Source organism: Oryzias latipes, chromosome 19 (genome assembly GCF_053564925.1).
Source record: "Oryzias latipes strain Hd-rR chromosome 19, Olatipes_Hd-rR_3.1".
NCBI classification, from domain to species: Eukaryota; Metazoa; Chordata; class Actinopteri; order Beloniformes; family Adrianichthyidae; genus Oryzias; species Oryzias latipes.
In genome coordinates, this window is record NC_136255.1 from 15216950 (window position 1) to 15320433 (window position 103484).

Consider the following 103484-nt stretch of genomic DNA (forward strand, 5'->3'; position numbering starts at 1 on the left):
AGTGGTAATGAGGAAGAACATGTCATAGCTTCCTCTTTTAGATTAAACGAAATATAAGAAAAGTTCAGGATGTTGGAAACATTGTTTAACTGTGTTGGGAAGAGGAGGGCCTTTGCACTTCTGGGAAAGAACAAAAAGAGAAGGAACACAAAGACTATCATGGATTTTATGTTCTCAAAAAGAAAAAACTATCAGAGCAGAACTAGGTAAAGGAGCAGCGATCATACTGAGAGCTGAGAAACTCGGACTGGGATAGGAATCACACCTTGACATTTGTCACATTTTTAATTATCAGATTTATAAGCATCCTTTGTGAAGACACTTCTAGATTAGATCCTGGCCTCAAGAACAAAGAAAAAATATTTTAAAGATCCCTGTCCTGAACTGACTAAAATTACAGCTTTGTTGAAGCTTAAATTACTTAATAGTAATGAATATTACACAAAAATTGTTCTTAACAACAGCAATCATAGCTAACAGAAGGGCTTTGAGAAGGGCCAGTGGTCTGTCACACTGAAGTCTGGTATTTTGGATGTCCATCAACGCTGACTTATACTCACCACAGTTGGTAGCTCTGCAATGTGGAGCAGGTCTAGTCAGAGAAAAACTAAATTTGTACAGGAAAAGCAAAGACCAGCGCACATGCTTGCAGTAATTAATTGTTTTGGCAATAAGGAATTCTTTTATATATTGCATGAATTATTTATCGATTTAGTTTGTTGTTGACATTGTGACTTTTAAGGTTGGAATAGTAAGAAAGGGAAGAAGCGATTCTATTGTTAGTTTTATGATCTTCACCAGAAACCAAGATCTACAAGACAATTTCATTACATTTACTCTAGTGTCTGGGGATGTCAGAATTCTCTAAAGTCGAATCATATGTTACACCATTGAACCGTGGGGAAGTGTTCAGGTTGAATCCGAACTACATACCGTTAGGTTTACATTTAAAATGTCGAACGTGTGTTGTGCTTAATTTTAGAAGGATTTATTATTTATTGTTTTATTACATTACACCAGGCTTAGTATAGACCAACGCTGGAAGGTTTTTCTTGATTGATACTTGCCTACAAGCACTTCTAAAATGTGTTTTTCTTAATTTTGAGGGGTTCTTGTTGTTTTTGTTATTTTGTAATATGAAATGATATATCAAACCAAAACAAAACTGTGACCCAAAAATTAAGGCTTGAACCAAATTGTGAAAAAGTGTTTCATTGCATCCCTAATAGTAACACACTCACCAAAATATCCACAAACACATTAACATCAGTTTTTCATCTTAAAAACCCTTTCAGCGCCTGCTCCACCAAACAGTAGAGCATATTTAGAAAGCATATTATTAAAAACATTGATTGTGTGCATTATCCTCTAAGGCAACACGCAGCAAAAAAAAAATCATCTTTCTAATTGATTTTGTCTTGATTATTGGTAAAGGGTTAAGATGTTTAGGAATTTTGTTAAAACAACTGTTAGCTCCTCGAATAGATGATAAAAATGTTAAATTAATCAACTTAATACAAAAGCAGCCAGCACTATTAGATAAAAAGCAAATAAACATTCACGCATTTTTTACTACTCATGGATTCTGGTGAAGCCCCATCCTAGCTGTCATTAGCAAGAGTCATCAACTACTTTCTAAATGAAAAACTATAAAAACCGTGGCATCTACTTGTTTTTGAACTTTAAGAGGATGCACAGATGAAACCTCACATTGCACCGTGAAAAATAAGCACAAACTCTGCTCAGAGAGCTAAAACAAGGACACCTCGCTATGAGAATAGAGCTGACAACCCTTCAACATACTGTATACTAACATCAGAACGTGATAAACTAAAACCAAAAAAATCTAAACGTTAACAAATTTTTTTCAGTAATGGGCTACGTTGAAACCTGAAGTATATGTGCCACAAATAATGAAGGGCAAAGTTACCAAAACAAAAACAAACAAAAAAACAACAACAATTAAGGACACCAACAATAACCAATGAGATGATATGAAAAGATTTGAATTATTTTTTCTTATTTAAAAAAAAAAATCACAAATGAAATTTGAAAGCAGTTCAGGTAAATCAAGAGACTGTTGGAATGAACTCAAGTGCAGTTGTTATAAAAATACTTTGCAATCCTCATTGATACCCTTTGTTCAAGTGTTAGTTTTTAATTATTAGTCGACATTCAGTTTTTACTTTTATTTTGCAGTGTTTGAGTTTATTGTATTTCTCTAAAATTACTGTAAAATAAGGAGACATGTTTTTTTTCAGAACATATACATTCAAAGACTTAAAAAACTCTATAGAGTAAGATCAGGAATTAGATTGTGTAAGGGTGTTTCAACAAAATACAGGTGATAAATATGACAATATGATTATGCACATTATGGAGTCTGACAGCTGTTGAGGCGTTCTACTGGACACTTCCCTGAGTTGGTTGACGAGGAAAGGAGCAAACAGGTCATAAATGATTGGATCAATGTAACACAAACTGTTGTGTGGTTGTGCTTATACTAGAAACTGTCTGACTGGTCTCTATATATATTCTTCCTTTAGATATAGCAGGTGTAATCCTCCAGTAAAGTTCTCAGGGGTCTTCCAGCAGACGTTCTAGTAATCTTGCAGTAAAATTCTGTCCCCTTGTCTCTGCCACAAGGTTTTCCTGGTGCATTTTTCAACCCCTCTGTTGAGCAAGAGTATATGTTTTATCAGCACATCTTAACAACCGAGTAAATATTTTGCACCTCCTTAATATTATAAAACATATTTTATCCCTTCACAGCACTCCATTTTTTTTCTTTCCTCTAAATGTCTATTTTTGCATTTGCACATTTTGCAAGTGAATGCTTATTTTTAATCACTTTGAGATGCACCATTTTAAATGAAAAATACATATAGATTATTTGATTTACATTAAGAGCACAATTACAATCTTGAAACCACAAAATGTATGTTTAGTGTTTAAAAACCCATCCAACCTTTGTGTTCATTTCTGCTGTAAAAACTGAGCTTTAGACTTGTGCTGGTTTAGCTTCAGTTCTAAGAAAGGCTTCCAGCGTGCCAGATCTTTCCTTTGCAACCTTTTTCAGCCCAGCTGGAGAGTCAAGCCACAGAGTCTGGCACATCGGATCAAAGGTTTGCTGACTAACATTTCTCAGAAAGACAAGAATGAGCATGGCAGCTGTTCATGGAACTGACATTACACCAGACGGCTGCCATCCACTTCATTTGTTTCTGAAAAACTCACACGCTTGCATAAATGAAAACAATTTGCTATGGAAGTACTAAATATGAGGCAGTATGGAAATAGAAAGTCAGCACCCCCTGCTGTTAGGATAAAAATCTGGGTGCTCAGTTCATTGATGTAAATGACACAAATGGATATTTATTGAAGGGAAATTAAAAGTTACTCATTAATAAAGGGTAATAGAAATATTTTGTGTTTGGGATAAATACATGAGTTAAGATAAAAAAGAATTAGTCCTGCTAAGTTTGTTAAATATGGTTTAATTCACCAAACATCTGCCAAGGCAGCAAGAAGTCATATGTTATTTGTTCATCTGTTAGTGTTATATGCAACTTTGTAAACATTGTGAAAGCTTGCATGTATTTATTTATCAGCAGCACAAATAAACGCAGTCCTGGATACGTTTTTTATTGCATTTATTTATCTATAACTGTTTAAGTATATGTATAAAAAATATCAATTTGCCTTAAGTGAGCAATTTTTAACTTTTGTGACAAACTTCTCATGGAGTAGCACAACATTTCACAATGAGATGAACTGGATTGTCAGTGATTTTATTTAGCTATTTGTTAAATATTTTATTTTTATGGTCGCGTTTATCGCACCAGTGTTTCTACTAAATTCCTCTCACCTGTACCTTTTACCCTTAAAGATTATGAGATTGAAAAAGTTAAATGTCCGGCCAGGTGACTTCCCTTCACAATAAAAGTCTAACTTCTGAAAGCAAAATAAGCATCACAACATCGCATTTCCTATTGATGTAAAATATAACTAGATGTACTTTTTTTAATATATAAAAAGTAAACGTCTATCCTTATTTTGTATTATTTCAATGTCATTAGAAAATAATTGACGAGTGAATTTTCTTCTGAAAGGGCGTAAAAGGAAATGGTTCTAGTTACGTAATCAAAATGACGTGACAATTTCTTTTCGGGACAAGCAGGTGTCGTAGCAAGTATAAATATGCCGGTAGTTAAATATTACCTGTGCGCTGATAGGTCAACATGACTGGCCTGTTAGAGACGCAAGTTCTGCTTTAACCTGTAAGCACTTAGAACAAACCTACTACCTCTCATCCAGCTCCGACCGTCTCTGTTGTTGTCAGGGTAACGCTAGCTTAACAGCACTATGTGGGTGTTCGGCTACGGGTCCCTCATTTGGAAAGTTGATTTTCCTTATCAGGAGAAGAGAGTTGGCTATATTAAAGGGTTCAGCCGGCGTTTTTGGCAGGGCAGTACCGACCACAGAGGAGTTCCTGGCAAGGTAAGGGCTTTTGACACGGTTATTGAGCATTTACTAAAAAAGAGAAAACGCACTTAAAGTGTGCTGCTTGTAGAGTTCAATATTATCTCCATGTATGCCAACAGAGACAGACAGGTCATACTTGTACGTCATTGTATAGGTTTGTGGTGGTAATGGTACCAAATGGAAAAATGTTTTCACCTGTTACATCTTTATAAAAAAAAAAACAGCTGGCTTTCTTCTATTTAAAAGTAATGCTGGTGGAACAATTGTCCAAAATTGGAGACTACAGTCTCATACTACCCGATATTTACGGGGGTTAGGGACCGGAGACACTCGCGAAAACAACCCCCCATCCCCAGCTGGCGAACAATGTCCTTCACCGATCCTTACTTAAAAAACTTTTTGTAACCACTTTTTTGTTGTTTTGTAAAACATTTATTTAGTAACATGATTGGAATATTACTCAACATAAAAGTTAATTTTTAAGGATTCCTAGCAATAGACTTTACCGTAGCGTACTTTATAATGTGCACAAGGTATACATTTGTATAAACCCCTTTTGTTTTTATTTATTTGTCATTTTTTATTTATTTTTATAATTTTAGGTTTTATATACATATATTTTCTACTAGAGAGCTCACTAGCGCCCTCTCTGTTGAGACGATGCTATTGCGTACCTCACCATCTGTCTTTTAAGTGCGGGTTTATGTCACATTTTGACTCAAAATAAACTAGAAAAACATGACATACAATAAATCTTAAATGATAGGGATGGCATGCAATAACATTTAGTACAATGAACACTGGGTCCCCCACTTTATCGGTTTCAAAGATTGGTTATTAGATCACAAACTGGGAGGCCACACAACATGATACCAGGGATGTGGGGCATAAAATAATCCTGTGTTTTTATGAACACCCACCCAATTTAATACTTAAGATTACGAGACTAAGACTTAAGATGTAAGCCTAATAAAGTAACATTTGATACAGTGTTTTGCAACCTTGTCGACTCTAATCCTTTTTGTTCTTTCCAGCCCGGCCGTGTTGTTACTGTGGTGGAAGATCCAGAAGTAAGTCAGAGCCAAGTCTTGATTTGAAAAATTACTCAAAAGTTGTCATGTCACATTGTTCTTTCGTTCTACAGTCTGTTCGAACAACCTTGAAAAATCTCATCTCAGCCAGCCTGCACAGTACACAAAACCTGTAAAAAAAATTATTTTAAATTTATTTTTAAAAACACAATTAAAAAGGTCTACATTATTTGAGAGATTATCAAAACTGTAGATAAATGCTTTAAAATTATGAGCAGTTTAAATGGAAATATTGTCCATAAATGCTACAGGAATGGACTCATTTCATACAATCACGATTCATTTCCTACATCCAAGTACAGACCATTGTTTATTATGGACATTTTCCTAAAGCAATCACATTTTCTTTGATAAGGTCTGCCTACTTGTTTGCTTCTTTTTTTTAACCTGCAATTGTTCTTTTATTGCAGTACAGAAAGCAACTGAGATTTGTCTCACATAGTAATCAGAGTATATTGGTACTTATAGCTCAGGATTTATGTAATTTCAAAATAATTTTTGATTAAAACTTTAACAGGGTATAACTGCGAGACGCTTCAGTCAATTACAAGATGTAAAGAGTGCTAACTGTCCCCTTCTGTTTTCTACTAGGGATGTAGTTAAATGATAATACAATCAGTCTTATATCTTTGTATGGCCCATTTTCCTAATGGTACCACTCTGTAATAAGCAGCTGGATAAATGAATCCATGTAGGTGCTTGTTTTCCTACTGCGAGCTGCCATTTGACTCAAAAGGGGCTGTAAGCTAGTGAGAGGGCATGTAAACAGATGGATGAGGCGAATTTCTGATGATACCCTGCCTCTCTGAAGAAATGATTTATATTTAATTTTGTGACAATTTTAAAGTTTTGTTATTATTTAAACATTTTAGAAAATGTTTTTAAATGTGAAATGTTTAGTTTTTTTATAAATCAAAATAAAAAAAACATTTGTTTTTTCCATTTTACATGCTGGTAATATATTTTGTGTGTATAGTTCAACATACCACCTCCTCTCGTGGTCAACCTATCCGTTTCTGCTTCTATACGATTTTATACTATTTTTCAGGGCTGTGTTTGGGGTGTTGCCTACAAGCTGCCAGAAGGCCGAGAGCAGGAGGTGAAAGACTACCTCGACCACAGAGAAAAAGGTGGTTATCAAGTCATCACCGTCCCATTCTATCCCCGTCCATCATCCACTTCTTCACCATGTGAGACACTGCTCTACATCGGCTCTCAGGGTAATCCAAACTACCTTGGCCCCGCCTCTATGGACGACATAGCCAATCAGATTATCAACTCTACAGGCCCCAGCGGGAAAAATACAGAGTATCTGTTCAAGCTAGCCGATGCTGTGAGGTCCATCCTGCCTGAGGATTCAGATGCACATCTGTTTTCTCTTGAATCCCTAGTGAGAGAAAGATTGTTAAACGTACAGAATAATCTATCTACTCATCAAGTCTCCATCCCTGCTTCTTCCTAATCCGGGTCGCAGCTGGACCTTTTCCCAGCAGTCTCCAGGTGGAAGCAAGGAACACCAAGAACAGGCCATGCCCATCACATGCAAAGAGGCCAAGGGGCCAAACCCAGATGGTAACCACTTCACAACAACATAGCCCTGGGAAAAATCAATCACAATAAACGTAACAATGTAAAGATTTAGTAAAAATATTTCCTAAAATGGCAACTTTTTGATGTTTTTTGCAGGTTATAAGATGGAGAAGAGGGTTTTCAGGGTTTTATTTCTGCTTCGGAATCTGTATTGATCACTTATCTCACTGCAATCAGATGTTAACTTGTTGCTTTTTGCTGAAAACTCTGTTAAAAAAAAAGGCCTTTAAAAAAGTCTTAAAATTAGAATTGATGGTTGTTTGTTATAGTTCTTGTGTGGTGTCAGTTTGTCCTGAGTGAACTCTGTCTTCTGCCTGACAATAGCCAGGGCTTCTTCTTCATGACCACAAGATGTGTCTTTCTACAGAAATGTTAAAGTAGCTAATGAGTTGTGGGGGAAAAATTACATTTTGGAGCGAAAATATTAAGAAGTTTTTTTTTCCCCTTATTACCCATACTTGTGAATTGTTAAATCCAAATAAAAACATTTATGTTTTCTTTTTGGCCAAGCAGCACATCATGTTTCACAATAAAGGCCTGCAGGACATTCTCAACAACTGTACCTGTATTTTGTGTGACTGAAAGCTGGCTTTAGCTTTGTTATAGGTTATTACTTTGAAGAGAAATCACATGTAATTTTAATAAATGGTGACATCTTACGATTGCTACAATATTGCAATGAGGATGTCACTGAACTCCATGGGGCAAACTGCATCCTAATGCTGGACAGTCATGTCCCATATGCAACATACAAGTAGAATTATAGATCAAATATATCAGCATCCAATCACAAAATGTCCCCAAAAAGGATAAATATCCTCATTTAGAAATAAAGAAAATGTAATTATCAAGATCTCAAGCATGTCTTTGCTACTTATCATCCTGAAAAGACTGTCTGTCATCAAACAAAGGGATGGCACCCAAGTCCCATCACTTTTAGTACAAAACTACAGTCAGAGTAGAAACAACAACCACACCTTTATCTGATTTTATTTTTTCTTTTAAACTCTTTACAGGTATGTATTGGCTGTAGCAGGAACAACTTTAAACATTTTGGCACAAACCTATCCATGCAAAAAGAAGCCTTTGTGGTAGAGTGCTGTGTAGAAATAAAACCGGAGTTTTAAAAAAACAGATTTAACTAGCGAATGCTTTCTCAGTTTAGGAGTGTGTCTGATATTATACAGTATTTCTTAATTTGATCAACTTCCATTTTATATATATATATATATATATATATATATATATATATATATATATATATATGTATATATATATGTATGTATTATATAGTTAGACAATTGTGTTATATATAAATAATAATATCAGATTAAATAATTTACTTTTATATAATAATATATTTCTTGATTATACTCTAGTTGTTTGAAATTTAATGACCTGATTTTAGTTTTTATTTTGACATTATTGCTATAAGATTATTAAAAAGTGGAACCTAAAGGATTTTTATGCCTTTGAGGCTGCTCTGCAGCTTGGTGTCACAATTTGAAATGGATTTCCTCTGAATTGTAACTAAAGGCCAAAAGTGCCTCATGAAGTCCCAGAATTAACACATTTTTCGGAGTTCCCAGCTTTAAAGAAGTTGTTTTTTTCTTTTTCTAATGTGTTTGGAAAGTCCAGCGCAGGGAGAGTTGGGTAGACCTTTAGGCGTAGTAACAGGGAGAGACCAGCAGGTTTGTGAGCACGAGCAGCTGGTCGTCAGTGAAGCATTGCCGATGTCCCTGCCAGTTGTCATGGTGAGTGCGTCTGAACTCCGACAGGGTCTTCTTCACCGTCATCTAATAGGAAGATCGCCAAACATCCATAAGTTCCAAACCCCCATAAACACATAACCATACTTGCCTATGGATTTTATGTAAGTGGGACAGCACACAATAGCTAGTTCTAGACTTATTGAAGTGACAAATTTGCTAGATTTTTTTTTTAAGTTAAGTGGTTTTCTTGTCATGTCATCATTTAAAAAATAAATTCTCAAAAAAATAAAGAATAAGAATTACCTATAACATCAAAGTTCTTCCAAATTTCAAAAGAATGTCTATATATTTAGTAGATAACGTACCTTTCCTTTGCGAGTTGGATAAAAACTTTTTAAAATATAAGAAAGTTTAACTTGTAATTACCTTCCCTACTCGAGCTAAACAATAGGAATACTCATTGGATTAAAGAGGAACAACCTTTTCTCAGCTGAGCCCAAAGGGCTGCCCTTCACTCTCATTATCAGGGTGCAGTGCAGAGAGCAGGGCTGCATTAAAGAGGATGTTTGCAGCAATTCTTCCTCTTCATTAAAGCTCAGGTGTGAAAACAGATAAAAACTAACCATGGCTCTCACTCTATATTTCATTGCTGGATTTCACATTAAAACTAGGAGAGTGTGGGCTGAGGGTGGCTGGAGATGAAACATTAAGTCTATACAGCAGCCCTCACATTAACAACTATGTGAGCTCTGTAAAAACGTAAACATTGTTGAGCCGAATCCATTTTTAATCTGTTATATGATGCAAAGAATATAATTCTCAAGCAGAATAATATTTTTTTTTTTTGCAATATTATGATTTTTTTCCGAAAAAACTAAATGCTAAAACAATTAAATTATTTGTGAACAATGTTTTTTTTATAATTCCCTAATATTTTCTTTCAACTTTTTCTTTTAATTTTTTTCATTTCTTTCAATTCTCATCAAAAAACCTTCAAACTATAAAATGAGGAAGTAAAAGTCTGCTCTTGGAGCGACACTGTGTGTATTCTTCATGCATAAGATAAAGACTAAAGATCAATTTTCTCCTCAATTGGACAATGAAATTGTATTGTTTCAAATCACAGCTTTCAGGGCTCCTTGTCTGAGTATAACGGCGCACCTCTATAGGCTGCGGGTCGTTGAGATGGTCGCTCAGCTCCATCAGTATCTGAGGCATCCACTGCGGGACGTCATAGGGGCTCGACAGAATGCACGCACTCAGGCCGAGCACTCCAGCATGGCGCCGCACTAAGTCTGGATGGAAACGTGCAGACACACAAATGGGAAAGTGAAAATAGGCTTAAAAACGTCTAAGCTTGCAATTCCCCTGAGATAAGGAAGGGTAATAGGGCAAGTATTGCTGTGATTGCCTTCTTGTGTGGAAGTGACGTGAGCTGAAGCATGTACCTGTGGAGGCCAGCTCCCCTCTGGCCTTGGGGATGCAGGTCTGACTCAGCGTCTGGAGCTGAGTCTGCAGACTGGAGTCCAGAGGGATGAACTGGCACTGCAGTAAACCGCTGAGGGTGGTGCACGCCATGTCCCTAACCTTCAGGGAGAACGGGAAAGAGAAGAGAGGAGGAATGTAAAATTAGACCTGGTAAAGTCAGAAGAAGCTTGTAACCAACTGAGTGAGGGGAAGGTTGGTGTAATTTATTAAAAGCCGTGAAAGGGGAGGATGCAGGACAGAGGATGAGCAGAAAAGAAGATGTTAGCTGAACATTAGTGCCCTCTTACATCCCTTGATGTAAATTATGAATATCCTGGGAGTGATAGTTGATGTGCTAAAATAGAAACTTCCACAAAGATATAGCAAATACTGCAAATAAAAAAAAGATATAATGGATTTTGCTTTTCTGTACATCCATATGGGGACTGTTTAAAAGCAGGCAAAATAGGTCAAAAACTACAAAAGATATATCACTTCATCAAATCATAAAAAAATGTTGATAATTCTAAGGAGGAGCAAGAGAAGTTAAATGTAGTCGGGGTTTTGGACAGCTATTATGAAGTGCTAGGCTACAGCTGTGTAATCGGAGCATGAAAAAAAGTAGAGAGCTATCTTTTAGCGTGAATTGTAAGAGCTGGCAATCATTTATTTGAATGGAGGCGTCTTTTTGTGGAGTACCTCAAGCTGTTCGTCGAGCAGCAGCTGCATTACCAGTTTTTGGACTCGCAGAACCTCGGTGGGCAGACTGAGCACGGTGAATAGGTTGTAAAAAACCATGATCTGGAGGAAGGTCAGCACCGAGAAGCGAGCGTGCCACGATCTGCTACCTGTCATCTGGAAATGGAACGAGGGGGGAAGAGAAAGATGCAAGTTTTAAGTTCTTTTTTATTTTTTTTTGACCAAAATGTCCAACCTAGGAGACTCTGTTCGGAACATGGCTCTGCTATCTTGTGCGACAGCAGTGAATTAGCGTGGACATTTTTGGGCCGATGCAGCATGACTGCTGTGTGAAGAGCTTAGGAGCAGCTGCACTCAGACGCATAAAGGCTTTTAGCAAATCTGGTGCGTCTGGTTGCTTTCCAGGCTTTTTTTTTCTTTCCCGGGATGATGACATCATGGAGTCCCAGAGGAATGTGACATCCTCTGCTTCACTGCTGCGAAAAGGAACACAACCCCAAGCTCCTTATCTGAAATCTTTTGTGCTAGCTATTAGATGGAAAAAAAAACATCCCCCAATTCCTGTAGTTTATTAGGTTATTTAGAAGGATAGGATATTTAGGGGCATAGTTTGGTTAAAACTTAGCCTAATTGAGATACAATTTGGTTTAAAGAATCACCCCGAAGAAATCGTGTTTTTGGTGTTTTTAACATGTTCTTGTGGCAATTTCTCATGATGGAGGACATATAAAGAAAATTGAGTTCTGAGTATTTCTTTATTCAAATTGTTGTAAATCAGGAGCAGACAAAAAAATTCCCTTGGAAAAAGCTTGTAGGTGTGACATGGAAGCTACTATGGCAATCCACAAGCTCTCTGCTCCGCTTCATTCTGATGCAACCGCTTGTAGACTAGACTAGATAGATTCGATGTGCGTTTTCCTCGTCTGAACTAGCCTCCAGCTCAAAACTGTATTTCTAGAAAGCTCCAATATCTTTGTTGCACCAGTAATATTAGGTTGGGATTGTGAGGGTCTGTAAACTAAAGAGTGTAAACAGACTGATGATGGGTATTGGGGGAAGGCTTACTCTGTGCCGCTCGGCAGCAACTATGTCGTAGAAAACGACACTGTTTTTAAAACTTTGCCTAAAAACGGCATAATCATAATTAAAAGACCACTGGGAACACTTTGAAAATAGATCAAAAGATGATCGGAGTGGGACCTTAAGACACAAGGACAGTTTGTTTTTATTTTTATGTGTACATACCTCCTCCAATCCTGACAGAACCAGAGGGATGTGTTCAGGATACAGCAAGCCCTGGGACATGAGAGAAAGACACGTGCGCGCATCCTGCTTCATCTCATCATAGCTCTCATCAATCTCCACTGGGGCAATCTGCAGGGAGAGACAAACACAGAGTGAGACAGAGAGGCAGGAAGACACACAGCAACGCACCATTTTGGGTAAATGAAGAGAGAAATTGAGTTTAATGGGCAAGTAAGATTGAGTGGGTAATAATGCTGTGGTGGGAACTGTGGGCTTGTGTGCTCTTACCTTGAAGAGCAGAGGCAGGAGCTGCAGCTGCTGCTGAACAGGGGTGGTGAAAGTTCGCCCAGCGCTCGCCATCAGCCACTTTAACACTGCAAACGCACAGGAAAGGTTGGCCAATGTGTGCATGCACACACAAAGATAAGCTTGGGTTACTGCCAAATAACAGGAACTTTAGCTGGAACATAACTGCACAGCTCTGCTAGCAAAAGACAAATCCCAATTTATGCCACTGTATAATAGAGACTTAACAATAACAATAACAATAGCTGTAAAAAAAATGGAAAAGACTCTGGCAAAGAGGTTATAAGAGTGTAAAAGATAAATGTAATAGAAATACAAATCTGAAAACAAATGAACATAATAGGAGAGGTTTTTAAGATGCACATCGGTAAGCTTGTTTCTTTTGAAATTCTGGTTACAGGAGAAATCTGTTTATGCTTTTCCATGAAATATTTTCACCTTCTCATATGGAAATAATTTCACTTTTTTTTAAAGCTGACAATGCAGTCTTGGTCCCACAAATGCTTAAAAAAGGTAACGAAAAAACACTTTTTTAACCCTGTAAAGCCCACAACATAAAAGAAAATTCAATTTTCTTTTACAAATTAAATTAAACATTTTTTTTAAACCTTTCGATGAAATCCACTTTTTTTTTCAATATTCACAAATTTCTAATATGTTATAACTGTATTATAAAGTGTTAATTATCAACAAAATTTGAATTAGTTTACAACAGCAAGTTGTCATTGAAAAAAATGAATTACAATAGATGAGATTTTCTAGCCACAAAATTTTGAGTCTCTTTTCGAGATTTCGTGGAAGCAGCCATTTTGAAATGAGCAGGAAAAGCCCTTCTACTGTCTCTAGTGGAATGATAAGGTACTACAGGGTAGAACACATGTACCAAGTTCTATACAATGGTCATGCTCATGGTAATGAGATGGGAGTCTTAGAAACGCGAGATCAAAGAAACCTGTGTCATCTACTAGGACATAGTTTCTACAGAGTGGCAGTAGTTCATTAGAAATTTGCCTCTGAGTTATATGAGGAACTTTTGGTTTGTTGTAAGCCTGCCCCCATTTCCCATAATCCATTTGTTTAGATGCTCTCCCATTGGCGTATAGCACCTCATAAATATTGTGCAACAAAATTTTAAGTAAGGGCGCCATCATTTTATTTTCCAGGCCTTTTTCTTTTTTTGTGGAATGAGTAAACTATGTCTGATTATCATTGGTTGATTTTTAGCACATTTTCCTTTGTACTTTTGCCACTGTGAAGTCAAATTAGGGATATCAGTGTGTGTTTTTCTTTCATTCAGAGGCTTACCAACAATTTTGTCCACGTGTCTCTACCTACTTATTTATTCAGATTACATTCACCAGAACTGTGTCTCACACGCACACACAAGAGACAATAGGTGCCAACAATTACCCTAAAAGCTGTCAAACACTCTTAATGCTAAACTGTGCAAGAATGACACCACGCTGCATGTCAAAGGATGAGCTTCAACACTGCCTCATCAGAGATCGTCCAGCACCAACACAGAAATGGAAAGGTCACCACATCTGCAAGTCACCAGAAAGACCTAAATATCGTGCACCCTAACAGACAAAACAGTAGCCCTGAAGGAGCCACGAATGAATGCAGTTTAATGATAAAATATAGCTCTTAAATTACTGTAACACTGCCAAGATCTGACTTAAATTCTTTTCATAAAATCTATTAGAGATCCTAAGAACTGCACATCATCAGTACTTTGCATCCCAATACTTTCTCTTAAATAAAAGTAAAAGCTGAATACATAAGAAGTTTTCAACTTGAATTATTCTGTTGAATCAAAAAAGATCTGGAGGAGTCGTGTATTTCCAAAGCTTTAGTCATCTGTGGCCTCCACCACGTTCATCCACCACACAGTTAACAGTCCAGCATCCACATTCTGACCTGTCTTGAGCAGTTTGACAGCCTGGGTGCGCTCATCTGTCTCCTGGGTGTTCTCCTCGTGGACGTGGTTGTGGATTTCTGGCTCTGATGTGAGGGGCTTGAGTCTCTCTAGGACCCGAGTGACAAATTCTGCCACGTGGGGGGAAGACGTGGGCCTGGTGTGTGGCAGGGACACGTCTATCATGAAGATATAGGTCAGGACACTGGAGAGAGGGGGTAAGTGAGGAGAGAAAAGCAAGGCGAGGGGAGAAGAGTAAAATGTGTAGAATAGAAGCAACTAGAAGAACAGAGGACAAGTCAAAATAAAGTTGAAAGAAGTTTGATTATTTTTGTTGTTGCTTTACCTGCCAATGCGCTCTCTGACGTTTTTGTAAACCTGAGTGAGTTTAGGCTCCAGATAAGCCAGCAGCCTGTGCAGCAGTTCAGAAACCCTCCACTGCTGCTGGGCCAGACCTCCCTGAAGCACATACAGCAAGCTAAAAAATACACAGAAGATGGACAGATACGGTTTGATGTGCTTCAGCGCAGCAAAATATTTCAGCTCATGTCATTACAAGCATTCCACATCAGTTTTTCACACCTGGCATCCCTGAATGAGCCGCTCTCTCCGCTGAGAGGACTCTCCATCAGCAACTCAAACAGCCAGTGGAGTTTCCTGGGGTCTCTTCCTTCCTAAGGGTCAACATCCAAAAGCAGCACCAAGTCATTTTTAGCAGAAGTAGCTCAGATGAGCGAGTAGCAGTTTGATAATTGCCTGAATGTTTGAGTCCTTTTGGAAATAAAAGTGTTATATTTTGACAGAAAAATGCGTTTCAGATACTGATATTCTTGACCAACCAATACTTTTTTCACGGTTGTGATCATCTGTCCAGATGTACTTAATCTGAAATTACAGATTAATTGCTCAAAATTTGCCACTTTTATCCAAATTCACCGCTAATGTTTCACCAGTTGGTTCGATTTTACTGGACTTTAGCTAAAACGTCTCTTAAAATGTTGGGGGAGTGAATATTCTAGTTCAAATTGCTCAAATTATTAAACCTTTTTTAAACAGCAGTATGTCCTTAAAAGAGTCAGCATTGCAGGTGACACCGTTTAAGAGCCACTGAAGTGGCACAAGTTCAAAGGGAAGCGGTGATAAAACAGAGAATTGGATGTTTTGAAGTTTCCTGCTAGTGATAGGCAGCGTATGTGAAAGTCAAGCAAACATTAACCGAAAATCCAAAACCTCTACAACTTTTAGTCAATATAAATTCATTGGGATTAATGTAAATATACATTACTAATTGTAAGCTTTCACAGGTCTTTTTTTTATTTTCTGACTAAAGCAATCTTTTCTCCTTCCTCCTTTGTTCTGGCTGGTAATAAAATTTAGAGTCCCACTCCAATTATCTTTTGAGTTATTGTAAAGGCGTTCCTATTAGTTTTTTATTTGATTATGCTGTTTTTGCTAAAATGATATAGAAAAAAACTGTATCTTTTTTTTTAGGATAGTTTTTGCAAAGTAACCGTTATTCAATAGAAATTTGCTTGTGAGTTATAGGCAACCCCAACCTCCCTTCCCCTCCCTGTTGCTTAAAGCTCGGTGCAGTGTATTTTTTACGTTACAAATTAGCTCTTTTTTTCATTTTTTATCTGCTTCTGATTCACAACAATTTAAATCAAGAAATACAATTTACAAGATAATTTGCTTAATGTGTGTCCTTCTTTGTCAGAAAAATGCCACGAGAAAATGTTAAAACACTAAAATTACGATTTTCGTAGTGGATCTTTAAACAAAAACGTAAAAGTACAAAAAAATCTGAGTCTTAACTAGTTCCATTTAGCTGTAATGCTAATTACTTTGAGCACTCATTAGAAAATGAAAGATTTAGCAGTTTTTTTTCATTCAGAAATTCTACACCGACACAATTTTCTGCTTTAGATTTGCTGTATTGATTTATTGACATAAAAAAAAACACAAACAATAATAATAATTTTGAAAGATTGTCAGTAGAAAACAGTCATATGTAATTTGTATGATAAATCTGTTTGCATGAACTCACACAAGCTGTGGCGATGCATGTGCCCCAGTCTGTGAAGGTTTCCACGGTGATGTTGGCTAATGCCGTCCGGATCAAAGGGCACAAAAGCCGCCATAACCTGTCCAGCTAAGCGCACACACAGACACACACACAAGCAGTAATGAAAGTTTCTTATTGATATTGACTTTTCTTATCAAAAAACCTGTGCAGTGTGTTTTTTTCTTTTTGATGCGTGTGTATTTCCAGCACCTTGCTGAAACTCCAGTGCTTGCTACCTCTGATTAGACCAGCAGTAATCTCACACACACAGCGCTGTGAGCTCTCGTGGGGGTCACCGGCAAGCCGCTCCAGGTGAGGCCACATTAATGGCAGGAATATGTCGCCATAGTTACGAAAAAGTCCCTGCAAATCAAGTGTGCATGAACATAAGGGTTCATTCAGCGACGAAGAAAAAAAGATATATATTTTTTTTCTTCTGAAAAAGACAGATTACAGCCATTTGGTTGATGCAAGTGAACCACTCTCTGACAGAGAACAATAAATCACAGGAGATGATGAAAGAAATTGCAGCTTTCTTGAGTTCAGCCTTGGCGAAAAGCACTGCGCTGTGTCACTTCTTTGTCAAAAAAATAGCTTGTCATAGCGTCACAGCATGAGAATTTAAACTGCACCTTGAAGAGACAAAAGCGGCGAGGGTTGAAGCTGTCTTTTCCTTTCCGTTCCTCCAAAGACAGAAACTCTATCAACTGGACAATAAACTCGGGGTCTGAGAAATATTCATATATGATCTTTTCACCCTGAGAGACAAAAAAAAAGAAGTATTTTTAAAACATTAGAGAGGCCTCACAGTGATAATGTTGTGGGTGGTGCAGCCTGAGAATTCACCTCACTCATTTCCTCATATGGCAGGTCATCTTGTGGCTTTTCTGAAGCTGCATAGATCATCATTTCTCTGAAAGGAGCAGGAAAGTAAAACAGGCAGCTGTGATTTATAGATAACAACACAAAGAAGAAATCTGGATAGACACATACTCTCTTCAAATAAGCACAAAGGATAAATGGCTGATTATAAAGTCAGTTAGTCAGCAAGCCACCCGCATACCACGACAGCCAGCCTATACATCAATTCTGCTATTTAGGGCAGGCAGTAAGTCGTTCATTCAACCTTATCTGGGCTTTGCCGTGACAGGAAGTCAGTGCAACCCCCTCCGTTAGTTATCCCCCCCCCCTCCCCAGATCACTCATCCAGCAGTTAGTCCGACACAAACGTGGCCACAAAGCCACAAAGACAAGCTCCAAATCAGCCAGGCAGTTCAGTCAATCAGATATTTAGTTCATTTCAACAGAACAGTTAATCAGCCGCTCAGCTGCTGGTCGAGCACCGGCTGAACGCTCAGTCATCTCGGCTTTACCTCGGCCAGGAGTAGTAGCCCCAGTGGGTTTTCTCCACAAACTGCAGTGAGTCCCACTGCTCCTGACTCAGGGGGAGGTTGTTGCTGTCATACTGCAGCCAGCGATTTGCCTGACGATCACCTACACACACCCCCTCTGGATCCTGGATGCCACCTACGCGAAAAATGCAAAATAATCAAAACACACACAAATTAGCATTTTCAGACAGTTGCAGAAGGAATAAAACCAAAACTGGCCTACAACGTAAAGAAATCCATCCTTTAACAATCACCAAATCAAGACGTATGCTGCTTTCTAAGAGGCAATTTACTAAATGAATACTTAAAACTACACGATGAATCCTTTATTTACTCAAACAACATCAAGAACTGCAAAGACCCATTGTTCTTCATGTAAATAAAGGGGAATCATTGTTTATTAACTCACTTAAATCTGACGGCTTCACAGCCACCTTCTTTCTTGGCCGTTTCAACTGTTTCAGGATACCAGCCATTGCTGAAATTGCAACCTAACAGCAAAAATAAATCAATAAAAAACACATGCTTTTATACAGTTTTTCAATGTGTCTCTTGTTTGTCATCATAAAACTTCCCATATGTTTCAGAGAGGCTTTTACTTTTATAAGTAGAACAAATAGGCTACCTTTAGGTCTTGTAAAATAATATTATGGAGAACATAATATCCTTTCAGGGGATTTCCTTTTCTGGCAGTGTTTTTTCATCTTTTATTTCTGCATGCAAAAGTCTCCAAAAGAAAACAGCCTTAAGTCCAAACTAAAGTAAGTTTTTTTCTGTTGTGTGAGATAAGACTCCTGAGCTATTTATACAACTTAATTTAGAGTTTCTTTTTTATTATTTGTTTCATTTATCAAAAAAGCAGCCATAATAAGTCCTGTTTAGTGAACATAATAAATGCACCTGCCTGTTTTTAACAAACTTATATCCGAATTAGAGAAGACGTGGCCTTTAAGGGGGCTTAAAGAGAAAAGAGCTAAAATGATGCATTGCTGTATAGACAGAAGGCAGGGGGAGTGCTGTGACACGGAGAGAAATAATTTGTTCTTTTCACGAGGAAGTGTGAAATCTATTCTTAAAAAGTTGCACGTTTCCTGCATTGAGTTTCAGTGTGGTCGTTTGTTTAATACGCTACAATACAAAGTGGGATGTGGGCTCCTGTGTGCATGTAAGTGAAAAAAGTTTGCCTTGTGTTCAGCTCTGTTTTAAAATCCGCTGTGCCTCAGATGTAACACGGATGTTAGACCTTTATGAACTGGCAGTATTGATCAGCGGCTGTTAGGATCTGCTGTTATGACACAAATATATTACTACATTTATTGTTCTTTTATTGTTTTTTTGCAGGACAAGCAATTCTAGCTTAACTTAAACTATTATTTGAGACGTTTATATCAAAAAGAAAATTACCAATACCAAAAGTAAGTTTACTTTTTGAAAACTTAACATTAAACATGATAAATATAGTACATGCTTTACAGTTCATATGTTATATGAAAGTGGGGCACAGCAGCTGTTTCTAGACCACTTCAATCACTGCCTCGACCTGTGTGTGAGCGCGGTTTTTCAATATCTATGCTTATGAGCTGCTCTTGCATGAGAAACCACAGGGCAATTGTGTGTTGGAAGCTCAATCTCACATCTGAAAAACTGCAGGAGGAAAAAAAAAGAAGCTTTTATTCACCACATTTCCATTTTCATAACCAAAGGGAGGAAACAGATCCTACCATAAAGTGTTTGGATTTTAGTCCAAATGAAAAAAAGAAAATCTATACAAACACACAGCAATGCAGACCTTGCGTATGCTGATGGAATCATGTACAAGGCTCTGTGTGAAGTAGAGTACGGCATCTGGGGGAAGCGGGTGATCATCCCTCAGCAAGAGAGCCAACAAATCTGTAGCCATGTGTTCAAACTTCCAGGGCCTGAAATAGAAACAAACATTCGAAGAAATGTTACAATAATCATTTGGTTCTGTCTCTCTTATCTACTGGAACCTTTAAATTAGTATGATTAAACAAATATACCTCAGTATGGTGCATTATGAACGCACTGACTTTTTTATGTTTAAGAATATAACTTCATGGTGTGTTCTGACCATTGACTGTATATGAGAACTGGACTGAGTTAACTCTCCTTCCTTCAGTTTCAAACAGGACGTACCCACCAAAATCCTATATGCTTCTATTGTGAAATGAACAGCTATTGCCCAGTCATTATATTTGTCAGAATAATCATTCTTGCTCTCCTACCTTTTTTAAACATGTTCTTGCTCGTTTTATTTTTTTCCTATTTTTCCCAGTCTTTTTTCTGTAGTGGACTTCCAACATGCTCACTCCTGATCGATGAGAATGGTTGCCAAAGAAACACTGATTCAGACTGACGCAGATCAATCACTATTTACTGATGTTGTTTGGTTCCAAACATGGCAACTGAATTGATATGGAGAGAAATTAGACTCAGTCGGATTTGTGCGTGCGTAATTCTTGATTTGTGCGTAAATTAGGATTTGTGTATGCATATTCTTGCTTTGTGCGTTTGTAAATTAGGATTTGTGCATAAATTTGGATTTGTGCGTGATTTGTTACTCACATAATACGTTTTGTGTATAAGTTAAAAAAATATAAAATGAAAAAAATACAAAATGCAATTTACGTATGCACAAATTAAGATTACAACAGTTTGAAATTACTTACACACATACATCTTTAAAAAACATGCACGAATCCCTTGTTAAGCACACACGAAGCCAAGGTTACACCTGGATCTACCGTAAGACTGTTTTCACGTCTCACAAATTCGTCCGTAAGTGCTGCGTTTAAATACCAGTGGAATGCTCGGTCATTAGAATTTTCCTATCAGCCCTCCCTTCTAAACGTATTTCCTTCAGTGGGTGTAGCAGGGCTTAAAAAAACTTTAAAGGAAAATAAAAATTATTATCTGAGAATATGACGTTCACTTTTGAACGCTAATATATATATTAAAAGTATATTATTCTCCAAGACACCGAATTGATACAAAATGCGTAACAGGAACGACCAGTAGGGGGCACTGTTTTTTTTCTTCCGGAAAAATCGAAGGCAGTCAGACTGAGAGAGTCACGGCAAGAATGGCGGCCCATCTCGGTGGTCAGCGCCCCGAAGTAAGTAGCCTCTATGTTCAACACTAAGATCTACTGTCTTCATGTATTGATTGAGTCATTGTCTGGATACGTTTAGAAGGGAAGGCTGATAGGAAAATTCTAATGACCGAGCATTCCACTGGTATTTAAACGCAGCACTTACGGACAAATTTGTGAGACGTGAAATCAGTCTCACGGGAGATCCGTGCGTAACTTTGGCTTCGTGTGTGCGTAACAAGGGATTCGTGCGTGTTTTTTAAAGATGTATGTGTGTAAGTAGTTTCAAACTGTTGTAATCTTAATTTGTGCATACGTAAATTGCATTTTGTATTTTTTTCATTTTATATTTTTTTAACTTATACATAAAACGTATTATGTGAGTAACAAATCACGCACAAATCCAAATTTATGCACAAATCCTAATTTACAAACGCACAAAGCAAGAATATGCATACACAAATCCTAATTTACGCACAAATCAAGAATTACGCACGCACAAATCCGACTGAGTCTAATTTCTCTCCATAAATTGACTTCATTTCGTTGGAGTCGGAAATGAGCCGTTTTCTATGGGTGACTCGGCCCATTTCTCTTACAGTCAATGGTTTGGACTCAAAGTTCACAGATGGTAAAGCCACTTACAAGTCTCTGTCTTCAAGGCAGTCCAATAGGTCATTGACCAACTTCTCATACTTTCTGTTTGAAAAGAGCATAAATATACTGGTGATGAGTCTTACTTAAAATGAGGTAGCTTTAAGTCCTCTACCGCTGAAAAGGAAAAAAAAGAACACCTATTGAAATTCATCCTCCTACCGTGCAGCAACCACATTTCTGATTCGCTGGCGTTGAATCCCCTCCTTCACTTCCTCTTTGGAGGGTATCTCTGAGCAAGGCATGGGGCTTTTAAGGTGTGCAATTTGGTTGGCTATCTGGACACAACTCTCAGATACCTAGAAGGAGGAAAACAGCCAAAGAGGACAAATGTGGTTCATGAAACACCTCGTGTGAAAAGCACAGTGCGGTCTGCTGCATCGGCGATCTGCTTACAGTGAAGCAGATCCCAATGGTGTCGTGCTGGCGATGGATCCTGTCTGTGATGTCGTCCAGCAAGCACCCAATGGACAGCTTCTCCAGGGTCATTGAGGGCGACAAACCACAGCGAACCAGAGCGGGCCACACCTCCCCCACACAGTCCCAGTCCCTTACACTGGCCACAGAGAAGCCACAGTGTGCACCCAGAAGGCAGTAGAGAGCACCCTGGTAAGGACATGCATGTTATGAGAGCACATAAAGCAGGAAATGAAAAGTCTCAGTCAACAAAATAAAGGTACTTTTAGAGGATTGTGTTTTTTTGTCAAATTTAAATGACACTACAGAAACTGTGAAAACACATCATGTCGGGTCTGGAAATATCTTTTCCAAGAATGTATGTTTGTTGAGGCCCTGTCAAATCCTTCACCATTTTTCATTTACACCTGCTTTCAATTAAAAAGCCACAGACGTAAACTGTGCTGTTCCTGCTGAGTAAATCATGTTAATCCAATACTCACTGCTATGGAAGGCTGGAACTTATGTTTCCCATTAACTATATTAATTCTCTGAACATTTTCCCATTAGTCTAAAACCCTTTAGACTCGTCGCAGGCTAAGAACATTTTTCTTGTTGTGTTTTGTCATCCTGTAAAGTTTAAATTAGCCTGAAACTTGTGGCCTGGAAGGCAACAATCAAAAAACATTTTTCTTCAACAAAAATTCTGTGAAATGATTGTTTAAAAGTCCATGAAATACATGTGAATTCATTTAGTTATGGCTATGCATTAGTTTGCTGACTTTTTATATATTTTACAGAAGTGGTATTCTGACGTTACAAAAAAAAGTACCATTGAAGGTTTCCATCCATCCATCCATCCATCCATCCATCCATCCATCCATCCATCCATCCATCCATCCATCCATCCATCCATCCATCCATCCATCCATCCATCCATCCGTCCGTCCGTCCGTCCGTCCGTCCGTCCGTCCGTCCATCCATCCATCCATCCATCCATCCATCCATCCATCCATCCATCCATCCATCCATCCATCCATCCATCCATCTAATTTTACTGGGTTACTGGAGCCTATCCCAGGGCAGGGCCACACAGAGGTGGACAACCGGAGTGCACACAGAAAGCTGACGCATGGATGTAGAAAACATGCAAACCAAGGCCTTCTCACTGTGAGGTGAGTGAATTAACCACTACACAACCATGCCCCCCCCCCGATTGAAGGCATGTCTGGTACCTTGAACTGCTGCTGCGTGCCTGCAGTGTGTTGTGGCGACAGCAGCTGGATGATGCGCGGCATCATGTCCCTGTAGGAAAAGCTAAAGGTTCCCATTGCAATCGTCAGCACATTCTGGGCTCTGCTCCGCACCTGCAATCGTACAAAAACACACCAAAAGACACATAAAACCACAGCCAGTTCCTCCTCAGCTCAGATTGAAGACCTAAGGACACCACTGTGAGTCAGGACCGTGCTGATGTTCTCATTTCATTTGTTAGTTTTGTACCTGGCTGTATGTGCTGGTGGACAGCAGCAGCAGATCACACAGCAGCTCCTGATGAACCACTTTATATTCACTGCCTTCAACCACCAGCTTTCTCATCTGCACAAAAGAACACAACACTCAGTATATAAAACTAACTAAATCCCCTCTAAGTCATGCATGCTTCAGTCTGTGACCCTGCGTGGCGTTTATGCCCTGTCACACCGACCTCATGCTGGAGTAAAACCCGATCAATGAGCAGTGCTCTGATGTGCTGTTTTTTCCCATGAAGCTGCAGGACAGATGGCATATTAAAAAAAACAAGAAGTCATAAGATGGATTGAAAATGACAGAACTCCCTTCATAACAACAAGCCTTTAACTGACCCTGTTTTCCATGGACTTCTTGACGAGAGTGAAGCTTTTCCAACGCGAGTCGAATTCTTTTTTGTGAGTGCCACGGAAAAACATGAGGTCACTGATGATCTGCAGTTAGACAAACAGAGGGCACAGTGAGACTCTTACAGGTCTACTGTGGGACCGAAAAAACATTTTATTCACTACTGACAGAGATACTATAAGGGCTAGACACCTTAATGATGACAAAGAGGGACTTTGTGTCATCCTCTGAGTGCTCCAAGATGTGGTCTGGATAGAGAAAAATGGATTTTACTGTTGTGTGGTCAAAATTCAAGTGAGGATTGAAGAAATGTTTGGGAAGTCTTTACTCACGAAGCAGCAGTCTCATGGTTTGGCAGATGGACTCTCTGTAGTTCTCCTGTGAATCATCTGGCAAGGACGAGACACACAGACATCCCTTATGGGCACAGAATCCAGAAAGAGCTGACTTATCGCTAACTGAGCTGGGTGTGTGTGAAAGAGGGCTGTTGGCTTACTGTACTCAATGCCCACATGCAGCTTGATCTCCCCCAGATTGACCATGGATGGCGCCCTAAGAAGAATAACGTGAATGACGCTGTAAAAGAAGCACTAATATTTGCGTGCATAGTTGCAGTCTTACAGGTCTGGTACGTGCGGTCCATCCAAAGGCGGCAGCATGATTCCAGCTCCCAGAAGGCAATGCTGCACAATAGCAAGACTTTGCAACAACTCCTCCCTGTGAATTAGAGGCTACATTACACTTTACAGACTCAATCCACTAAAAAAATGTTGTTTGTGTTTTTAGCATCTTCTTGTGGCATATATAAAGAAAATTAAGATTACAAATGTGTTTCTGAGTATTTCTTTATTGAAAATCATTATGAATCAGCAGCAGACGCAAAAATGCAGTTGCAAAAAGCATATAGCAGGGACGTGGGTGCTACAATCGGTGGGCCACAAGATCCCTACTCCGCTCCCTTCTGATGCACCCACTTGCAGACAAATAAATCCATGTACATTTTTGTTTTCCTCGTCTGAGCTGGCATCTGTCACTAACTGTACAGCTGGATGGCTCCTATGCTCACCATTGTTGTTGTGAGGGTCTGTAAGCTACCGGGCGGGTTGACAGTGTAAACAGATGAATGATGGGAAATGGGGGGTAGGCTTACTCCGCTCCAACAGTTCCGCCCATTTCTAATGAACTACAGCACATGTGTAGAAACTAAGGCCCACAAGATCATATCAAATGTGCATTAGAGCTGGCCCGCGGTATATACTGTACCGCTCATACTACAAATCCCACAATGCTGTGCCTATACATTGGCACGCAGTCGAAACCAGCAAGCGCTCCTTTTTTCTGTTGACAGTCATTGACAGCCATGCTCCTGTCACGTCAGACAAATTAATTTCACCCTCCAAAAAGTGGCCGAACAAAAGATGGACAACAGGAGCTTTTCAGACAGGTGGAAGGCAGATTATCTGTTCACGAATATAAAGGACAGACCTGCTTGTCTTGTGTGCGGAGCTAACGTGGCTGTAACAACAGAATATAACATAAGAAGACACTATATGAAAATGTTAAACATTACGTATCAGTTGCAGTTAATTTTTCAATAAATATTCAGTTTGGCCGTTGATTTTACTTCACTGACTAATTTTGGCCAACTGTGAATTTGAGTTTGACACCCCTGAACTACGGCAACTCTCCTTAATTGAATAAAAAAACAACACTTTTTGAATTTTGGGTAAAAAAGGCATAACCATAATTACGGTAAATGATTAGAGTGGGCCTTTAATGTAGTGTGTGACTGCTTGAAATATGTCAACACTTTTATAGCATTTCAGAATATACCATTAGGTTTGCGTTTTGCTTCAATGTGTGCCTAGATACAAAGGTAGATGGCAAAACTGTGGTAGAGTAAAGAATACCTGGACATTGGCTGAACTCCAGAGACATGCCGTCTGATTCGCTCCAGTTCGGGCCGCAGAAGACGAGACAACAACTGGAAGACAAAATTCACCTCGTCTTGGCTGGGCACGTGCCAGCACACACCCAAGTTTGCCACATCTCCAGCTCTGCCCCAGTCCTGAAAAACAAGACAGAAAATGTTTGAGAGCTGCTACCGCTTTTTCCAAGAGGCAGGCCAAACTACACAGCAGGTCAAAACCACAGCAACGTTTATCTAAATAATTAAAACACGTGCATAGGATTTGAATCCAGCCACAGGAATGTAACCCACAAAACTCTCATTCAAAAACACTTACGATCAAATCTAAAGAGAAAGACAAACTCTGTGACCATGAACTACTATTAGAGAAAAGCTGACATTTACAACTATGAGATGGAGCTTTAGAATTTCAATGAGTAAACTCCCAGCAAGAAAGCTAAATAAATTCAAGATTCTTTCAAACCTATTGCGTAGCTGCAAAGTATTAATAATTGCATGGAAGAAAAAAGATATTGACAAACTTAACTATCTCCGAACAAAAGAAAAGAGGGAAAAAAGTCTAAAATATTTCCATAACAAGAGTAAACAAGAGAGAGGCCTTGTCTTTATAATCTGTTTTAGGGAGCTTTTTAATCATTAAAGACCCACTCTGATTAAAATCGTGTTTTAACGTGTTCTCGTTACATTTTTCGGATGATAGAGGACATATATAAAGAAAATATATAAAGAAAAATTTATTTATTCAAATAATTTTGAATCAGTAGTAGACGAAAAAATGCAGTTTGAAAGAGGAGCTTATTTGGGCTGGGCAGGTCACCAGCTCCATTCTAACGCATCCACTTGCAGACAAATAGATCAATTAACGTTTTCATTTTCCTCGTCTGAGCTGGCATCTGGTTTACACTGTAGGACTGGATACCAATAACGTTAGGTTGGGGGTGAGAGGGGCTCGCCGGAAAGCAGGTAAACAGGTGGCTCCGTTATGAAGGGGGGGCCGCGGTTGCTCCGTGCCCACAACTTAGAGGTGAATTTCCAATGAACTCCTGCTGCTCTGCAGAAAATATGTCCTACATAACAACAGCTTTTTTTTAATTTTGGCTTAAACAGTATAATCCCAGTTAAAAGACCACTGGGAATGTGTTTAAAGTGGATCAAACGATGAATGGAGTGGAAATTTAGTGCGACATTTTAAAACATTTTAAATCCCAATATTTTCAGAAGGAAGCCAGTTTCTGTCAGTTGTCCTCAAAGAATGAGTTTCTCCTATTTTGAAAATTATTGCATAGATATTTAGTCATAAATAAAAAACATTTATTTGCTAGTAGCCTATGATATACGGTTAATGTGAATCCTGTGGTGTGCTGATACACACATTCTCTCTGGAATACACAGTATACGTCTACAATCTATAATTGCTACCTCGTTCACACTCATATGCGGAACACAGACAATAGTTGATAAATGTTTTTTTTTCCAAATCCAGTTTTGCAAAAAAAAAACAACTGCAAAATCTACTTTAAAAGGAAGATCCAAATAGAGTACAAAAACTGCTAAAAGCTTTGAATCACCTTGACAGATTTTATCACTACTGACTCCTGTATGTCTTCAAAACCTAGTTGTAGTCATCAAATGTCAGTGACTAATTCCTTGCAGTTAAAGTTAATAGAAATCCACTCAAAAAATCTCATTTTAAAGTACTAAAGTGAGGTTACTTTTGGTTTAAAAATATATTTATTGACTAACTACTGTAATACCAGTGATGGCAGCCAGTAAACAAATGGAACTGTTTTCACCTAAACTGTGTGCTTACACACCAGCGGCTAGATTTAATTTAACTGTCAGCTTGCAAGATTAAATAATGTGGCTTTTGTTTTGTTCTCTTTGTGCTGCTGCAGCAGTTTCAAGGTGTGTGTTTTACCCGAATAGGGAGGTCGGTATTAAAGCCTCCAGAGGTGCTGCGGTACTCGGTGGGATAAATGAGGGACAGCGACCGGAGTGTGTGTTCCAGCAGACTGCAGGCAAGTGTGTACGCGTGCTTGCAGCGCAGACGCACACACACGCACAGGATAAGCTCCAGGTCCCCTTGGTATTTCAACAACTGTTCACCATCCACGCGCGTTACCTTAACACAAATGCACACATAAAAAAACACAGACACACTCATATGCAATTCAGTGGAGAGTTGCACCTTAAATACTAAAGCCGTCCAATAAATCACAGCGTCTGGCTCACTCTGACTTGCTTTAAACTCCCAAGGGTAATAAAGCAAAACTGAAAGAGTGTCAATATGTTCAGGTTAACGGCGACACTCCATGATATTTATGACCATGAGAATGCCCTCTGCAAAAAAAATCTCTTTTGATTCAACCTCTTTTTTGTAAGTGCAACAATTTTTTATGTTTATAAAATATGGAGACAGATGAAAGTAGTGGTAATCCAATATTTTTAGTCAATTTTTTTAAAAATGCTATACACATTTAAGATGTAGGTATTAACTGGAGCTGTCAACTTTTTGCATTTTTATTGCTGAGTTTTTGAGTCTGCAGACATTTTTCATACGTTTATGCATTAAAAAAACACAAAATGTGAAAAAAATGAAAACATGGTTTCAGCAGAATGTTTATGCTATCAAGAATTGATATTTATTCTTAACAAGTCTCATAAAAACCTGTATTAAAAACAGAATTTCAAACAGTAAACAATGGAATTGTGAGTCTGGTCATGCATCGCTGAATGCCTGGGTGACCAAACTCATCAAAGACACTGGCAAAATATATAACAATAATAATAAATTTCCGCACATGACAGCACACATATTTGAAGTAAGTCTAGTCAAGTTTCAGTTTGTCTCCAGTTTTGGCTAAAAAGTTAGTTCAGTTTCATGCCTCCACACTCAGGTCTGTTCACCTGCAGCTTTGATGGTCTTTACTTTTTTCTTGATAATCCAGACTGCTTGTGAGCCTTAGATCAATTATCACAGAGCAGATAATGAAGTGTGTCTGTAGTATCAGGCAAATGTAATCCATAAAGAAACCCACCAGTTTGTTGTTTATTTTTGTTTTGGATCTGAAATGTCAAATATAAATGGGCACACATGGGCAGGGCATTTAACCCCCCCACCCACTGGGAGGGGTCACTATGACTCATCCAGGGATGGAACTTGATTTTGCTGGTCCATTTTTTTAAATATCAAATTTGTATTTTATTTCAATTTTAATATGTAATTTAGGTACAAATTCATGTCTTTTAATGTGAGCTTAAATACTGTAGATTTTATTTCAAGTAAGTTGACTTTAAACATTACTGGTTAGATGCATCGTGTGCCCTTTTGTTTTAGTATGCAAACTTAAAAGCAGGGGTCTACAATAAACTATTACAATATTATTTGCCAACAACTGTTAGGTAGCATTTGAAATCATGTAATCGTTGAAGTATGAACCCCTAGTATTAAGAAAAACACGTTCCTAGGATTTTTAGTGTGAAGACATTTAACCAGGGGTGGAGCTGCAGGGGTGCAGGGGGGGGGGACCACCCCTTGAGTGAATATTAGTATCAGTATTGACAACGATTTAAAATAATCATCAATACAAGCTTCTCTAGATGTTAGTAATAGCACCTAAGCTAAAATATCTGCTGTATTATTATTAATATCAATGAAAATATGCATTTTTGATCCATTCACTTTCTACTCTGCTGTTCTCATTTGCAGCCCTTCAAAAGTCTTCTGCCTCTTTCCCGGCAATGTTCTAGCTCCGCCACTGCACTTAAGCCTTTGTCCTCTCACCTCTGACAGGAGCTGTAGATTCCACAGCAGCTCTTTATCCAGCCCCTCTTCATTCTGGATTTCATCATCTATGTTAACAAAAATAATTTCATATTTATGCTGTGTTAAAAAAAATCACTGTTTTAGTAAACGTCCTTTCTTGTTATGCAGAAATCAGCTGTCTCAATTTTGCATAAACGTGCACTGTTATGCTGCATTCCAATAGTGTCTAACATGTGCTGGCCACAACCCTGGGGAAGGATTAACTGAACCAAGAGACAATTCAATTTCAGATGTTGCATTTGCAAGGAAAAACAGTAAAATTTCCTGCATCTAATCAATGCTGATTATTGACAAGAGGAACCAGTAAACGTTAGAAATAAATAAGTACATATTTTTATGACTAAATGCTTAATATTCAAAATGCAATATTGTGCACTCTCAGTACACAATAGTAAACACCTCAACAGAAATAACAGAATACATCCACTCCATAAAGAGTCAGTAGACTCCAAAGCTGTTAACATTTTTTAAACGATTAAATTGCAGGCTCAGCAAAAGCCATGTCCATTTTAGTCATGACCACGCTGCAAGTCTCAGGAGCCACTGTGCTACAGTTGGCAGTTTTGCAAAAAGTGTCAGTTACTCTTTTACAACAAAATCTGACTTTGTGACGGTAAAGAGACCTCCGGGGAAGAGGATAAAGAACCAATAAAACTCTCAAATAAAACGGCATATCCATTTAGCTGACACAGCAGTGCTGGTGCCTGCAAATTGTCTGAGTTAGACCTTTTTCTATTTTCATTTTCAAAACTCTGCAAGTTAGAACCGACAAAAGGGAAAACCCCTAAATCATCACAGGAATACAAATATGTAAATATTTTAGGTGTAAAACAGAAAATATGAGGCATGAAGGTGAATTCAAGCAACACATCTATATGATTATTATGCTGATAAACCTGAAATAATGGAAAACAGATCGCTGCCAATAAACATCAACCAAAAGGGTTAAGAAAAATGTCTCTGCAGAGTAATTGTCAATTAATATGTGGAAAACAATTCAGTAAATGTGATAAATGATTGTTAACAAACTCTACATTATAACGACTAGTTCAAGTTGTGATTTTGCACATAAATGAACAAAACATAAAAATGACATGAATTATCTGATTTATATCCTTAATTCTCTTCTGGGGTTTCTGGTATTTATTATTTTGGAAAATATTGTTGCAAAACTGCTTCCTGTGTCCCTCATTGTGATCAAACATCTCCCTGATGGAGCCGAATGGAGACAGAGAGAACATCTAATGAGAAATCCAGTCCAGTTATTTGGGCCAAAGCTGTTCTGCAGCAGAAAACGACTTTAATACCAGTACACATCTGTTTCTTGCAAGCTGTAAAGTCCCCTACATTTTTTTTTCAAAATTGTATTTAATTAGTCATAACTTAGACGCACATTAAAAAAAACCTGTTTGCTTGTGAGTGTGGTAAGAGCTTTCCTATTAAATGAACTGCACTACATGCACAGCGTGGTACTGACTGTCAGTAATGTGGGAGATGACGCTGCAGCAGTGAGGGACGAAGAGACGAAGAGACTCAGCAGGATGACACTGCAGACACAAGTGTAAGACACATTAAAGAGGTATGCACTAACAACAAAAGCATGCGGGAAACAGACATGAGAAAGAAAATAAATGCAGGAAAAGAAAAAATTAAAATACTTTTTCTCTATATATCTGCATTTGAAAGCAAATACAGTTCAGTTTGTAAAAATATGGGAATTCAAAATTTCGTATCATAGAGGACAAGCATACCTTTGCTGCAGCTCTGCACATGTCAGCCACCATCCGACCTGAAACACACGTCTCAAAAATGCTGGACGTGGCAAAGTTATACAGCTTCTGCAGCGCAACCTGAGGCAATAAAAAGAAAGATGATTCCCCTCAGGTCTGTGTGAGGACTTTTTTACTTTCAGACAAAAAAGCGTCTCCTTATGAATGAAGGCTATTGTTCACAGCTTTACTTTTTAAAAGCTACCTGCAATCCTAATCTCATTAACAAGCATTGCGGTTAAATATTTTAACAGTAGTTATTTTAGACTTCTAATGTTTTTTATGTAAAGTTGGAGACAGACAATAAAGATTTATCCAAATCTTTAAAGACCATAATGGATGCAAAAAAAAGAATCACTTCTGCTCTAAATTTCAGTAATGGCCTCCGTTTTCACAGTTTGAAACTACTTGGCAAAAGAAAAGTTCATTATAGCATCTATGAACCCTCAGAAAATTGGGTAGATCATCATGGGCTTCTTGCCATTTCTGCAGGAGAAGCTCATTTAGTGTTAAAACACCCCATCATGATAATTCAACTTTAAGGAAAATATTCCTGGAAATGACTTCCTCACATTCCCTCAAAAAAAAAAAAAAAAAGATCTCGTACACTTAGACATTTGTCGAGCACAGTCTGGCTTTTATGGTTGCATCTGCGCAGGCTGTTGGAACATGACACAGATACCAGATGCATCCATGCCTTCCGCAGCTTATCTACGAAGCTCGACATACTTTTGAACCAAAACTGCATCTGACTCATATCTTAAAAGTTGCCTTTGGGCAACTTCCTGAACATGCTGGAAATATCAGAGGCACTATCTTCAGCATCTACTGAACAACACCAATGCTGGTATCCTTCTGCAGCGCCACGTGTTCCATCATTCATTCAGTACGGCATGCAGCACAGATTATACATCTACTTGACAGTTTGATGTCATCCTTTCCATGTCTTGAAGTGCTCTATTTTTTGCCCAGACACTGGCAACATGAGGCGACACACCAGGAGGCTCTTTGTCGCAACTGATTTTTCACTTTGATTATCACTAAAGGAGCCCTAAGACAAGCCACTGTGCTGGTGCACTCATGCGTTACCTTGTATATTTCTGTGGAGCACTGTGTTAGGATTGTGCTCACAGTCGAGGACAGTCCCAGTTCCACAAGACTCTCCAGATGAGTCTGCGTATCCGTCTCCGTCTCATCTCTCGTCTGTTCTAACGTACTGCTGTCTATCAGAGCGAAACACCTGCACAAGGGCAAACACAAACACACAAAACACACAAATGCTAAAGTCACTTGTCAGCAATAAAGATGTCAACGGTAATATGATTGGCATAACTAAAAAGCAGTTTGACTTGAAAGGCAGTGAGTTTATTTTTCAAAAAGAAAGACAATCTTGTGTTCAGGCTCTGACAACAAAGCTCCACTTGTTACAATCTGACTTGCTAATTTACCTGTCCAAGAACTGAAGAACGAAGTCTTCAAACCCAGCAGAGGCAAAACACAGATCTTTTTCAATCTGGAGGAGAGACAGACAATGTAAGCAAATAATATCTTCATAGTTTTTAAAGGACTGAAAGAATCCTTAAAAGTGTGTGGTTTTAAGTGATGGAGATGAGCTTTTGCATTTTGGAGAAACATGTTTAAGATGGTATGTTTAAAAAGCAGCTGAAAAACCTATATATTTCACAACAGAATAAGATTTCACCCTTCAATTGTTTATTTCATGTTCCTAATTTCTTCAGTGGCTGGAGGTGGGGAAGGTTTTGTTGGACAATTTTAAGGTTTTCCAGGAAAAACAAAGTCTGCTTTAAACAAGCCCTTTGGATGTAATGTGTTAAGGGTCTATCAGTCACAGCAATCTGGATGAATGCCCATATCCTGACCAAAGGAAGGAGGATTTAAATCTCCCTGCTGGCCTGAGAGGAAACACAATGAGTTCCTTTTAAATATGGATGAAATAGTCAGCTGAGCACAAAAGCTGGATGGAGGGCAAATGAAAAAAATTGCTGTCTGTTTCTAGAAACTTCAAAGTAACAAGGCAGTTCAGATTGAGAAAAAAATCTATATTGAATTTATATACCTAATTTTTGCCCTGACTTATAAATTACTTAAACTAACAACAGCTGGATTTTTGAACATCCTGCAAAGCAGACTGTGCCACTGTTTTCTCAGTCAAAGACATGGGAAGTCTACTTCTGTCAAACAAGTGGGAAATTTCACATTAGTGCACTTTCTAAAAAGTATGATTTTTTAAAAATCAGAAATGAGGAATGCATTCCATCATTGTTATTTTTAAGGTAATGTGGGTGTAAAAAGCTGTAAACTTTATGAAAGTTGCTGGATTTCACTCCAGATACCAAAAAAAAATTCAAACACTATAAACATTTACATATATTTAAACACAAAAATAGTTGAGACTATATTTGCTTTTAATCAAATACAGAGAAAAATGAAACTGTTACTCTATGCCCTGCCCTAAAATGCAAAACATTTGGGGGAAAAACATATTGGTAAACAATACTACAAATGCAAAAGTACCCAGCCAAACATATTGGATCAATTCTTTAAGCATTGTTTTAAAAAATAATTATTATAGATAAAGTGAAGATTGTGAAATAAGGTTAAATATAGTAAGTAGAGCTCTAAATTGTATATAAAAAAGAGGCTGCACATCCTAAAGTTCTTATGTGAAAACTTGATTCCAAATCCTTGAGGTAATTTGTAAATCAATGATGGATAAATTAAAAGGTTTAATGATCTTTTTAGCTAAAACTATGCCAAAATCTTGAGAAAAATAAAAAACACAAACTAAAAGTATAGCAGCATGCTTTTTAACATTCAGATAATTATGTTAATTGGTGACTCAGGAGTACATATGCGTTGGTACTAAAGGGCAAAGCATAGACAGAAGAGGTGACACACCTGCACTAACTGTAGAGCTGGTAAGATTTTTTCCGAGCGGATTAAGTGGAGGAGTCATCTGCTGATTCCTAACCTTGACATTCCACAAATTTTCCTCGGGGCAAACACGTAATCTTTTGCACTTCAATCAGAGTGTGTTCGATGAGCAAGTGTGAATGTGTGTGTAAACGGGTTAATGTGGCTTGTGGCAAAAGCCCTTCGAGTGGTCAACCAGAATAGAAAAGTATACTACCTTAATACAGTTAGAATAGATTTGATACAAAAACTGTTCTGCTGCTGGAGGCTTTCATGACATAAAGTTGCACCGCAGAATTGATGCCAAATGCTTTCAGAATTTGGACAGTAGCATCATAAGTTTTCCTTCATGCTAACCTTTTTATGAGGTTAGCACTCTGTCAAATACGACCTGAGTCTGCCTGCAATGGCAGGCTGTTCCTATACCAAAACTAAAGGGACTTGTCAGAAAAAGCTTTATAAATATACCTCAAATCCCATTCTTAGTCCTTGCCATCAAATATTTTCCAAACCACACCTCAGATTAATGTCTATGGTAGCCTTGCAGAAATAAATAGTGATCTTAAGAGTTTATTTATGTACATTATTGTGTAAAAATTATGGAACTAGACATCAAGCTGATTACATTTCCTTAGGACTTAGCTTAGGATTTAACTAAGTGTAAGTTGATGTTAAACAGAAGTTTTTGAACATGCCTTTAGCCCATGGTGTTCACACTGGACAAGCAGGGAGGGGCTTCTTCTTCTTTGTCTTTTTCTACTGTTTACTAGTGCATGTTTGCCACCTACAGTTGGAAGAGGCTTGGTGCAAAATGTCGAAATGATGCAGATCTCATGAATCTTGCTCCAGACTTTTTTTTCACAACTCTATTCTGCAGAGGACAGTGTGAACGTCTTTCACCTCTCTGGAGATCTCACATATTATTTTTGTAAATACAAAGTCATTAATTTCTCCTGCATTTTACAGGTCACTTACAGGTCAGTGTGTCAACAATCAGATTCTTTATTTGCAATCTGTGTGATCTCCTTTTACCTCTGTGAGATCGGAGCGTTGAAAGGGAGCAGATGAACAATCCACTAAAGGCACCAGAGCTGTGAAGGTGGTGATGAACTGGAACGTAATCTGGATGGAGGCAAAACGGATCGATTTATTTCATCTGTTGTGATCATGGTTTATGCTAAACTACTTGGCAGATAAGATTCTTCAGATGCCTTCATTTATTTTTATATAAATATTAATTAGGAAGAAACACCATGGGTGCAACTAAAGAGAACACTGGTCTGTTTGATTGCTTAAAGCAGGCAATGGAGGCAAATTAGTTGCAGGTTCTTCAAACTCAGTGACTCATTCAACTTTCTAGAACAATTAATGGTATAAACCTCAGAAAGCAGGCAGGGAATTCACAAAGACAATGAAACAAGCATGCAGTGTAGTTGTCTAAAATTCTTTTTAATTACTAATCAACTCATTTATTATTTACCATGCACTTGCTGAAGTCATTGGGGTCAATCCCTGGGAGGGAGCCCATAAGCAGTGGGAGCACGTGCGCACGGCCTTCTGGGTAATGGTTGTTAGGGGAAACAAGGCTTCGTGCCATGCCAATCATGCAGCTGAGTGTTGCAGTTAGGGTGTGCGGCTCCGTCAGTGTCTCTATCGCAGCGTAGGTCCTGTTGTATGGATGTCGTGACAACAAAACAAAAGAAGATGAGAGATGATTCAGTGCCAGGCTGCATATAATTACATTTCTGTTGAAACACGGCACCTTAAGTCATTCAAATAAAAGAAAAGCAGTAACAAACTGTCACTGTGAATTCATGTTTAGGGCAGTCCTAAATCTTACTTTTCGAGTACAGGCGGTATGACCAGTTGTGGCGTGAGGAGGGCGAGGTTCTGAAAGGCATAAGCTGCATCTGTGCTTCCAGTTTTACTGCAAATAACAAAGGAGAGGGCACACGCACATAAAGCGGATGTAAAGCAGAGAACAGCATGGACAACAACAGGCAGATAATCAGACATGACCTGTCTTTGTCCAGATTATACTCACTGCGGCTGAGGCCGAGTGCATCCAGCAACTCATTAAAGAGGCTCAGCGCTTAGATAACTAGATGCGTGCTCAACGGCTGTTTACATGTTTACAAGTCACTGAACATAGATATGATGAGCAGGGACAAAAGCAGTTGGACATAGAAAATGCTCACTTATCTGCTTGATTTCTGTTTAAAGCAACAAGTCCGCCTACATACAGTATTTTAGGTCTATTATAGGTCTGCTCCAAATGAATTTAACTGCAGTTCTGGTGAAAAATCCTGCAAATATTCTGATCATTAAATGTTGGCAAACACAACCACTGACTAGCCCAGACAAAGCAACAGAATGTAGCCACTTCCACCCACAGTGACACCCCTAGTTTTTTTCTATAAATTTTTTGGGATAGAAATAATTTCCATCAGCCTTCTCACATAAGTTTGGCTTTGTACTGTGTCTGTTGTTTTTTAAAGTCGTTGCACAGCCTGTTTTTGTAAAATAGCTTTCCTGAAAAATACATCCTAACAAGATTTGTTTTTGTTGTTTTGTTTTACTTTTTTGTAGCTTAATTTATTTAATCTTCTGAAGTTTATTTTGTTTACAAATTTTTTTGGTCTTTAAAAAGTGACAAAACCACCAAAAGGAAAGGTATATTATATGTTTCACTCCTTGAAAAAATATTTAAATGGAGTCTGCTTGAAAAAAGGAACTTAAACATTCTTAAAGTCCCACTGCGATCATTTTTATCTATTTTAAAAATGTTCCCAGAAGTCTTTTAATTATGATTAAACTGTTTTGAGCCTAAATCAAAACACCTGTGTCATTTTCATAGCTTCTACAGAGCGGCACAGTTTTGATCCAGATGCCAGCTCAAATGAGGAAAACAAAGACGTACATGGATCTATCTGTCTGCAAGTGGATTAGAATGGAGCAGAGCGGCGAGGTTATGGCTGCTGATTTTAACTTCTATGTCACAGCTACAAGATTTTTCAGCTGGCATTTTTTAATCTGCTCCTGATTCACAATGATTTAAATAAAGAAATACTGAGAAATGTCTCATTTATATCCTCCATCATCAGAAAAAGGCCAGAAGAACATGTTAAAAAACACAATTTCCATCAGAGAGGATCTCTTTAGGTGCAGTACCTAAACATGGCCAGCAGGGCAGCTCCAGTGAGGCTGCGGGTGAACTCCTGCAGGTCTGCATCACTTAACCGGTGACTTTCGGGCACCACTGTGATCCAGCTTGGTGCGGCATGACGCTCCCTGTGCACGCGTCGCACGACACTCACCGGGAGACGCTGAAGCAGCCGCATGAGTCGAGACTGCCAGCAGAGATTTAGTATTCAGAAAGTGCTCTGTTTACAGAGATGTTAGATAAATGGTAAATAAACCACAAGAGAGTTTCTGAGTGTGAGGAAAGGAGCTATACCTGCCAGCGGCCATGATTCGATGGGTGGTAAAAGGAAGCAATGCTGTTAAACAGACAGGTCAGCTCTTTCTGTGCTGGGTTTCCTGCTCCACCCTACAAGACACAAGTTAGGAGACAATCACCAAAATGCAGTTTTTAACTAATCTAATTCAAAAAAGAAATTAAAGATTTACCAGAAGAGCTGTTATCCATAAAACCAAATACCCAATGTCATATGAGTTGGTAAGATATCGTGGCGCCACAATCTGACTGACCCCAACTGGAAGGTTCAAACTGCGCAGAATCCTGGTAAAGATCTACACATAAACAGTCATTTCATTTTGCATACATGACTCGGTGTTCCCCCAGCCAAACAGACTAACAAGCTCACATGGACATGCATATCATTCTGCTAATGACTCACTGTGGGAATATAAGGAGTCCAGTCCACATAGCCGATGTTATCATTGGCCAGGCGAGCAAACAGGTTCACAAGGTGCTGCAAGATAAAATTTGGAGAGCAATCATTGTGAGTCCACGGACAATTCCCAGAAGTGAAGTCTGATATTCAAAGAACAGATCCGAAAAAGGGAAAAAAAATGGAGATGTTTGGGGGTTGTTCAGCCAGAACGTCTTGGGCCTGAAGGCTGAATAAAAGCAGAGCAAAACGCAAGTGGAAAATCTTATCTTCACGCTGAGTGGAAACCGGCAACAGTTCAACAACATTTCTGTCATCATGACAGGAAAATTTAAAGAGTCTTTTTTTAAGAAAACAGAAACCTCACGAGTCGATTCCTTAGCATGATTGAATCCATTTTAATCTACCAACGGAAATTTAAGGTCTGTAATATCCATCAAATTTTAACTTAATGTTGATTTCCAATGACATAAAAATTTACAAATCAACCCAACTAACTGTTTGGATTACAAGATTTGAGTGATTTTAAAAAACGGCGAGATCACGGCAAGTGCGTTTGTGTCTCACCCCTTCCCAGCTTGGCTGGTTCTGCACGGCCATCCAAAGATTCATCAGCTCATTAAACCATAACCTGAATGAACACACAAAATAAAACACTTGGCTCATCATCTAATGACACACAAACACTTAAGGCTAAAGTCTCTCTAATTTATCTTTAATCCCAGAGAAGAACATGAACTCACTTTCTGTAATCTGAGCGAGATATTCACACATTGATTAAAAAAGTTGAGGAAATATGAAGTGGAAATTTTCCTGCTATTTATTCCAAAAGTGAGTCCACACATGAAAAAGCCTTTGGGTTCAACGAAGAAGGCAGTGAAGCTGCCAACTACAAGCATCAGTAAAAGTAAAATAAAATCAATTATTTGACACCAAAACTAGCTTTGTTTCCATAGGAAGGGCTTTGTGTAAACGCTCTAAACCCTGCGTGTTCACTTTGGATGTAGACATGCAGCACCTGGCACACAATACTGTTTCTAAAACAGAGCAGCTCCAGCTGGCCCCACTTACTGGAAGCCCTGGCTGTGTTCCTCAGGGGGCATGATGGTGGGCAGGAACAGCTCCATGTTGCTGATGGCCTTCTGCATAACCACGTCAAACACACACAGTAGGGGGCGCCACTCATCAAGCATCTCCTTTGTAGCGGACGCGGGAAAATACCTGGCAATGAATCCAACCAACGCACGCAAAAACACAAAAAAGAACAGTCGTGAGCACAAACAGATGTGGACAAAAACACAGACTGATCTACAGCACAGAACTCGAGCGAAGATCACAGAGAAACACGAGCAGCTTAAATGATCACAGCGAACAAGACTTACAGTCTGCAGCTTTTGATCAAAGCCTTCAGAATGTGGTCCACTGAGCTGTAGAAAAGAAGAAAGAAACATATGTGTGTTTGTGTAAATAAAAGATAAGGAAAAAGTTGTCAAGTAGATGTCTCATTATAACTGACCAACTGTTTCAAAGTTGAACAAAATGATCTGAAGGAAATAAAAAAAAGCAGAAAAACAATACACTCGAGGAACAAGCATAAACCTGTCATCCCAGCGGGAAACAGTCAACACATCCCATATTAGTCTCCATTTATTCCCACCGCAGTAAAAACGTTAACACCTGAGACCACCAAGAACAAATCATGAAAGTAGTACAAGAACTGAACCGGTGGCGTTTTGAGGAAGTGTTGAAAAACAACAAAAAATAACCTCTAAAATGCTGAATTTCGTCTGATTTTCTCAGGACATGTGACTCGCACTATGGTGGAATTGTGTGTACTTTGAAAGTGTGTTGCAGAATAGCACCAGACGACCCAAACACTAAAGACAACCCATTCATTCATCCTTTATCTGCACCCCCTTTAGTTAAGCAAGGAGGATCACCTACAGGTTGTTCTGTCACTCTACACACCATTATCCATTAGGCTTTTTCTTTAAACCAATAGCTAAATAGCTCACCTTTTCTCTCAGCCAAACACAACCATATTTCACGTTGAAATTCCTCCACCCCTGAAGCAATCCTTTAGAATGATGTGATCGTTAACCACCACCAGCATCTAGGTTCTGGGGTTTATTCCTCTATGAACCGAGTTCATCCTAAACACACAAGATGTCAGCTGCCCAGAGATTAACCACCAAAGATAATGGACGCATTTCCTTCTTATTTTCATCCTTATTGAAATGTCATTTGGGGGTCACGGAAATAACAGAGCCAACCCACTTTTGACAATTTATATTGTCACCAGTTAACCTCTGAAGCCTATTTTTGGACTGCTGAAGGAAGCCAAAGTGTGAAGAAAATTCATCCATACACAATTAGAAGAACTCAGTCCACCAATACATCCAATTCATGTGAAAAGTAATCTATAGCTCCTTCGAAAACTAAAACTGAAACAGGAACTTAATACAGCTTAGAAGTGCTGCAGAGAAAACTTTATCTTCATAAGTGGTTTCTTTCTGAATTATTTGTACATAGCTCTGTGTGTTTATTGTTTGTTTGTTTGTTTTTGTTGCTGTCCCAATTCGTTCTTGTGCTGCTTGATGTAATTAATCTTTTTTTTTAAAGTTGTCAACCAAATATATTGAGTTAATCAAATGAAAGTTGATCAAACATGTTGGAAATAAAACAAACTATTAGCACACAGCTGAAATTATTTTTTGCCAAATGAGGAATTAAGATTGAAGTGCCACTTGATGTTTAGGAAAAGATCAAGTGGCACATTTTATAATCCGATTAGGCTTTTTATTATTGTGAATTTCACTATGGTATCTGTAAAATTGTGTTATAAGATAATAAAAATCTGAATGACTTTCATTAAAGCACATATTTTTATTAATGGTTACCATAGACAGAATTTGAAATGATTTTTGTTTTACTTCATACAGTACATTAACATAATTTTCCAAAATTATTTTGTAAATACTTGATTTAAATATAGCATAATGCATTTTATTTTCATGGCATGAATCGAATCATAACCTTTTGACTTGTTCAAAAAAGGTCACAACAATTTGGCCTCATTGTGATGAATTTGTGCAGTCTTCTTAATGTTATTTTTGCTTTTTGTGAAAATCATGGCTCTGAATTTACACCTTTAAATAATCAAATAAAATGAACACATCTTTAATTTCACATTCTACCTACTTGCAGGTAAAGTCTAAGTGAGGCTGTTGGAAAGCCATTCCATAACACCAAACACACATGCAGACCAACCAAGTAGATTTGTTCCACATCAGAAACATCTGTCTTCCTATTAAAAAAAAAATTCCTGGCAACAGAAAACTTTAGCATACTTTCAAAGCTCAACCCTCCTCCCCAAAAAGTTTGGAAAAGCAGAACCTCTGAGATAAAAATAGATTTAAAAAAATGAATGATGGAAAGTGCCCTGATGCAATGCTTCATCACACAGCAGTGACATGTAGTAGTAAAACTACATACTTGGGGAACCAGATGAGTCCCAAATGCTCGGATTTGGAGTAGATGACCCTTTCGTATAAATCATAGAGTGGTCGCCATGGCAACTGCAGGTCATCCCTTGACAGCAGCTCCTTTTTCCTGTTTGAAAAAAAAAATAAAAAGTTTTAAGCGGTTAGACTTTCAGAGCATGTCAGGTATGGTCATGAATATTCATAGAAGTGGAAAAGAATTGAAGGGGAAAATGGTGCAATAAGAGGTGGCTGATTGTGTGATCATGGGAAAATGAGTCACTCTCACATGCAGCTCTCAACAAAATGACTTAAAGACATGTCTGCAAACATAACCCACTGATTCTTTACAGCTAATAAAGCGTAACAGGACTGACAGCTGCAAGCATTAACAAGTTGCTGGTGCATGCTCGGCTAGTTTGAATGCTCACATTGCAACCCACATGCATGTGGTTCCACTGAGATTAAGAAAGATGTTTAACATCTGAACGTCAACATAGCTGCTCGCTAACATTAGCTTTTACTCCGAACATCCCGCTCAGCTTTTAGATTTCATATCAAGCCACAGGCGGGTGTTGCATGAGCTTAATGGGCAGACGTTTTTTTTTTATTCTCTGTAGAATTCCTTATCTGTACTCGATTACCAATGTGTTCCTGTAAATTCGCAGGCTCTGTTGGATTGAATTTGCTGAAAGGGTTCAAAGTGTTTTCACTTGGGAATATGAATAATTTCCACATCACCACATTCCTCATGTCACCTTCTTGCTTTATCCGTCTAACAGTGATGGAACAGACTCTCATTTGGGAGGTTTGAAAAATGAAGAGGGGAAGAAACAATAGGGGGAAATGGCTGTGAAATGCGAGGGATGGCAAGAAAAGCCCATTGAGACCTAATGCTTAATGTTACGTATCAAATTCAGCTTTTAGCTGTGAAATCTGGCACTCAATATACCGTTAGCCCAGATCTTTCTCTTTTCATCTCATGGAAAACCCTCAGACAAATGGCATTCACATGAAGATGTTGCTCTGTGATGGATGTGAAAATCAGGGGAACAACTAAAGACAAATGGGAAGTGACGAATGGGACGGTCTTGGAGAATATCTGAGCGTCAGTGCAGGAGTGACAGATCTGACCTGTGAGACAATAGCGTGGAGTCTGTGGTCTGGTCAGGGTTTAAAAAGTAAATAATCTGCTATAGAGCTGACGTTCTTCATTTGTTTTTATTTGAGTCATTCTGATTCACTGCCTGTTTAAACGCAGAGATATTTCTCCTATTTTATTAAGTTATTTTCATTTTCTGTCTGCATTTCTGCCTTAAAAATACTTAAGCTGCTAAATGTTCATCTTATATCCAGATTTCGAAAAACAACAAGCTTTGAAAAATCCAAGTTCAGGTTGTCACCAAACACTATGTATCTTCATCACTTCACTGAAGTATCAATTTGAAACTCGAGTACTTTTAAACATTTTTACAAAACAAAAATCATCTTAGCGCTGTGTTTTGCCACCAGCTGATTGCAAACAGGGTAAACCGACAACAAAAGGCAGAACAAACTTCTTCTTGATTTGCCTCTGTCATAATTATTTTAATTTATTTTAATTTAAATTATTTTAATTTACTATTGATGTGTTATTTTAATGACAATACACATCAACTTGCAGTTTGATTTCAAGTGTAAAATCTGAAATACAGGTTCTTACACCACTGAAATGCATTTCAAAATAAGAGAGACAATCTATTGTAAATATAAAACTTTGTAATTTAGCTTTAGAAATATTATATCAGCTGTCTTTATGACACCGAAGTGAACAATGTTCGTATTTTACATCAGAGTTCACACAGATGGGTGCTTTTATGCCGCAGTGAGGCAGACTCTGGGAAAACTGATCCAGCTGATCCCAGAACCGCCCAACTGTATAATAAAGTAACAGAGAGGGAAAATTGAATTTTTGTTCTAATGAAGTGTAAAGGGTTTTATTGATAGGGTTTTATTGGAGTCCACAAAAGTATCCAGGAGCAGCGCTGCTCCATTACTGTGCATAATGGCACTTGGCTTTTGAATTTTCCTCACAGTGAAAACAAACATGCTGTATTTGGTGATTTCCCGAGTTTTGTTTCTGTACCTTTCTCATTGGATTTAAAGATAAAAAGAAAAAATATATCAGAATGCTATTCTGTGTCTTCAAAAATGGAACTGTATTCTTTTTAAAAAAAAAACTGTATTTAAATTGCAATTGTAACAAATTGCAGGTACTTTTGTTTTGTATTCTTAAATATGAACCACTGGTACATGTATTCTGTCATTGTGCCACCCACTGATTGTAAACAGGATAAACCTACAACAATAGGATGATGTTTACGTGTTACCAAACCTGATGTCAAAACAGCATCAATTTCCCCTGCTTTGCATGTGTTTCCACTCATGCAGATCAAACGATTGTGTAACAACAGCGGTTCCTGCAGCTCCAATCCAAGCACATCTTAAGTGTGTCCAATGCAATTTTTTTTGTGCTTTCCATCTTCTTACAACAGCTGTGGGGCTGCCATATCAAAGAGATCAAAACTTTTTTTCCTGAGAGCAGAAAGTCCAAAAAAATGAACGGAAACTTTTTACAACAAATTACGACATATTTTTTATTATATGGAAAGTTTGTTCAGGAGACTTCTAGGGAAAAATATTGCATAACTAACGAATTTGGAGCAATTTATATAAAAATATATCTTTTTTAAATTTTGAAAAGCACATTCTGAAAAATGTTCAAGGATTTTAGGCATTGATGTGAACCCTGACACTATTGGGACAATGTTTTTAACATGTATGTAGCATTTTTCTAATAATATAGATTAAAAAGAAAAATTACACTTAAAATTGTATACCTGAATATTTCATTCAAATCGTTGTGAATCAGCAGCGGTCAAAAGAAAATGCTGTTGGAAAAGGTTGGAGGTGTGACGTAGAAGCTACTACGGCAAGCCACAAGTTCCTGGTCTGCTCCATTGTGATGCATCCAGTTGTATACAAATAGATCCGTGTACGTCTTTGTTTTCCTCGTCTGTGCTGGAATCTGGCTCAAGACTGTACGGCTGGACCTTTAGGTCCATTGGCACTGGCCTCCTAGTCGTTCCTTAGGTGAGGACCAAAACACACGGTGAGGCTTCGTTCCACCATTACGGTCCTCACCTGTGGAACAGCCTGCTGGAGAACCTCAGGGCCGCAGAGACTGTGGAGGTTTTTAAGAAGAGCCTCAAAACCCACCTTTTCAATCTGGCTTTTACATGACTTCAGTTATTGCTTAAGTCTTTTATCCTTTATCTATTTCTTAATTTGTCCATTTTCTTTACCTAATACATTTATTTATTTACCCACTTATTTATTTATTTTAAGGACTATTATTATTATCTTTATGTTTTTAATATACTATTCTTTTTATTGTTATTTTACTTATGATATTTGAGGTTATGTTTTAATCATCTGACGTATTTGAAGCCAAAAATGCTGGGCATGACTTCAATGAATTATCAGAAAAATAGACATTGTGTCGCAATATGGCTTTATCTTTACAATCTTTCCAATCAATATCTATGCCTGATGGACTCAAAACTTCCCTCGGTTAAAACTTTTCCCAGATAGGATCTTCTCTAATTAGCTACATTTGTCCTTTCTCTTCTTCAGGTCGCTCAAATCTGCAGATGGCTGCTGTCCAAAAGGTGGAGAGGTAAGTAAGAAATCCACTTTAACAACATCATGTGACGACAACCAGTAAACCCTCTATCAGTAGCGATATTTACTAACAGGGCTGCGGTCTGATCTTATTATACATCGAAGCTATATCCGGTGGAATTTAGCTTCAGTGGATCAAATGATCTCATGTCAGATTAAGTATTATTAGGTGTGCAATCATTGTACTGTGAAAGAGAGCTCTCTCCAAGCCGTTAGCACATTTCCAGGTCAGCAAAAAAATATATATATATCCTTCTTCCTGCAATGAGCTTGGATGCCACCGGGAGGAACACCTTTGGGAAAAGCAGCTAGACATCCATTACACGCAAGTGCAAAGGCTTTCTACCCACTTGAGGAGCTGAATGAGCAGCCGGGCGTAGCACTGCATCATATTTGGCTCCAGGTTTGGGAGGGTGACCAACTCGTAGAGGAGTTTGATGAAGAGGATGTGGTCCTCCTTGCTGAACCTCCGGCCATACAGCTTCAGAAATCTGAAAGAGGAATCAGCCTCTTTAACTGGTTCTCTTTGGTGAATTTAGACTTAATATCAAAGACCAATTTAGCATCATTTATTTATAAATGTGTGTGTTTAATAATTTATTGTAAATACATTTATTTAAAATTTGGTTCAGGACTTACGAGAAGAGTTTCCTGGACCAGAAAGCGACCCCGGGCCAGAGTTCCCTGAGGAGAACTGCCCTGCACAGGTTGGTTTTGATCTCTGACAAAAGTTCCGTGGCCTCTCGGTCCAGTTTGTCTGCGTACGGCAGCAGGCTGTTATACACTATCTCCTTCTGGGGGACAAACCCCTCCATGTCCCCGTCCACGGTCATGTCCCCCCCGTTGGTCACCTGGACGGACAGAGTAGCTTCCCGTAGATCGCAGTGGCTTCTGGAAAGTGTGCCGCTGAAGTCAGAGGACATAATCCGCTGTGGCCGACCGTGGAAAGTGTGTCACGCTAATTGAGCTGGTCAAAGCTCCCGTGCGTAAAGGAGAAGGAGCCGCTTCCGCTCCGGCCTCACATCACACAGACACCCGCTTAGGAATGGCACACCACAGGGGGTTAATGGCAGATAGGGGCCTTGCAGGTTCTGCAGGGGAAAAAAAAAACACTTACTTTTAAGTCAGACTTTGATTTAAGCAACCAGCAGGGAGAGCTTTGATAAAATTGGACTTTCATGTATGACCATGGGCGTGGATTTCAGTTTATTTTAACATACAGTAATGGGGGCACAAAGTAGGGGTCAAAGGTCGCCTTCTGCATGGATGTGTGTAATTAGAATTTCTCATTTGCCATCTTTTAGTGTGATGCAGTACATCCTCAACTTTTAACCTAATTGTTTATTTTAAGATTTAAGGTTTATGATCAAATAATTGCTGACACTTTCCTTAAAATACATTAGAATTCTTTTAATCTAAAATTTAAAAACTATAATCTTCACTGTTCTATAAATACTCAGAAAAATCAAGGAGTAGATTCAAAATATTTTATTAACCTGTAATATCTAAATACTCATATTGTTTTTTACATTTAAGTAAAATATGGCATTCTAGCATATTTTAGCCAATTGTGCATTTTGTGGAACAAGCACCAAATTTGCCATGGATGTACCACAAATGGCAGCCATTTGTAAAGATGGCAGCCATTTGTAAAGATGGCAGCCATTTGTAAAGATGGCAGCCATTTGTAAAGATGGCAGCCATTTGTAAAGATGGCAGCCATTTGTAAAGATGGCAGCCATTTGTAAAGATGGCAGCCATTTGTAAAGATGGCAGCCATTTGTAAAGATGGCAGCCATTTGTAAAGATGGCAGCCATTTGTAAAGATGGCGGCCATACACTCAAGTGTTACAATATTTTCAATGTCTATTTGCCCCAGTCTAAATAATAAGGGGTTATTCATGCACAAAATTCCGCCTTTAACCTTCAGGGGTTAAAGACAATGTACATATTTTTATACGTGCATTGCATTATATAAATATGTTTCATATATTTTAAATTGCTGGATCTGCATTCTTATGAACTGCAATTTGACACTAAAAACCGAATCTTAAGAAAGTAAATAGATCTTTGTTTCAAGAAATTGTCTTGTTTTCTGTCTTGTTGACAGTAAAGTATGTATGCTGTACTGTATTTCAAAATAAAAGCCAACAATTCTGAAATGCTTTGATTAAGAGGATCTGCATTCTTATCAAACTGTTATTTGAAACTGCAAAACCTAAGACTTAAGGGGGAAAAAACTTGTTTTAAGAAAAATTAAATTAAATTATTTTTGGTCTTGCAAGAAATATAGTCTTATCAAGAAGGTTTTTCCAAAAGAAAATAACACATTTTGGAGACAAGTTTTTTTCTTAAAATAAAATTTTCAGTAAGACAATTTTTGTTAACCCATTGGCAGAAATTATTTGCTTATTTAAAGATATCTGTCAATGTGGTTAGAATTTTTTACTCATTTTATTTAGCAGTGGAGTAAGTAACGTGAGAAATGTTGATGTCTGGACTACAAATCCCAGTAGTTCTTTATTTGTGTGTAGCAGCAAGCTAATCTGCAGAATATAAGGATGATCTGATAAATGGATTATTGCACCTTTCCCACTCCATTGACCCACTAACCCATCCCTATTCAGATCCACTAACAGGAAGCGTTCTCTCTTTATTTAGTCTTGTCTTTGTGGCTGTTCTTCATTCTTTTAGGACACCTTTAACACCAACTTCTTTCTTCTCACTGTGCGCTATTCCACGTAAATCCCTTTTGCTTTAAGCCCATGTAATTCTTTGAAGACTACACGCCTAGAGCAGGGCAGCAATAGCAGGACAAAAGCAATGGCCCACAGAGACGGCTTAGAGTACAATAGTCCTTTTGAGTTCTCTATTTTGAGAGAAATGAGGCAATTGTTGCATTGCGACTTTTCTTAAACTGCTTGATTGTCTACTGCTTTCTCAATCCTCCTTCAGTCCCTTAGGTGTGTACTCATAATGTAACCTGGCAAAATAGCAACATCTTTGTTTTGTTTTTTTTGTTTTTTTATATTTGCAAAGATACAAGAATTAGCAGCTGCTGTACTAAATATCTTTAGATGTTTGGAGTGAATTAATCTGGATTGTAATAGAATTTCTGATTTTGGATATAAATATTATACTGTAAAAGCATTTTTTTCCCCAAGGTGGAGTGCATTCAAGATGTTGTAAGCCTTCCTAAGAAAGAGTTTAGCTCAAGGTCAGAGAATGCAATGCCTAAAGAATCCCAAAATGGAAAACAAAGGTGCTGCATCTCAGACCCCACAGGTTCATGCATCATGTTCAATGTCAAATAGCTGGAAAAAAAAAAAAACTTTTATTAAAAAAAAAGATTTAAACACAAATGTTGTCTATTAACAAACTCATAATGAACACTTTCCAATGAAAGATGAAGCCAAAAGTCATTTGGCCTTAGTGGCCTGTGGCGTGTTTGCAGAAGGTCGAGCATAGCTTTGCAGCAGAAAATAGTTTACTATCATTGTCAGATATAAGTCAGTAATTATATGGACTTGTTTTGCAGCCAATGGGGCTGCATAAGTTGAACTCACTGGGGGGTTCAAGGGGGCATGTATAAGGCCATCTGTCCAACAGTTTAAACCCTATCAGAACTGGGCCAGAAAGCAATCAAAAGTAATGCAGCGAATGTGCAACACAAAAGCAAAAAGGGATTTTTAATAGGTCCTGTCAAAATCAAAAATGTGACCCAAATTTAATCACATAACTTTAACAAAACAAACATTGGCAAAGTAAAAGATGGATAATCTATTACATTCTTCCATAAATACATGACCCAATGACCCTACAAAAAATGAATACTGTTTTTTAGTCGCACTTTTTTGTCAAATAAATAAAGGTATGGTAATAAAAAAAATTCTACTTGCTTTTAAGAGGCTGCTTTTGACTTCCCCTCTCAAAATACATAAAATCTAAAAAAGTAAAAATACTTTGTCTAAATAGATAGACTACAAATCCTAAATTTGGCCATTGTATTACTAACTTTTTAAATAGCTAGATTATCTTGGGTACAAAACATGTCCAACCGGGAAAAGTAAAAACAAAAAAAAGACAATCTTTAATGTGTTCAGAAAAACCTGATCACTTTGAACCGTCTTAGTCTTTCACAATAAAAGCATGTAACTAAGGTATCACCTGCAGGATCAATTACCCTTTAATTTTCTCACACTCTGAGTGATGTGCCATCTTGAAACCTCTATTTTTTCTAATACACACAGTGTGCAACTGAAACCTGAAGAAAAAATCCAGAACATGCTGTGCCTATGTTAGTTCAAAAGTTTCACTTCAGAATTTGCCAGGTAATCTCACCAAATTCTTTTTATATCTCCTTAGCTCATTTTCCCTTTGGGCTTTTCTCTTAGGAGTGACAACACCTGCTGCACTGAAGCTCCTTCAGATAGAAATGTGTTATCTGTTCCTTTTCGCTCTTTGTGTTTTAAGGTACTTGTGCAACATTTGCTCCAGTGTGAATGTATGAGCAGACACTTGTGTGCACTGTGCATCTGTGAGATTCATTATTCCAAAGTGGAGTCTACAGATGGAAAATCTGATTCGGGACGATGATGCCTTTTTGACTCTGTGGGGAAAAAAACAAACACAGAGACGTATTTTTTAAAATTCTATGGGCTTGCTCATCTTTAGCAAATGATCCTCTGCAGACTGCTGGGACACACACGAAAAATGTTACGTAAAACCTACTTTAAAAAAAAAAGATTTATGGCACTTTTTCCACTCCCAAAATATTGGAAAACCTGCGTAGCCAGCAAGCGTGTGTGTCATTGAGGGACGACATGGCTTTGTGTGTTCAGTTTTGGGAATGCAGAGTGTGGCTGATGTGTCTGGGAGACCAGCATCAAGACGTCAACACGTGCACACAGACACAGCTCCCTTCATCCAGCTGGGTTTCTCTGAGATTTCTGGGAGATATGCAGCGCAGTTCGTCGCCAGACACACGGGTAATATATGGCCCCTGCTCCAGCCTCATGCACACACACACAGACACACACACTCACTCAAACAAATACATAACCGCAGAGATTTTCTACAGAACAAACAGAGCTGTCTTAATGTTCTACATCCAGGATCCAGACGCAGGTCTCCAATTCAATTTGAATGCTTCAAGTTATCAACTTCTCTTTGGTCTGAAGGTGACAAGAAGAGGAGACAAGGAAGCAAGGAGAGGAGAGAAGGAGAAAGACATTCCAGTTTAACCCCTGTGGAGCTGAGAGAAGGACGAGCCTACCAGCTGTGATTTCTAATCGCAAAGAAAGGCAGATCAACACCAAGTAAGCAGGGATGCAAGGTTAATTCCTTTTTTATCCTCATTTTTTTAATCTTCTCTGTAAGGCAAAAGAGCTGCTTGCTGTTTGTGATATATACTGTGGTTATTTATGATTCTTACAAATTTGATTCATGTGTGAACAGGAATGTGGCCTCTGAGGGATTTGCCCTGGCTGTTGTGTTCCCTCTGTGCAGCAGCTGTGTGTGCAGGTACCACACATGTGTGTTTGTTCTTGCACTCTGGGGGGCGCAGTGATATAGACATACACCCCTAAATGTACAGCATCCCGTCTTGTGCCTCATTCACAGGTGGAGCAAAGGTCAGCAACATTTCATCGGAAATGTGTCGTCATCCTTGTGATGAGTTAGTGGATTTGATCACTGAGATCCACGGTCTGCGTATAGTGACTAGCAACCTCATTGAAGATCTGGAGAGAGTCGTAAGACGCACAAACTCACTAAAGGGGAACACATTTTCAAACATCTTGGAGAGTTTATCTGAGTAAAAGTACAAATTGGTCACTTTATACTCAACTCATTTAAAAGGCATTATTTGCTTTGACTGAAACTTTGATATATAGTTGAGATTCAGAGATAATTTGTGTGTGTGTAGCAGTGTAATCTCTTTTTGTGTGAAGTATGGATTCATTTCAGACTTGTTGCATTTTCCTGAAAAAAGGATAAATATGTATTTTTTCGGTGATTTTCAATTAAAACAGAGGACACAGCATAGTCTATATGTGGTTTAAAAAAAATCCTTCAGCAAAGTCTCAAAAGCATTTAGTAGTGTTTTGTAAAAAAATGAAAAAAAGTTAAAAAAAAAAGAAACAATAATCCATTGAAACTGCTAGAACAATTTGGATCCAATTAGAATGGGTTTGATATTTTATTGTAAATAAGCAACTGAAAAATAGGATTCTGCAGCTGCAAAACAGTTGCATAATTTTGTCCTTAAGGACGTGATAACTGGCACTTAGACAAACATCTTTACTGGTAGATAGAAAATCAAATCTCTTGAATTATAGGGTTACAGCTCAGAGAAGGAATCTTTAACTTTTTTCATCATAAACTTGTTTTTTGTTTAAAGAAAAAAATGTGAAAGAAAAAAATATTTATGAAACAGAAAAATGTTGAATTATTATGGTCAGTTATTATTAAAATTGAAATTTGTTTTTGTAGATTCATCCTACAGTTTTTCTGTGAGGGTTTGAATCCAAAAACAACACAAACATAAATAACTTGTGACGCCAAAAGGTTTTTGCACAATTTTTAAAACCAAAATTTGTCTTCCAAAATATGGGAATTTGTGAGTTAAACTCCATTACTTGAAGTAAAAATAAGTACCGTACAATCTTTTTATAACCTTGAGTTTCTTTTAGTAGTAAGCTTCGTTTGATGAAGTGGAAAAAATAAGAAAAAATATGAAGGCTTGTCTGCTTGGCGTTGCACTATAGTTCTTGGCCAGAGTAGCTGGACTTGCTTTAGTGTAAATAAGACACAGTTAAACAGAAACGCTTTTAAAATGTCTTGTTTATTTTTTTGTGTCAGTCAAGAGAAAATGAGGAGATGAGGATAACTCTGGCCGAGCTGAGCAACAACAACAGCAGAGGCGATGGAGCCGGACACAACAATGACATTGACAAAGACAGAGATGGGGAGGTGTGGTGTGTGCAGGACGGACGGGTGTACGAAGCAGGGGAGGAGTGGGAGGTTGACAGCTGCACCTCCTGTGCTTGCCAGGTCAGTGTTGAACAAATATCATGCCGTGACATTCCGACTCAGACACCAAGCAAAGATTTTCTCTATAGAGGATCAGCTGCTCAAATCAGCTCATCTGCCTCAGCTCTGATCCATATTTATGACGTGTCACTTTTACACATTTTGTTTTGCATTAAGAAAAAAAAATACTTTAAGACAAGTTAAAAGTCTTTGTAATAAAGAAAAATTGTTTTAACAATTATTGAGCTTGCACAACATTGAAAGACAAATGCACACCAATTTGCTGGTAAATTCTATGTTTTGGAAGCGATAGACATACAATATCTACTGTATTTACACAATAATAAATGTATTTTTTTTATGCAAACAGTTTTCATTTTATATGGAGCTGGTTTAGCTCGTGCTGGTTTGCGGCGCCTTCCATCCGTGAAACCAGGGTTCGACTCCGGGCTGCTCCCTGTTCCCTTCTCTACCTTTGTGCCGGTTCCAAGCCCGGTTTGAGAAGGTTGCGTCAGGAAGGGCATCCGGCGTAAAACATTGCCAAATATACCATGCGACTTGTTCGCTGTGGCGACCCCTGATGGGAGAAGCCAAAAGAGGAAGAAAGAAGTTTTCATTTTATACAGCATGGCCATGAAACAGAACATTAATTTGCTGAAAAATATAAACTCTTTCTTCAACAAAAGAACAATTGGAACTGGATGGAATTTTTTTGTGATTTCATTAATTGCATGATGGTTACAGAAGTAGATGTGTTACAAACGTACTAACAAATGAAAATGTGTGAAAAATTAGTAAAAAGATAACAAAATCATGCAAAATTTATTTTGGGAATACTTGGAAGTGTAAATCTGAGTATAGATTAGTGTTGAGTAGATCATGAGGGTTGCACAGTGGTGCAGTGGCTAGCGCTCACACCCAGCAGTGAAAAGGTCTTGGTTGGAATCCCAGCTGGAACTCTTCTGTCTTGAGTTTGCATGTTCTCCCCATGCATGGATTTTCTGCTGGTACAATAATTCATCTCAGTATGTTGAATGGTAATTCATGTGGCAGATTTGAAAAACAAGCCTTAAGATGAATTTTTCTTGGAGTGCACATCCAAAATTATTTAATAGACTGGTGCAGTAAAAATAATTGTTGTTCAGCATCTTTCTCTAAAGATGCATTGAAGGTTTTTATTTCTATCTGTCCATCTGGGAGGATTTTCCCGAAGAAAAAAAATACTGGTGATGAGTTGATTTATTGCTTCTTCATGTTCTTTAAGGTTACTCTGCAAATCTGAGCTTTGGGTGACATTGGTTTTCCAATGGACTTCCAGGTGATTTGTGGTTGCATTAATCACAGTGGCACGACGATTTCTCAAGCAGTTCCACAGAAAGTCACAAATGTTTGGACGTATAACACCCTGACAACCTCACAGAATCTTCTCACGCTGTTACGGTCCATTTCTTTGAGAAAATAGCAACACGATATGCTCTGGTTTTTAATTAAAATCAGGTGAATAAGTACGATTTATTGTTTTAAGTGTGTAACTCCCAGCTTTCGCATTACTGAACAGAGGTGGAGAAAATCTGCTATTTTTCCATGAAGCAGAAGATCCTAAAGCCACAGAGAGAAGGAAGATGGAGACAAAAAAGTAACTTTTAAAGTGTTGATTCCATGACTTTAGGTTTCCAAATCCCCTCAGGCATTCATGGAAAAACAAAACCTGTAAGGATCGAGTTTTTTATTTTTGGAAATGTGTTTCCATGGCTGACCAGCTGCGTGCAAACCTCACACCAGCAAGTGTGATGTCAAGCGCCAAATCCGAACTCGACTGGACTATGGCGCAGTGGAAATGTGTTCTGTTGAGAGATGAATCACATTATTGCTGACTGCACTGTGGCAACTGTGAAGTATGATGGAAGACAGATAATCGCATGGATCTTTTTCCCAGGGCTTTGGCCTGGTTCTGACTTCCAGAAAAAGGCCGGTCTCAATGCTTTAGCAAACAATTATTTTGGGTAGTGCCACACTGTAGAATCATCTTTCCACTTCTGCATAACAAAAAATCCCTTTGCATGATTATAAAGCCAAGAAGAACATGAGAGAGTGGTACATCTGTGACTCAATGAACAAATTTACAAGGACTTACAATGTAGAGGAAGACATAAGTGTATAATACCATTTTTTTTCTAAAATTAACAACAAACAATTTAAATTATAATTTGCAATTTTTCTCTTTAACAAAGTTACAGATTTGCATTTATATAATGTAATGGATTTTTGTAGGATATTTCCTTCTCTAAAAATAAATGTAGACCTTTTTTAAAAATGAAATTATTTCTTTAACTTGACTCTAAACGTTGTATGGTGTTGTGTGTGCAACCAATATGGTTTCATTTAATTCTAGAATGTTTTTCTACATCATACTTTTGCCTCAAGTTCCTCCCTGTCTGTTTCTCTTTAAGAAACATCATTAGTTTTGTCAAGAATGTGTTAGGGAGCCAGACTTATTCCTGAAAGCATATCATTTCTCTGACTGTAGACAAAACATCTGGATCAGATGACATTATGTTTGGCAAAAATGTAAATTTATCACTGCTGTTCTGTCTCATCCAGGATGGGAAAGTGGTCTGTCAGCAGGTGTCATGTCCCCCCGTCTCTTGCATCAATCCATCTTTTATTGATGGAAAATGTTGTCCTGTTTGTCCTGGTGAGTAAGATTCTCTGTCAGAAATATGTATTTGGAATCCCCAAAACTAATAAATTTAAACTTATCTTTCATTTCTTTATGTTTGTGCACAAAGACAATAAAGATGGATGGTCTCCGTGGTCCGAATGGACGCACTGCTCAACGACCTGCGGGCGTGGAGGGCAGCAACGTGGCCGGTCCTGCAACAGCATCATGCCTTCTTGCTCTGGCCCCTCGCTCCAAACTCGCAGCTGCACACTGACAAAGTGTGACCGCAAGAGTAAGAAATCCATCTGCATGTCTGCTCTGACAAATGTTGGAGTTTCCACTTGTTCTAGTCGTTAGAAAAGCCAAACCATGACTCAAAATGCAATTTTTACAGTATAATAATAATACATTAAAAGCTAATTTTTTTATTAATGTGGCTTTTTTTAAATATGTGCAATAGAAAAAGATTTGTTTTATGTGTCTTTCTTTTTCAGCACGTGCTGGTGGGAACTGGGGTTTTTGGTCTCCTTGGTCTGCATGCACAACCACATGCGGAGATGGCAACATCACGAGGGTACGACTGTGCAACAACCCTCCACCTCAGAAGGGTGGCAAGGCATGCAAGGGTGTTGCCATGGAGACCCAACCTTGCAAAAACACACTCTGCCCAAGTAAGAACAGAAGCACATTTAACACACATCATGGTTCTTCTTTAGCTTTGATGTAAAGTCCATGTTTGTGCACAGTTGCAGGAGGTTGGACAGCATGGAGTCATTGGTCAGAGTGCTCCATGACATGTGGAGGAGGCCTTAAGAGTCGACAGCGCCAGTGTTTAAACCCGGCCCCTCAGCATGGTGGAAAGCCTTGTGCTGGAGAGGCTGCAGACTATGAGGCATGCAACAAGCAACCATGTCCTATAGGTGCATAAGCCTGCTGGATGCATGTTCATCTTATCTCTGAACTGTAAAAACGGCACTTTAAAAAGTCAAACAAGACAAGCTCAAACTACTGAAGTGAAGATAATACTCACTTATCCAAAAAGGCTTGTGATTCTTTTTTAATTATTACAATGCTGGTGACCCTATCCTTTGTTTTTGTGTTATGGTCACAGCAAATTTCTCTGATTTAACTTTTCAAATGTCCATATGTTTCAGATTTGTGCTTGATGTCAAATCCCTGTTTTCCTGGTGTGGAATGCACGTCAACAAGGGACGGATCTTGGGAATGTGGACATTGTCCACTGGGTTTGAAAGGGAATGGCACTCACTGTGAAGATGAGAATGAGGTGAAAATGACAGAATAATAATCAGACTGCATAAATAAAGTCACACAGAATTTTGGACACGAATAATCCAAAATAAATTTTAAAGATATATATTTTAAATGAATTTAATTCTAATCTGCTTTCACAATTGGCTGTTTGCCATTTAGATCCACAATTTTTAGATTTATTGGATCAAAAACATTTGTGGTCAGCTGTTTTTTTGACCCAAACTTTTACTCATACCTTCCTTTCACCAAAAACCTTAGAAAAAGTCCTGTATATTTTTACATTTCTTTTAAGATTAAAAGCATCAAGCTCACATCGCCCTCAGCAATGCACATTCAAGCAGCCACTTCTGATGAAAAGTCAATGTAAACCTGCATTTTGGGCTTCTGCATTTAAAACTCTTCACGTGTAGATTCCACCACTGTTATTAGACTCTATGTACAAAATGCGTGGCCATTAAAGAGACGATGCAAGTTAAACCAGGTTGAAACTTTAACCAGTTGGGAACTTAAATTGGGAGTTGCGTATGGATGGCGTCCCTTTTAATCCACGGAAGCGCCAACCATTTGAAAATTGATCATGGAGGAGAAATTAATCATTTTGATTTGTGCCCGACCAGAATTCTATGAAAATAGGTCTTTATATCGGAATAGAGCTGTGAAAGAAAAAGCCTGGAGCAAGATTTGCACCACTTCGACATTTTACATCGAGCCTCTTCCAAATGTAGGTGGAGGACATGCGCTAGTAAACAGTAGCAAAATAAAAAGAAGAAGCCCCTCCCTGCTTGTCAAGAATGCACATTTAGCGCATTTTTTTTTCTTTTGCAGTCTTCAAGCGAAAATGACTTTATTATCCTGTCTGTTATGTCCTTAGTGTGAAGTGGAGAGTGTGTGTGTAACAAAGTGCATAAACACAGACCCTGGGTTTTACTGCCTGCCCTGTCCTCCTCGATTCAAAGGCACTCAGCCGTTCGGCATTGGGCTGCAACAAGCCCTGAATACCAGGCAGGTGGGTGTTTTCTTCATCAAATAAATATTTTACGCATGTTATTTTTCTGAAACCCAGGAATAATTGAAGGTTTTGGATTCAGTAAGCGGTGTTCTGGTTGTAGGTGTGTGAACCATACAACCCTTGCAAAGATAACACACACTCCTGCCACAAGTATGCTGAGTGTGTATACCTTGGCCTAGCGTCTGAGGTCCTGTACAAGTGCGTATGTGCTGTCGGGTTTGCTGGCGATGGCTTTCTTTGCGGAGAGGACTCTGATCTGGATGGCTGGCCCGACTATTCACTGACCTGTAAGCAGAATGCCACGTATCACTGTCAAAAGGTAATAAGGTAAAAAGAAAAAAAAAATTGTGTCTCAGGATGTGATCTGATTTGATGTCATTAAAGAGAGTAATGATTGGCTGCAGGATAACTGCCCCAAGCTGCCAAACTCTGGGCAAGAAGACTTAGACAAAGACGGACAGGGAGATGCCTGTGATCCCGATGATGACAATGACAACATCATAGATGATATGGTAAGGTACAAAGTTTAAATTTGTCACAGTGAAAACATGTATATTCACTTCACCAAGAGTGTATGAGCATATTTTTGTATGATGCAGGACAACTGCCCACTGATGTACAACCCACGGCAGTTCGACTCTGATATGGATGGTGTGGGAGACAGCTGTGACAACTGTCCTTTTGAGAGCAACACTCTGCAAAAAGACACTGATGACAATGGAGAAGGCGACGCCTGCAGCATCGACATAGACGGAGACGGTAGGATACGGAAATAAAAAAAAGACATTAAACAAACTGTCAAAGCAAATTTTACTCCGAATTGATGGCCTTCAATGCTGTTACACAAGCAAAAGAATAGTATGAAAACGAAATAATATTGAATGCTGATGGTAGAGTGTATAGCAGCTAGTTTGTTTAATTGTTGAAAATCATTGTTATGATTAAAATTCTTTACTTCAGTGAAGTTCTTTTATTTTAGAAAATGTGAAAGGCTGTTCGAAAATGGTAACTTAAAATTTTATACAAGTGATCGCCTCAATGTAAAATGGTCCATGTTTACAACAGACACAAACATGCTGCCTAGTTTTGAAAATGTTAGCATTTTCACAACTAGATTTATTATTTATAAAAACTGCACCAGGGACAGTTTTTCCAGTACTTCAATTTTTCATTTTATATTTGCTCTTGAAACAGCAAAGAAGCAGGAGCGTTGTGTACAAAATGACAGGAGATCAACAAATTCTCACCTTTACAACCTCTTTACTGGATGTGTTCTAACAACTGTCAACCTTGTTTGCTTCACCTGTTTGTCCATTTTTTAAAAGGCCAGGGTTCAGAGACATCAAATGCAGCCAAAAAAGCTCAAGTACACTTCTAAAATAACTTTTTAGATGCGTCTGTCATGCATCTCTCGGCATTCATTTCATGGCCTTAGTCACAGCTACCTTATGGGTGGAAATGGGCTAATTTGAGGAGGAAAAATGGGAAAACTTGTATGGGGCATGCAGGTACGCCGCAGGAAATATCCAAGTCGTAGACTGCTTAGTGAGACCATAAAGCCAAAGTGTTCATGCACATTAATTTCTATGTGTATGCTGTGGGCAACATGTCATAGTGAACACTTATACAACACAAAAGGGTAAGTAAAGGTGAAGTAGGTGAGAAACAGGCACGTCGTACAGATTTTTCAATTTTTCATTTTTTCAACACCCCCAAACCCTGTGCGCTGTGCAAGGGGCCCATAAGCTCTTATCAAATGATAAGTGCATGCTCCTTGATGCCCCTTGCATGCAGCCTTACTGTTAGAATTGAGGCAATTAGACAATCAAAGCACAGTTTGTGTGTATCCTAAACACATCCTGGGGGCATCTTATGTGCCTTCATGTATCACCAGCTCACACCGTGCAAGCAGCATTTGTGCACGGTCAGTAAAGCTACGTTCACACTGGACACGTTGAACCATGTCCATCTGGCCACTTTCAATGAAAGCTCTATGTACAGGCAAATAAAATCTCATTTTGGACTTCCGTGTCCAAAACTCTTCACTCATCACTACGCAAGCTTCTAATTCCAGTCTCGGGCTCTACGTAAAAAACGCCCGTTGATTGATCACACGCCAGGTCTTTACATCGGAATAGAGCTGTGAAAGAGAAATCCTGGGGCAAGATTTTTGGGTTTAGCATCGCTTTGACTCTTCACACTGAGCCTCTACCACTTGTAATTGGAGGACAAGTGCTAGAAAACAGTAAAAAAAACAGGAGAAGAAGAAGCCTCTCCCTCATACTCCCTGCTTGTCCAGCTGAATGCGCAATAATGCAACCACATAGCGGGTTCTTGAACACTCAACACATTCCCAGTGTGAACATAGCCTGAGGAACCAGTGGACGCAACTCATTGTCTACCAGAGTACTTTGGATATTCTGCCGCCAACCTCTCATCAATGTTTCTCTAGCACGTTCTGAAGATCAGGAAAAACCCTGATGTTCAAAGGACGAGACAGAAATAGACAGTAGTTGAATCATTATCTAGCCTGCACAGAGTTCTGCCTGTCAAATAGTCTTGAATCTATTCACTGGACCAGGAGTCTTTCTAAAAGCCATAAGCAGTGAAAACACTTTAGCACTGCTATCACAAATGTACATTAAATGTTTCTACACAAGGACAAAAAGCATGAACATGCCTCAGAGACCCTACAGCCTTCTCTGGGCAAGCTCATTTAAGATGGAATGAGGAGAAGTGGCAATTTGCCGTGTGGTCTGATAAATCAAGTGTTTAAGTTCTGGGAAAATTCTGGGAAAATAGGTTTTTGAAATCATACATAACATCTGCAGCCATTTTTTAAAACGTACTAGCTGCCAAAACAACGTCACGCACATATTAGGACTAGCAGACTTTATAATAAAGATAACCAGGTGCTGGATCTGGCCTGCTTATGGTCCAGGCCTGTCACCCCATGAAAGCATTTATTTTATAATGAAAGGGGAAAAATGCAATGAAGGAGGCCCAAAAATGTATCAGCTAAAACTGGAGAATATTTACCTGTCAGACTCAGAGCTTGGTCTCATAGCTTCCCGAAAGCTCACAGAGGGTTGTTTGATGAGATGAGATGATGCAAAACGGGACAAATATGTCACATTTTTTTGTTTTTGTTCAAACAATAAACTGGCAGCATTTCAGGCTACAACTTTTACCTTCCGTATTTAAATTAAATCCTCAGTCATAATGTTTCCAAATCATTGAATTTTGTTAAACAGCAAACCTCTTTTCTTGTAGATTACCTTTTGAGTGAATAGCAAAAAGATCAATTGAGATTCTGTGGGTACACACTTGGAAATCCTGAGACGTGTCTAAACAAAAATGTGAACTTAATGAGACATGAGGGAGCCCTCAATCACTGAATGAGTCCTAAAGGACTGAAATAAAACCCTTTTTGCAATCTAAGAGCATTGCTACAGAGGTAATTAACTACATACAAAAAAGACAATTCGTTTTTAAAAAATTAGGAGTTGGACCAAGCTTAATCAAGCTCTTAATTTTAACTATGTTTTTCAGCCAAACTGTTTACCTGCAGTGTTTCGTTTCTTTCAGAGGTACTGAATGAACATGACAACTGTCCATTTGTGTACAACACTGACCAGAGGGACACAGACATGGACGGTGTTGGAGATCAATGTGACAACTGTCCCCTTCTAAACAACCCACTGCAGGTTTAAAAAAGAAAAAAAAAACAGAATAAAATCATTTCAATACTGCTTAATATAAAGCATACATATATGTACATTTTCCAATGAGTGACTGTGTTTTTAGTTGGACTCTGACAGCGACCTCGTGGGAGATATGTGCGACAACAACGAGGACGTTGATGAGGATGGTCACCAAAACTCTCTGGATAACTGCCCCTACATCGCCAATAGCAACCAGGCCGACCATGACAAGGATGGAAAAGGAGATGTTTGTGACCATGACGATGACAATGATGGTATCCCTGATGATCGGGATAACTGCAGGCTGGTTCCCAACAAGGACCAGTTGGACTCTGATGGTAAATGTGTTTTGTCATTTAAATGGGCATGAATGAGTTGTCTTACTTGTCCTTCATCGTGTAAATATTAGGCTGATGCCTTCTAGAGGTTCAGGTAACGGAACCACTCAACATCAGTATTGTTGTCCAACCTAAAACTGATCAATGTATTCACTTACAATCATGATTAAGAGGTTGTTTGATCTCTAAATTGCAAATGGCAAACACTTCTATAGCACTTTGCTGCGTTCCTTGAAGGCCCAAAGTGCTTTACAGTCACAGTCCTATTCACCCATGCACACACACATTTACACACTGATTTGTGCCCCAACCTGTAACCACCAGGAACAATGTAGGGTTCCGTGTCTTGCCTAAGGACACCTTGACACATGGCCTGGCAAGGTGGGAACTGAGCCTGTGATCTTCCAGTCAGAGCTTGTCCAATATTGACCCATATTCTCCTGTCTCTCAGGTGATGGTAGTGGAGACGCATGCTTCGATGACTTTGATAATGACACCATACCAGACGCTCTGGACCCTTGTCCACAAAACCAGGAGATCACTTCCACAGACTTCAGGAAGTTTCAGGGCGTTTTGTTGGACCCCAAAGGAACCACACAGTCCGACCCCCTCTGGATTATCCGCAGTCAGGGAACTGAACTGCTGCAAAAGGCCAACTCAGACCCTGGGGTAGCTATAGGTAAGACGATTTTTTTTTTATTAGTTAGCTGGCTGATAAAGAAAAATGATTACGTTTTGTTTGAACAGGATTTGACAAATTCAGCGCCGTAGACTTCAGTGTCACATTTTATGTCAACACCAACCGAGATGACGACTATGCGGGAATCGTGTTTGCATACCAGTCTAGTCGGCGCTTTTATGTTGTGATGTGGAAACAGGTACAAACAATCCTCAGACCAATCTTTTAATGTTTTACTTGAACTGTGCCATTTGTGCCATAACATTACAGTTATCTCACATTAGCCTTAAAGTTTGAGTTTTAGATGATGTTATATTATTAATCCTGTGAGTTTTTGTCTTTGTGGGGGACAGGTGTCCCAAGCTTACTGGGAAAAAAGACCATCTAAAGCTTTTGCCACGGCCGGACTCTCCATCAAACTCGTGAATTCCAACACAGGACCAGGAGAGTTTCTACGCAATGCTCTTTGGCACACTGGAAACACCAGAAAACAGGTTATAACATTTCATCTTACTGTCTGATCAACTTTATTCCTAATTGCAAGAAATTCCATAATTAAAACATTAACCTTGAAAGTGTCATCAGTTGGTTGTGGCTTCAGAAAAAGTTTTTCCATCATTTTCAGGTCAGAACACTGTGGCATGACCCTAACAAAATTGGCTGGAAGGACTTCACAGCGTACCGGATGCATCTAATACACAGACCAAAGACTGGCTTTATCAGGTAGCTATATGACAGAACTGAAAAAAGTAAGAACTAAGCCAAACCTATGTGGATTTTTTTTACCGTCAAATGACAAAAACCCAACCAGTTACCTCAAAAGATTATCAGCTTGATACAAAGACACACAAAATAAAGCTCCAAAAAGAGATGTAAAAAATTGTGTTCCTTTGAAGATATAATCAATGGTCATAATGTTGAGTGAGAAAGCATTAGTGTACTTACAAATGATCACAAGGGTGTACTCTCAAGAAGTGTACTTGAAAAGGACTTTTACTGATATTTTTGGTGTGATGTTACAATGTTTTTCATATCTACACAAGTAATTTCTAAACACAATTAAAACAAATTACCTTCAACATTACTTCTTTGTTAAAAGACTTTATTTAATTGTAAAGTGCTTTTTCATTTTATTCCCCAGTTTTTAAGAAAACATACATTTGTGGAATAAGCAGTGTTAGCGGTGGCAATGAAGAAAATGTCCTCTGCCAGTGTCCAACAGGTTTCTTTGCTCTTGTTCTGAACTCCTTCAACAGTCAGCTCCAAAAATTACTGTGCTACATGTGGTTGATGTGGATAAGAATTGTGCAACAAAGCCAAAATGTAAGCCAAAAGTTGATGTTCTTTGGAAGTGGCAGTGCTATTTAATGTGAGACTCTGTGTGATTTCAGACATGAAGATTAAATTCCATATGTATGTGCTGGTGGGTGTAACTCATGCACCAGAACCCAAACAAGTAAGAAGGAGGACTTGTTCAGCGTTGAGTTCAAACTTAGTCAACTGTGCTATTTTGCATCAGTAGTGTTAGATCTTTTCGAGGAGTGGTGTGATGGTTTGAGGACATTATCCTAAATCTCTGCGGAATAAACTCCTTCACCTCTGTGGCGAAGAAGTAAAATGATTAACCTCAGTTAGAAAAATCACAGATTTGGTTGTAGTTGAAGTGGCCTTTGGCAAGACGTTGAATCCCACATTGCTCCTGTTGGTTGGTACCAGTTTCGGTTGCGGAATTGCCCTCAGTGTGTGAATGTGTAAGTGCATGGGTGAATGGGCCTATTACTGTAAAGGGCTTAGGACCCTCTGAGAAGATAGCAAAGTGCTATACAAGTACATACTGTTAACCATTCTCTGAGATGACTATATTTGCTATCAAATGGTGGAGTTCATCATGCAAAACATTTTTTTTTAAACTTGTCCTGTCCAACAGCTGAGGAAACAGATGAGAGGTGAAGGCCTCTTGTGTTGGACATATTTTACTTTTACAACGTGGGGTTATGCATCTTCTGACACACCAGATGTATATTTGAATAAACCCCTTTTGTAATTTAGACTAAACTTTATTTATATTCATTATATGTGTAACAGTTTTTTGCTGGACCGGACGGAAAAGAAAAGAAAGGAAGAAGAAAGAAGGATGTTAGAGGGGGGAGGGGATCGGAGGGTGATAGGAGAGATGAAATCCAACCTGGATTTCATCTTTGCTGTTTGTTGCCCAAACTCATGTTTCTTACATACGCAACCATAAAAAATGACTCCTAGCTCGTAACAATAAAACCAAAATATATGTTTTCAAATCATTGGTATAGTGTCACATGATGACGTGTTTTTTTTTTTTTGATTGTGCTGCCCGGCAGGGTGGTGGTTTATGAGGGCAGAGAGATTCTGTCCGACTCAGGGGCAGTGTATGACCACACTTTGGCAGGAGGCAGGCTGGGATTGTTCGTCTTCTCTCAGGAGCATGTCCTCTTCTCAGACCTCAGATACGAATGCAGAGGTAAGATCTTCCATTACAACCTTCAATCCATCTGATTCATTAGGGATGAAAAATAACCTTAGAAACTGATTTTGAAGATAGAGGATGACATAAGAATTGGTTTTGTTAGTTATTGAGTTGGATGTATGTTTTGTATTTGTTCCAAAAACCTTTTGAATCTATTTTTCTCATTTTTTTTTTTGCTAAATTGTAGTAACGCTATTCCATTTTGATCTTTATCCAATTAAAATCTCTGACCCCCCAAAAAAATCAAATGAACAACTGTGTGTTTTGTTTAGAGCTAAATGTTTCACATTGGAAACTTAGCACAATTTCCTATGTTTCATTTGGTCAAGTGGGGTCTGTTTATTCTGAAAAAAAGACAGCAGTTCATCTAAATAATAGTAGATTAAGAAACACCCCAACTTAGTTAAGCATCAGTGCTTTATTCTTGCACAATGATTAGAAAGTTTAGAGTATTGGGATTAAAAAGATGTCCTTAAAAATCCTCCTTTTGTTGTGGACTATGAAACAAAAGCTCCAATTTGCTGGGGAGGAAGAGAAAACTAATCTAATAAGTCCAGACTTTCCCTGTTCAAGAGCAATGGAAGTGATGTACCCAGCAAACCAAATTAATGTCACACTGCTCAGGCTGTGTAAAGTGTGGGTTGTTTCATTATTTCTTTTCAGGGAGCAGTCAATGCATGTGTGAATAAATCTGTGATACCATAGACTCTTAAAAAATCATGAAGTGGTTAGAATAAAAAGTAACATTCCTCTTTGGGATTTTGGCATTAAAATGTGAAGCATTAAATGGATTTATTTGATCATACTTTTACGATACAGAAGCTACATACCTCCACTAATGGCACTCTTGTGTTACCAATGAGCTATTTGGTTTTTTTTTTTTTTCAGACAATTGAACAGTTTTCATCTTCAAGATATTCCACAACAAGATTCCAGAGATCCACACTGAATTCAGAAAATATTCATAACAATGAGAGAGAAAGACAAGAGAGGATGCAGCAAAAATCTGGGCCTTCATCCAGCCAAGTCTATTAATGAGTGACCATCATCTATCTATCTGTCTGCTTTTTATGTAAGAGTATTGATTCTGGGCTGTCTCATTTGCTGTATATTACTCCTCTAGCACGCTTTTCATTTGCACCTTTATAATGGCTGTAAATAATTATTTATTGCAATAAATGAGAGAGATGGATGAAAAATGATAATGAGGTAAGCTGTATAATTAAAGGATAGTAACATATTGATAAAAAATACGCTTTTTTAAATCAACTCTACACACCCATACATCTTTTGTTCACACCCATACATCTTTTGTTGCTGCCCCTTTTTTTTGTCAAGTGACGCAAAAGCAGAAAAGATCGCAAAACATGTTGTCTCTGGCGCCATCTGGTGGTAGAAGCAAAATCTGTCAGTGATAATGATAGGGAGTAGGAAGTGTGGGGAAGTGTTGTCAAAATCCAGGCCACGAGGCCTGGTATCCAACATGTTTTCCAATTGACCTGCCATTGAAGTTCCTTTTTGGGTTAACACACCTGATCCAGGTAATCAGCACCAGGTAAGACAGTATTTCTGGAAAACCAGCAGTAGGCTGCCCTCAAGGCCTGGAGTTTGACACCCCTGGTGTAGGGTGACTTGCATGGTGAGAAAGATGAGGAGGACCAAGTGGTGGAAGTTTAAAAAGGACGAGTGCTGTGTGGCCGTTAGGGGAGGAGTTGAAACTGGGTTTGGGAAATTAGCAGCTTTTTCAAGAAGACTGGACAGCTACAGCTAAAGAAGACTGGGAAGAAGTTATTAGATGTGTGATCTGGAATGAGGAAAGCAAAAGAGAATGGTTGGAGGTGGAATGAAGAAGTTCTGGAGTGGGCTTAGAGGAAAAGGTTAGCTAAGAAAAAGTTAAATGCAGCACAAGGTGAAGGTGGGACTGTACCAAGTATCAAATTTAAACCCATTCTTGTTTTGCTAGACAGATGAAAAAACTGACAGATGATGCTGGCAACAGAGAGGGTGGGAAGGAGGTGAAGCAGGTAGGTAACAGGTGGAGCAGGGGTCTGCAAGTTGAGGCTCCAGAGCCACGCGTGGATCTTTTACTCATTGTGGCTCTCTGGCTGAAGAAAAATAAAAGGATAGTAATTAAAAATAAAATTGGGTTAGTTAGCATTAATTCAGTTTTCTTTAGATATACTATATTTGTTCATTTTTGGCCTATAGTCTTATAACATTAAGATAAACTCTGTGCAATTTTTTAATCCACTGACGACAGAAAAAAAAACAACCAGAATGCCCAATTTTTTAAAACTTAGCAAAATGTTAGTAAAAGCTTTGATTTATTTTGTAAGCCCTGTTTATTATAAGAAAAATTTTCAAGAAATCTTATGCTACACAACATTATTTTGGTTGTCCAGAAGAGAACGGCTTTAAAAATTCAAGTTAACAGTAACAGGAAGTAGAGAAAATGATGAGAACCCGCCCCAGTAAATTAAAGATATAACCATTGAAGAAGCACATTTTTTATTTGCATTGTTAGCATTTTTTCTATGGAGTTAATTGTTACAGCACGATGATTCCGTTTCACAAAGTGTCTTATTTAAAAAAAAAAAAAAAAACTAATTGTCTTTGTCAAAAGTAAAAATATATTTTTTATAAAGGCAATTTTTCTTTATATTTCTATGTTTTTATTTGTGCCCCTAAAAAATTGATTATTCACTTTACATATTGTAAAAGTTACAATAACAAACACAAAGCAGTTTTGTTGTTTTTCTTGCCAAAAATTTGTGGCTCCTCCTGGGTAAAGAACACACCCGATTGACTTCTAAAGTGTTAAAGGTTGCAGATCCCTGGGGTGAAGGAAGGTTTCTGGTGTGACTAAAGAGTGTCAGCGAGAATTTTAAATAAAGCTGTAGAGGACTGTGGAGAGAGCAGCCATGTTTTAGACATTACTGAGAAAGAGACAGGAGGAAGAGCTGAAGGTAGGAAGGATGACGATGTCGAGGTTCTCTTTGGGAGTGACCGGGATGAAGATAATCATGAATGAATACATTAGAGGAACAATTTATGTTAGATGTTCTTTCTGGAGATAAATGACAGAAAGCCAAATTGAGATGGCTTGGACTCATTCAGAGGAGGAACAAGGATTATGTTGGTAAAAAGACACAGAGGTTGAAGCTGCAGTGAAGAAGCCTGGAGCAAGAGTTTGGAACCTGAGGCTCTGGAGCACCCCAGTCTCATACTAAAACTGTCTGGAGCCACATGTGGCTTGTCTAGCTCTAGCTTTGTGACCTTCTGGCCATAGAAAAAAAGATTTTAAAAAGTACAGGTCACCTACTTATACCATTTAGTTTTATTAAGTCAAGTTGATGAATACATGGCTGAGGTGCTTCCAAAACAGTCAAACTAAACTGTGCAAAAGTTTGGTTGAAAAAAAAAAGATACTTGACCTATTGTAAGTTTTGTTAAGAATTAGAAAAAGTTTATAGCATATTTTATCTTATCCTGCCAAACAATGTTTAGGTTTTTTTTTGAATGTTTATTTCCAAAGCTTTGTAATTTTTCCATTTGATCATAAACCAATTTTTAAATTCAGGTAACATGAGAAAGTAGGAAAAAGTAGACACAAAGGAGACTTAAGGTCTAATGGAAAATGCAATTTTTAAACTTGATTTGGATAAAACTTTTCATTGAAGTGCATTTGTTACAGCTGGATGATCCTATTTTGCACAGGGTGTCAAATTGAAAATGAACTAATACATTGCAAAAACACATTTCAATTTTTTAAAGAATATATATTTCCTATGGCTCCTTTAGTGTTGAAGGTTGCAGACCCCTGGTCTAGAGGGAGGGCAAAGAGGAATTTCATATGTAGTGAAGGAGGAGGCTGATATACAAAGAAGGTGAGAGAGAAAGAGTTGGGTGACAACATTGATAATAATCGTAAACATCTTCCTTAATATGTGATAAGTTGATAAATATATACAAAGTAACATGTCACTAATAAATACAAACTAAATGGCATATTTAAATGGCTCAAGGAGCAGTGCATTATGTCTCAGTATTTAAACTAGGTCAAGTATTTTCTTGATTAACAAGCAGAAGAAACTGGAAACATAGAAACTGGTTACACTGACTGTTCAAGATTCTTTGTCCCTTGAAGGCAGAAAGAAGAGCTGAAAAGAGAAGCCCTGCATTGACAAAGATTAAGATCCAACAATAAAGCAAAAGCAACAGAGAGTATAATAAAAAGTTAACAAAAAAATTCTCTAGTTAGGTTTAGCAGCTGCAGGAAAAATAGTTAATTAATAAAGCATACATTTTTTTAAATCAATTTCTATTTTATTTCACTAAAATTTTTGTTAGTAATTTTATAGTTTGATGCTTTTAACTTGAAACTCAACACCTGTTTAACCTGTCTGACCGGCGACTACCCGAACATGCGCATTGCAACAAACCGGCTGAACACGCACGCCCTACCTGGCAAGGTAAGTCACTGACGTCACGCTGCGCTTCCAATGAAACGTGGAGAATGAGGAAGACAATACAAAGAGGTAACTTTATTAAATGACACTGCTCGAGCGCAGGGAAACTCGCTTCCTTCTTCATGATTATGTGGCGCTCCGTGGAGAGCTGGTGCGCTCTCTGGATGCACCGGCACCGGTCCACCATCAACTTCGCGTTTCTCGTCGTGGCGTACATCTTCTACCTGTTGGTCGGCGCCGGGATCTTCTCCGCCGTCGAGCTGCCCTACGAAAAAGAGCTTCGCGACGAGCTGAAAGCCATCCGGCGGGACTTCCTCAGTAACCACACCTGCGTGTCCGACGCGCACCTGGACAACCTTTTGGCTCGCGCGCTGGAAGCCAGTAATTATGGAGTATCCGTCCTTGGAAACAATAATACCAGCCATAACTGGGACTTTGTGTCTTCCTTGTTTTTCGCCAGCACCGTGTTAACCACCACAGGTGAGCTTCACATCATTGTTGTGTTCAGTATTCTATGTATCCTGTAAGAACATCGAGTCTACCTCCAAATTAACGATTTTTTTGGGGTCAATTTTGTCAATTTAAAAGAAAATAAGTTAGCCAGTGACATTGTTTTGCAACTTTCACCTTTTGCCCTCTGAACACGACCCTCAGCTGATGACCACACAAAAACATCCTCTGTCTGGCTACTAGTTTAACCCTAGTTAAGAATGTTTTAGAGATTGGGAAGAAGTTTTTTTTATTTTTATGAAATAGTCTGCTTATTTAGGCTCACTTTTTCATTTATCTTTTTCTTTTACATGATTGCACTGAATAGGATAGTAGCCTTTAAGATCTCAAATGTTTTCAATGCATATTGTGTCAAAAATCAAATCAAGTAAATGAGCTGAAATGCATGAACCTTGAAGTACTGGTGTTTTAAAATAAAATCATTCTAAAATAAAATGTTAAAAATCTGAACATACATCAATTAGAATAAAAACTTTTGGCATGTGAATGTAAAACACACAAAAAATAATTTCCTCTATTTGTATCTTTTTGTACTTTTATAAAATTGACAAAAATGTACACTTAGGATAAGATTTAAAGCCAGAGAGATTTTTTTTTTGTAAGTGCATCTTAAGACTTAAAGAAAAAAAAGATTATCGGTAATGTTCTTGTGGTATTTTTGTCAAGACGGAAGACGCATATTAGGAAAATTACGATTAAAATTACTAAGCATTTCTTTTTGTAAACTGTTGAGAATCAGGAGTAGAAAAAAAAAGGCAGTTTGACAAAGGTTGTAAGAGTGACCTAAAAGTTACTACATCAAGCCACAAGCTCCCTTCCTCGTCTTCCTTGTCTGAGCTGTATGGCTGGATAGCTCCAATATCGCTCACCATTTTTGTTGCACGGGTAATGAATGATACATCGGGGTTGAAAGGGGCTATAAACTGGTGCAAGCGCGTGTAAACAAATGGATGACGGGAAATGGGGGAAGGCTTACTTCGCGCCCGCAACTCAGAGGTGAATTTCTACTGCCGCTCTGCAGAATCTATGTCAAAGAAAACAACACAGGTTTTTCAAATGTTCCCTAAAATTGGCATAATTTGAATTAAAAGAGCACTGGGGAGATTTTTTACAACAGATCAAAATGATCAGAGTGAGACTTTTTCTTCAGTTATCTACTTGTTTATTACTTGTATCCAGTTCAATTCAATTCAATTCAATTTTATTTGTATAGCCCAAAATCACAACAACAGTCGTCTCGATGGGCTTCGAAGTAAAACATGAAATCAAAAGGATCACGAATACAAAGAGTTCAATAGAAAAATACTAAAATGAACTAACAAACTGACTAAGCTATACTGGCATCCCTGCCCTTAGACCCCCCTTCGCGGTAAGGATTGTGTGAAACTCTGAATCAGACACTTTGGACGGAGCAAGAAACCAAAACAAGGCATCTTGCTGTGTTTGTATAAAGCTTCACTGTGCTTTGTAGGTTACTTAAGGTTCATATAAGCCCCACTTTTACTAACACAGAGTTTTGTTCTGTTGTGCTTCCAGGATATGGCCACACTGTTCCCCTCTCCGATGAAGGGAAGGGTTTCTGCATCTTCTTTTCCCTTTTAGGGATTCCTGTGACCCTCTTCTTCCTCTCCACCTGTGTGGAAAGACTCGTCAACCTCCTGAGTCGACGCCCCGTCTCCTACTTCCATCGTCGGTGGGCGATGTCAAAGTCAAGACTTGCTCTCATCCATGCCACTGTTTTAGCAATCATCATAGCGGTTCTGTTCATCTTCATCCCTTCGTGGATTTTTGTCAACCTGGAAAAAAAATGGAACTTCCTCGACTCTCTTTATTTTTGTTTCATCTCTCTGACGACAATCGGCCTTGGGGATTACGTTCCGGGGGAAACTCACAGCAAAGGGGCCAGCCCCCACCCACATCTGTACCGGCTGGCCATCACAGGTAAGCACCTGGGTGAACAGACAGCCATTCAAATCTGTTCATTTTAACTTTAATTCAAAGAAAAGCCATTATTTTGTCTGAGAACAGTTCCACTTCAGCTTCCAGATTGTTGCACACAAACCTTTTTTAGTCTTTTTTTATTTGAGGCCACATAAGGCTCCAAATTTTGCGCAACAGACAAATGCTAATTTTTCTGACTAAACAGTGTACATTGGGTAAAAGACACACCAGCAAACACACAGTTAATACCGAATGTAATACAGCTTAGCATTAAGTAATGTTGTCATATTCACCTACAACACGCCTATAAACTACCTCTTAAGTATCAAAGCAGAAATACACTAAATATCTTTTAATATGGTTGTTTTACTTGCAAATATGATGCAATCATTTTAAAGGTTGTTCATGTATGTTTTGTATATACCTCATCATTGACAATTTAAGATGAAACTGGAATTTAGACTTGTTTTTCGCACAAAATGCAACTCTGTCCCTCCCAAGAAGAAGAAAATAACAATTTAATTAGACTTAACACTACACGTTACACTTCAAATGAAAAAAAGAGAAAACATCTGAAATAATATCTACTTTATAGATGTTTGGGAATTTATTTTAATGATGTTTTCATTGACTCTGCATTAAATGTGAAGTAACAAAATCCCCCAAATCAGCACTTGACTCTGCGAGTAGATGACATGGATGGACGTTTATAACATCTTAGTATCTGAGATGCAAGTTTGATCCTTTGTGGATGTGACATTATCCTTATCGTCCCTCTGTTAGTCTTCGCTGTAATTTTGAAAATCCACACAGAGAGGCACTGAATTATTAAATATTTATTTCTGCATTCCTGTCTACTTGATCTCCTTAACTCTCATTTTTTATGAAAGTGAAGAGAATAATTTTTTTCTAGTTCCTCCCTTTAGTATCAGTTCTTTTCTAGTCTACATCCTTTATGCCCAAACATTAGTTTTATTCTGTGTTTGTTTGCCTTCAGTCTATTTGCTGCTGGGCCTTGTCTGCGTCCTGGTGGTGATGGAGACGTGTTGCGAGCTCCCTCAGATGAGACGCTTCAGGCAGAGGTTTTACCAGGAAAATGTTCGAGACCTGGACTCTGAGACCACCAACATCATTGACCGTGATCACATGAGCGAGCAGCTGGCAGAGACCGCAGATCACATATCGCCGCCAGATCCACAAATGGTCATCACATCTGTCTCCGAACAGGCAGAAACCCTGCGTCACAACGGCACCTCAATACCTTACATCCCACCTTCAGGATCAGCTGTTAACTGAGAGCAGGGATAAAAGGCATCATCTCAGCCTATAGGGGGAGTATCAAGTACCTTTTATTTTAAAGGAATTGATTTATGAACTTTTCCGTTAGGCTTTGTTGCTCAGGATGCACCCCGTCTCTAAATGTCAAGAGTGTGGGCTTTCCTGAGAGTAGATTGGTACTCAAGGGTAAGAATTGAATCGTTCAAAAAGCGATTGCTCTCTGCCAACAGCAACACAGACATGTGGTGTGAAAGCAGGAACCACCCACAAATGATCAGAATGGCATTGTTTTCTCTGCCGCTGCTGCTCCTGGCTCTGCAGATAAAGATCTGAGGGAGAGGAAGGGCCGGGCCTTCAAAAACGGATGGAAATGCCACAAGTTTCCATTTCCTGGCCCAGTCTTAAAGCTGAAACTGCTTAGCGGCACTCTTTGCTCGCTAGACACCCACAACATCTCTTTGCACATATCTATAATGACATTTGCATCAGAAATTTGCCTTTGACGGAGAAAATAAATAGTGCTAACCCACAAGGTTGAGCATTTTTATTGCAGATAATGTATTTATATTTAAAAAGAAAGTATTGGAGGTGTAAACATGTTTACCTTCTTGGTTTCCTTCAGGTCATAATAACAGCCTTAGTTCTTCATGTCATGTAGAAACTTCCTTCCATTACCACTAGAGGGAAGTATTTTCATGTTACATGTGGGTTTGATTTTGACAGTGTTATTGGTTCTATTCTGTACATATGTTATTGTTAAATTTATATCATTAAGATTTACTATCTGTATCCTCTTTATTTTCAATTTTGAAACAGCTGTTACAAATCTAAAGATTATAAATGGGCTTCCAAAGGTTCTGTTGATGTTTTTATCTTTTTGGTTTAGGAGTTTTATGAATTACAGGTTCTAAACTTATTTGTTTTACACGTCAAATCCAGTTCACCCTTTGAAAATAATGTAAATTGTAAATCTTGCAACATGTCCGTAAGACGGTTGCTTATGTTTTATTAGTTTCTCAAGGAAGCAGAATCATTGGTTTATGTATAAACATTGGTGGTTTATTTAAACGGTTACATTTTCACATTTGATTTTTTTAAAAACTGATATTGCACACATTCACTCTTTAAAAAGAAATTAAATTCATACATTCGTGTTTAGACGAGCACAAGTTGAAATGCAAACATTCTCTGTAGCGTCCACACGTATGGGGTAAGATAACTGCCAATAAGAAACGTATTTGTAAAGACAAAATTGTGCACAAATTAATACTTTGTTCAGAACTTTGCAAGAATATCGAAATACAAAATTTTGTTTTATGTTTGACATGTCTGTTTTGAATACAACTTTTGCAAGTCTTGAATATGAAATTTGTCCTCTTAGCTCACTGTCGAAAATACAGTACCGACCAAAAGTTGGAAAATTTGGACAGACAAGGTGTGTCCAAACCTTTGGTCTGTACTGTATGTCCCGGGGTCACAGGAATATACATCGAGACCGGAAACATCGATTCAAACAGTTAATCTTGTATTCAAGACTTGCAAGAGTCATATTCAAACAAAGAAAAATATTTTTCAAAACAGACATGTCTAACGTAAAACTAAATGCATTCATATTTTTTGTCTTTATGAATATGTTTCTTATTGACGGTTTCTTACCCCATACACACACATCTTTAAACAGGAGAGTTTTAGTACTTCCAAAACATTCAGCTGACCTTAGTGGAAAATCGGCTGTAGCCCATGTACATGCTCCTACACACACACACACAGACACAAACTCACATAAACCATGCATGTTTGCAAAGTCAGTGAACTTTTCACACAAATGTTTATATTATCTTTGGTTCTGTGTTGCATTTGGGCCATAAAGAGTACAAGATGAGGATGAAAATGACGAAGAGCAGTATTGCCATTACGGTTACTACAGAGACGTAGCTGGTGTATGTTAGAGGAGGAGAGTCTGGAGCTTCAGCTGGAATCATGTTGGTCAAATTCAGCATGTAGCCCAGAGTCCAGCCTGCATCGCTGTTTTTTATCTAGCAGATGAAGGGAAACATACATTACTCTCAAAAAACAGAAACCTGGATGATTATGACAAAATTCAATTAAATTTTATGTAAAAATATTCCTGACTTTGGATTTTTATTATTCATAGGACACACTGTCCTGTTTTTTATTATAGATTTGGGAAATTTCAGTGCATCATTTTTCGGTTTACAGATTCTGTGTGACTAGTTTTTGAGTTTTTGTTTTTTCCCTGCACAAGCCCTGGGGTGCTTCATGGTTTCTTAAGTACTGTGTCAGATAAACAGTTTTTGCCTGAAACCTCAAATCAAAAAACACCTGGTGCTCCTTTGCTTTTCTCTCTTTATCAGTTCATCAAGTTACATCAGGTGGTAAACAAATAAGAAAAAATCAGAGGGAAGATCCCCTGGTTTTTTTTGTTTATGTATTATAGTTTTAGTATTTAAAAAAAGAAAGTTATATGCATACCAACCACATTTTCTGATTATCCCTTCCATGTTAACATTTCTTCAAGTTTACCAATTTCATTTCTTGTGAAAGCGTTAATTTATATCATAGGTCGTGTGCACTTTTATTATTTTAAGTGCCATATTCTCTGTCATCAGTCTATTATCTAATCATAGTATTTTCATTTCATATGTAGGGATGGTAAATTCTATGGCATATTAAACAAGACTTAGATTAGGACATTTTTGTTTCTTTGCATATTAAACACATTTTTATGGGGTTCTTCTTTGCATGACTTTCTTTAATGTCTGCAATGAAATATTTTTTTGGTTGAATACGTTAAAGTTGCAAGTTTCCGTAAGAAGTTAACAGCATCTAATCCACATATTAAAAAAAATTTTTTTTTAAATGAACAAACTATATCTCTTAAAATGCTTAAACACGCATGTTATCATAGCAAAATGTCTTTTTATTTTTAAAGATTACTGGACATGGACAGAAACCAACTGACCTTTTGGATATATTTTATGCTGGAGTAGGTCTCTGAGGTGAAGTTGTATCCTTCCATCATTAGGGTGAGGATGTATGTGCCGGAAAAACAGTACTCAGCCAGATATTTAAGTGGGATATCATGTTCTTTCTTGATCTGTAGGCGTTGAGAGGGAGAGAAATGGATGGAGATTACTGGCAGACAGGAACTGGACAAGTGCTGCAAAATTAGTTTTCATGCTGAAATACGCACAAACCTGAGTCCAAGGGGTGGCACAATAGTCTGATAATTTTTGCATCACCGTCTTCAGAGGGACTGATGTATCAGTCAGGTTTAGAAAGTTCATCACAAAGAAGTAAGCTGAAAAAGCCTAAAAATGAGAAACACACAGCTTACGTCAGAGGACAAAAACTGATATATCTGAATCAACCCTTAGTATAAAGTAGCTTGAGTGTACTACAAGTACACTTAATCTATACTAAAAGAGAGGCAGTATACCTTGAGTTTACTTTTTATATACATTCTAATGTAAACTTAAAATGTTCCAATTTAGTCTAAAGAAGTATTTAGTTAGTATACTTCCTACACTACACATACAGTACATGGACAAAAGTATACTTGCCATACTTATAATAACCTATAATTAAAATAAGCTTCAAGTGTACTATGTTTCGTTAAGGGCAATGATGTGATTCACCCAAAAAATAATGTTTTTGTTAGTGTTGTAAAAAGTGTCACATCTTTACTTTCTCCCTAAGTTTTCCTAACATTTAATATAAAAAAGGATCGTAAAATACTGAATTTCAGACTGAATTCAAAAGTTTCTTTTTGATTTAGCTGTTAATATCAAAGACTTTCCAAGCAGTTGTCTGATGAAAAAAAGATGAAACGAGGCATAAAAAGGCAGGAGCCTGATCCTTATAATGACATTTGAACTTTATCACGTGCAATCATGTTTTTCAACTCTTTGAATGTGGCTCAGAAAGATGTCTTGCCAAGTCCTGACTCAAAAATTGGTCATTGTTTCTTTTAAATAAAACTTGTGGCCTTGTGTATACTGAGGAATCGCTGTGTATAGATGAACAGTACGAAGGTCTTGGTGGTGAAAGATTTGTTTCATTTTACCCCAAACTGCCCTTGCAGAGGCGGCTGAAAAATCCCATTGAAAGAGCAGCGGCTGTATCTGCAGGAAGTAAAGTTGAAGACACTTTTGATGACTTCCTGGCATTGTGTAAAGTTTCCTCCCCCCAAATGGATGAAGGTTTCCGAGACTATCTGGGGTTTCTGGTCTGACACACAAGGACTGTCATAGACGGCAGCATAGTGCTTTGTTTCATTGTAACCTTTGTGGAAACAAGGATCCATGATTGCTGTTGGACCTGACTAGGAGAGAAAGAAACATTAGGAGAGAAAATGGCGAGGAAGCCTCATAAATTCAACATTTATTAAACATTTTATCATATATTTCAGCTCTCATACAGTGTCATTTTTAGGCATTATAAATTGAAGACATTTACTTTAGTTTGGTGTGCCAGCGCCAACCGCAGAGCTTGGTCTTTCCCATAACACAGGAAACTGTGAGTATACAGGGTGTAGTCATATCCGTAGAGCCGAAAGCTCACTGCATTGTCAGGTGACTCTGACCCGTTGTACTCATCAGAAACAAAACTAATTTGAGTTGAGGCTCCACCAAGGTCAAGGGCACCTGTGGTTTCCAAACCCTGTGATGAAGACAAACACGGAGACGTAGCAATAACATGAGCGTGCTAACCGTGAGGGCCAACAGTTGCTAAAATAGACTGATTAAATAGTGGGACAAAGCTTCAGGTGAACAGAAGTAGCAGTAAAAACATCAATTAAAGGAAAGTGAAGTATTTGGCTTAAAAAAAGCTTTTGGGTTTTTCTGCAACTTGTTCTTGCATTTATCATTTGTGAAGCAAAGTGGCCTTTTTAGGAAAGTGCTCTGAATGGTAGCAAACATGAACTTGAATGACTGGCTTAAAAAAGAAATGTAGAGAAAAAAAAACCAGAATAGACAATTTGAGCATGCATACATCCTGTTTGCTTACGTAGAGATTTGAATGCAATTAGTGGGAGGAAAAAGCTGCACAGACCAAAAAGTGAACATGAAAGTGGCCCTTTGCTGACTCATTTCCATGGCTTTGCAAATGCCACCATCTCCACCATGTGACTGACACCAGCAGATAGAAGAGACGCACAGGTCTGGCAGTTATCACACTCACTGAGGTCATTGAGGAGCTGTGAAATTCATTGTCACCTGTCATTCAAAAGACCATCAGTCCCCACACAATTTAAGTCAATAAGGGATTTTGGATTTTTTGTTTATTACGGTACTGCACACTTTTTTAGGCACATGAAACAATATGCCATGTTCTTTTCTCAGGTTTGCTTGCTAAATAACTAAAATTAAAATCAAAAGCATCAAATCCTCTCAAATCATGTGTTTATTTGTTTTTTTTAAAGCTATGTTATTTTAACATTCGGTTTTCTATGCAGTTTCATCATTACAACGTGTGCAACTTTATCCCCTCATATGCAAACAAAACCATGCCTTGTAGGACATTTATGCACAGAAGTGTATTTAAAACCCCCCATGGAAACCTGTGTGAGGCGATCATCCAGGTAGTTGACCGTAACCCAGCCAAACGCGCCCTCCTCCTGACCAGCTAGTAGTCTGGCTCCCTGATAGGAAAATGGAAAACCTCTGAGGGTTTTTTCCACAGCCTTAAAAACCTCATCTGATGCTGAGCTGTTTTCCAACCTGTATACAGACAGTAGATCCAGCCACATCCATTATTCATGTCAATACAGCAGCACATAAATAATAAATAGACTGTATCATCTAAAATGGGTTTGACAGTAACATATGCACTAATGCAATAGACTTTACAAGGTCATAAATCACAATGTTCGCATGTGGAAATAACTAGAGACAAGAGCATTTTGTTCTTGCAGGGAAAGCACGTCTGCCTGGATGAAGCTTTAGATGGATCATAACAACGTGAGTTGCATGGGTTTTACCCATGATATGATGCAACTTATATTGCTTTCCCCTATTCAGGCTGTGCAATTAGTTTTTGGTATGCAAATTGCATGCACCCTAAATCCATGGAGGATTGTATTGCTGTGGGTGCAAATGTCCAAAAGTGATTTTATTGAGAAAGGCTTCTGTCAGTGTTAATGAGGGTCTTCTACTGAAGGTTTGAAGGCTGTTATTACCATTTGGAACTAATCTTTAAATGAGAACCAAATTGACTCTATTGTAGAAAATATTTTCTATTCATATCATAGTTTATGGTGCAATATTGGTGTTTCATAAAGCAATGGATCAGTAAGTGCTGTCTATCCTTACAAGCATTCCCAAATGCATAAGATCCTACGATTGTATTGTTTGGGGTAATGCCCTCAAAGAAAAGATATATAAATACATTGCATAGCCTAGCATGTGTACATGTATGTGTGTATGTGCTCCATACTTCAGCAATCTCATTCCTGCAGTAGCTCCTAAATAAAGTGGGGTCTCTGGGTGCATTTTCTGGGGGATATTCTCTTTAGCCTCTTTCAGACAGGAAATTAGCGATTCCCCTGCCTTATAAGGTGTTGCCGTATAGCTTGAGATCCCTTTACCTGTCACAAAAATAAAAAAAAGCAAATATGTGAAGTCCTTTAATTTGAAATGCTTTAAAACATTCTAAAAGAATGACATCCCTCGTGCATTTAGACCTCAAGGTTTTTTTATGTTACTGATTAAATACCTGCATGCCATTGGGTCAATAATGAAGTTGACTTTTGGTGAATACTTAAGCATTAGGTTGCACAAAACTGAAGTTGCTCTTAGGATGAAACACTTTCCAAAGAGTCAAAAATTTGTTAAAATTTCAACACAAGGTCTGTCCTGAAGTAAAGTTTACACAGGCATGATGGGAGTCTACATTGATTAATAATAGTCATCAAAAAAGAGATCATTAAAAACTTAAATTATAAACTCTATGCATGATCATATAAAAAGAGGATCTATTAACAATTGAAATGTTAACCTTTTATTTATACACTGTAAGAAGAACATAAGAGGATATAAACATTTTCAGGGGGTAAATTTAATCATTTCTCTATTCTAGTCAAACTAGTTTAGATCAAAGCTGTTGTCATTTTTTGTATGTATATCTAAAAATATACGTTCAATATAATGTTTTTTTATTTCCTGCACGGAGAAAATTTGCCTTCTTAACCTTTTTTACGTTTTAAGCTCAAAGGATGAATCACAATTGTAAAAGAATACAATCTTCTGTGATTTTTTTCTTTCAATAACACCTCCATTTATATTGCATATATTCCTCCTTTAGTTTCCTTTTTTTGTTCATGCCTAGCATGGTGACATTGCTTTGTTCTGTTTGTAAGTTACATTAATTGACGAGGGAATTTTTTTGTTTTCAACCTGAGCATCAGAGTTCTGCTTCATCCTTGTTAAGGAAGGTACATTTAAAATGGTTCTTCATACAATAAATCAACCAAATTGTTTTAAATATTAAGTATTAAACACATACGCAAACAGTATAAAAACTCAAGAACAAAAAAAAACAAAGCTTGATTTAATGTAACAGGAATAAACACACAAAATGTAATTAAAATTTTCTTTGAAAGCACAACAAATTTGCTATTAAACTAGCAGAAGAATAAAGCTAAAGACAATAAATTGTTTCAATAGGATTTAATAGGATTTAAAGACTTTATCCCTAAAACATCTAACATGTGCTGTCCTCTCTGATGTACTCATTCCTGACCCTATCCATCCTGGTCACCCCCATTATGGACAGGGAACCTCAGCATCTTCATATCTTCTACCTCCAGATCTACTCTCTGTCTTTTCTCAGTGCCACCGTCTGTAGGCTGAACAACATGGCTGGTCTCACCACAGTTTAGTACCGTTCCTTTTATTTAAGCTGGAACTCTTATATCACACACCTGGCTCTTTTCTACACCCATTCCAACCTGCCTGCCCTCACTTCTTCACTTCTTTTCCACACTCTCCATTTCTCTGGACTGTTGACCCAAGATATTTCAAATCCTCCCTTTAAAATTACTCTTCCACTTGGGTCTCTCTCATTCACAAACACGTACTCCATTTTGCTGCGACTAACCTTTATTCATTTCCTTTCCAGGACAAACCTCCACCCCTCTAGCTTCCCTCCACCTGTTCCCTGCTCTCGCTACAAATCACAGTATCGTCTGCAAACATCATAGTCCATGGTGATTCCTTCTGTGATTCCTCTGTTCTCTGTCATCCCTACAGCACACTTCACCACTGGCTTACAGCCCTCATACATGTCCTGCACTGCTCTAACATATTTCTTTGTCACTCCAGACTTCCTCATACTGTACCACAGTTCATCTCTGGTCACCCTACAAAAACAAAGTGTAGCTCTCTCTGACCTTCTCTGTACTTCTATATCAGCTTCTTTAAGGCAAATATTGCATCTGTAGTGCTCTTTCTTAGCATAAAACCATACTGCTGCTCACAAATGTTCACTTCTGCTCTTAGTCTAGCTTTAACTACTCGTTCCCATAACTTCATTGTATGGCTCATCAGCTTTATTCCTCTGTAGTTGCCCCAACTCTGCATATCTCCTTTACCACCACCATCACACTTCTCCTCCATTTTAATTGCATTTAAAATACTTAACTTTAAAAGTAATGGCAGATAACTAGAAATGTTCTGTAATTCACAATTGAGTATGTTGGAAAAATTAGGAAATTGATTCGAAATGAACTAAATTAAATGATTTAGTACAGTGTTTATGGAATTCATATCACTTCTTACTTCGCTTTGATCTTTGTACTGACATTCAGTTGTTTGGACTGCTGCAATCAAGAACATCTCTCTTCACCCAGCTAATGAGTGCATACCTCACCTGCTACCTGGCAGTGATGTTTCTGTTCAACTCTTCCAGTGTTGTTATCCTTTTCTGCTGGCCATTGATAGATATAAAGCGATGTGTGGGAAGAACCAGCATCCAGCACAATCCCATACTGAAGTGAGGAAAGAAAGGAATTCATGTTATGATTAGTGAATAAGATGCACCCCAATATGGAGAACCTAGAATTTAAATGTGTATATTTTTCACAACAAAATTCTTTTAAATTCGAAATTAACGTTCACTGATTTTTAAACAATGCATGTTAATAAAATCATAATAGCTACAAATAGTGTTTAACTTCACCGTAAGACAATTAAGTCTACAACTGACAGACCTTTCAAACATTTTACTATGCAACATACCTTATATTTTTGGGCAATAGTCCTGTTTTGTATAACTAGAACTGTCACCAAGGTAACAATCGCTATGACGCCAATCACAGTGATGATGATGGTCACAGGCCGGTGCCAGGGGTTCTTTTCTTTCATCTCTGGTCGTGGGGGCGGAAAGACAGACAAACAGGAAGGAGAAGCCAGGGGGTTGCGGGGTTAGAAAGGGGAAGACAGTGAGACATGGAAAGAAAAAAGAAAAAAAAAACAGGGGCTTAGTCTTGCATCCAGATGTGGATGATGCTATAAAAAATGTGTTTGGGGCCATGTGGAGTGCTTAATTGTTTTGTTTGGTAACTAAGGACTGCAGATGGGTTTCTGATTAATGCTCAGAACCTATGCCAGTTGTGATGAACAGTAGAAAGTCTATTCCATTCTTCATTTTAAAGATAAACAAGATTTCTAGTTTAAAAAAAAGAAATGGCTTTGTTTTGGGAACTAACTGAACTAAATTAAAAATAAATAAAAACTATTTTATTCTGTAAATGTTGACCAAAAAGGACAAAAAAGCTGAAAGTTGTGTTGAAGGAAACTTTGTTTATGTCCCATTCCATCCTGAGTGCCCATGGGGTTTCCACCTCTAACCACAGAGACACAAATACACATAGATGGTGTTGTTGATAACATCCTCACATATTCCCTTGTTGAGGAAAATAGGTTCCCTACAGTCACATGTGACGCAAAAGTCTCCACAAAAATATCACACTTACATAAACACAGGTACAATAGAAGGCTGGTAACTAACAAACATGCTGACACAAATCAAGTGCACTTAATAGCTGCCAGGCTCCAGCAGCTGGAACTTCTCCTAACTATGTAGAAGGAGCCTGTAGCAGTTGAGGAACAGGAGTGCACCTTTGTCCACAGCAGGAAAACAAACCACACTAAAGCTGCAATGGCTAACAGATAGTAAAAGAGTCCGCTTACCTCAAAGCCAGTGAACTCTGTTCTGATAGGGGAGAAGGGGGATCATAAGAGGAAGAGAAGAGAGGAAGTGAACAAAAGGGCGAGCAAAAAAGTAGGAAGGACAAGAAGAGAAGAGAAAGTGGGAAGATGAGGACAGTTTTTTCCGTTGTCGCTGGACAGTTTGTGTGTGCGCTGTGTGTGAGTTCCTCTGAAGCACCGAGTTTGGCATTTCCTTTCCAAGCTGGGGCCGTAAAGCTGGTCTCTATGGAGACACAGCTAAAGCGTGCTTGCATGTGCTCTCTTGTGCATGTGAACCCCCTTTAGAGGAACTCTCTGTGAACTAATGAGAGTTACTTACTCCACTGATCCTTCCTATTCTTCCAGTTGCACTCACAGGAGCAGCAGAAGCGGGGATTCCCTTGTTTGGCTGTTTTTTCCTTACAGACAGACTGTGATGTCATCTCAGTGAAGGATTGGGATCCCCAGCTTTCTGCACTGGCTGTGTGTTTACGTGTCTGCATATTTGTTAAAAGTGCACTCGTTGCTGAGAACTTTTTGTGTATTTGTAAGTTTTTGTGCAGACTCAAAACATGACTTGCTTGCAAATGTAAGGATCCTCTCACAGATGGTGCTGATGCTTTTTTCCCCTCTTTTGCTTTACTTTTAAACGATTTATTTAAAAACATGCTAACCAGAAAGTGAGTAACTGACTAAAAATAATAGTGATTTTCTTGTACTCTATAAAGTTTCTTTTTTAATTTCCCCCAAAGAGACAGTTGCGAGATGTCTTATTTTGTTTGAAAACTCTTGTGTTCTTAGAAAAATAAAAACATATTTGGGTTGAAAGTCCTGAAAAATGTGACTTTACAATGACATTTTCATGATTAAAAATTAATCTTTTTTAAACTTGAATGTTCATACATGACAAATTAAACCTTTTTTACTCTAACAAAATATAAAAAAATTACTGTTTGTAAACTTAAGCATTAAAAGAATTATCTACATGCAAATATTTCTTTTTGTGAAATCTGCTGCAGCAGCAGAGTTAAAAAGTATAACTTTTGATTTGGTGTTCTTTTCCCATTGAAATTAGACGTAGTTTCCATTTTAGTATATGTGCTTGTTGTGGAGTGTTAGGAAATAATTATCTTAGTTTGAACTTTGAAGTTTGGCATTCAATGGAGTGGTGCACTTTTGGCAGCATTTGAAAATATTGATTGAGTCACAAATGCAATGTAGCTTGCATTTGTGAAGAACAATTTTTGACATTTGTGTAATAGTGGTAGCGGTAAAGGAAATAAAAAGACCTTGAGTCTGCAGAGAATAAATTAATATATATTTTATCCTTTTCAAATAGTATTTGGAAAACATTTGAAAGGCAACAATGGACAAACTGTTTGAAAAGATGTTGTTAAACTTAGAGCTTAAATAACAGCAACAATTTTATTGTGTTGTTGCAAAAACTTTTCTTTATCTGTCACATTATATCTTTTCTAAATTTCTTTCACTTTTTTCCTCCCTAAACTTCTTAAAATTCACAAGGCACTGTTACTGTAACACAACTTTCAGGAAACACAGGAAATGAGCTGCCCTGCACACAGCTAGCAACCAAATCCAGTGCAGCCGTCAGTGCAGCTTTCCTAGAAAGTACACGTACTACGAAGCACAGCAGTAAAAGCAAATGTGCTGGCCAAGAGGCTTTACTTGATTTGCATTTACTTTAACGTTTATATCGGAACTATTTACCACAGAATGAAGGAGAACATCTGGAATTTGTCTGCTGAAATCCATAAGCAGTTTTAGCGTCACTGATGTCTGGACGCAGTTACAAAACCCCAACCCAAGATGTGTCTGTGTGTGTGTGTTTGTGTGTGTTTATAGAGCTCTAAATGTGTTACTGTACATTCCTTTTTTTGCTGTTACTTTTAAGCCCCTTAAAAACAAAAAATACTTTTTGTTCTTTTTAATGAAGAAGTAAAAAAAAGGAATGAATCATGCGCATTTCCTGCTGTTTTCCCTGCTTCTGGCAGCTGAATGAAAAGAAACACTTGCCGAGACAGAAAACAAGACTTTCCAAGGATCTTAATTAAGGGCTTGAGATCACAGGACAGATTTCCTTGATCAAACTTCCAAGTGTGCTCGTGTGTTTATTCGTCGTTCAGCTCAGTTTTGTACGCACTAGAGATTTGATTCCAATTGCTGTCCTAAAATCCTTTGCTTCAACTTACCAACATTGCAGACTTCCTCCCAAATTTAGCCTTTTCTGTAAAACCAAACTAACACGTTGGCACAGTAATTTCACAACAGCTTTTAAGTGCAATCGCTCTGCAAACACAGATTAAATGTGAAGGTGAGGCCAGCATGGCTCACAATGACTAGGGGAAGGAAGGGGGGGAAAAACAGGAAGTAGAAGCCTGAGTGGGGAGAATAACATCTGCAAACATTTAGTTCAAGGAGTTTAATGTAAATATTGTCAAGTAGTCCAGTCCTAAGGCCCAGTTTAAAGGAGACCTTGTAAGATATTTAGGAAATCTGACATCATCCCATTTTTCTTGGTGCAGGAGTGAGTGTTGTGTAGAAGAGTAGAACTCAGATCATTTATCCCCCAACACAAAAACTTTAAACATTTAAGACATATAACACAATGTTCAACTGGAAAGTTTTTTCTAAGGATGATCATTTACTGGATATTGGCACAAATCCCCAAATGCTACGTTACACAAAGGCAAGGTTGTGACGTTCTATACTTGAGAGAGACATAATGCCAGGCCAAATTATCTCAGCAAACAAGAGGTCTGACATTTAACTTGCAACATCAAGCTGGGTATTCATACAGTTAAACACGATTAAAGGCTAGACCCAAGATACACACCACGTGGTATGAGACTATCTGTAAACGAGATACACATCCTGGAAGAATCTGTACCTTACATTAGCTAAATGAAGACTTTGGTCAAACATGTAACCAAGGAAAGACTTGTTAAACTTTCAGGAGTTACGATAACAGGAGGAAGGCGGTGGGAATAAGGATGTTTGGGATGTAGTTATGACGGTACAAACTGCAGAGAGTCAAGGTGTGACACATCAGATGACTACTTTGTGGCTTTATAATGATAGGAAGGTGACAAAAACAATATGACTGGTGGGTCTTTAAAGTAGTTCTGCTATGGTGGTTTGGGAACACGGTTGTCACTGTTTGAAAAGTGTCCTTTTTCTTCATTGAACATTAGAAATATAAAAATTAAGTTTTAAGTACTAACAGGCTCAAACTTCACAGTTTTTGTCATAGATTGTTATCAATAAAATCACTTGACATCTTATGACACAAGTGTCATCAAACCATTTTGGCTCCAAAGTTAGCTTATATAGCGTCTACTGTCCTTGAAAGCAAAAACGTGTGAATTTCTTTTTTTTTTCCACTGGAAATAAATTAAGGCGTTAAAAGGTTAAGATCCCCTTAAGGGAAATAAAATAAAATAAATGTTAAAAATTAAACTTGGAGAATGTTAGTTTTGGAGAAAACATACACCGACCAAAAATATAAACGCAACACTTTTGTTATTGCTCCCATTTTATTATGGTATGAACTCAAAGATGTGAAACATTTTCCACATACTCAAAATAACCAGTTCTCTGAAATATTGTTCGCTAATCTGTCTAAATCTGTGATAGTGAACACTTCTCCTTTGCCAAGACAATCCATCCCACCTCGAAAGTTGTGCCATATCAAGATGCTGATTAGACAGCATGATTATTGCACAGGTGTGCCTTAGACTGGCCACAAGAAAAGGCCACTCTGAAATCTAACAAAAGACGCATTATAAATGGGAACAGGATATTGTTTTAGTTTCTTGAGAAGAGTCTGAATTTTGTCTGACAAGTGCGGAAAATGAACATTTGAAGAGAACAAGGAACTTCGCTGACTATTAAATTTCCAACAGTTGCACAGTGTGCTGTATGTTGGTACACACATTTCCTAATTTCCCCTTTTCATTCATGTTTTGGTGCCATCTTCTTTGGAAAGCAGCTGTCTGTCATATTCTGGTATAAGAGCCCATTGTTAATATCAGGGCACCAAACAGAAGACCGTGATTAACCGTTAGATCATTCACAAAAATGAAAGAAATAAAAAGGCTATTGGGCTTGTGCTAGTCTACTTTTTATTCTATTGTCGTCTAGGAAACAAAGCTTCACTTTAGACTTCTTCAGCATATTTCTTTTATGTAATTTAACTATTTTAAACATCACATGACGAAGCAGTTTCACACTCAAATATTTATTTTGCTGCTTCTCTCTAGGATTAGGATTTTCCAGAAGCTCCTAAGGCCACATTTATGGTCTAGATGTTCTTATAAAAAATATTTGACGAATGACTACCCTTTTGTTTTTTAAATTTTAGTATTTTTTTATGTAAAGCACTTTGAGTAACACAAGTTGGAAAAGTTCTACACAAATAAAGTTTGATTTGATTTGAAGAACTGGTGGTGTAGTAAGACCCAAAATGCAGGAGACTTGGCTCTGTAGATGATATTTAAAAAATGTAATAAATGAATTTGAACAAGACAAGAACCAGAGCAAAAACAAAAAGGTGACACAGCAGATGACAAGATAATAAACTGAAAGCCAGACACTTGAATACACTGATGATAATTAGCATAAATCAAGACAGTTGTGGATCATTTGCAACCTTAACCTCACTGACAGAGGGAAAACAGCAAAAAGAACATGAACAAAGCCATGACCAAAAACCAAACCAAAGTACTTACAGTTATGATGGAAGTCCACCAAAAACTTGGTGTTGCCAACCAATTAGCTCGCGACTTTGCATCAAAGAAGCAAACCCTGCCGAGTTTGTCGGACTAGGACTTCCTGCTGCTGGATCCATGTTTGCAGAAGTATTCTGTAACAAGAACAGGCAGAAGGCTGGTTCCAACTGCATCAGGGTTTATTAGCACAGCTAAACGTCCACAAAGCTAAATCAGGGCCAGGCAGACAGAGGTAAAAAACGAGCATGGTAGCATCAGAGAAGAAACAAGAGTGGTCAGGATCCAGGTGACATTCAGGACAGCCAGCATACAAACAGAGTCAGAAACAAAACAGGATCAGATCCAGATATAAAGCCCGGTAATGCATGCAGAATGGCACAGACAATACTTCGCTCTAAGTGAGGCTCAGTACAGTACTTAAGTATACTGTGAGTGATTGCAAATGAAAGTCAGGTGTGTGGCATCCAGAAACTGTGCGCCAGGGTTGCTGGGAGATGAAGGGCATCCTCTGTCGGGCTACTCTGGAGATGGTTCCCCCTGGTCACCAGAGGGGAAGACAGCGCCCCAACTTCTGACCAACCAAGACTATTCAACATTGATATATATCCTATTACTAACTGAAATAAAAGAAGTATAGTCAAATTATGCCCATCCATCCTTTAGAACCCGCTGACTACCATTCAGTGTCACATGGTTGTTGGAGTCAATCCAGCAACAATTGGGCGAGGACGGGGTACACCCTGAACAGGTTGCCAGTCTGTTGCAAGGCCAATTTCGACCCAGTGTGTCAGAAGTCAGAGCTCTATCTCTCCTTCTGGTCACCAGCAGGAACCATATCCAGAGTTCTAACCTCACTACATCTACCAGCAACCCCAGCGCACAATTTCTGGATCCCACACACCTGACTCTCATTTCACCCAATCAATTAAAGCATACTTAAGCACTGCACTGAGCCTCACTCAGTGTGAAGTATTCCTTGTGTCACTCTGAGCATTGTAGTTGGACCTGACCTTCTGCTTTCCTGACCCTGTGTCTGACTCCATGTGCCTGCCGCCTGCCCTGACTCTTGCCTGGATCCTGACTACTCCTGTTTCTTCTCTGATGCTGTAATGCTCGTTATTAACCCCTGCCTGCCTGACCCTGATTTGGCTTTGTGGACTTTTAGCTGAGCTAATAAACTTGCTGCATTTGCAACCAACTGTCTGCCTGTTCTTGTGACACCCTGACCTTAAATTTTAATTTCAATTTTTTAGGCCTACTATTTCATTTTGACTTACTTTTGAAAAACAAATTGTGGATAAGAGTTGTTTGCAGCTTACAAGAAGGAAGCAGTTCTCTACAATACAGGTAAAACTTTACCTTGTAAATCATTGGTCACCAACCCTGTGCCCGCGGGCGCCAGTGCGCCCGCGAGCAACCCTTGTGGCGCCCGCAGGGAATGCACCCAAAAAAAATCTTTTTTTTTTTTTTTTATTGAGGCAAATATTCAACAAACAACCACCGCATGTCTGTCAATGACAACAATATCAATTCTGAGATAAAGGTAGACAAAGAAAACCCAAATATGTAAACAAATATAACTTAAAAAATAATCACTAAAAGTAAGGGTCTATTACAAAAGTTTAAATAGATCAAATAAATTACGCAATTTCTGGACATTCTTATGATTCATGTAATGTAAAGATTTTGAGAATAGGTTGAGGTGGTTGAGTAATCCATTAATGTGAGGATTAATATTCCTGTCTGTTTTTATTTACATTTATGTTTAAAAAGTTAAAATTAAGTTAAAGTTTTAAAGGTTTAAAAGTTTAGCTTTAGTGTGTTCAATAAATATTTATCTTGTTCGGCTGCAACCTAAAGTCTGTTTTGAAATTAGGCTCCCTCTGCAACTGAGTTTGACCCCCCCCCCTGTAATACGAGTCTACCAAATTCATGCATGTTTTTTTGTGTAAAATGAGCAAATAAAAATAGGGCACACAAAAGGAAGTCCTCAAATTGTGTTGTTTTTTTTTTGGGGGGGGGGGGGGGGGCTAGGAGGTTTTTAGTGGCGCCCTTCATACCACTTGGTGCCCATGAAATAGCCCTCGGTCTCAAAAAGGTTGGTGAACCCTGTTGTAAATTGAGATCTCTCTTATTGTTGAGTCCTGAGAGAAACCTCTTTTATCCCTTTAGTTCAAAGATAGAAGCATTTAAAAGATTGCAGGCTGGCCGTAACAAAGTAAAGTTTGAAGCTTAAAAGCCTGCAACTTACCTTCTTTAACAAACTGAGAAAGGAAGCTTTAGGATGTTTAAAATGCCATTTTATGTGAGTGACATCTGGCAAATTTAACCCATAAAGTAGAAGGACTTTTATTTACAAAGCTCTGATTTTTAAGACTATCAGCGAAATGGAAGGAATCTCTTAAAGCTCCAGAAATCTCTCTGAAACCTCGTGGGAGGTGTTTTTCTACAGGAAGACAGCAGTCTGCATGAGTGAAAACAACAAGCTGTCAGACACATATGAATGGAGTACTAAATAAAACCTCAATAAAGTAATGCTTGTTGCTTATCCTGCTCCAAATAAACACAAAAAAAAACTGCCTCAGACTTTCCAGAGTCCACTTAAGACAACCTAACAATCGGAGGAAGTGGGACACGATAAAGATGTGCCACACTTTAAAAAAGAAGGTAAAGAAATCTATTGAAAATACTGCCGCCACACGCCCATCCTGATTTTCACCACATTTGAAATAAGGATAATGAAAAATGTTTGTCAGTTTGAAGAAGCAACTTTATGTTTAAGAGCCTAATCTTCTGGAAAATCCGAATGAATTATTCCGTCTACTCAAGTTTGTTCTCCTTTTTGCCAAAAGTCTTGCTTAATAATGTTAGATGGCAATTTGACATTTACCTAAAAAAGTTCTGCAATGTTAAAAAAAAGGTAACAGCAGCATTTTAAGAACACACTTTTAAAATACAAGTAGAGGCTTGAGGAGTGAAAGTCAGACCACCATTTGCAGTCTCTCCTTATGTTTATATTAACATCTTCACCATGATGTATTGACACATTGCTGCAAAACTTCACTGAGAGGATCTGGCATTGTAAGCCACTGCTCAAAGCTGTGAATCATTGTGTAACCTTATGTAATACTGAGGATAACATCCCACATGTTAAACAAGTGGATTACTTTCCATGCATCCTCTTATTTACTCTTTTTATTGATTTTGTTCTGCAGCAGTTTTACTGTCTAGCACACTTGTTCAGCCACAAAGATCTCTGTTTGTTAAATGTATTTCTTTGTCATGTAGTCTTGGAATGAGACACTTAAGAGGGAAAAAAATATTCGCAAAGGTTTGTAGGCTTTAAAAAAAACAAATCGAGCACTTCCAAACAGACAGCAAAGTCAGCTTCTGTGAAGTCTAGCCAGGGCTATTGTGAAATACTGAAAGGGAACCTCCGAAAGCATCATCTGATATCTGAACATGTTAGAAAGGGAAGTACGTTTTCCGGCATCGTCATACGAACAAGCTGGCATCAACTTGTGATTTGACATCTTCCCTAAAACCATAAACTATAAGAAATATGTAATGAATTAGAAGAAAAAGGCTTTCTACTGGTATAATTGTGGGAAACTGCAGCAACTTCATTCAGCAGATCAATAACTGCCGAGTTTCAGTGTTGAATCTAAACAGTAAAACACGTAAAGAGAAACTGCATGTCAAAATGAGAAAATCTCATGCATTGGGCATTTTGTAGTTTTATGGTCATGAAATATGGCTTTCTTGAGTAAATCTAATTAAAGGACTTCATCCTGAAAGCTTGCAACTTCCTAAGTAGAAATAAACTGGTAAGATAAAAAAGAAGCACCAAAGAGTTGACGAAATGATCTGCAGAGCTCACGGTTTTCATACAAGACTTAGACACACACAATCTAAATAAAACCATAACTCCCTTCTAACGCTGCATGTTTTGGACTTGTTATCAAATTAACTTATGCTTTTAATAATTTCGTACAGCATCTGCATTGAAAAAAACACAAATAAGCCTGAGGGTTAAACTTTCAGTAACGCATTGAAAAGCAAGTTCATCAAAGGCATACAAAGACCTTTACCTGAGAAGATAATCCCATGGGGAAAAAAAGCCACTGTGTCACTTCAAAATAAAAGCAGACAAAAGCACCTGGATTTGGTTTTCCTCAACGCCCCCATAAGTGATACACCTGCCTCACTGCTTCACAGCGGTTGCAAGCAATAAAGCAAGGGAGAGGGGAAAAAGGAGAACACCCTCTGCTGAGACCTTACGTATGGGTACATGCTGCTGGAGACACTGGGTAATAAAAAAAAGGTTTCCTGCCTCTGAGCACATGTGTACCAGTCGTAGCAGTATACCTACCTCTTTGTGTAGACATGGGTCCTTTCTCAGCAGCTACACAAAGCTCGTTCTATTCTGTTTTTCTCTTCCTCCCTCTCTGTTGTAACACCGCTCACAGCTCAGTCTAACGTTTCTCACAGCCTTCCAATACACTCGCTTTATTAGAAGAAGCAGAGGTTCCCTCCTCTTTCTGGTTCAGCCTATACCCTTCAAGGCACCCTGAGCTGCTTTCTTTCCCCCCCTTTTCGCTTGTTTAGACCTCTTCTTCTCGACTTTTTAATGTTGTCATTCTTGCTGTTGATACTTGATGGATAATTTTTTTATTTTTTTATTTCTCCTCTTTACATTTTTTATGTCCTTCTGCACTAACTTTCCTGCTTGCCAGTCCTTTTTTGTCTTCTTTATCAATTTCCTTTTTCCTCTCCGTCTTTGTGACCATCTCTGTCATGTAAAAGTAGGTCAAACATGAAAGCAGTACTGAATCTGAATGCAAGCTGAACAGAATCTGGAAGGGATTTTATAGAGAAATTGGTCTGCTTAACTTGTTCTCAGTCTAAAGTTATTCTCAGTTTTTAAAGATATTCACTGAAATTTCAAAGTAAATAAAAAAACATCAGAAATTCCCTCTAATTGGAAGGCCATGAGGTTGAATTTCTACATGCAGAGATAACAAAACATCCTGAGGTCATTGCGTGACTTCTCTTCCTTGTGTGCTTTCCACAAGGCTGCAAAACAAAACCTCTTGTTGTTTTTAAAGCGTGCCCACTGGGGACCCAGCAGAAGCCACACACTGGGGGACATTTAACCAATGCATATCTGCGCTGTCAGGTTATTAAAAAAAGACCTACTACCAGCAGAAACTGTTGATATTTGGGTGTGATCTGTCTGTAGAGCTAAATCATTCTTGTTTTCTATACTGTAACTTCAGGAGGATTTGCTGTTAGCTTCAGACTCACCCAGTGTTTTGTGCAGTGATCAATCCTACACTATGGTTAACAATAGTCCCGCAGACAGTTTATGAGGCTTTAATGCTCGGCCTGAGTGAGTAAGCACGCCATCTATGCATCACCTCACGCACGAAAACCATTAATAGTGAGAGTTGACGTTTCTCCATCAAGTGGCGTGAGAAGGGAGAGCAGATGTCCCTGCAAGTGTCCTTGGATCTAGACCTCTGCTGGTGTGATGTCTGTCTGCTTGATCCCAACACATGTACGTTTAGCATCAGTTCTGTACAAGTTACAAGTGCATCTCTTAAACATGAATACGTCTCTAAAGAAAAATCCCAATCTGAGTAAAGTTTTTAGTACGTAATAAAAACCCAAAGATTTCAAGCAAAACATGTCGTGCTGGTCAGTCATGCAAAACCACTGACTGACCAGCTACTTTTGCCAGTTAAAATGATAGGAAAATTTTCATGCCATGTACTTTATTTTAACCAACACTGCTTGAATTTTGGTATAATACATCATTTTCTTCAGGTTGGTCGACTGCAAGGTTCAGTGGACTACTCTCAGGGTGTGTTTAGAACAAGACAGTTCTACAGACTTTGATTGAAGTATTTCAGTTGAAATGCCTAAACCTTTCCTTACGTATAGGGTTTTTTGAAGTTTTCTCGCCCCTAAACTCCCTGCTTTTGCATGTTAGGCAGGTTTATCTGATTCAGAAATAATTTATTTTATGAAAAAAAGGTTCCTTTATTGCCTCAATGAGCTTCCATAAGCGTTTTTGTAACGCATTGAGCAACATTTCTTTGCCAAGACACCCCTAAAGTCCCATTCCGAGAGAAAACGAAATAATTTTAATCAGTAGACAATACGACACAAATTGTGTCTGCTCAAACTCAGTAAATTACCATTAAGTTTACCATTGTTTAATGAAAAATTGTCCTTTTTTTTTGCACAGCGTGTTCTTATGCCCATGTTAGATGCTGCTTAGCAGCTGCATGCTTAAAATGTCAAATGAGAACCATTGTCAGCCCCTTAGGGTTGAATCAGTCTTTGTGACTTTAGAATAAGAACATGAAGTGGTGTTTCATAAAAATATAAGCAAAAAGAAATAAAAACTGAAGAAAAGTTCAACAATTTGTACCCGTCAGACAGTTTGCAGAGGCTGTGGTTTCCGAAAAGAGCTAGTGCATTATTGTAAAAGCACATCAAAGGCATGTTTCTATGGTTTTTTAAGTGGTTCAGTATGCAAGCTAAAGTGAGGTCAGCAGCAACACAGTCAACAACAACAAAAACCTCTTGGTTTCCGGTGCATTCTGTGTAATTATGATACTTAACAGTTAAAGCCAGATGTTCAGAACACTCTGTGAAACTGACAAAAAACAGGTTCCACTCGTGTAACTGTGGAAGGGACCACTTTGATCAAACGGTGTGATTTACTTTTGCAGAGGTCAGTCCCTTCTACCATGAGATGCAAGATTCAAGTGTTTTCCAAAGAACACACAGTAAAACGTTTGTGACATTGTTTTGTTGTGATACAGGAATAAGTAAGACATTAAAATCCCACTTTGATCATCTTTCGATCTACCATATTTTTCTGAGTATAAGCCGCGCCTTTTTTGCATAAATTGGCGTGGGGTGTGACTTATTTGTAATATTTCAAAAATTAATACTGTCACGTATATTCGTTATTTTTTCCAACTAACAACTAGTAATAGTTTCCCACTAAAAACCCCTAGAGACTACTGTATTTGTGGGTATCAGTATTTGCTGCTGACTCAGCGCAGAAACACAGAAGAAGTGCTGTCCAGAACAAACAGATCGTTCTCCTCCTGAACTTTATGATATTTTTCTTAGGTTAATGTTATATGCAAATATTTATATGCGACCAAGTACAAAAACTGATTAAAAAAATCATCTTGACCACACCTAATCTGTGCAGCCAAAATGCACATTGCTGCAGTGCCCACACATAGTTTAACCCTAACCGTAACCCCACCCTAATTACATACCTTTTTTTTTTTGCATCTAGACAATATTGTTTTTGTTAATATTTTTTCTTTACTTTGACTAAAGCAGGACAGCAAGTCCCGGGTCCTGCAACTCATACTCTGAAAAATATGGTATTTTGAAAGCATCTTTTAATTATGATTATGCTGATTTTAGCCAAACTAAAAAATAAAAAACCTGTGATGTTTTCCTGGACATAGTTCCTGAAAGTCTCTTTACAAATACATATTTTACATACATATCTACATCACAATTTCAAATGGCATTTTATAATCTGCTCCTGATTCACAATTTGAATAAAGAAATAGTCAGCAATGCAATGTTGAGCTTAATTTTCTTTATAAATGTCCTTCATCATCAGAAAAATGCCATAAAAACATGTTAAAAGCATCAAAAATATTTTATTCGAGTTGGTCTTTAAGGGCCTATATCATGCAAAATCAACTTTTTGAGTTTTTAAGTGAAAAATTAATTCCTCGCAAAAAACAACCTCAAAGTGGTATTTTGATCTATTTTCGCATTTCTGAGCATTCCTCTAAAAAACCTGTGCTCTGAGTACCAGCCCCTCCCAATCCTTGTAATCGAGCAGGTTCTAACGTATGAAAGTGAGGAACCGCCCCTTCCAGGAAGAGTCTGCTCTGCCAGCACTTCCCCCCAGGCTAACACACTTGCACTTTTCCCACTGAGGTATTGGTGATCAGCAAAATTCTTTTGTGAGGCTCCATAATATGTGCATCCATCTTTGCAAATGTTCAGATGTTTGTTTTCATCTGAGAAATGCAAACACGCAGCTGAGGCCGGCTCTAGGTTGACATCATGAAATGGGCGGCACTCAAAAGGAGCAAAAGCCAGAGCCTCAGAGATCGAGTCGTTTTAATTTCGGATAGGAAAATGAGATGCGAAAATAAGTCATATTTCATCAAAAAAAAAATCTTTTGTGTGCCAAAGGTATTATATTATCATTTATATGGATGTTTACTCTGATAATGCATTGTGTGAATAGGGAGCCAGTACACAAAGGTCTCTTATAATAACATCTACTTTAATAATGAAACCAGGACTGCAAATGTTTAAATCCATTGCTCTTGTTCCAAAGCTGCAAATGCATTTCCCACTTGCGTGATTAATAAACTGCCAAATCTTTGACATACTACTGTTAATTACTAGCTGGGACAGTGACGCTGGTGGGGTTTTCCCCTGATGTATTTGTAAGTCATGACATTTCATAGCAATTTATGTACCGCTCCATTGTGGTGAAGAGAGAGCTGAGCCAGAAAGCAAAGCTCTCAATTTCCTGGTCAATCTTCATTCCAATAATCAGCTATGGTCATGAGCTCTGGGTCATGACAGAAGGAACGAGGTACCGAATACAAGCGGCCTAAATGACCTTCCTCTGTATGGTGGCTGGGTGCTCCCTTAGAGATAAGGTGAGAAGCTCAGTCACTCAGAGAGAGTTTGGAGCAGAGTCGCAGCTTCTCTGTTTTCAGAGGAGCCAGTTGAGGTGGCTCAGGCATCTAGTCCGGATGCCTCCTGGACCCTTAGGAGGTGTTCCAGGCATATCCCATTGGGCAGGTGTCCAGGGAAAGACCCCTGGACAGGCTATGTCTCTCGGCTGGCCTGTGAACACCTCAGCGTCCCCCAAGAGGAGCTGAAAGAAGTGGTTGGGGAGAGGGAAGTCTGGGCATCTTTGCATAGACTGCTGCCCCGGTCCCTAATGGGAGGAAGAAGATGAATGAATGGATGGATTACTCTTAAACATCGATGTAAGCTATATGTGTAGGGTGTAAATCTACAATGTAAGATATCAATACAAATATCACTGGAATCCTTCAAACTATGGTGAGATATGTTTTTTTAATATGTCCAATATTTGATCAAGTTTTTTTATTAAATTTTCTTCTCCAGCAGGTTCTAAGTTTGCTTTGCACCAATTTTTCCATCTCGTATCGACCACAAAAAAATGAGATTGGAGAGTTCAAGATCTTTACCAACGTTAGCTGAGTAGCCAGTCCTATAGTTGTCTTGAAACATATATTGAATTTATTATTCATGGGCAAGATGTAGACGGCAAATAAATTTGCTTCATAGCAAATTTGCCACATACTCCTGACTACCAGCAATGCAAATTATTCCTCTGTAGAGGACATTCCTAAACCTGAATATCTTCCAACCACTGCATGCTACAGTATTAACTTCTTTTTGAATGCATAGAGGACATTTGGGACTTTTTTCTGCAAGTCAGGAGGTTATGGAAAACACTGTTGGTCGCATTGTATCCTATTACCATTACAGTAGGTTCAGTCTGGTTCATAGCACTTTAAACATCTGTTTGCTGCTTCGAGTGTAAAGTTGTGCTCTAAAAAAGGCAAAAAAACGGACTGACAAGACAATTAAACAGTTCAGTTTAAAGGCCATCAACTCTAAAGGGGGATGATAGAGCTATAAATAGTGTGTATTACACTTTGTGCACATACTCCATCATCCAAAGTCACGCTGAAAAACAAAAAATTGCTGTATCCACACTAAAGGGTTATTTGATATGTATCTACATGTTTGTCCTGCATTTTTTCTTCTTTTGAAAGCAGCCAAAAGCCTATTTTATATTTTCAAGATGGCATAAACCCTTTTTCTTTAAAGTTCATTTAGTTTCTATTTTTTATTGTTTGTGGAAGAGAGCAGAACTGTGATTTAGCTGGCCTTTTGCACTTCCTTTAACTACTTTTTTTATTGGTCATTATTTAAAAAAAAAATATATATAAAAAAAGAAATTTACTATACAGAAAATAAGTCCACATTTTAAGAACAAAATTAAAATTTTCAGAAAACAATCTCAGAAATAAATTACTCTTTTGGCATAATACAAATAGTATATCAAAATGAATAAATGAACTACGATAAAATCTGAATTTCATATTGTTTAATTGATCCAATTTTTTATTTGAAAACTGCTTTTCTTACACTTTGCTTTAGGCATAAAATAAGCTTAGAATTTATCTTGACACCAGTTCTTTGCTTACAGGAGATATTTTCTAATTGCAAATGATATAAATCTTCAGCAAACTTTTAATAACATGGTGTTAGATCTTTTTCTTCTAAGCGGTTTGTTTGAAAGAGAATGAATTGAAATATCAGGTGGATTTTTCTACAGTTTAGGATGCGTCTGAACATACAAATAGTTTTAGTATTTCACCCTTATATAGAAAATCCTGTTTTAAACTGGTATGAAAAAGAGCAAACAAAGCTAAAAGAGAAATATGAAGCACTAAATGGCCATTAGTCACACATTACTTTCCACATCTATGCACCCAAGAGGTCAAAGGTCCAGTCACTGGGGTCCACATTCCACATTATGTTTCAAGGAAAATGGAAAGCATTGTAAATGAGAAAAACATACATGAAATAGGGTTCGTCTATAATATGATGACACTTGATAATGCATAATTCATGTGACCTTTTCACTCTTTTAAAGCAGTTTCCTTTTTAAGCCACTCTATTGAGTGAGGTGGGAGGGTTTCATAGCAACTGGTCACTGGGGAACTAAAACACTTTTTTTTTTCTTGTGTGAGATATGTTGTGTAAAAAGATTTTATGCCAATCCTGGTGACATTTTTAGAATGTTGTTTTGTGTAAACATGCACAATGGAAATTTAGTAGTATGTGTTTTATGTAAATAAAAAAGCATGTGAGCATGACCCAACGTAAGAGGAACTTCTGAGTCTGTCTCGGAGTCATGTCAGTTCATTTGCATTTTTCTGAAGTTTTACCATAAAGGCTTCATTCAGCCAGAGCTACTGCTCACATAAAAAGAAATCAGATGTAACTTTTAAGGAAAAGTTCTGCTTTCATTCGTTCTTCTACAAATATTTAAGGCTGAAGCTCACTGAGCTTCTGCTTGACATTAACCTTCAGTAGTCTGTGAACTCACCGATCAGTCACATCGGCTCTTTACAATGATGTAGAAATGCATCATTGTTCAAACAAACGTAATTAAAGTTGCAACACATAATTGTAATACTTCTTGGAATAAATCCTTGGAACTTAGTCTATTGTTTAGTGGAGTTTGTCTGGTTTTTTAGACATTTTCACAACTTTTTGACTTTGTCTTTGCATTTATACATTTTTATTTTGCAGTGGTTAGCACCTTCACCTCACAGCAAGGAGACACTGGTTCGAATCCCAACTGGCTCTTTTCTGAGAAGAGTTTGCAGGTTCTCCTTGTGCATGCAAGTGTTTTCTTCAGGCACTCTGGCTTCCTCCCACAGTTCAAAAACATGCTTCATAGGTTGATTGATTACTCTACATTATCCGTAGGTGTGACTGTGCAGTGTGTATGGGTGTGTGATTGTGTGGCCCGCCACAGACCTGTCTAGGGTGCACCCTGCCAGGCTAGGCTCTTGCAATCCCATGACTCTAAAAGCAATATAGCGGGTTATGAAAAGGGATGGATGGATCTAAATGTTTGACCTTTGTTATAAATCATAAAAACCTGTTTAATCTCAATTTTTGGGATTTCTGCATTAAAAAATAAATTTTACTACTTGTAATTGATTTTTTATACAGTTTCAGGTTCATGTGTAATTATTGTTTAACATATCTTGAAAAATAGCTGTAAAAAAAAGAAGTTGGGGAGGTCTGTTAAGCATTGCCACAAAAAACAGCTTTTAAGACATAATTTAAAGTTAAAATCTCAATATCCTTCACATTTGACCCATCCCCTGGGGTAGCAGTGAGCTGCAGACACAGCCATGCTTGGGAACCATTTGGTGGCTCAAAGCATCAATTAATTACATTAATAGAAAATATTCATGTACAGTAAACAATCTTTTAAAAAACAATAAAAGCATGCACACAGTAAGAAACATAAAAACAAGACACAAAGGTGACAGATTGGACAAGGAGGGCCAGGCAATCAATATAGTTCAATGTAGACATGTTTGTTGTGATATAAACCAGTTTTTTAGGCATTTTTTAACCCTTGTGCTATCCTAGGCACTTTAACATTGGGAGTTGGGTCATCTAGACCCACTAGACAAACACTAGCGCTAAACCTTTTTTCTTCAATGATTTGTGATCTACACTGGTGTCCATGGATTACATGAAATCTTTCCACCTTTATCCACCTTCGTCATGGTAGGAATAACACGTCAATGTAAGGGTGGGGTCATCTAAGATAGCACAAGGGTTAAACAGAGTGTATGTGGTGAGGTCTTTACTAACGTGAGGAACAGAGTTCCATTCGTGTGCTGCTGTTACGGAGAAGGCACCATGGCTGAAGGCACTTCTCCACAGAGGAACTATACAGACGAACCAACCCTCGTGTCACTCCTTGGAAGAAGGATCTTATTTAATGCTGATTTGTTTGCCTGCGACCAGGTAGTGAGATAGTATGTCATGTGTGATAAGGTCATTGCATTCATTGTAGCAGCTTGCAGTGACAAATTTGTCCTAATAAATCTAAAATTAGACATGTTAAACTTAACACGGTTACATACTTTTTGGATTTGAGATTTAAAATTGAATCAGTTAAAATTCCAAGATATTCTAAATTTTCAACAACTTCTATTTTCTTTCCTGCCGCAAAAACATCAGCCAAAATATTTTTAAGGTTTATTTTGAAAAAGAACATTGCAGAGGAGGGGAACGTTGAGGATTTACCCTAACTGACAGAGATCTATTTGATAAATGTGATTCCATCCATTTCATAGTTTTAACCCTTGTGCTGTCCTAGGCACTCTAAAGTTGGGAGTTGGGTCACCTAGACCCACTAGACAGTGTGCTGAACCTTTTTTCTTCAATGATTTGTGAACCTCACTGGTTACAGGAGAAATTCAATTTGGTCAGTTTAGTCAATAGTTTTTTTTATGATTTATAGTGTCAAAAGCTTTTTTCAGGTCAAGAAACACAGGCTTAATTACCCCACCTTTATCTAATAGATGCTTTATATGAGAAAGCAGTTAGCTGTCTCTTTTGAGTGCTGAGCTCTGAAACCAAACTGCATTGGATGAAGAGAAAAAGATGAATTGTTGAGGTGTGAAATAATTTCTTGGGCAATAGGTTTTTCTGCGAGCTTGGACACTGTGGGTATGATACTGATTGGCCTGTAATTTGAAAGCAACATGGAGTCTCCATTTTTGTAGATCGGAATCATTGCTGATGACTTCCATGCACTTGGAAATATTGAGTATGTGGACAATTTTTAGACTCTTTGGTATGACGTGGTCATGGATTTGAACTCACAACCTTCCAGTCTCAGGGATAGCATTCTACCACAATGCCATTGAACTGGTTAATAATCAGAGCAAATTGTAAAATAGTAAATACGCTCACAAAGGCTCACACTCACAACCTCACTCACACAATTATTACCAGAAGCTTTAAAGAAGCTCACATCCTGAGATTTAAATACCATTGAAAGAAAATACAGGCCTTCTTTTGCTCTTTTGCTCCTGGTTAACCTGAGAATTTAACCCTTGTGCTATCCTAGGCACTTTGACATTGGGAGTTGGGTCATCTAGACCCACTAGACAGTGCTCTGAACCATTTTTCTTCAATGATTTGTGATCCTCACTGGTGTCCATGGATTACATGAAATCATTCCACCTTTGTCATGGTAGGGAGAACACGTCAATGCAAGGGTGGGGTCATCTAAGATAGCATGTTGTTTTTCAACCTCCTGGTATTCTTCCCGTCTCGAGGCTTCTTTCTTTTTGTTGGGTGCTCCGAAGCGTACTTTCTGTCAGGGTAGCACATTTGCTCACGAAGAAATTTAACTATTGAGGTTCAAATAATTTCAAAGAAATGGTTTACTCTTTGGGAATTTTTCCCTTTTTTAAACTTTAACATCTCAAGTAATTTCAGAAAACTGAACATTTTAATAAAAACTGCAGATTAGTGGACAACAACAAACTTTTTTTGTTGTTTTTTTCTAAAATAAACTTTATAAAGTTGATAGGAAAATTGCTCTTCACTTTCATTTCCCCAGCAGGTGCAGGAAGTTAAGACCCCAGTTCATTCCTGTGCAAGACCATCAGCCAAACATTTTCTGGCGTGCAAACCAAATACTGCATTTAAGAGCCACTCTACAATCTCTCATGGGGCCCCTGTCAGTGGCTGCAGAGTTGGGGAAGACCCTCCTTCATGCACACCAGTTAAAATATCTTCACTTTGTTGGATAACTCCTACTCATGCCTCAGCTGAGGGATATTTTTTTATTCATTGGGCCTATTAATTTATCACAGTCTCTCTTTCTTTGAAGCACCATGAGGGTTAATCTCTGGACCAACAGTGATCTTTTTGTTCTTTGGCAGTGATCCAGAGGTCAGGACCTCTGGAATGCGGAACTCATGGTAGAATTCCTACACGTGCGTGGTGCTGGTTTGAGTCCTGAGCTGCAGTTGTGCATAACAACAGAGCAAGGAAAGGTAGTGGTGATTTATAAGTGCTTCGCATCCTGCTGGGAGCTAGAAAATTTGAAGGAATAGCTGTCACATTATTTGCCACTTGTCAACCAGCTGGAAAAGTTCAGAACATAAGACCCAATGAATCAAAAGCTGAAACACATTACACTCCTGATCTGAAGCTGCCCTTTTTTCTGCGAACCCCATCTGTGGGCTCCAGGCTGTCCCCTCGGGAATGAAGAGCCTTCACCTTAGACTGATTTAGCAAACCTTTCACCAAAACCACTGCAGGATTAGCCCTTGTGCTATCCTAGGCACTTTAACATTGCGAGTTGGGTCATCTAGACCCACTAGACAGTGCGCTAAACCTTTTTTCTTCAATTATTTGTGATCTTCACTGGTGTCCATGGATTACATGAAATCTTTCCACCTTTATCCACCTTTGTCATGGTAGGGAGAACACGTCAATGTAAGGGTGGGCTCATCTAAGATAGCACAAGGGTTAGTCATGTGCTGCTGTGCCATCTGCTTTTGGACTCCTCTGCTGTGCTGGTAGCCCGGTTAGAGTCTGGCTGTGATCATGACCTGTTGGTCCCTGGTCTGACTCCCCGGGTGCTGACAAAAGTAACAACAGTCCACAATTGGCCCTGTTTTTTCTTAACTTGGGACAAATTCTTTACAAAAAAATGAAAATAATAAAATAAATATAAAAACAAAACAGAATGCTTGTTTTTTAAAAAGAAATTCAGGTTGATCCATTATTTGACAGGTTTTTCAAACGTTTTAGCACAAGGTACTGCTTATGTTTCTACTAAGTTGATCCACAAGAGGGACAATTAAACATGCATCTCATGTTTGGACTAATTTGTGCAGTTTAGCACAGAATAGTTACAAAAATTAAG

At 38.2% G+C, this 103484-nt stretch overlaps 5 protein-coding genes across 11 annotated transcripts; 3 read left to right on the forward strand and 2 right to left on the reverse strand.

The window, feature by feature from the left end:
• The first annotated feature begins 4117 nt into the window (after positions 1 to 4117).
• Positions 4118 to 7723, forward strand: chac2 (ChaC, cation transport regulator homolog 2 (E. coli)). The gene is made up of 3 exons (XM_004080452.4): positions 4118 to 4500; positions 5520 to 5555; positions 6625 to 7723. The coding sequence occupies exons 1-3, from the start codon at positions 4366 to 4368 to the stop codon at positions 7036 to 7038; spliced, it is 585 nt and encodes a 194-aa protein (XP_004080500.1). The 5' UTR covers positions 4118 to 4365; the 3' UTR covers positions 7039 to 7723.
• A 417-nt stretch (positions 7724 to 8140) lies between these two features.
• psme4b (proteasome activator subunit 4b) lies at positions 8141 to 46531 on the reverse strand. 2 transcript variants are annotated; one of them, XM_004080451.5, is made up of 47 exons: positions 46167 to 46531; positions 45878 to 46018; positions 41818 to 41934; positions 39705 to 39749; positions 39394 to 39543; positions 38890 to 38953; positions 38329 to 38403; positions 38099 to 38221; positions 37926 to 38018; positions 37640 to 37818; positions 36309 to 36395; positions 35949 to 36135; positions 35501 to 35590; positions 32983 to 33047; positions 32624 to 32774; positions 31517 to 31615; positions 31243 to 31312; positions 29724 to 29791; positions 27858 to 28061; positions 25920 to 26077; positions 24631 to 24726; positions 24506 to 24561; positions 24342 to 24398; positions 24202 to 24257; positions 23997 to 24095; positions 23840 to 23902; positions 23635 to 23730; positions 23367 to 23498; positions 22132 to 22341; positions 21898 to 22034; positions 21727 to 21780; positions 19759 to 19888; positions 18379 to 18460; positions 17952 to 18105; positions 17425 to 17491; positions 17211 to 17336; positions 16789 to 16941; positions 16561 to 16665; positions 15096 to 15187; positions 14860 to 14991; positions 14516 to 14718; positions 12578 to 12663; positions 12290 to 12418; positions 11045 to 11200; positions 10327 to 10465; positions 10040 to 10173; positions 8141 to 8962 (listed from the first exon to the last, which is right to left on the reverse strand). In XM_004080451.5, exons 1-47 carry the CDS (start codon positions 46448 to 46450, stop codon positions 8828 to 8830), a joined length of 5529 nt encoding a protein of 1842 aa, XP_004080499.3. In that variant the 5' UTR covers positions 46451 to 46531; the 3' UTR covers positions 8141 to 8827. The 2 variants fall into 2 exon arrangements, with proteins under 2 accessions (XP_004080499.3, XP_078793983.1); XM_078937857.1 differs by lacking the exons at positions 41818 to 41934; positions 45878 to 46018; positions 46167 to 46531 and adding an exon at positions 40089 to 40167.
• Positions 46532 to 50610: 4079 nt separating this feature from the next.
• Positions 50611 to 65922, forward strand: LOC101156126 (thrombospondin-2). 2 transcript variants are annotated; one of them, XM_011488272.4, is made up of 21 exons: positions 50611 to 50862; positions 50985 to 51050; positions 51150 to 51280; positions 52389 to 52580; positions 55161 to 55254; positions 55349 to 55513; positions 55716 to 55892; positions 55968 to 56141; positions 56376 to 56506; positions 57365 to 57499; positions 57603 to 57821; positions 57907 to 58014; positions 58102 to 58261; positions 61091 to 61209; positions 61310 to 61544; positions 61996 to 62223; positions 62292 to 62422; positions 62577 to 62717; positions 62849 to 62946; positions 64578 to 64717; positions 65612 to 65922. In XM_011488272.4, the coding sequence occupies exons 1-21, from the start codon at positions 50856 to 50858 to the stop codon at positions 65617 to 65619; spliced, it is 2859 nt and encodes a 952-aa protein (XP_011486574.2). In that variant the 5' UTR covers positions 50611 to 50855; the 3' UTR covers positions 65620 to 65922. The 2 variants fall into 2 exon arrangements, with proteins under 2 accessions (XP_011486574.2, XP_011486577.2); XM_011488275.4 differs by having other exon boundaries at positions 50611 to 50845.
• Positions 65923 to 69143: 3221 nt separating this feature from the next.
• Positions 69144 to 75044, forward strand: LOC101155889 (potassium channel subfamily K member 1-like). Its single transcript, XM_004080573.5, has 3 exons — positions 69144 to 69672; positions 71239 to 71643; positions 72641 to 75044. Exons 1-3 carry the CDS (start codon positions 69315 to 69317, stop codon positions 72937 to 72939), a joined length of 1062 nt encoding a protein of 353 aa, XP_004080621.2. The 5' UTR covers positions 69144 to 69314; the 3' UTR covers positions 72940 to 75044.
• Positions 73959 to 92394, reverse strand: entpd1 (ectonucleoside triphosphate diphosphohydrolase 1). Of its 5 annotated transcripts, none has more exons than XM_078937861.1 (11): positions 92253 to 92362; positions 87881 to 88014; positions 82182 to 82309; positions 81814 to 81931; positions 79381 to 79531; positions 78506 to 78665; positions 77401 to 77604; positions 77009 to 77266; positions 76140 to 76253; positions 75905 to 76039; positions 73959 to 74957 (listed from the first exon to the last, which is right to left on the reverse strand). In XM_078937861.1, the coding sequence occupies exons 3-11, from the start codon at positions 82305 to 82307 to the stop codon at positions 74751 to 74753; spliced, it is 1473 nt and encodes a 490-aa protein (XP_078793987.1). In that variant the 5' UTR covers positions 82308 to 82309; positions 87881 to 88014; positions 92253 to 92362; the 3' UTR covers positions 73959 to 74750. The 5 variants fall into 5 exon arrangements, with proteins under 5 accessions (XP_078793987.1, XP_078793986.1, XP_011486571.1 ...); XM_078937860.1 differs by lacking the exon at positions 87881 to 88014 and adding an exon at positions 83136 to 83157 and having other exon boundaries at positions 92253 to 92360; XM_011488269.3 differs by lacking the exon at positions 87881 to 88014 and having other exon boundaries at positions 92253 to 92394.
• Between the last annotated feature and the right edge of the window lie 11090 nt (positions 92395 to 103484).

Bases quoted from the DNA above. Each gene is read 5' to 3' on its own strand.
- psme4b (XM_004080451.5), bottom strand. From the start codon at position 46,450: ATGTCCTCTGACTTCAGCGGCACACTTTCCAGAAGCCACTGCGATCTA. The intron at 14,719-14,859 runs GTAAAGCAACAA...CCCTCTCTCCAG, and splicing joins GTCAGAGAGCGCATTGGCAG to TGTCCTGACCTATATCTTCA. The intron at 12,664-14,515 runs GTCAGAATGTGG...GTGCGTTTGCAG, and splicing joins TGTCAAACTGCTCAAGACAG to TGTTAAAGTGGCTGATGGCG.
- chac2 (XM_004080452.4), top strand. From the start codon at position 4,366: ATGTGGGTGTTCGGCTACGGGTCCCTCATTTGGAAAGTTGATTTTCCT. The intron at 4,501-5,519 runs GTAAGGGCTTTT...TGTTCTTTCCAG, and splicing joins ACAGAGGAGTTCCTGGCAAG to CCCGGCCGTGTTGTTACTGT. The intron at 5,556-6,624 runs GTAAGTCAGAGC...ACTATTTTTCAG, and splicing joins CTGTGGTGGAAGATCCAGAA to GGCTGTGTTTGGGGTGTTGC.
- LOC101155889 (XM_004080573.5), top strand. From the start codon at position 69,315: ATGATTATGTGGCGCTCCGTGGAGAGCTGGTGCGCTCTCTGGATGCAC. The intron at 69,673-71,238 runs GTGAGCTTCACA...TTGTGCTTCCAG, and splicing joins CACCGTGTTAACCACCACAG to GATATGGCCACACTGTTCCC. The intron at 71,644-72,640 runs GTAAGCACCTGG...GTTTGCCTTCAG, and splicing joins GTACCGGCTGGCCATCACAG to TCTATTTGCTGCTGGGCCTT.
- entpd1 (XM_011488269.3), bottom strand. The intron at 77,605-78,505 runs GTTTCCATGGGG...TCTTCATCACAG, and splicing joins TGGATGATCGCCTCACACAG to GGTTTGGAAACCACAGGTGC. The intron at 76,040-76,139 runs GTTTGTGCGTAT...CAACGCCTACAG, and splicing joins GTGCCACCCCTTGGACTCAG to ATCAAGAAAGAACATGATAT.
- LOC101156126 (XM_011488272.4), top strand. The intron at 57,822-57,906 runs GTAATAAGGTAA...GATTGGCTGCAG, and splicing joins CCACGTATCACTGTCAAAAG to GATAACTGCCCCAAGCTGCC. The intron at 58,262-61,090 runs GTAGGATACGGA...CGTTTCTTTCAG, and splicing joins CATCGACATAGACGGAGACG to AGGTACTGAATGAACATGAC.